General features: G+C 42.4%; 2 protein-coding genes across 2 annotated transcripts; both read right to left on the minus strand.

Moving 5' to 3' along the window:
* Positions 1 to 32834: 32834 nt before the first annotated feature.
* Positions 32835 to 96262, minus strand: LOC135506780 (uncharacterized). Its single transcript, XM_064926160.1, has 21 exons — positions 96219 to 96262; positions 87054 to 87120; positions 86930 to 86956; positions 86064 to 86234; positions 83658 to 83806; positions 83130 to 83225; positions 82938 to 83016; positions 82610 to 82773; positions 76515 to 76720; positions 64132 to 64213; positions 62808 to 62876; positions 61855 to 61974; positions 59094 to 59160; positions 58977 to 59003; positions 58622 to 58792; positions 56923 to 57071; positions 50577 to 50672; positions 50386 to 50464; positions 50059 to 50226; positions 49680 to 49699; positions 32835 to 33041 (listed from the first exon to the last, which is right to left on the minus strand). Exons 2-21 carry the CDS (start codon positions 87118 to 87120, stop codon positions 32835 to 32837), a joined length of 2214 nt encoding a protein of 737 aa, XP_064782232.1. The 5' UTR covers positions 96219 to 96262.
* A 37212-nt stretch (positions 96263 to 133474) lies between these two features.
* LOC135510991 (carbonic anhydrase 4-like) lies at positions 133475 to 138800 on the minus strand. Its single transcript, XM_064932398.1, has 9 exons — positions 138737 to 138800; positions 136877 to 136943; positions 136759 to 136785; positions 136421 to 136591; positions 136128 to 136276; positions 135448 to 135543; positions 135255 to 135333; positions 134926 to 135089; positions 133475 to 134122 (listed from the first exon to the last, which is right to left on the minus strand). The coding sequence occupies exons 2-9, from the start codon at positions 136941 to 136943 to the stop codon at positions 133931 to 133933; spliced, it is 945 nt and encodes a 314-aa protein (XP_064788470.1). The 5' UTR covers positions 138737 to 138800; the 3' UTR covers positions 133475 to 133930.
* Between the last annotated feature and the right edge of the window lie 5379 nt (positions 138801 to 144179).

Below are 144179 nucleotides of genomic sequence, written 5' to 3' on the forward strand. Positions count from 1 at the left end.
AAGAAATAGAATGCGAGAAAGAAAGAAAAATAGAGAGTAAGAAAGCGAGAGCGAGAGAAAGAGAGCGAAAGCACGCCTGTGAGAACAAGAGTGAAAGAGAGCAAGAGAGATCAGAGGACCGAGGTGTAGACTCACCACAAACATGTAGGCCAGGTGAGTTCAGTGTGTAGGAGAGACTGGAACTCTATAGTCTGTTCTAACAGTCAGTGTTTGATCAAAGAAAAACTGCATGTTGCCCACACACACACACACAGGCTTCTGTTCCAAGGCTGGTGGTTGCGCTCTGGCTGAGAGACACAGAGAGTATAGCCTCGGGGCTAGTCTATGTTAATGTGCCTCCAGGCTACATTAGCTAAGTCAGATGTAACATATTACATGTGCAGTACATCTCAACTGCAATGGAATTATCGCTGGCCGTCTTGCATCATATAACAGTCTTTGTAACTGTATCTCCCTGTCTGTTCTAATTCTGTCTGTCTGGGGATTCATATGGTGGCATAGACATTAGGACACTGTGTGCATAACTTCCCCTCTATCTTTCTTGTCCTTCCCTCTCTCTATTTTTGTTGGTGTTATCAAATGTTTATTTTATTTACATTGAAAAGGGGTACACAGAAAACAACTGAAAATGTGCACATGTGAACAAGCAGTATAACTCTTCCTGAAAAATGGAGGAAGAATAATGGTTTGAGACTGTTTTTAATGGTTCGGATTAGGCCTCTTAGTTACGGTGAAGGGAAATCTTAATGCTACAGAATACAATGACAGAATACAATGACATTCTAGACAATTCTGTGCTTCCAACTTTGTGGCAACAGTTTGTTACAGCATGACAATGCCCCCATGCACAAAGCGAGGTCCATACAGAAATGGTTTGTTGAGCTCAGTGTGGAAGAACTTGATTGGCCTGCACAGAGCCCTGACCTCAACTCCATCCAACACCTTTGGGATGAATTGGAATGCTGACTGCAAACCAGAACACATTGTAAATAAGAATTTGTTCTTAACTGGCTTGCCTAGTTAAATAAATAAAATACAAATAAATAAATAAAAATATATACTGCTTACACAGACACGTTATATTTACATGATTTAACTCATTCATTATTCATAATTAATTAATTAATGTTTGGTTAATGACTGACCAATACCTCACAAGGCTTCTTCTCGCCAAGCTGAGACCTTGAAACTAAGATATCCCTTTCCATTCTCCCCCAGAAATTCTGGGCGTACTGCCAAATTGCAGATACTTATAGTGAGGATTCCTCTCAGGCACGTTCAGTCAGTCACATGCATGAACACAGAAATTGGTTATTAGAAAAGCACAAATGATCATGTGTTTGCATGTGGCTTCTATGAAAAGGATCAGGATTGTGGTCACGCCCTGATCATAGAGAGCCCTCGGGGGTCCCGCTCCATGGCCAGAGCCTTCCTCAGCCCGGCTCCATGTCTGGATTCACAGTCTGAGCGGGTGCTACGTCCCGCACCCCAACACGTGGGGGAGGGGTATTGTCACGCCCTGATCATAGAGAGCCCTCGGGGTCCCGCTCCATGGCCAGAGCCTTCCTCAGCCCGGCTCCATGTCTGGATTCACAGTCTGAGCGGGTGCTACGTCCCGCACCCCAACACGTGGGGGAGGGGTATTGTCACGCCCTGATCATAGAGAGCCCTCGGGGTCCCGCTCCATGGCCAGAGCCTTCCTCAGCCCGGCTCCATGTCTGGATTCACAGTCTGAGCGGGTGCTACGTCCCGCACCCCAACACGTGGGGGAGGGGTATTGTCACGCCCTGATCATAGAGAGCCCTCGGGGTCCCGCTCCATGGCCAGAGCCTTCCTCAGCCCGGGTCCATGTCTGGATTCACAGTCTGAGCGGGTGCTACGTCCCGCACCCCAACACGTGGGGGAGGGGTATTGTCACGCCCTGATCATAGAGAGCCCTCGGGGTCCCGCTCCATGGCCAGAGCCTTCCTCAGCCCGGCTCCATGTCTGGATTCACAGTCTGAGCGGGTGCTACGTCCCCGCACCCCAACACGTGGGGGAGGGGTATTGTCACGCCCTGATCATAGAGAGCCCTCGGGGTCCCGCTCCATGGCCAGAGCCTTCCTCAGCCCGGCTCCATGTCTGGATTCACAGTCTGAGCGGGTGCTACATCCCGCACCCCAACACGTGGGGGAGGGGTATTGTCACGCCCTGATCATAGAGAGCCCTCGGGGTCCCGCTCCATGGCCAGAGCCTTCCTCAGCCCGGCTCCATGTCTGGATTCACAGTCTGAGCGGGTGCTACGTCCCGCACCCCAACACGTGGGGGAGGGGTATTGTCACGCCCTGATCATAGAGAGCCCTCGGGGTCCCGCTCCATGGCCAGAGCCTTCCTCAGCCCGGCTCCATGTCTGGATTCACAGTCTGAGCGGGTGCTACGTCCCGCACCCCAACACGTGGGGGAGGGGTATTGTCACGCCCTGATCATAGAGAGCCCTCGGGGGTCCCGCTCCATGGCCAGAGCCTTCCTCAGCCCGGCTCCATGTCTGGATTCACAGTCTGAGCGGGTGCTACGTCCCGCACCCCAACACGTGGGGGAGGGGTATTGTCACGCCCTGATCATAGAGAGCCCTCGGGGGTCCCGCTCCATGGCCAGAGCCTTCCTCAGCCCCGCTCCATGTCTGGATTCGCAGTCTGAGCGGGTGCTACGTCCCGCACCCCAACACTCCCCGCTTTGCGGTCGGAGTCTGCACCTTGGGTGGGGGAGGGGTATTGTCACGCCCTGACACAGGGGTTCTCTATGGTGTAATAGGTCAGGGCGTGACTAGGGGGGTTTCTAGGTATTATATTTCTATGTTGGTGTGTGTGTATGGTTCCCAATTGGAGGCAGCTGATAATCGTTGCCTCTAATTGGGGATCATACTTAGTGTGTCTTTTTCCCCAACTGCGATGTGGGATATTGTTTTGTTTTAGTGCCAATGTGCGCCACGTATTTCACAATTGTTATATCTTTGTTGTTTTGGAAGTTTCACTATCATTAAAATGTGGAACTCTATTCACGCTGCGCCTTGGTCCAATTATTCATACGACGGTTGTTACAAGTGTATTCATTTCCCCAATTTGGTTGAAAAACATTTCTTGAACGGAAGCAAATGGAACGAAACGGGATAAACATACCTACATTTGTCCAATAGAAACTCTACTTTGCAACTGTTGGACTAATGATTACACCCTAGATCAGCTAAATGCAGGCCAGAGTGTTTAAGGCGGTATTGAATATGTCACTGCGCTGTCTCTCTATGAGGTTAAATCATTGACATAATGATTTGAGCGTGTAGAAAAGATATATAGTTGTGAACACAATTTGCATGTGTGTAGCTGATGAGTTGTGAACATGAAATAATCTGTAGTTATAAACGTATTCTTAAATGTGTAACTGATGAGTTGTGAACATGAAAAAAATGGATGTGTAGCTAAATATTTGAAAGCGATAATTGCATCTGTTCATCTGAGCATGTCAATTTCGCATGCTCAAACTGTTGAGAGTGCTTTAGTGCCCTACCGTGACAAAAAGATTTGTAGATGTGCAAACAGCGATTTGCAAGCAAGGAGAGAGAGAAGGAGAGCAGGAGCTCTGGGATCTGGGACCTGTTTCTTCTAACCAATCAGATGAGGATTTCATAGACCAACAAACTCTGCACTTGTTGGTTGGTGACAGCTCACATTGGCTGTGTCGTCAGCCACAGCCACCTGTAAATAGTGAAGTGCATTACCAGGTTACTACTGACTGATTGTGCAATATCCACCAAAGAAGCCCAGCTGTTTGCAATCATGGTGGGTAAGTTTAAATGTCTAAAAATCAAATCAAACTTTATTTTTCACATGCGCCAAATACAAGTGTAAACCTTAATGAAATGCTAACTTACAAGTCCTTAACCAACAGTGCAGTTCAAGAAGAGTTTAGAAAATATTTACCAAATTTACTAAATGAATAATAAAAAGTAACCCAATAAAATAACAATGCTATATACAGGGGGTACCGGTACTGAGTCAGTGTGGAGGCTATATACAGGGGGTACCGGTACTGAGTCAATGTGGAGGCTATATACAGGGGGTACCGGTACTTAGTCAATGTGTGGGGGTACAGGTTAGAGGTAATTTATACATGTAGGTAGGGGTGAAGTGACTATGCAAAGATAATAAACAGTGAATAGCAGCAGAGTACAAAACAAATGGAGGGGGTGGTGTCAATGTAAATAATCCAGTGGCCATTTGTTTAATTGTTCAGCAGTCTTATGGCTTGGGGGTAGAAGCTGTTAAGGAGCCTTTTGGTCCTATACTTGGTTAACCGGTACCACTTGCAGAGAGAACAGTCTATGGCTTAGGTGACTGGAGTCTCTGACAATTTTTTGTGACTTTCCTCTGAAACCAGGTCAGGTCTTGGATGGCTGGAAGCTTGGGCCCAGTGATGTACTGGGCCTTACGCACTACCTTCTGTAGCGTCAGATGCCGAGCTGTTGCCATACCAGGCAGTGATGCAACCCGTCAGGATGCTCTTGATGGCGCAGCTGTAGAACTCTTGAGGATATCTCTGTATGTCTCCTGAAGGGGAAAAGGTGTTGTCATGCCCTCTTCACGACTGTCTTGGTGTGTTTGGACCATGATAGTTTGTTGGTGATGTGTTAAAACTACAGTCATATTTTATAGCTATGCAGGAATCCCTTGATGATTTAACAAACTTAATATGGCCAAAACTAAATAGATGTTGCTTTTAAACTCTTGTAGGAATGATTCAGATGAACGACATGTTCACTTATTAGATGGTTCTCTAATGGAACGTGTTCTCACATATAAATACTTAGGCATGTGTATTTATATGGATAATATGTTTAAAAAATATATAGTTGAGTTGGTTAAGATGCTAAGACTTTAAGTTGGCTTTTTCTATAGAAACAGATTGTGGCTTTCTCTAAGCAGTAGGAAGCAGGTTCAGTCAACCTTTTATCTGTTCCTTATAATGGTGATATTATTTATCAAAGTGCAGCTGCTCCTACTCAACACTTTGGATGCCATCAACCATAGAGCCCATCATTTTGTTAGAGTTGACAGTTTTGATCATCACTGCATTCTGCTGTTGAAGTATAGACACCCGAGTGACCTAACCCGTTCACAGGATTGGTTCCTAGGGTCTCCACCAAGCTAGGTACGTCTGCTTTTAATTTTAATGCACCATATTAAATGGGACTAAATTAACTTAATCTTGATGTTCTGGTGCCGCTCGGGCACTTTTAAGTATTGATTGGTAAATTATTTGTAATGTAACTGTTTTCTTGGTGATTTGTGAGGTCATTTATTTGTGCTTTATTTGTGCTTACCATGACCATGTTTCTGTATTTTAATATATATACAAAAGTATGTGGACACCCCTTCAAATTAGGGCTATTTCAGACACACCTGTTGCTGACAGGTGTATAAAATCGAGCACACAGCCGTGCAATCTCCGTGCAATCTCCATAGCAAACATTGGCAGTAGAATGACTTTCAACGTGACACTGTCATAAGATGCCACCTTTCCAACAGTCAGTTCGTAAAATTTCTGCCCTGCTAAAGTTGCCCCGGTCAAATGTTAAATGATTTTATTGCGAAGTGGAAACGTCTAAGAGCAACAATGGCTCAGCTGCAAAGTGGTAGGCCACACAAGCTCAGAGCATGGCATTGCTGAAGAGAGTACAAATCGTCTGTCCTCGGTTGCAACACTCACTACCGTAGTCTACCTAAATACATATTCTTCAGGTTCTCCACGGCTGAGGCAATCTGACTGTGTTGCAGGATGCAACCCAACAAATTTCACGGCCTTCAGGTTTTGAATGGTGTTGATGCTTTGCCTCCAGTCATTGCTGACTTCTGCCAGGGAGTTCTGGATGTTCTTCACATCCCCCAGGGCATTGTGGAGCTGATGGAGGCCTAATGGACCCCATCTAACTGGGATTGGATTGGTGCCTGGAGAGTGGAGACAGACAATTGTACATGGTTTAGATAGGGCTTTAAATTCATCCAAGGCCAGTGCAGATTCATAGAATACAGCCAATGTCAAAGCTAAACAAATGATTTTCTACCTTCAGTTGTGCTTCCACTAAAACTCCATAGCTAGCTATTCTGTATGGATCCATACAGAATATAGCTAGCTAGTTAGCTTAAAAATAGCTTGCAAAATAACTTGACTTAGCTAATCGACTTCGGTAGCTAGTATCTGACAACAGTGTTAGAGTTATAAACACTTAATAACAATGACTTGGACAATAGCTTCCAATAACACATTACAAAGAAGAAAAAAAAACGTTTGCTACCTAGCCATAAAATAAACACATTTAAACATACTAGCCATGACAGCTAACAGTTTGGGGTTTGGTGGACATTGCACATAACCCTAACCTTAACCCTCAGCGGTAACCTTGTAATGTACATTGTGATTGACCGGTGGTTGCGCCAGACAACAATGGACCATGTGAGCTGTCACCAACCAACCAGTGCAGAGTATGCTGGTGTACTGAAAGCCTCATCTGATTGGTTAGAAGAAATAGGTTGACCACCTTCCAGAGCTCCTGCTTTCTCTCTCGCTCTCTTTGCTTGCAAATCACTTTTCACATCTACAAATCTTTTTGTCATGGTAGGGTGTTAAAGTACAACCGAAGTCTTAGCACACGAAATTGACATGCGCAGGTGTACAGATGCAATTATTGCTTGGAAATGTTAAGTTAACCTCTTGAAACTCTAGGGGCGCAATTTCATTTTTGGATGAAAAACGTTCCCATTTTAAACAAGATATTTTGTCCCAAAAAGATGCTCGACTATGCATATAATTGATAGCTTTGGAAAGAAAACACTCTGAATTTTCTTAACAACACTGTCATCTCAGATTTTCAAAATATGCTTTTGAACCATAGAAATTGACTAATTTGTGTAAGAGTATGCAAAGCTAGCATAGCATTTTGAGTAGCATTTAGCACGCAACATTTTCACAAAAACCAGATAACCAAATAAATAAAATAATTTACCTTTGAAGAGCTTCTGATGTTTTCAATGAGGAGACTCTCAGTTACATACCAAATGCGCAGTTTTTCCTGAAAGCATCTGAAGCTCTTCAAAAGTAAATGATTTTATTTATTTGGTTATCTGGTTTTGTGAAAATGTTGCGTGCTAAATGCTACTCAAAATGTGTGTAGGAGAAATCGTTCCGTTTTCTACATTGCGTCTGGCTACCGAAACGAACCGAAAATTCAGTCACCTACAACGTAAAACTTTTTCCGGATTAACTACATAATATCGACCGAAACATGGCAAACGTTGTTTGGAATCAATCCTCAAGGTGTTTTTTCACATATCTCTTCATTGATATGCAGTTCGTGGAAGCTTGCTTTCCTCTCTGTATCCCATGGAAAAATACTGGCAGCTGTCTTTTGCGCACCAATTTCGGCGCAGGACACCGGGCGGACACCTGGTAAATGTGGTCTCTTATGGTCAATCTTCCAATGATCTGCCTACAAATACGTCACAATGCTGCAGACACCTTGGGGAAACGACAGAAAGGGCAGGCTCATTCCTCTCGCATTCACAGCCATATAAGGAGACAATGGAAAACAGAGCCTCAAAAATCCTGCTCATTTCCTGGATGCCGTCTCATCTTGGTTTTGCCTGAAGCTCACGTTCTAGGGCACGCACAGAAAATATCTTGGTAGTTCTGGACACGTCAGAGTGTTTTCTTTCGAAAGCTATCAATTATATGCATAGTCGAGCATCTTTTTGTGACAAAATATCTTGTTTAAAACGGGAACGTTTTTCATCCAAAAATGAAATAGCGCCCCCAGAGCATCAACAGGTTAATAGCTGTTTCACATTTGGGGCACTTTATGAAAAATCGAGAATGCACAAGTTTGAATTGAAGTAGTTTGATGGGCATTTTATGTAACTATTTTGTTGAATAGAAATGTACCATTTACAGTTTAACAATGCATAATTACAACATTAACTACTATGTAACAATTGTGTAATAATGCAACTTAATGCAACGCAAATTATAGTAAAGTGATTATTATTAACATTAGCAATGAAATAGTAACAATGCATGTTTGAGAGAGAAAGGGAGAGAGAGTTGATTTAACTGTTAAAAGGATCGGTGTCCTGCTAGCGGGACAACTTCCTGTGAAACTGGAGGGCACGCAATTCAAATAAATAATCGTAAATATTATGGATTTTAATGGATGCTAATCCTATTCTGTACCAGTGTCATAACTATTACATTTTCGAATTTTAGCTATCAAAGAAGAAAGAAGGATGTCAACCTGATCATCCACCGATCCATACAATGATACAATCTGATGCTGAAGAAAAAGAGGGAAAAATGGAGATGAAATCAGAGCACATGCAAAGGTCAAATAAATCCAAACGCAATATAAGTGAAAAATACAGGCCACAAAGGAAAAAGAAAATGTCTTCAGTGAGGAAAACACAGCTCATTGCATTTCTCAGTAGAATGAATATAGTCGCCTTCTCTCAGGGAAAAAAGAGACGGTCACGCAAAAGAATAAGGTTCAGAGGCGCATCACGAAATCTCTAAAAGAACTCCATGCAGAGTACAATTCAGAGGTGGATGGGACACTCAGACAACAGTTTAACTGGCTGTTGCAAGTTGAGCAGTGCCGAAATTATTGTTATTGCTGAAGGAATCACATGTAATCAATATTTGTGGGCCGTAGTGATCATTCAGGGTAACAAAATGTTGTTATACAGTATAAAACCAGTATTTTATACTAAAATACAATAACTTAGTTTTGTTGACTCAGAGAGACAAAAACAAAAATCAAAGGATGAAGTGAAAGATATTTTCATAGATTTTTGAATTTATTCCAGTGTAAGGCAGGAAGTGTTTGTAAAAAACTTCAACACATTTTGAGTTGTACCCATGACACATAAAATATGTGGTATTAAAAATAAAATAATGTTTTTTTATGGGTAGTAATATTTCTGCCAGTCTAAGCATGGATATATAACCTTATTATATATTGATTATTTTTAAAAGCACTTAGTGTTATACTTAATGCCATTTTACTAGGGTACATTCATATGAACCACAATAAAAATTAATTCTTTGCTTTATTCTTGAATATAACTAATACAAGGGCATTGGTGTAATGGTTTTCTGTAGGCGAAGGAGAGTCGGACCAAAATGCAGCGTGTAGATTGCAGCGTGTAGATTTGGCTGCCTGCGGCGGTTCTCAATCAGAGTCAGGTGATTCTTGTTGTCTCTGATGGGGAACCGTATTTAGGTAGTCTAGGTTTCACTGTGTATTTCGTGGGTGATTGTTCCTGTCTCTGTGTAGTTTCACCAGATAGGCTGTACTTAGGTTTCACGTTCCGTTTTGTTGTTTTGTATTTGTCTCAGTATTTTCATTTAATCGTCATTTGTTTCATTAAAAAACATGAGTAACCAACACGCTGCATTTCGGTCCGACTCTCTTTCGACAAACGAAGAATGCCGTTACAGAATCACCCACCACACACGGACCGAGCAGCGTGTTAACAGGCAGCGACAGCAGGAGCAGCGAAGGGAGGTCATTATGGACAGCAGAAGCATGGAGTATACAACGTGGGATGAAATAGACAGGTGGGCGGTCGACCCAGAGAGAGTGCCGGAGCCCGCCTGGGATTCGCTGGAGCAGTGTGAAGAGGGCTATATGAGAATGGAGTTGGAGAGACAATCACGACGGCGCAGAGGAAAGCCCGTGAGTCAGCCCCAAAAAATTATTGGGGGGGGGGGCTCAGAGGGAGAGTGGCTGAGTCAGGAGACAGACCTGAGCCAACTCTCCCTGTTTATCGTGATGAGCCAAGGAGGAGACCAGAACCGGTGTTGGAGGTGAGCAAAGCAGAGACTGTGAAGGAGTTAATGGGGAAATTGGAGGAGAGAGTAATGAGGGAGTTGCTAGTTTGGTGCTTTAGGTACAAAATTCGTCCGACGGAGCGTGTCGGGGATTTAATGGCACCTGGGTCAGCGCTCCATACTAGTCCTGAGGGGCGTGTTAGTCGGCTGGTGAAAAATGTGCCAGCCTCACGCACTAGGCCTCCTGTGTACCTACCTAGCCTTGCACGTCCTGTGCCAGTCCTGCTCTCAGGCTCTCCAGTACACCTTCACGGTCCAGTCCATCCTGTGCCACCTTCACACACCAGTCCTCCGGTGGAAGCTCCCCGCACCAGGCTTCCTGTGCGTGTCCTCGATCCAGTACCACCAGTTCCAGTACCACGCACCAGGCCTTCAGTGCTCCTCGCCTGTTCAGCGCAACCAGCGCTTTCTTCCTCTCCTGCGCTGTCGGAGTCTCCCGCCTATTCAGCGGTTTTATAGCCTTTCTCCTCTACAGCGCTGCTGGAGTCTCCTGTCTGTTCAGCGCTATCAGAGCCTTTCTCCTCTACAGCGCTGCTGGAGTCTCCTGTCTGTTCAGCGCTATCAGAGCCTTTCTCCTCTCCTGCGCTGCCGGAGCCTCCTGCCTGTTCTGAGCATCCTGAGCTGTCAGTCTGCATGAAGCAGCCAGAGATGCCAGTCTGCAAGGAGCTGCCAGTCTGCAAGGAGCTGCCAGTCTGCAAAGAGCTGTCAGCCTGCATGGAGCAGTCAGAGCTGTCAGCCTGCATGGAGCAGTCAGAGCTGTCAGTCTGCATGGAGCAGCCAGAGCTGCCAGTCTGCATGGAGCTGCCAGTCTGCATGGAGTTGCCAGTCTGCAAGGAGCTGCCAGTCTGCAAGGAGCTGCCAGTCTGCATGGAGTTGCCAGTCTGCATGGAGCTGCCAGTCTGCATGGAGCTGCCAGTCTGCATGGAGTTGCTAGTCTGCAAGGAGCTGCCAGTCTGCACGGAGCTGCAAGTCCGCAAGGAGCTGCCAGTCGGCAAGGAGCTGCCAAAGCTATTATTCTGCATGGAACAGTCAGAGCTGTCAGTCTGCAAGAAGCCGCCAGAGCTGTCAATCTGCATGGAGCAGCCAGAGCCGCCAGTCAGCATGGAGCAGCCAGAGCCGTCACTCAGCATGAAGCAGCCAGAGCCGTCAGTCTGCCAGGATCCGCCAGTCAGCCAGACTCTTCCAGATCTGCCAGTCAACCAGACTCTTCCAGATCTGCCAGTCAGCCAGACTCTTCCAGATCTGCCAGTCAACCAGACTCTTCCAGATCTGCCAGTCAACCAGACTCTTCCAGATCTGCCAGTCAACCAGACTCTTCCAGATCCGCCAGTCAACCAGACCCTTCCAGATCTGCCAGTCAACCAGACTCTTCCAGATCTGCTAGTCAGCCAGGATCCGCCAGTAAACCAGGATCTGCCAGATCTGCCAGTCAGCCAGGATCCGCCAGTCAGCCAGGATCCGCCAGTCAGCCAGGATCTGCCAGTCAGCCAGGATCCGCCAGTCGTCCAGGATCCGCCAGTCAGCCAGGATCTGCCAGATCTGCTAGTCAGCCAGGATCTGCCAGTCGGCCAGGATCCGCCAGTCGGCCAGGATCCGCCAGTCAGCCAGGATCCGCCAGTCAGCCAGGATCCGCCAGTCAGCCAGGATCTGCCGGATTCTACTGCCTGGCTGGGCTTCATCTCAGTACTGGGCTTTTTCTCAGTGCTGGGCTGCCTCTCAGTGCTGGGCTGCCTCTCAGTGCTGGGCTGCCTCTCAGTGCTGGGCTGCCTCTCAGTGCTGAGCTGCCCCTCAGTCCCGAGATGCCCCTCAGTCCCGAGCTGCCCCTCAGTCCCGAGCTGCCCCTCAGTCCCGAGCTGCCCCTCAGTCCCGAGCTGCCCCTCAGTCACGAGCTGCCTCAGTCCCGAGCTGCCCCTCAGTCACGAGCTGCTCCTCTGTTATGTAGGGTTCTGGGTGAGGACTATTCGGCCATGGTCGGCGGTTAGGGTGGATTATCCATGGACGCGAAGGGGAGGAACAATGACATTTATGAAGTGGGGTCCACGTCCGGAGCCGGAACCGCCACCATGGACAGACGCCCACCCTATGGTTTTGAGGTGCGTTCGGGGGTCCGCACCTTAGGGGGGGGGGGGGGTTCTGTCACGCCTTGGTCTTAGTATTTTGTGTTTTAGTTTATTAGTTAGTCAGACCAGGGTGTGACATGGGGTTATTATGTATTGTATTTTCGTATTGGGGTTTGTAGTGTTTGGGATTGTAGTTGATTAGGGGTGTGTGTGTGTTAAATAGGTTGGCTGCCTGAGGCGGTTCTCAATCAGAGTCAGGTGATTCTCGTTGTCGCTGATTGGGAACCGTATTTAGGTAGCCTGGTTTTCGCCTTGTATTTCGTGGGTGATTGTTCCTGTCTCTGTGTAGTGTGCACCAGTCAGGCTGTAATTGGTTTCACGTTCTGTTTGTTATTTTTGTATTTATTAGTTATTCATGTTAGTTCGTTCGTTTTGTCTTCACTAAATAAACATGAGTAACTTACACGCTGCATTTCGGTCCGACTCTCCTTCAACAAAAGAAGAACGCCGTTACATTCTCTAGTAATACCAATATTGAAGACACTTATCAAATTGATAACAGACTTTCAGCATGTTTATGGGGAAGGATATTCAACAAGCACTTCCATAAATGACTGATGATTGGCTGAGAATAATTGATGATAAGATTGTGGGAGATGTTTTGTTCGACTTCAGTGGGGCTTTTGAAATGATTGATCATAGTCTGCCGCTAGAAAAATGTATGTGTTATGACTTTATACCCCCTACTATATTGTGTGTCAATAGTTACCTGTCTAACAGAACACAGTGGGTGTTCTTTAATGGAAGCTGTCTAGGCCCCTTACTTATTTCAATCTTTACTAAGACATGCTTTGAGTAATGTCAGTGTGTCTATGTATACGGATGACTATACATGTCAGCTACCACAGTGAGTGAAATCACTGCAACACTTAACAAAGAGCTGCATTTAGTGTCAGAATGGCAATGAATAAGTTAGTCCTAAATATTTCAAAAACTAAAAGCATTGTGTTTGGGACAAATCATTCACTGAACCCTAAACCTTATTCTAATAAATAATGTGGAAATTGAGCAATTTCAGGTGAGTAAATTAGTGGAGTAATCCTCGATTGTGAACTGTCATGGTCAAAACATGTTGATACAACAGAAGCTAAGATGGGGAGAAGTCTGTCCACAATAAAGCACTGCACTGCCTTTTTAAGAACACTATCGACAAGTTAGGTCCTACAGGCCCTAGTTTTGTCGCACCTGGACTACTCTTCAGTCGTGTGAACAGGTGCCACAAAGAGGGACAGAAGGAAATTACAATTGGCCCAGAACAGGGCAACACGGCTGGGCCTTAAATGTACACAGAGAGCTAACATTAATAATATGCATGTAAATCTCGCATGGCTGTGGAGGAGAGAGATTGACTTCATTGCTATTTGTTTTTGCAAGAAGTGTTGACATCCTGAATGCACCAAGGTGTCTGTTTAAACTACTAGCATACAGCTCGTACACCCATGCATACCCCACAAGACATGCCACCAGAGGTCTCTTCACAATCCCCAAGTCAAGAACAAACTATGGGAGGCGCACAGTACTATGTAGAGCAAAGGCTAAATGGAACTCTATTCCACATCAGGTAACTGATGCAAGCAGTAGAATCAGATTAAAATACACCTTATGGAATAGCGAGGACTGTGAAGAGACAAACACACAGACACACATACACATGATAAGACATACCTACACACACTTACACATGGATTTTCTATTGTAGATATGTGGTAATAGAGTAGTGGCCTGAGGGAGTACACTTAGTGTGTTGTGAAATGTAATATTTTGTAATGTAATTTAATATTTTAATTTGTATATAACTGCCTTAAAGTTGCTGGACCCCAGGAAGAGTAGCTGCTGCATTGGCAGCGCATGGGGACCCTTAATAAATACAAAAAAGGCAAATCACCTGAATGGGATGGTATTCCTCCTGATTTTGGAATCAATTAGGTCCACTATTGCTCAAAATTACTAGCACAGCCATTCCCAAAAGGTTCATTTGGGGAGATGTGAATACAGAAAGAGTTACGGTTCTATATAAAACAAAAAGGTAAGGACTCCCACCTCAATCAGCCTGACTAACCGGTGTCTGTATGTATCCTCGCTACTTTTATAGCCTCTCTACTGTATATAGCCTGTCTTTTTACTGTTTTTTTTGTTCTTTACTTACCTATTGTTCACCTAATACCTTTTTTGCACTATTGGTTAGAGCCTGTAAGTAAGCATTTCACTGTAAGGTCTACAACTGTTGTATTTGGCACACTTTGATTTGATTTGACCCAGTGCCCTCACTATCGCCCCCTGGCGTTGATAAACAAAGATATTAAACTGTTTACAAAATGTTGCCATCCCGTCTCGAGACTTTCTTACCCTTTGGTCCACACGGACCAAAGCGGGTTTGCTAATAAAACTTTTATCATTGGATAACCTCCTTCGACTAGTAAATATCTGAAATGATTAATCAGAAACATTAGCTCCTTGGGCTGTTTTATCTCCTAATGCAGAAAGGTATTTTGATAGACTAAAATGGTCATAGCTCGGGTCTGTCTTAGAACATATGGGAATTGGTTTCAATTTCATTAATATTTATTAACATACTGTCACGCCTTGGTCTTAGTATTGTGTGTTTTAGTTTATTAGTTAGTCAGACCAGGGTGTGACATGGGGTTATTATGTATTGTATTTCCGTATTGGGGTTTGTAGTGTTTGGGTTGGTAGTTGATTAGGGGTGTGTGTGTGTGTTAATTAGGTTGGCTGCCTTAGGCGGTTCTCAATCGGAGTCAGGTGCTTCTCGTTGTCGCTGATTGGGAACCGTATTTAGGTAGCCTGATTTCGCTTTGCATTTCGTGGGTGATTGTCCCTGTCTCTGTGTAGGTTGCACCAGTCAGGCTGTATTAGGTTTCGTTCTGTTTGTTGTTTTTTTGTATTTATAGTTATTCCTGTATAGTTCGTTCGTTTTGTCTTCACATAATAAACATGAGTAACTTACACGCTGCATTTCGGTCCGACTCTCCTTCAACAACAAAAGAACGCCGTTACAGAATCACCCACCAAACACGGACCGAGCAGCGTGTCAACAGGCAGGTACAGCGCAAAGAGGAGCCGCGCAAAGAGGAGCCTCGTTTTAAGGATTTCTGGACATGGGAGGAAATCCTGGACGGAAGAGGACCCTGGGCTAAACCAGAAGAGTGTAGCCGCCCTAAAGCGCAGCAGGCGAAGAGTAAACAGGAGCAGCGTGTCTACAGGCAGGAGCAGCGCAAACAGGAGCTACACGAGAAACAACAGAAGCAGCTTCAGTGGGAGAGGCTACACCATTTGGAGAATTGGACATGGGAGGAGGAACTGGACGGAAAAGGACCCTGGGCTCAGCCTGGTGATTATCGCCTCCCCAAGGAGGAATTAGAAGCGGCTAAAGCGGAGAGGCGCAAATATGAGGAGGCAGCACGGCGATGTGGATGGAAGCCCGAAAAGCAGCCCCAAAATTTTTTTGGGGGGGGGCTATCAGGGGGAGTGGCTGAGTCAGGAGACAGACCTGAGTCAACTCTCCCTGTTTATTGTGAAGAGCCAAGGAGGAGGTCAGAACCAGTGTTGGAGGTGAGCGAAGCAGAGACTGTGAAGGAGTTAATGGGAAAATTGGAGGAGAGTTTAATGAGGGAGTTGCTAGTTTGGTGCTTTAGATATAATATTCGGCCGACGGAGCGTGTCGGGGATTTGATGGCACCTGGGTCAGCACTCCATACTAGTCCTGAGGTGCGTGTTAGTCGGCTGGTGGAAAGTGTGCCAGCCTCACGCACTAAGCCTCCTGAGTACCTGCCAAGCCTTGCACGTCCTGTGCCAGTCCTGCATTCAGGCTCTCCAGTACACCTTCACGGTCCAGTCCATCCTGTGCCACCTTCACACACCAGTCCTCCGGTAGTAGCTCCTCACACCAGGCTTCCTGTGCCTGTCCTTTATCTAGAACCACCTCCACACCCCAGCCCTCCAGTAGCAGCTCCCCGCACTAGGCTTCCTGTGCGTGTCCTCGGCCTAATACCACCAGTGCCAGCACCACGCATCAGGCCTACAGTGCGCCTCGCCTGTTCAGCGCAGCCAGCGCTTTCTCCCTCTCCTGCGCTGTCGGAGTCTCCTGTCTGTTCAGCGGTTCTAGAGCCTTCCTCCTCTACAGCGCTGCCGGAGCCTCCTGTTTGTATAGAGCAGCCTGAGCTGCCAGTCTACATTGAGCAGCCAGAGCTGTCAGTTTGCATAGAGCAGCCTGAGCTGTCAGTCTACCTTGAGCAGCCAGAGCTGTCAGTTTGCATAGATCAGCCTGAGCTGCTAGTCTGCATGGAGCAGCTAGTCTGCATGGAGCAGCCAGAGCTGTCAGTCTGCAAAGAGCTGCCAGTCTGCATGGAGTTGCCAGTCTGCATAGAGCTGCCAGTCTCCATGAAGCCGCCAGAGCTGTCAGTCAGTATGGAGCAGCCAGAGCCGCCAGTCAGCATGGAGCAGCCAGAGCCGTCAGTCAGCATGAAGCAGCCAGATCTTCCAGTCAGCCAGACTCTTCCAGATCTGCCAGTCGACCAGACTCTTCCAGATCTGCCAGTCAGCCAGACTCTTCCAGATCTGCCAGTCGACCAGACTCTTCCAGATCTGCCAGTCAGCCAGACTCTTCCAGATCTGCCAGTCGACCAGACTCTTCCAGATCTGCCAGTCAACCAGACTCTTCCAGATCTGCCAGTCAACCAGACTCTTCCAGATCTTCCAGTCAGCCAGACTCTTCCAGTCAGCCAGACTCTTCCAGTCAGCCAGACTCTTCCAGATCTGCCAGTCGACCAGACTCTTCCAGATCTGCCAGTCAGCCAGACTCTTCCAGATCTGCCAGTCAGCCAGAGTCTTCCAGTCAGCCAGACTCTTCCAGTCAGCCAGACTCTTCCAGATCTGCCAGTCGACCAGACTCTTCCAGATCTGCCAGTCAGCCAGACTCTTCCAGATCTGCCAGTCAGCCAGACTCTTCCAGATCTGCCAGTCAGCCAGACTCTTCCAGATCTGCCAGTCAACCAGACTCTTCCAGATCTGCCAGTCAACCAGAATCTTCCAGATCTGCCAGTCAGCCAGACTCTTCCAGATCTGCCAGTCAACCAGACTCTTCCAGATCTGCCAGTCAACCAGACCCTTCCAGATCCGCCAGTCAGCCAGGATCTGCCAGATCTGCCAGTTAGCCAGGATCCTCCAGTCAGCCAGGATCTGCCAGATCTGCCTGTCAGCCAGGATCCGTCAGTCAGCCAGGATCTGCGAGATCTGCTAGTCAGCCAGGATCCGCCAGTCGGTCAGGATCCGCCAGTCAGCCAGGATCCGCCAGTCAGCCTGGATCTGCCGGATTCTACTTCCTGGCTGGGCTTTTTCTCAGTACTGGGCTTTTTCTCAGTGCTGGGCTGCCTCTCAGTGCTGAGCTGCCCCTCTGTCCCGAGCTGCCCCTCTGTCCCGAGCTGTCCCTCAGTCCCGAGCTGTCCTTCAGTCCCGAGCTGTCCCTCAGTCCCGAGCTGTCCCTCAATCCCGAGCTGTCCCTCAGTCCCGAGCTGCCTCAGTCCCGAGCTGCCCCTCAGTCACGAGCTGCTCTTCTATTATGTAGGGTTCTGGGTGAGGACTATTCGGCTATGGTCGGCGGTTAGGGTGGATTATCCATGGACGCGAAGGGGAGGAACATTGACATTTATGAAGTGGGGTCCACGTCCGGAGCCGGAACCGCCACCATGGACAGACGCCCACCCGGACCCTCCCTATGGTTTTGAGGTGCGTTCGGGAGTCCGCACCTTAGGGGGGGGGGGTTCTGTCACGCCTTGGTCTTAGTATTGTGTGTTTTAGGTTATTAGTTAGTCAGACCAGGGTGTGACATGGGGTTATTATGTATTGTATTTCCGTATTGGGGTTTGTAGTGTTTGGGTTGGTAGTTGATTAGGGGTGTGTGTGTGTGTTAATTAGGTTGGCTGCCTTAGGCGGTTCTCAATCGGAGTCAGGTGCTTCTCGTTGTCGCTGATTGGGAACCGTATTTAGGTAGCCTGATTTCGCTTTGCATTTCGTGGGTGATTGTCCCTGTCTCTGTGTAGGTTGCACCAGTCAGGCTGTATTAGGTTTCGTTCTGTTTGTTGTTTTTTTGTATTTATAGTTATTCCTGTATAGTTCGTTCGTTTTGTCTTCACATAATAAACATGAGTAACTTACACGCTGCATTTCGGTCCGACTCTCCTTCAACAACAAAAGAACGCCGTTACACATACTATATGCCAATAGTCATACCCATAGTTATAACAAGCGATATCTGATCTGCTCCGTTCAGAATCACTAGAAGACAAAGCAGTGAAGACATCAAAACTATAACAAATGTGAGACTCTTCAAAGTAGCCACCCTTTGCCTTGATAACAGCTTTGCACACTCTTGGTATTCTCCAAATCAGCTTCATGAAGTTGTCACCTGGAATGAATTTCAATTGCCAGGTGTGTCTTGTTAAAAGTTAATTTGTGGAATTTCTTTCCTTCTTAATGCGTTTGGGCCATTCAGATTTGTTGTGACAAGGTAGGGGTGGTATACAGAAGACAGCCCTATTTGATAAAAGACAAAGTCCATATTATGGCAAGAACAGCTCAAATAAGCAATGAGAAATGACAGTCCATCATTACTTTAAAACATGAAGGTCAGTCAATCCGGGAAATGTCAAGAACTTTGAAAGTTTCTTCAAGTGCAGTCGCAAAAAACATCAAGTTCTATGATGAAACTGGCTCTCATGAGGACCGCCACAGGAAAGGAAGACCCAGAGTTACCTCTGCTGCAGAGGATAAATTCATTAGCGTTACCAGACTCAGGTTGCAGTCCATATAAATGCTTCACAGACACATCCCAACATCAACTGTTCAGAGGACACTGCGTGAATAAGCCTTCATGGTCAAATTGCTGCAGAGCAACCACTACTAGAGGACACCCATAATAAGAAGAGACTTGCTTGGCCAAGAAACACGAGCAATGGACATTAGACCAGTGCAAATCTGGATTTTTGAAAGAACCCATATTGAATCATGTACTAATCATGTACTAACCAAAACAGTGGGGGACTGTTTTGGTTAGTACATGATTCAATATGGGTTCTTTCATAGTTCTTTCATAGTTTTGATGTCTTCACTATTATACTTCAATGTAGAAAATAGTACAAATTAAGAAAAACCTTGGAATGAGTAGGTGTGTCCTAACTTTTGACAGTACTGTATATTTTCATATTTTTTACCTTCTTTGATTTCAGATCCACAGGGAAGGGGTGGTATGGGGAGGGTTTTCTGGGGGAATGGGATGGGCACCAGAATTAGGCTTCTTTACATTTAAGAATCTTACTTGATTTGCAACACATAATCCTTTTTTAGTTTATTTTCTTTTACATACTAAATATATTCTAAAACAATTATAAACTCTGTAATGTACTGTATTTATGTACTGTATTTATCTGCCTTTTTTTCTTTGTGAGTGGCAGCCCACAGGTAAATATTAAGTGATTATATAATTACAGTGCCTTGCGAAAGTATTCGGCCCCCTTGAACTTTGCGACCTTTTGCCACATTTCAGGCTTCAAACATAAAGATATAAAACTGTGTTTTTTTGTGAAGAATCAACAACAAGTGGGACACAATCATGAAGTGGAACGACATTTATTGGATATTTCAAACTTTTTTAACAAATCAAAAACTGAAAAATTGGGCGTGCAAAATTATTCAGTCCCCTAAAGTTAATACTTTGTAGCACCACCTTTTGCTGCGGTTACAGCTGTAAGTCGTTTGTAGTATGTCTCTATCAGTTTTGCACATCAAGAGACTGAATTCTTTTCCCATTCCTCCTTGCAAAACAGCTCGAGCTCAGTGAGGTTGGATGGAGAGCATTTGTGAACAGCAGTTTTCAGTTCTTTCCACAGATTCTCGATTGGATTCAGGTCTGGACTTTGACTTGGCCATTCTAACACCTGGATATGTTTATTTTTGAACCATTCCATTGTAGATTTTGCTTTATGTTTTGGATCATTGTCTTGTTGGAAGACAAATCTCCGTCCCAGTCTCAGGTCTTTTGCAGACTCCATCAGGTTTTCTTCCAGAATGGTCCTGTATTTGGCTCCATCCATCTTCCAATCAATTTTAACCATCTTCCCTGTCCCTGCTAAAGAAAAGCAGGCCCAAACCATGATGCTGCCACCACCATGTTTGACAGTGGGGATGGTGTGGTCAGGGTGATGAGCTGTGTTGTTTTTACGCCAAACATAACGTTTTGCATTGTTGCCAAAAAGTTCCATTTTGGTTTCATCTGACCAGAGCACCTTCTTCCACATGTTTGGTGTGTCTCCCAGGTGGCTTGTGGCAAACTTTAAACAACACTTTTTATGGATATCTTTAAGAAATGGCTTTCTTCTTGCCACTCTTCCATAACGGCCAGATTTGTGCAATATACGACTGATTGTTGTCCTATGGACAGAGTCTCCCACCTCAGCTGTAGATCTCTGCAGTTCATCCAGAGTGATCATGGGCCTCTTGGCTGCATCTCTGATCAGTCTTCTCCTTGTATGAGCTGAAAGTTTAGAGGGACGGCCAGGTCTTGGTAGATTTGCAGTGGTCTGATACTCCTTCCATTTCAATATTATCGCTTGCACAGTGCTCCTTGGGATGTTTAAAGCTTGGGAAACCTTTTTGTATCCAAATCCGGCTTTAAACTTCTTCACAACAGTATCTCGGACCTGCCTGGTGTGTTCCTTGTTCTTCATGATGCTCTCTGCGCTTTTAACGGACCTCTGAGACTATGACAGTGCAGGTGCATTTATACGGAGACATGATTACACACAGGTGGATTGTATTTATCATCATTAGTCAGTTAGGTCAATATTGGATCATTCAGAGATCCTCACTGAACTTCTGGAGAGAGTTTGCTGCACTGAAAGTAAAGGGGCTGAATAATTTTGCACGCCCAATTTTTCAGTTTTTGATTTGTTAAAAAAGTTTGAAATATCCAATAAATGTCATTCCAATTCATGATTGTGTCCCACTTGTTGTTGATTCTTCACAAAAAAATACAGTTTTATATCTTTATGTTTGAAGCCTGAAATGTGGCAAAAGGTCGCAAATTTCAAGGGGGCCGAATACTTTCGCAAGGCACTGGATCCCTCCGGAACTTTCGTTACGCACACCTGTCCCCTATTCCCACTGATTAGTAATTGTATAAGTGTTCCCTTTGTTGACCATGTTGCTGTCGATTATTGTTACTATGTCCGTTGGTGTGTGTGAGTGCCTGTGCTGTGTGTTTTGGCTTTCGTGCCATTGAGGATTTGCACAGATGATTACAGGTCCCGTCCCGTGTGTTAATCATCGTGCGCATGTGTTATTTTTTCGAGGTACTCTTCTCTTCTGTTTGGGCTTCAACCCTGTGTTTTTGTATAGTGTTTGTTTGGTCTTCTTCCAGTGCCTTTACATGGCACGCTGTAATTTGGGTACAATTTTTTTAACTATTACGCATTCCTGCATCTGTCTCCTGGATTATTCATACCGAAGTGACAGTATATTATACCTGTGACCCCCCACCTCCAATGAAAATAAAGGACAAAAAAGGTCACAAAAATAAAGGATGTTTGCGAAAAATACATTTGTACACTATTCTGTTTTATCAATGATATTCAAAATCAGCAGTGAAAATACTCGCAAGTTTAATTTGTTCCACCTGAGCGAGTCTGACAAGTCAGAGACCACTATATTGACACACCAAATGTGTTTGATGGATCCTTTTGATTTAGTTTGGAAAGTAATCAGATTACATTACTGCGTTTGGATAATCCAAACGTTACGGATTACAATTTTGGACAGGTATTGTAACTGTACGGGTGTCGGGTAACCTAGCGGTTAGAGCATTGGGCCAGTAAATTGAAAGTCACTGGATTGAATAACCGGGCCAACAAGGTGAAAAATCTGGCATCTGGCATAAAACAACACATTTCAAATCACCTATCTGGTGTATGTGACAATAAAACATATAAACATTTAGACAGTAACCTACCCAAGCCTGGCCTCCATTTCCTCAAGGGATATTGGTCTTTGATAACCGAGTTAATTGATTGTGTGTGTTCAAAATGCAGCCTTTTGATTCAAGACATGTCTGAATACAGTGAGGAATACCCAGACAGAGGGCCTGTCCCAAATAACACCCTATTCCCTATTTAGAGGACCACTTTTGACCAGGGCCTAATAGTGCTCTGGTAACAAGTAGTGCACTGTTGAACACTCATTTCCCAACCACATCATGAAAAGTTGTTCGCACCAGAAAAAGGCGTAATCAAATTGTTATTGTCTACGTCATCGTAGATATCATTGTAGGATTGATTACTTAGCGAGTCAGCGAGGCAATGTAAAATATCACAAAAAGAGCTTGATAGAATAAACCAGAATAATAATATCCCACTAGGCACACATTGGTTGAATCAACATTGTTTCCACGTAATTTAATTTAAATTAAGTTGAACCAACATGGAATAGGTGTTGAATTGACATCTGTGCCCAGTGGGATACTTGTTGAGCATAGCTATAGCCATCAATATTGTGTGTTTTCATGATCATCATTCACTCACTGATAAATTTATCAAAGTCCCAACATCAGTGTATATCTGTATCTGCTCCAGGGCTTTTTGCCTTCAATTGCAATTTAACTTTGAGCTCCCAATTAATTTGTCAGAATGTTAGATGGGCTGAAATTCGTGAATTCATTTAAAGGTGAATGATATTGAATGGTGTCGAAACCATTTAATTTAGCTCAACATCATTGTTCTTGCTGACTTTTCCTGTTATAAATGTTCGATAGAAAATGAGCTATAGTATAAAACATATACAATAATGTAACAGGGGATCCTGAGTGGCACAGTGGTCTAAGGCACTGCATCTCAGTGCTAGAGGTGTCACTACAAACCCTGGTTTGATCCCGGGCTGTATCACAACTGACTGTGATTGGGAGTCCCATAGGGCTGCGCACAATTGACCAGCATGGTCTGGGTTAGGGGAAGGTTTGGCCGGGGTAGGCCATCATTATTAAATAAGAATTTGTTCAACTGATTTGCCAAGTTAAATAAAGGTTAAATAAAAAAATAAAGAAACAGCAACATGAATTTACAGTGACTGTCTCCACTTGACAATAAACCATTTCTCTAGCTCTCCCTCATGTTTACTATTCCTGAAGATCTATGTGTCCATTTTTTTGTGCAGACAAACTCTCCATTGTGTTACACATATCAGTGTTGTACAATAGTTGTTGCCTGCAGCCTCCTCAAATGTCAAAGATAACAAAACTGCCCAGACAACAAGGACATTCACATTCTTAACATTGTTCTACAGTGCTGATCAAAGGAGGGTAGAATATCCGGCCTCCCTCGTTGCGTCTGAAAATGTTCTCAACAACTGCTAATTTTGTAACTAAGTTTTGCGATTAAAGAAATGCACTTGATAGTTCACCCAAATTATATACTGACGTTTTGTTCATTCATGTCCATTTTCATTCGATATATTTTCTAAACAGTTTAATTTCAAATGCCAAACCACATTTTCTCATGAATCAAGAATAAATAAAAAAAATTGCACAATGTGGAATGATTCTAATCCTAAAACAATATATTGTATTGCCAAGCACGAAGCCCAGCTCTGCTCTTTGAGGTGCAAGACTATTAATAAATGTTCTTAACATGTAATCCATTCTTATTAATTACATCAAAGGGATCAAGTCCATGAAAAACAAAATCCCTTTCCAAGCAAACAAAAACAACAAGGACAAATGAACCACCCACTATTGTCACTATAACAGCAGACAGGAATTTGTTTTCGTGGTTTGAAATTGAACACCTTTTCCTTCACAATATTTAGCTGGTTGTCATGGGAGCTTTTGTTGAGGCAGTGTTTCATGAACATTTAAAATCCCTTCTTTGAAAAGCTTATAGCAAGTATCTGGGTCATCCTGACCTGATGCTGATACTGGCTTGAATAGATTAAATAATGCATTCACATTAACAATACCATTCAGATGAACAATGCCAACCATTGAAGTTGGGGATCCAACCAGAAAGGACCAGAGGGTAATTTTTTCACCAGAATGGTATTTTATAATGAGCAGCCATGTTAGAAACCAGGGTTAAGAGCCACAGTCTTGGTATAAGTGTCATGGGATGTAGAAAGGCCAGAGAGAGGAACTCAGTTTAATGTCAAATGAGGACCCTCTTTGCAGGGCAGTGCTCCCTGTCAGATAACATTTAGATCAGAGGGATGAGTGCTCCCTACTAGCCACCCAACACTACTTTCAGAAGCATTTGGGTTGTATTCACTACTACTGTAGGCACCAAACGGAATACAAATTGAACGAAACAAGGAGGGTCAACCGTAAACTTGTCTAAAAGGACCACTTTCATTTAGTACCCGGGACAGATTACGCGAGACATGAATCAACAATCATTTACATAATTATTCAAAAATATTTAATAATTTTCACTTGTTTGTCCAGCATAGTAATTGTATACACAATAAAATACAATAAACAAGTAGTGCTGGTTTGGTAAGAAAGATAAAAACAATCAACATCAGCACCAACCTGTCTCTGGCAGGCTCACAGGCATTGCCACCTGGCCAGCCCACTGGGCACAAATGTCAATTCAATGTCTATTCCACATTGGTTCAACACAATTTCATTTTGTTTCAACTACTGTGTGCCCAGTGGGAGGTGACTCAAATGATCCCTCTGAACAACAGGGTTGATCAATGATTCACATAAAAGGGAGGAGAGTCTGAAGCAAAAGGATAATAGTACCTCTATGCTGCGTTCATAACCAAGGAGGAAGTGGGAATATCCAACATACGACTGGGAAAAATCAGTTGAACGGCCCTCCAACTGGTAATTACGAGCGGGAAAATCATCTATCATCCTCCAACTTCTCCCACGTGCTGACATCACCTAATATAAAATGTATACCATTTAGCAGACATTTTTTATCCAAAGCAACTTACAGTCATGTGTGCATACATTATACATATGGGTGGTCCCAGGAATTGAACCCACTATCCTACCATTATAAGCACCATGCTCTACCAACTGAGATACTGGAAGGAACTGACCTCAATAACATAATTTTCAGCAGTTAAATGTAACAAAACATTCTTTATAAAAAGCAATATATTAATGTTTTTTTACTATATCATTTCTTTACAAGCATGATAGATGTTCTTTTAGTTTATGGTTAACACAGCTTGTTGGCAATTAGCCAACCGGCTAAGGAGTTCAAAGCACGTGAATGCATCTAACTGGTATTTATTCATTCCCAGCTCCCACTTGGCTACCAACGCAGCATTACTAAATATACATTATTCATGGACGCAATTGTGCAAATGTGGCAAATTAATTTAGGCACATTGAGGGATAAAACTGAAGTCTACCACCACTGTAAGGCTTCTACACTGCTGTTGACATAAGATGACCGTTTATGACAACTGGCAAAACTACAATGACTAAAGGAATGGCTAAAACCGTTTTTGCCCATTCCACTTCACGAGAAAGGGTAGTTTTCAAAGATTCATCAATTGGCTTGTCATTCTATAGCTGACATCGTTTCAACATCCCTTTAATCCTCAAGCTACCGACGGGTCATTTTGACCCAAGAAGCGTATATATTTTTGATCATAGCCCAAAGGTGGTGTTTTAAATTCTTCAAATTTCTCATGACTTTATCAATCAACTTGTTCTTAACAAATCTATATAATTGTATAGTGTTTCTGTATCAATATGGACTTTTTTTAAATTAAAGTACTTTGGGGTCATTTTTACCCAAAACACACTAATTCAGCCGATGGCCATTTGATAAAAAGGAACTTCATTTGCATCAAGGTTTTTCTGGAGACAAACTTTAATTCCATGTTCTCCATTGCAGCAGAGGGTGAAGGGGGACGTATCAATAAGACTGCACAGATATACAGGGCATTCAGGATATATTCAGTCCCCTTGATTTTCTTCCACATTGTTACGTTACAGCCTTTTACAAAACATTATCAAATAAATTCCTCAAACTACACACAGTACCCCATAATGACAAAAACTGTTTTTATACATTTGTGCTAATAAAGAAAAATTGAAATACAGAAATACCTTATTTACATAAGTATTCAGACCCTTTGCTATGAGACTCGAAATTGAGCTCAGATAAATCCTGTTTCCATTGATCATCCTTGACATGTTTCTATAACTTGATTGGAGTCCACCTGTGGTAAATTAAATGAATTGGAAATTATTTGGAAAGGCACACACACCTGTCTATATAAGGTCCAACAGTTGACAGTGCATTTTTGAGCAAAAACCAAGCCACGAGGTCGAAGGAATTGTCCTTACAGCTCAAAGACAGAATTGTGTCAAGTTACGGATCTCGGGAAGGGTACCAAAAAATGTCTGCAGCATTGAAGGTTCCCAAGAACACAGTGGCCTCCATAATTATTAAATGGAAGGAGTATGGAACCATCAAGACTCTTCCAAGAGCTGGCCGCCCAGTCAAACTGAGCAATCGAGGGAGAAGGGTCTTGGTCAGGGAGGTGACCAAGAACCCAATGGTCATTCTGACAAAGCTCCAGAGTTCCTCTGTGGAGATGGGAGAACCTTCCAGAAGGACAACCAACTCTGCAGCACTCTATCAATCAAGCCTTTATGGTAGAGTGGACTGACAGATGCTACTCCTCAGTAAAAGGCAATTGAAAGCCCACTTGGAGTTTGGCAGAAGGCACCTACAGACTCTCAGACCATGATAAACAAGATTCTCGGGTCTGATGAAACCAAGATTGAACACTTTGGCCTGAATGTCAAGCGTCACATCTGGAGAAACCTGTACCATCCCTATGGTGAAGCATGATGGTGGCAGCATAATGCAATGGGGATTATTTTCAGCAGCAGGGACAGGGAGACTAGTCAGGATTTAGGGATAGATGAACGGAGAAAAGTATAGAGACATCATTGATGAAAACCAGCTCCATAGTGCTCAGGCCCTCAGACTGGGGCGAAGGGTAATCTTCCAACAGGACACAGACCAAAATCACACAGCCAATGCAGGAGTGGCTTTGGGACAAGTTTCTGAATGTCTTTGAGTGGCCCAGGCAGAGTCTGGACTTGAACCTGATCAAACATGTCTGGAAAGACCTGAAAATACACCACCGTTCAAAAGTTTGGGGTCACTGAGAAACGCTCTTGATTTTGAAAGAAAAGAAAAAAATTGTGCATTAAAATAACATAAAATTGATCAGAAATACAGTGTAGACATTGTTAATGTTGTAAATGGCTATTGTAGCTGGAAATAGCAGATTTCTTATGGAATATCTACACAGGCGTACAGAGGCCTATTATCAGCAACCATCACTCCTGTGTTCCAATGGCATTTTGTGTTAGCTAATCCAAGTTTATCATTTGAAAAAGCTAATTGATCATTGGGAAACCCTTTTTGCAATTATGTTAGCACAGCTGAAAACTATTGTTCTGAATGAAGAAGCAATAAAACTGGCCTTCTTTAGACTAATTGAGTGTCTGGAGCATCAGCATTTGTGGGTTATATTGCAGTGGCCAGAAAATGTCCAGAAACAAATAACTTTCTTCTGATATTCCTCAGTCTACACTTGATCTGAGAAATGAAAGCTATTCCATGCGAGAAACTGTCAAACTGAAGATCTGATACAGCGCTGTGTACTACTCTCTTCACAGAAAAGCGCAAACTGGCTCTAACCAGAATATAAAGAGGAGTGGGAGGCCCCAGTGCACAACTGAGCAAGAGGACAAGTACATTATTGTGTCTAGTTTGAGAAACAGATGCCTCATAAGTCCTCAACTGGCAGCATCATTAAATAGTACCCGCAACCACCAGTCTCAACGTCAACAATGAAATGGCGACTCTGGGATGTTGGCCTTCTAGGCAGAGTTGCAAAGAAAAAGCCATATCTCAGACTGGCCAATAAAAATAAAAGATTAAGATGGGAAAAATAACAGACCCTGGATAGAGGAACTCTGCCTAGAAGGCCAACATCCCAGTGTTACCTCTTCACTTACATTGGAGTCATCAAAACTTGTTTTTCAAACAATCCACAAATATCTTGTTAACAAACCATAGTTTTGGCAAGTCGGTTAGGACATCTACTTTGTGCATGACAAGTCATTTTTCCAACAATTGTTTACAAACAGATTATTTCACTGTATCACAAATCCAGTGGGTCAGAAGTTTACATACACTAAGTTGACTGTGCCTTTAAACAGCTTGGAAAATGGCTTTAGAAGCTTCTGATAGGCTAATTGACATCAGTTAATTGGAGGTGTACCTGTGGATGTATTTCAAGGCCTCCCTTCAAACTCAGTGCCTCTTTGCTTGACATCATGGGAAAATCAAATTAAATCAGCCAAGACCTCACAAAAAAAATTGAGACTTCCAAAGTCTGGTTCATCCTTGGGAGCAAAAAGCCAGACTTACAGTTTGCAACTGCAAATGCGGACAAAGATTGTACTTTTTGGAGAAATGTCCTCTGGTCTGATGAAACAAAAATATAACTGTTTGGCCATAATGACCATTGTTATGTTTGGAGGAAAAGGGGGAGGCTTGCAAGAACACCATCCCAACTGTGAAGCACGGGGGTGGCAGCATCATGTTGTGGGGCATCATGAGTGTCTCGACTTCCCCCAAAGTCGGCTCCTCTCCTTGTTCGGGCAGCATTCAGCGGTCGATGTCACCGGCTTTCTAGCCATAGCCGCTCCATTTTTCAGGTATCCATTTGGTTTGTCTTGTTCCCTGCACAGCTGGTTTTCATTCCCCAATCAATTCATATGAATGTATTCCTCTGTTCCCCATCATGTCTTTGTGTAGGATCGTTTGTGTTACGTGTATTTTGATACGCGCATTACTTTTTGGGTATGTTCCATGTTTTGTGCACATTTATTATTATGTATTTTGTGCTGTCATTTTGACCAGAATTAAAAAGTGCACCTGTTCACTACATTCTGCTCTCCTGCACCTGTCTTCGCCTCCAATACACACTCATAACAATGAGGTAGGAAACTTATGTGGATATATTGAAGCAACATCTCAAGACATCAGTAAGGAAGTTAAAGCTTGGTCGCAAATGGGTCTTCCAAATGGACAATGACCCCAAGCATACTTACTAAGTTGTGGCAAAATGGCTTAAGGACAACAAAGTTAAGGTATTGAAGTGGCCATCACAAAGCCCTGACCTCAGTCCTATGGAAAACTTGTGGGCAGAACTGAAAAAGCATGTGTGAGCAAGGAGGCCTACAAACCTGACTAAGTCACACCAGCTCTGACATGAGGAATGGGCCAAAATTCACCCAACGTATTGTGGGAAGCTTTAAAGGCAATGCTGCCAAATAGTAATTGAGTCTGTGTGAACTTCTGACCCACTGGGAATGTGATGAAATAAATAAAAGCTAAAATAAATCATTCTGTCTACCGTTATTCTGACCTTTCACATTCTTAAAATGAAGTGGTGATCCTAACTGACCTAAGATAGGAATTGTCAGGAAAAACTGAGTTTAAATGTATTTGGCTGCGGTGTATGTAAACCTCCGACTTCAACTGTAGATATTCCATTCAAAATCAGCCATTTCCAGCTACAATAATAATTTACAACTACAATAATCATTTACAACATTAACAATGTCTACACTGTATTTCTGATCAGTTTGATGTTTTTTTTAGAATAAGTGTTGTAACATAACAAAATGTGGATAAACCGAATGGGTCTGAATACTTTCTGAATGTACTGTAGCTCCCCATGTAATTACCTGAAATTGTACTTTTATATACCACGATTCGTAAGTACAAAACCAACATTCTCTTGTTTTGTATATACAGTGGGGAGAACACGTATTTGATACACTGACGATTTTGCAGGTTTTCCTACTTAAAAAGCATGTAGAGGTCTGTCATTTTTGTCATAGGTACACTTCAACTGTGAGAGATGGAATCTAAAACAAATATCCAGAAAATCACATTGTATGATTTTTAAGTAATTAATTTGCATTTGTTCTCCCCACTGTATAAAAATCTCCCAATAACGATTTGATAGAAACGCAATACAGAACTCAGATATACAGCTCTCTTTGTAGATTCAGAGCATTAGTGTGTATACTCCGAAAAGTAGCTATTCTAGGGGACATAGGTCTTTATTTGAATCCAAGTTTCTCTGGATACATAACATTAAGTTATACAGATCATCAGATGGAGGTGGAACTGTATCAGTGATTTTGACCAGATAAACAGATCAACTGCAGAGAAGGAGCACCTTATGTACTGACCTAAGGTTATAACTAGGTAAGACCGTGTACAAAATCAAAACGACCTTAGATATACAGTGGGGCAAAAAAGTATTTAGTCACCCACCAATTGTGCAAGTTCTCCCACTTAAAAAGATGAGAGAGGCCTGTGATTGTCATCATAGGTTACACTTCAACTATGACAGATAAAATTATTTTTTTTAAATCCATTATGGTGGAAAATAAGTATTTGGTCACCTACAAACAAGCAAAACTTCTGGCTCTCACAGACCTGTAACTTCTTCTATAAGAGGCTCCTCTGTCCTCCACTCGTTACCTGTATTAATGGCACCTGTTTGAAATTGTTATCAGTATAAAAGACACCTGTCCACAACCTCAAACATTCGCACTCCAAACTCCACTATGGCCAAGACCAAAGAGCTGTCAAAGGACACCAGAAACGAAATTGTAGACCTGCACCAGGCTGGGAAGACTGAATCTGCAATAGGTAAGCAGCTTGGTCTGAAGAAATCAACTGTGGGAGCAATTATTAGGAAATGAAAGACATACAAGACCCCTGATAATCTCCCTCGATCTGGGGCTCCACGCAAGATCTCACCCCGTGGGGTCAAACTGATCACAAGAATGGTGAGCAAAAATCCCAGAACCACTCGGGGGGACCAGTGAATGACCTGCAGAGAGCTAGGACCAAAGTAACAAAGCCTACCATCAGTAACACACTACACCGCCAGGGACTCAAATCCTGCAGTGCCAGACGTGTCCCCCTGCTTAAGCCAGTACATGTCCAGGCCCGTCTGAAGTTTGCTAGAGAGCATTTGGATGATCCAGAAGAAGATTGGGAGAATGTCATATGGTCAGATGAAAACAAAATAGAACTTTTTGGTAAAAACTCAGCATTCTTTGTCCTCCAAACACGACGAGTTAAGTTGCATCCAAAGAACACCATACCTACTGTGAAGCAAGGGGGTGGAAACATCATGCTTTGGGGCTGTTTTTCTGCAAAGGGACCAGGACAATCCGTGCAAAGGATAGAATGAATGGGGCCATGTATCATGAGATTTTGAGTGAAAACCTCCTTCCATCAGCAAGAGCATTGAAGATGAAACGTGGCTGGGTCTTTCAGCATGACAATGATTCCAAACACAACGCACGGGCAACCATGGAGTGGCTTCATAAGACGCATTTCAATGTCCTGGAGTGGCCTAGCCAGTCTCCAGATCTCAACCCCTTAGAAAATCTTTGGAGGGAGTTGAAAGTCCGTGTTGCCCAGCATCAGCCCCAAAACATCACTGCTCTAGAGTAGATCTGCATGGAGGAATGGGCCAAAATACCAGCAACAGTGTGTGAGAACCTTGTGAAGACTTACAGAAAACGTTTGACCTCTGTCATTTCCAACAAAGGCTATATAACAAAGTATTGAGATAAACTTTTGTTATTGACCAAATACTTATTTTCCACCATAATTTGCAAATAAATTAATTTAAAAAATCATACAATGTGATTTTCTGGGTTATTTTTTTCATTTTGTCTGTCATAGTTGAAGTGTACCTATGATGAAAATTACAGGCCTCTCATCTTTAAGTGGGAAACTTGCACAATTGGTGGCTGACTAAATACTTTTTTTGCCCCACTGTATGCTTAGTTGCAGTCAAACCAGCTCATAAATGTCTGTCAATGTTATGAATACTTAGAACTGTAATACACAAACCAGCTACCCTCTGAATGGATGCAAAGTTTGCATTGGTGTAGATTCTCAGAAAAAGTAAGTTTCTACTGAAAAGGTTATATAAATACCAGAATTCTTATAATATCCTACAATATTGTATATGAGTAACATATTTTGGCATTGTGGATGCTATGCTATTTGGTTTGAACTGACTGAGAGGATTCGAGGGTGCTTTCTGAAAAATGCTGCCATAGCACCCACCACACCCATTGTTTCACCAACAGTGATGCTGGTGCTGGCTGTGGAGGAAGTAAATAAAGAAAACTAAGCAATCTCTTGAGTCAATGTCTCTCAGGATCACTTTTTGAAGTGAATTTAATGACTTTGTGTCAATAAAATTAAGTATATATAGGAATTTGTGTACTACCCTTTTAAATGGCAGTTGTTTTTACCAGATAAATATGAAAACATTCATACTTACTTACATTCTGAAAAGTAAATTATACTTTTATCAAATTATGTTAATTTAGCCTTGTACTTCCATGGAAATAATATGGATTGTACTTTGGAAAAAAACTGCACTTTATATAAAAGGAACATTTTATATTTTCTTTTAGGAAATCTAGCTAAAATAAGTACTATTTATTTCAGACAACATTAATTACATGTCTAAATAATGATGTTTTAATAAGATTGTATTTTTCTATGATTGTTGCTTTTTCCAATAGTTTCTCCTTTGGGTAAATTTGACCCAAGTGGGTAATTGGCGCATGTAAAATACGTTGGAAGCTTGAGGGTTAAGGGAGACATGGCAATGCACTTCAGGTAAGGCGTTACTCAGACACTAAACCATCAGCAGCATCCAGGCCAGGGCCATGAGGCCCAGAGAGGAGTTCGTTGTAGAGGCTCCCGACGGTGGCAGGGCTGTGGATGAGCTGCCCTGGGTTGTCACCACCCGGCCGTTGACAGGCTTTTTGTTTCTGAAGACGTTGGTCATCAAGTCAGAGGTGGAGTTGTGGTCAATGTGCAATGTTGTGCTGAATAGATCAATCTGAGTGGAAAAGGTTAATTAATTACTGGATCATAGACGTAAGTATGACATCAGGGTGGCCCAATGGTTTACCCACTGTCAGTTCAACATCTAGTTTCATTTGATCTGCAAAGTAATGTGAAATCAACTAAACTTTGAGGCAAATTGCTCTCCAAATAAATAAATAGATCACAAAAACAACTTTAATGCATATCATTGCATTGGATCAAATCAAGACACATTTCTGAAATGTGTGTACAGAGGCCATATCTTAATTTGATCATCCTGTTGTTGCAGGATCCTTCCTGCAGAGTAAAACATGCAAACTTGTACAGTCTTCAATATTTTAAAAGGCTTATAAAGTTTAATTTCCACTTAAACATTTCAGAGTTGATTTTCCTTAAAGAAAATGTACCAACCCCTATACAAAATGTATAATTTGTGTAACAATTAATACTTCCAGTTGATGCAGGACTATTTTCCTGCTGTGCGAAACTTGCTCAAAACAGGATACAGGATCTGTATGTTCATGACTTCTTGCAGAGCCAATTAATAAAGTAAATCACATAGACCAGGTGTCCATCCAACCTAAAGTACACGTCACATATATTGATTCACGGCAGAAAAATTGGTGAGCAAACTTTCCAAATATCAACAAAACATAATATGTTTGCCTCTTAAGGATCTTCCATTTTTTTTTCAATTTTCACCTAAAATGAATCTAACTGCCTGTAGCTCAGGACCTGAAGCAAGGATATACATATTCTTGATACCATTTCAAAAGGAAACACTTTGAAGTTTGTGGAAATGTAAAAATTACTGTAGGAGAATATAACACATTTTATCTGGTAAAAGATAATAGAAAGAAAAAAATTTTTTTTGTGTAAATGTTTTTGTACCATCTTCGAAATGCAAGAGAAAGGCCATAATGTATTATTCCACCCCAGCGCAATTCTGATTTTTGACACTAGACGGCAGCAGTGTATGTGCAAAGTTTTTGACGGATCCAAAGAACCATTGCATGTATGTTCTTTTATTTTAAATCAAGACTGCCCAAATGTACCATTCAACAGTTTGGGGTCATTTTGAAATGTCCTTGTTTCCCATGAAAACATACATGAAATGAGTTGCAAAATGAATAGGAAATATAGTGAAGATATTGACAAGGTTGTAAATAATGATTTAAAATTGAAAAAAATGTTGTGTCCTCCAAACCTTGCTTTTGTAAAATAATCCTCCATTTGCAACAATTACAGCCAAGTATATCTTTGACATTCCAGTTGTCAATTTGTTGAGGTAATCTAAAGAGATTTCACCCGATGCTTCCTGAAGCACCTCCCACAAGTTGGATTGGCTTCCTGGGCACTTCTTAAGTACCATAGGGTGAAGCTGCTCCCACAACAGCTCAATACAGTTGAGATCCTGTGACTGTGCTGGCTACACCATTATAAACAGAATACCAGCTGACTGCTTCTTCCCTAAAAATGTATTGCATAGTTTGGAGCTGTGGTTTGGTTCATTGTCTTGTTGTATGAGGAAATTAGCTCCATTTAAGCACCGTCCATAGAGTATGGCATAGCGTTGCAAAATGGAGTGATAGCCTTCCTTCTTCAAGATCCATTTTACCCTGTACAATTCTCCAATTTTACCACCACCAAACCACCCCCAGACCATCACATTGCCTTCACCATGCTTGGCAGATAGCGTCAAGCACTCCTCCAGTATATTTTCACTTTTTCTGTGTCTCCCAAATGTTCTTCGTGATCCGAACACCTCAAACTTTGTCTGTCCATGACACTTTTTTTCCAATCTTCCTCTGTCCAGTGTCTGTGTTCTTTTGCCCATCTTAATCTTTTATTGGCCAGTCTGAGATATGTATTTTTCTTTGCAACTCTGCCTAGAAGGCCAGCATCACAGAGTCGCCTCTTCGCTGTTTACGTTGAGACCGGTGTTTTCAGGTACTATTTAAAATGAAGCTGCGGACTTGTGAGTCATCTGTTTCTCAAACAAGACACTCTAATCTACTTGTCCTCTTGCTCAGTTGTGCACTGGGGCCTCCCACTCCTCTTTCTATTCTGGTTAGAGCCCGTTTGCGCTGTTCTGTGAATGGAGTAGTACACAGCGTTGTACGAGATCTTCAGTTTCTTGGCAATATCTCACATGGAATGGCCTTAATTTCTTAGACAATAATAGATTGATGAGTTTCAGAAGAACGTTCTTAGTTTCTGGCCAATTTGAGCCTGTAATCAAGCCCACAAATGCTGATGCTCCAGATTCTCCAGTAGTCTAAAGAAGGACAGTTTTATTGCTTCTTCAATCAGACAAACAGTTTTCAGCTGTGCTAACATAATTGAAAAATGGTTTTCTAATGATCAATTAGGCTTTTCAAATGATAAACTTGGATGAGCTAACACAACGTTCCATTGGATGACAGGAGTGAAGGTTGCTGATAATGGGCCTCTGTACTCCTATGTGGATATTCCATTCAAAATCAGCCATTTGCAGCTACAATAGTCATTTACAACATTAACAATGTCTACACTCTATTTCTGATCAATTTGATGTTATTTTAATGGACAAAAATGTTAGATTTTCTTTCAAAAACATGGACATTTCTCAGTGACCACAAACTTTTGAAAGGTAGTGTAATTAATATATCTATCTATCTATCTATATATATATATATAGTTATAAAATAAGTACATGGGCTCCAACATACTCATATATATATATGTATTACACACACAGTGAGGGGAAAAAATTATTTGATCCCCTGCTGATTTTGTACGTTTGCCCACTGACAAAGAAATTATCAGTCTATGATTTTAATGTTCGGTTTATTTGAACAGTGAGAGACAGAATAACAACAACAAAATCTAGAAAAACGCATGTCAAAAATGTTATAAATTGATTTGCATATTAATGAGGGAAATAAGTATTTGACCCCCTCTCATTCAGAAATATTTCTGGCTCCCAGGTGTCTTTTATACAGGTAACGAGCTGAGATTAGGAGCACACTCTTAAAGGGAGTGCTCCTAATCTCAGTTTGTTACCTGTATAAAAGACACCTGCCCACAGAAGCAATCAATCAGATTTCAAACTCTCCACCATGGCCAAGACCAAAGAGCTCCCCAAGGATGTCAGGGACAAGATTGTAGACCTACACAAGGCTGGAATGGGCTACAAGACCATTGCCAAGCAGCTTGGTGAGAAGGTGACAACAGTTGGTGCAATTATTCGCAAATGGAAGAAACACAAGAACTGTCGATCTCCCTCGGCCTGGGGCTCCATGCAAGATCTCACCTTGTGGAGTTGCAATGATCATGAGAATGGTGAGGAATCAGTCCAGAACTACACGGGAGGATCTTTTCAATGATCTTAAGTCAGCTGGGACCGTAGTCATCAAGAAACAATTGGTAACACACTACACCGTGAAGGACTGAAATCCTGCAGCACCTGCAAGGTCCCCCTGCTCAAGAAAGCACATATACATGCCCGTCTGAAATTGGCCAATGAACAGAGGACAACTGGGTGAAAGTGTTGTGGTCAGATGAGACCAAAATGGAGCTCTTTGGCATCAACTCAACTCACCATGTTTGGGGGAGGAGTAATGCTGCCTATGAACCCAAGAACACCATCCCCACAGTCAGGCATGGAGGTGGAAACATTGTGCTTTGGGGGTCTTTTTCTGCTAAGGGGACAGGACAATTTCACCGCATCAAAGGGACGATGGACGGGGCCCATGTGCTGTCAAATCTTGGGTGAGAACCTCCTTCCCTCAGCCAGGGCATTGAAAATGGGCCGTGGATGGGTATTCCAGCATGACAATGACCCCAAACACACGGCCAAGGCAACAAAGGAGTGGCTCAAGAAGAAGCACAATAATGTCCTGGAGTGGCCTAGCCAGTCTCCAGACCTTAATCCCAAAGAAAATCTGTGGAGGGAGCTGAAGGTTCGAGTTGCCAAACATCAGCCTCGAAACCTTAATGACTTGGAGAAGATCTGCAAAGAGGAGTGGGACAAAATCCCTCCTGAGATGTGTGCCAACCTGGTGGCCATCTACAAGAAACGTCTGACCTCTGCGATTGGCAAAAAGGGTTCCAATTCGTCCCAAAGGAGTTTAATGGGGTTGAGGTCAGGGCTCTGTGCAGGCCAGTCAAGTTCTTCCAAACCGATCTTGGAAAACCATCCCTGTATGGACCTCACTTTGTGCATGGGGACATTGACATGAAAGGGCCTTCACTACATAAGGGACGCAAATGACATTTGCTGTATGATTGATGAGGATCTCCATATTGCAAATGTACGGTCCCTTACTAGACGTCCGCGTTTAAAATTCGCCGTGCCCCAGGGTCAAGTTTTCCGGAAGTCGTCAAATCAAGTCTCTTGGACATTTGGTTTCCATTTTATACATTTTTCAAAATGGGTCATTTTTCCTCTGTCCCAGTATATTCCACCAGATGGTGAATGACTTCTTATTGCAAATGTACAAAACATCACCAATCATGACCATCGAAGACGATGGCCAAAAGACTTCGAAGACAAACTTGGTGAGCATAGGTTTGGCCTAATGAGCTATTTTCCAAGAGACATTACATTTTGAGTTAAGGCTATTTTTCTGGGATTAACCTCTTTGAACTCTAGGGGCAGTATTTCATTTTTGGATAAAAAAACGTTCCCGTTTTAAACAAGATATTTTGTCAGGAAAAGATGATCGACTATGCATATAATTGACACCTTTGTAAAGAAAACACTCTGACGTTTCCAAAACTGCAAAGATATTGTCTGTGAGTGCCACAGAACTGATGCTACAGGCGAAACCAAGATGAAACTTCAAACAGGAATTTAGAAAAAAATTTGAAGCGCTGTTTTCCAATGTCTCCTTATATGGCTGTGAATGCGCCAGGAATGAGCCCACAATTCTGCTGTTTCCCCAAGGTGTCTGCAGCATTGTGACGTATTTGTAGGCATATCATTGGAAGATTGACCATAAGAGACTACATTTACCAGGTGTCCGCCCGGTGTCCTGCGTCGAAATTGGTGCGTAAACCTCAGCTGCAAGTATTTTTCCATGTAATTCAGAGAAGAAAGCAGACTTCAACGAACAATATATCAATGAAGAGATATGTGAAAAACACCTTGAGGATTGATTCAAAACAACGTTTGCCATGTTTCAGTCGATATTATAGAGTTAATTTGGAAAAAAGTTTGGCGTTTTGGTGACTGAATTTCCAGGGTTTTTTGGTAACCAAAAGTGATGTACAAAACGGAGCGATTTCTCCTACACAAAGAATCTTTCAGGAAAAACTGAACATTTGCTATCTAACTGAGAGTCTCCTCATTGAAAACATCTGAAGTTCTTCAAAGGTAAATTATTTTATTTGAATGCTTTTCTTGTTTTTGTGAAAATGTTGCTGGCTGAATTCTAGGCTTATAGCTATGCTAGCTATCAATACTCTTACACAAAAGCTTGTTTAGCTATGGTTGAAAAGCATATTTTGAAAATCTGAGATGACAGTGTTGTTAACAAAAGTCTAAGCTTGAGAGCAAATATATTTATTTCATTTCATTTGCGATGCTAATAAGCTTGAGGCTATAAATAGGATCCCGGATCCGGGATTGCTCGTCGCATGAAGTTAAAGGTCAAAAACGAAAATAGACAGCTATTTTGACTGCTTCACATCAAAGTACATGAACCTACAATTGGTGATGGTCAAAGTAATGTGTTTAACCAAAAAAGTTACAGATCCAGTAGCTGTGTGTTCAGACAAAATCGTTAAGGTGGGTTTCGGAGCTCTACGAGCTTTCTGTGATTTTCTGAAATCACACACACTCATTCAACCCTCAGTCAGTCAGTTCTTAAAATAAAGACTTAAAATTCAAAATTCTGGAAGAGCCTACCCCAAGGAGGATGTGTCCACTTTCAGCTTCCTGTGTCAACCGGAAGTGCCTTAAATTGGGGTAATATGGGCTGTTTCGAAGGGTTAACAAGGTCAGATCTTTCCTAAACTTGTGATTAGGAAACCTTCATAAACTGTAAATCAGTCATTTCTCCAAACAGATGTCCAAGAAAAAACACACACACACACACACACACAGCAAGGATGGAGTGACACAGTGTGGGGCTTACAGACACACAGAGCCTGCAATGGTTACCTTTGTTCGAACAATCAAAGCACCGTCAGACCTAGAGCTATAAAACTTTAGAAACCTGTTCTAGAGCTCAAGTCGATAGTACACGGTGAATTATGTGGCTCTAGAAGGTTAGCAGACGGAGAAACAGCCTCGTACATTTGCAATATCTTCAATTCATTTTTTCAATAGTGAAAATAACAACATTTAGAAAAGTCCCAGAGTCGCAAGACTAGGTGCATCGAAACCGCCTCGGCCCATAGAGATGGACCCTAACGTTTCTGTCCGATAGCTCATTCAAGGCCCTCGTAGCAAAGCCCGGAAAAAGTGAATTTTCAGCACCAATTAAAGTGTCTGCTCAGGCGCCGAATGACCTATCGAGCCGAAACTCGGGATTCGGGGTCGCCACAGCTACGCCTACACATAATATCAGAACTGGATTCGCAGCTAAAACGTAACTATGTGTGTTATGTTTTATTATGGTTTACACAGAAGGCAGGCACTGTGATTTTTGGGCTTGCCCTGAAATATGTGATAGTTGGCTTCTAACCAGGTTGGACAAAGTGGGTTTGGTGTTAGTTTGGTGTCAGAATGATATCTTATTGACTGATGGACGCTGACTTGCTGGCTGACTTTTGTACATTTGCAATAAGTTTAAACAGTGACAAAACATCACCACATGATGAAATCAACACAACGAGAAATTGAGAGGAACCACTATCACTGCCCGGTCATCCCGAGGTAATCGGGCCAGTCAATTTTGCATTTCTGAGCATGTCAAATTCGTGATGGTCATGCCCATTGAAACATATTGCAAATGAAACAGTTTTGAATGCCTTTAGGAGGGTGCAAGGGGTCCACAACTGGGTAGGAAGCACCCCCTACCTGTGCCCATCCAATTGGGGGTGCCCCTGGTCATTTTGGATGTTTGTTTTTTAATCGTTAAAAAAATACCCACTTCTCCCTCATCATAGATGACAAATAGACCTTCTAGGTTGATTCATGCATGACAAATAGACCTTCTAGGTTGATTCATGGCTTAACATTACCTTACCCAAACTGTTGGAAGCACTGCCACAGAGTTGGAAGCACAGAATTGTCTAGAATGTCATTGTAATATACAGTGCCTTGCGAAAGTATTCGGCCCCTTTGAACTTTGCGACCTTTTGCCACATTTCAGGCTTCAAACATAAAGATATAAAACTGTATTTTTTTGTGAAGAATCAACAACAAGTGCGACACAATCATGAAGTGGAACGACATTTATTGGATATTTAAAACTTTTTTAACAAATCAAAAACTGAAAAATTGGGCGTGCAAAATAATTCAGGCCCTTTACTTTCAGTGCAGCAATCTCTCTCCAGAAGTTCAGTGAGGATTTCTGAATGATCCAATGTTGACCTAAATGACTAATGATGATAAATACAATCCACCTGTGTGTAATCAAGTCTACGTATAAATGCACCTGCACTGTGATAGTCTCAGAGGTCCGTTAAAAGCGCAGAGAGCATCATGAAGAACAAGGAACACAGCAGGCAGGTCCGAGATACTGTTGTGAAGAAGTTTAAAGCCGGATTTGGATAAAAAAAAGATTTCCCAAGCTTTAAACATCCCAAGGAGCACTGTGCAAGCGATAATATTGAAATGGAAGGAGTATCAGACCACTGCAAATCTACCAAGACCTGGCCGTCCCTCTAAACTTTCAGCTCATACAAGGAGAAGACTGATCAGAGATGCAGCCAAGTGTCACGCCTTGGTCTTAGTATTTTGTGTTTTCGTTAATTAGTTGGTCAGGCCAGGGTGTGACATGGGTTTATGTTGTTGTATTTCGTAGTGGGGTTTTTTAGTTATTGGGATTGCGGCTGAGTAGGGGTGTTGCATAGGTTTGGCTGCCTGAGGCAGTTCTCAATCAGAGTCAGGTGATTCTCGTTGTCTCTGATTGGGAACCGTATTTAGGTAGCCTGGGTTTCACTTTGTATTTCGTGGGTGATTGTTCCTGTCTCTGTGTAGTGTTCACCAGATAGGCTGTAATAGGTTTCACGTTCCGTTTGTTGATTTTTGTATTTATCAGTTATTTCATGTACCGCGATTCATTTGTTTCATTAAATAACATGAGTAACCAACACGCTGCATTTCGGTCCGACTCTCATTCAACAAACGAAGAACGCCGTTACAGAATCACCCACCACACACGGACCGAGCAGCGTGTTAACAGGCAGGAGCCACAGGAGAGGCAACAGAAGCAGCTTCAGTGGGAGAGGCTACACCACTTGGAGAATTGGACATGGGAGGAAGAACTGGACGGAAAAGGACCCTGGGCTCAGCCTGGTGAATATCGCCGCCCCAAGGAGGAACTAGAGGCGGCTAAAGCGGAGAGGCGCTGGTATGAGGAGGCAGCACAGCGACGTGGATGGAAGCCCGGGAATCAGCCCCAAAAAATTCTTGGGGGGGGGGGGCTTTCAGGGAGTATGGCTACGCCAGGTAGGAGACCTGCGCAAACTCCCTGTGCTTACCGGGGGGCTAGAGAGACCGGGCAGGCACCGTGTTATGCAGTGGTGCGCACGGTGTCCCCAGTGCGGGTGCATAGCCCGGTGCGGGATATTTCAGCTCCGCGTATCGGCCGGGCTAGATTGAGCGTCGAGCCAAATGCCATGAAGCCGGCTCTACGCATCTGGTCCCCAGTGCGTCTTCTTGGGCCGGCTTACATGGCACCAGCCTTGCGCTCGTTGTCTCCGGTTCGCCTACATAGCCCAGTGTGGGCTATTCCACCTCGCCGCACTGGCAGGGCGACCGAGAGTATTCAACCGGGTAAGGTTGGGCAGGCTCGGTGCTCAAGAGCTCCAGTGTGCCTGCACGGTCCGGTCTATCCAGTACCACCTCCACACCCCAGCCCTCCGGTAGCAGCTCCCCGCACCAGGCTTCCTGTGCGTGTCTTCGGCCCAATACCACCAGTGCCAGCACCACGCATCATGCCTACAGTGCACCTCGCCTCTCCTGCGCTGTCGGAGCCTTTCTCCTCTCCTGCGCTGCCGGAGCCTCACGCATGTTCAGCGCTATCAGAGCCTTTCTCCTCTCCAGCGCTGCCGGAGCCTCCTGCCTGTTCGGAGCAGCCTGAGCTGCCAGTCTGCATGGAGCAGCTAGAGCTGCTAGTCTGCATGGAGCAGCTAGAGCTGCCAGTCTGCATGGAGCTGCCAGTCTGCAAGGAGCTGCCAGTCTGCAAGGAGCTGCCAAAGCTGTTAGTCTGCATGGAACAGTCAGAGCTGTCAGTCTGCAAGAAGCCGCCAGAGCTGTCAATCTGCATGGAGCAGCCAGAGCCGCCAGTCAGCATGGAGAAGCCAGAGCCGTCTCAGCATGAAGCAGCCAGAGCCGTCAGTCTGCCTCTTCCAGATCCGCCAGTCAGCCAGACTCTTCCAGATCCGCCAGTCAGCCAGACTCTTCCAGATCCGCCAGTCAGCCAGACTCTTCCAGATCCGCCAGTCAGCCAGACTCTTCCAGATCCGCCAGTCAGCCAGACTCTTCCAGATCCGCCAGTCAGCCAGACTCTTCCAGATCCGCCAGTCAGCCAGACTCTTCCAGATCCGCCAGTCAGCCAGACTCTTCCAGACCTGCCAGTCAGCCAGACTCTTCCAGATCTGCCAGTCAGCCAGACTCTTCCAGATCTGCCAGTCAGCCAGGATCTGCCGTTCAACTGCCTGGCTGGGCTCCATCTCAGTACTGGGCTTTTTCTCAGTACTGGGCTTCCTCTCAGTGCTGGGCTTTCTCTCAGTACTGGGCTTCCCCTCAGTCCCGAGCTGCCCCTCAGTCCCAAGCTGCCCCTCAGTCCCAAGCTGCCCCTCAGTCCCGAGCTGCCCCTCGGTCCGGAGGTGCTCCTCGGTCCCGAGCTGCTCCTCAGTCCCGAGCTGCTCCTCAGTCCCGAGCTGCCCCTCAGTCCCGAGCTTCCCCTCAGTCCCGAGCTGCCTCAGTCCCGAGCTGCCCCTCAGTCACGAGCTGCTCCTCAGTTCAGTGGGGTTCTGGGTGAGGACTATTAGGCCATGGTCGGCGGCGAGTGTGGATCATCCCAGGACGCGAAGGGGAGGAACTATGACATTTATGGAGTGGGGTCCACGTCCCGAGCCGGAACCGCCACCATGGACAGACGCCCACCCGGACCCTCCCTATGGTTTTGAGGTGCGTCCGGGAGTCCGCACCTTAGGGGGGGTTCTGTCACGCCTTGGTCTTAGTATTTTGTGTTTTCGTTAATTAGTTGGTCAGGCCAGGGTGTGACATGGGTTTATGTTGTTGTATTTCATAGTGGGGTTTTTTAGTTATTGGGATTGCGGCTGAGTAGGGGTGTTGCATAGGTTTGGCTGCCTGAGGCGGTTCTCAATCAGAGTCAGGTGATTCTCGTTGTCTCTGATTGGGAACCGTATTTAGGTAACCTGGGTTTCACTTTGTATTTCGTGGGTGATTGTTCCTGTCTCTGCGTAGTGTTCACCAGATAGGCTGTAATAGGTTTCACGTTCCGTTTGTTGTTTTTTGTATTTATCAGTTATTTCATGTACCGCGATTCATTTGTTTCATTAAATAACATGAGTAACCAACACGCTGCATTTTCGTCCGACTCTCATTCAACAAACGAAGAACGCCGTTACACCAAGAGGCCCATGATCACTCTGGATGAACTGCAGAAATTTACAGCTGAGGCGGGAGACTCTGTCCATAGGACAACAATCAGTTGTATATTGCCCAAATCTGGCCTTTATGGAAGAGTGGCAAGAAGGAAGCCATTTCTTAAAGATATCCATAAAAAGTGTTGTTTAAAGTTTGCCACAAGCCACCTGGGAGACACACCAAACATGTGGAAGAAGGTGCTCTGGTCAGATGAAACCAAAATTGAACCATTTGGCAACAATGCAAAACGTTATGTTTGGCGTAAAAGCAACACAGCTCATCACCCTGAACACACCATCTTCACTGTCAAACATGGTGGTGGCAGCATCATGGTTTGGGCCTGCTTTTCTTCAGCAGGGACAGGGAAGATGGTTAAAATTGATGGGAAGATGGATGGAGCCAAATACAGGACCATTCTGGAAGAAAACCTGATGGAGACTGGGACGGAGATTTGTCTTCCAACAAGACAATGATCCAAAACATAAAGCAAAATCTACAATGGAATGGTACAAAAATAAACATATCCAGGTGTTAGAATGGCCAAGTCAAAGTCCAGACCTGAATCCAATCGAGAATCTGTGGAAAGAACTGAAAACTGCTGTTCACAAATGCTCTCCATCCAACCTCACTGAGCTTGAGCTGTTTTGCAAGGAGGAATGGGAAAAAATGTCAGTCTCTCGATGTGCAAAACTGATAGAGACATACCCCAAGCGACTTACAGCTGTAATCGCAGCAAAAGGTGGTGCTACAAAGTATTAACTTAAGGGGGCTGAATAATTTTGCATACCCAATTTTTCAGTTTTTGATTTGTTAAAAAGTTTGAAATATCCAATAAATGTCGTTCCACTTCATGATTATGTCCCACTTGTTGTTGATTCTTCACAAAAAAAATACAGTTTTATATCTTTATGTTTGAAGCCTGAAATGTGGCAAAAGGTCGCAAATTTCAAGGGGGCCGAATACTTTCGCAAGGCACTGTACTGTATAATAATATATGCCATTGAGCAGATGCTTTTATCCAAAGTAACTTACAGTGGCTTGCGAAAGTATTCACCCCTCTTGGCATTTTTCCTATTTTGTTGTATCATTTGATTTACACAAAATGCCTACCACTTTGAAGATGCAAAATATATTTTATTGTGAAACAAACAAGAAATAAGACCAATTTTTTTTCACTTGAGTATGCATAACTACTCACCCCCCAAAGTCAATACTTTGCAGAGCCACCTTTTGCAGCAAATACAGCTGCAATACAGCTGCAAGTCTCTTGGGGTATGTCTCTATAAGCTTGGCACATCTAGCCACTGGGATTTTTGCCCATTCTTCAAGGCAAAAGTGCTCCAGATCCGTCTAGTTGGATGTGTTCCGCAGGTGTACAGCAATCTTTAAGTCATACCACAGATTCTCATTTGGATTTAGGTCTGGGATTTGACTAGGCCCTAACAAGACATTTAAATGTTTCCCCTTAAACAACTCGAGTGTTGCTTTAGCAGTATGCTTAGGGTCATTGTTCTGCTGGAAGGTGAACCTCCATTCCAGTCTAAAATTTCTGGAAGACTGAAACAGGTTTCCCTCAAGAATTTCCCTGTATTTAGCGCCATCCATCATTCCTTCAATTCTGACCAGTTTCCCGGATCCTGCCGATGATTAACATCCCCACAGCATGATTCTGCCGCCACCATGCTTCACTGTGGGGATGTGTTCTCGGGGTGATGAGGTGTTGGGTTTGCGTCAGAAATAATGTTTTCCTTGACTGCCAAAAAGCTAAATTTTAGTCTCATCTGACGGGAGTACCTTCTTCCATATGTTTGGGGAGTCTCCCACATGCTTTTGGTGAACACCAAACGTGTTTGCTTATTTTTTTCTTGAAGCAATGGCTTTTTTTCTGGCCACTCTTCTGTAAAGCCCATCTCTGTGGAGTGTACAGCTTAAAGTGGTCCTATGGACAGATACTCCAATCTCCGCTATGGAGCTTTGCAGCTCCTTCAGGGTTATCGTTGGTCTCTTTGTTGCCTCTCTGATTAATAATGCCCTCCTTGCCTGGTCCGGGAGTTTTGGTGGGTGGCCCTCTCTTGGCAGGTTTGCTGTGATGCTATATTCTTTTAAAAAATGGAATAATGGATTTAATGGTGCTCTGTGGAATGTTCAAAGTTTCAGATATTTTTTTAAAGCCCAACCATGATCTGTACTTCTCCTGTGGTGGTTCATTTCTTTACTATCAAATGAGGAGAGAAACTTATCACACAAGCCAGAGTTACACTTAAACTAAATCTTTAATAGTGAGAGCTTTGCAATAGCAATGTCTTGTCAACAAAACACTGTCTCTTTGATGATTCGTTGAGAGAAGTGAGACAAAAGTACAAAGGTCTTTCATAGCCAAGATCCACCCCCTAGTCAACATAACAAACCACAGATGTATTGAACAGGTCACAAGGTAAGACGTTTTAAATGAGAAAGGAGTATCCCGTAGCCAGATAGCATTCGCTATAAATTATCATTCAGTTTGGCCCCTAAGACAAGGTTCCAAACTCGTTCCTGGTCCTTCTTTGCACAAAAACACCAACTCATCCAATGGCATAAATCAATTGTCAACTCCAGATACTCCCATCTCAAGTAAAACTACTTCTTGACCCCACTCCTGGACGAGCTCACTGAGGGTAGTGAGCCTCTAGGTCATACACTATCCCAGGATAAATGCAACATCAGAGATAACATAAAATGGTTCCAGACACTTCCACACACATCCTCAATGCCAAAGGAGGGAGTGACTGGCGCACAGACATTGTGGAGACAAGTAATTGGTTCCCCATTAATCACGCCATCCCCTCACATGGTTTACAAATAGGTAGACACATTCACATATGGAGACAATGTTCCCTCCTGTCCTCTTCCCTTTCTGATATTCAGCATAGCACCAGGGACATGTGAAAGATAAGTCTGACCTCTCCCCTCTCTGGGCCCCAGGTGACTGAGCCCCAGCTGGGGAAGACATGCAACTGCCAACACGAGAGTCCGAAGGGATACATTCTAATAACAAGTATATTACATAAGCATATTATGCAGATAAGACATCTTAATTTTCTGTTACACAACTAATTCTGATTCTGCCGCCACACTCCACAACTTTGTCCCTGACCTTTTTGGAGAGTTCCATGGTCTTCATAGTGCAGCTTGCTTGGTGGTGCCCATTGCTTGGTTGTGTTGCAGTCTCTGGAGCCTTTCAGAACAGGTGTATTTAAACTGAGATCATGTGACAGATCATGTGACACACAGGTGGACTTTCTTTAACTAATTATGTGATTTCTGAAGGTAATTAGTTGCACCAGATCTTATTTAGGGGATTTTTAGTAAAGGGGCTGAATACATATGCACGCACCACTTTTCTGTAAAAAAAATACAATTTAAATAGGTAATTTTTTTCATTTCACTTCACCAATTTGGACTATTTTGTGCATTTCCATTACATGAAATCCAAATAAAAATCCATTTAAATTACAGGCTGTAATGGAAGAAAATAGGAAAACCGCCAAGGGGGTGAACACTTTTGCAAGGCACTGTACATTCATGAAAGCATACATTTTACATATGAGTGGTCAAGGGACATGAACCCACTACCCTAATATTACAAGAACCATGTTCTACCAACTGATTTACGGTACAAAGGACCAGTAGCGTTAAAACTTCCCTTCGCTGGAACTAAGGGGCCGAACCCTTACCATAAAAAACAGCCCCAGACCACAATATCCTTCCTGTTTGGCTCTGTCAGGGGGTATCATCGGATGAGGCCACATTGTCTCCTGACCCCTCCTGTCTCAGCCTCCAGTATTTATGCTGCCGTAGTTTGTGTCGGGGCCTAGGGTCAGTTTGTTATATCTGGAGTACTTCTCCTGTCCTATCCGGTGTCCCGTGTGAATTTAAGTATGCTCTCTCTAATTCTCTCTTTTTTTTCTCTCTCTCGGAGGACCTGAGCCCTCGGACCATGCCTCAGGACTACCTGGCATGATGACTCCTTGCTGTCCCCAGTCCACCTGGCCGTGCTGCTGCTCCAGTTTCAACTGTTCTGCCTGTGATTATTATTATTTGACCATGCTTGTCATTTATGAACATTTGAACATATTGGCCATGTTCTGTTATAACCTCCACCCGGCACAGCCAGAAGAGGACTGGCCACCCCACATAGCTTGGTTCCTCTCTAGGTTTCTTCCTAGGTTTTGGCCTTTCTAGGGAGTTTTTCCTAGCCACCTTGCTTCTACACCTGCATTGCTTGCTGTTTGAGGTTTTAGGCTGGGTTTCTGTACAGCACTTTGAGATATCAGCTGATGTACGAAGGGCTATATAAATAAATTTTATTTGATTTTGATTTGATATTCCTCCATCACCAAACTTTACATTTAGTTCAATGCATTGGGGAAAGTAGCGTTTTCCTGGCATCGCCAAACCTAGATTAGTCTATCGGAATGACAGATGGTGAACCATTATTCATGACTCTGGAGAACACTTTTACGCTGCTCAAGAGTCCAATGGCGGAAAGCTTTACACCACTACAGCCGACGCTTGGCATTGCGCATGGTGATCTTAGGTTTGTGTGTGGCTGCTCGAATGGAAACCCATTTTATGAAGCTCCAGATGAAATGTTATTGTGCTGACGTTGCTTTCAGAGACAGTTTGAAACTCGGTGGTGAGTGTTACAACCAGATGATTTTTACGTGCTACTCGCTGCAGCACTCGGCAGTCCTGTTCTGTGACCTTGGGTGCCTGAGCCATTGTTGTATCCTAGACATTTCCACTTCACAATAATTGCACTCACAGTTGACCGGGCATCTCTAGCAGGGCAGAAAATTGACGAACTGACTTGTTGGAAAGGTGGCATCCTATGACGGTGCCACTTTAAAAGTCACTGAGCTCTTCAGTAAGGCCCTTCTACTGCCAATGTTTGTTTTTGGGGATTGCATGGCTGTGTGCACAATTTTGTACACCTGTCAGCAACGGGTGTGGCTGAAGTAGCCGAAGGGGTGTCCACATACTTTTTTATGTATAGTGTCTATATGCAGTATATGTATACACAGTTCCTTCAGAAAGTATTCAGACCCCTTGACTTTTTCCACATTTTGTTACCTTACAGCCTTAAAAACATAATCCTCGAGATGTTCCTACAACTTGATTGGAGTGATTTGGAAAGGCACACACCGGTCTATATTAGGTCCCAGAGTTGACAATGCATGTCAGAGCAAAACCAAGCCATGAGGTCGAAGGAATTGTCTGTAGAGCTCTGGCATAGGATTGTGTCGAGGCACAGATCTGGGGCAGGGTACCAAAACATTTCTGCAATATTGACGGTCCCCAAGAACACAGAACCTTCAAGAAGGATAACCATCACTGCAGCACTCCACCAATCAGGCCTTTATGGTAGAGTGGTCAGATCGAAGCCAATCCCCAGTAAAAGGCACATGACAGCCTGCTTGGAGTTTGCCACAAGGCACCTAAAGAATTTGGCCTGAATGCCAAGTGTCACGTCCGGAGGAAACCTGGCACCACCCCTAAGGTGAAGCATGGTGGTGGCAGCATCATGGTGTGTGGATGTTTTTCAGCAGCAGGGACTGATATATAGTCAGGATTGAGACAAAGATGAACGAAGCAATGTACAGAGAGATTCTTGATGATAACCTGCTCCATAGCGCTCAGGATCACAGAATGGGGTGAAGGTTCACCTTCCAACAGGACAACAACCCTAAGCACACAGCCAAGACAATGCAGGAAAGACTTTGGGACATGTCTCTGAATGTCCTTGAGTGGCCCAGCCAGAGCCCGGACTCGAACCCGATCGAACATCTCTGGAGAGACCTGAAAATAGCTGTGCAGCAACGATCCCCATCCGACCTGAAAGAGCTTGAGAGGATCTGCAGAGAAGAATGGGAGAAACTCCCCAAATACAGGTGTGACGAGCTTGTAGCATCATGCCTAAGAAGACTCGATGCTGTAATCACTGCCAATGGTGCTTTAACAAGGTACTGAGTAAATGTGATATTTCCGTTTTTTTAATTATTTAAAAAAATAGATTTTTGTATTGTGTAGTTTGATGAGAGGAAAAAACAATTTCAAAATGTAAGCCTGTAACTTAACAAAATGTGGAAAAAGTCAAGGGGTCTGAATACTTTCCAAAGGCACCATATATATATATATATACATATATGTATTTTTTTAACAATTCTAGGATGTATAAATGTTATTCAGTTTATTGTGAAATTGTTGCACAAACTCACCAAGTCCTGGCTGACTTTGATAGGGTCCTTGAACACGGTCCAAACCACAGCCTCATTGCAATTTGGAGTGGTCAGGGAGCCAAGGTAACGGTAGTATTTGGTACGGTCCACCCCTTCCAGGAGCTCATCCAATGAAATAGCATGAGTAATGTTTACAATATCATCTTGAGGAAGAGAGAAAGAAAAAACGTATATAAAATCATATGCTACAGAAATTGAACAAGAAAATTACTCATTTTGAATTCAAAGAGACAAACAAATCCCTCTTCCAAACATTAGTTTGAGGAAGTAGTCAGAACCAGTCAAATCTCCTCTCATCTCACCTTTTAGTGTGATGTTGGCCAAGTAGGATGTCAGAGTATTCCAGGCTGCTGGTGAACCAGTCACATTGCCTGGTACGGGCTGTTGCAAAAACATTACTTTAATAACAAAAAACCGCAATAAAACATTTAAATGCCCAATCTACTGTGGAAAAATGGATGCCATTTCTAGGAAGGTTAAAGCATCCTCTCACCTCTATGAAGAAGCCAAGAGCAGCAAGTCCTGTGCTGTCTGCAACGGCCGTGGTCGTGTTACCGTTGTGCGAAGACTTTGCATTTACTATGTGCAACTGAAAGGTGAAGCATAACAGTTGATCTAAAAAGTTATCTGAATCCATTGGAAAATTCACTGTAATGATACATTTAAAAAGGTAGACTACAATCTGCCATATTTACAGCTTTTCAAAGGTCATTTAAATTAATGACATAGATATGCCCCCTGATTCTTGAGTAATAGAACTTATAAATGCCTCATAAGTTCAGGTCAACTGTCAGACTATTGCACTATCTATGAAAATCTGAGAGTGGTTACATTTACCCATTAGTCAGTTTTCTAGTAAACCAGACTGTACTAAGCCTAAACAAATAACTTGACATTGATCCATGGCAGTATGGTATATGCAAATCAGTGGAGGCTCCTCAGAGATGGAAGGGGAAGACCATCTTCCTCAGTGAATTTCATGAAAGTAAAAAGAGTGAAAGATTTTAATAACCTCTTACATCTATGGGGGCGCTATTTCATTTTTGGATGAAAAACGTTCCCGTTTTAAACAAGATATTTTGTCACAAAAAGATGCTCGACTATGCATATAATTGCTACCGTTCGAAAGAAAACACTCTGACGTGTCCAGAAATACAAAGATCTTCTCTGTGCGTGCCCTATAACGTGAGCTTCAGGCAAAACCAAGATGAGATGGCATCCAGGAAATGACAAGGATTTTTGAGGCTCTGTTTTCCATGATCTCCTTATATGGCTGTGAACGCGAGAGGAGTGAGTCAACCCTTTCTGTCGTTTCCCCAAGGTGTCTGCAGCATTGTGACGTATTTGTAGGCAGATCATTGGAAGATTGACCATAAGAGACCACATTTACCACGTGTCCGCCCGGTGTCCTGCGCCGAAATTGGTCACCTGCCAGTATTTTTCCATACGATACAGAGAGTAAAGCAAGCTTCCACGAACTGCATGTCAATGAAGAGATATGTGAAAAAACACCTTGAGGACTGATTCCAAACAACGTTTGCCATGTTTCGGTCGATATTATGTAGTTAATCCGGAAAAAGTTTGACGTTATAGGTGACTGCATTTTCGGTTCGTTTCGGTAGCCAGACGCAATGTAGAAAACGGAACGATTTCTCCTACACACAGACGCTTTCAGGAAACACTGCGCATTTGGTATGTGACTGAGAGTCTCCTCATTGAAAACATCAGAAGCTCTTCAAAGGTAAATGATTTTAATTATTTGGTTATCTGGTTTTTGTGAAAATGTTGCGTGCTACATGCTACACAAAATGCTATGCTAGCTTTGCATACTCTTACACAAATTAGTCAATTTCTATGGTTCAAAAGCATATTTTGAAAATCTGAGATGACAGTGTTGTTAAGAAAAGGCTAAGCTTGAGAGCAAACGCATTATTTTAATTTTATTTGCGATTTTCAGAAATCGTTAACGTTGCGTTATGCTAATGAGCCTGAGGCTTTAGTCACGATCCCGGATCCGGGATGGGGAGTTTCAAGAAGTTAAAAGTTATCCTTTTTAGATAAAACTATACTCAATATAGTATATGCACATCACCAAATAATTGATTAAAACACACAGTTTTTCAATGCATGTCTACATTAGGCTCAACAGCATTCTTTATGGTAGTTCCATGGTGTAGCCAAAGGACAGCTAGTTTTCCTCCTCCTCCGGTTCTCACCTCCTTCTATAGACATACACAGTAATTATGACAACTCCTGGAATGTCCTCCAACCTATCAGAGCTCTTGCTCTGACATGTTGTCCACCCAATAAATGGATCAGAGAATTAATCTCATACTGAAAGCTTACGCTACATCAAGCTAACGCTGCAGTGCATAACATGTGGGGAGTAGTTTACTCAAAGAGAGAGAAAGACAATAGTTTAACAGCTTTGAAAAAATAAATTTCTTCAAAAATGAAGGAGAAGAAAGAGAGAGCGAGCAAGCTAGCTATTTAAAAAAAAAAATCACATTCACTTTCACTTACTTAGCTAGCAAATGCAGCTAGCTCGTTAAATCTACTCAAACAGAGAGGGATGTAATGTTAGCTAGCTGGCTATGGAACTCTTCCAAGTCAAGGTAAGCTTTTGGTTTTATTAATTTATTGTAACTGCTGAACTGCTTTCTGACTGTACACTGTACTGCATGATTGCAGCAGGTTTACTAATGCTTTAGTTCTAGTAGCTATGCTGACTGACATTACACTAGACTTCCGGCGCCGACAGAGATGGCCGCCTCGCTTCGCGTTCCTAGGAAACTATGCAGTTTTTTTTTTTTACGTGTTATTTCTTACATTAGTACCCCAGGTCATCTTAGGTTTCATTACATACAGTCGAGAAGAACTACTGAATATAAGATCAGCGTCAACTCACCATCAGTACAACCAAGAATATGTTTTTCGCGACGTGGATCCTGTGTTCTGCCTTACAAACAGGACAACGGAATGGATCGCATGCAGCGACCCAAAAAAACGACTCAGAAAAAGAGGGAAACGAGGCGGTCTTCTGGTCAGACTCCAGAGACGGGCACACCGTGCACCACTCCCTAGCATTCTTCTTGCCAATGTCCAGTCTCTTGACAACAAGGTTGATGAAATCCGAGCAAGGGTAGCATTCCAGAGGGACATCAGAGACTGTAACGTTCTGTGCTTCACGGAAACATGGCTCACTGGAGAGACGCTATCCGAAGCAGTGCAGCCAACGGGTAACTTTGCAAACTGGAAACCATTTATCCGGAGGCTGCATTCATTGTAGCTGGGGATTTTAACAAGGCTAATCTGAAAACAAGACTCCCTAAATTTTATCAGCATATCGATTGCGCAACCAGGGGTGGAAAAACCTTGGATCACTGTTACTCTAACTTCCGTGACGCATATAAGGCCCTGCCCCGCCCCCCTTTCGGAAAAGCTGACCACGACTCCATTTTGCTGATCCCTGCCTACAGACAGAAACTGAAACAAGAAGCTCCCATGCTGAGGTCTGTCCAACGCTGGTCCGACCAAGCTGACTCCACACTCCAAGACTGCTTCCATCACGTGGACTGGGACATGTTTCGTATTGCGTCAGATAACAACATTGACGAATACGCTGATTCGGTGTGCGAGTTCATTAGAACGTGCGTTGACGATGTCGTTCCCATAGCAACGATTAAAACATTCCCTAACCAGAAACCGTGGATTGATGGCAGCATTCGCGTGAAACTGAAAGCGCGAACCACTGCTTTTAATCAGGGCAAGGTGTCTGGTAACATGACCGAATACAAACAGTGCAGCTATTCCCTCCGCAAGGCTATCAAACAAGCTAAGCGTCAGTACAGAGACAAAGTAGAATCTCAATTCAACGGCTCAGACAAGAGAGGCATGTGGCAGGGTCTACAGTCAATCACGGACTACAGGAAGAAATCCAGCCCAGTCATGGACCAGGATGTCTTGCTCCCTGGCAGACTAAATAACTTTTTTGCCCGCTTTGAGGACAATACAGTGCCACTGACACGGCATGCAACGGAAACATGCGGTCTCTCCTTCACTGCAGCCGAGGTGAGTAAAACATTTAAACGTGTTAACCCTCGCAAGGCTGCAGGCCCAGACGGCATCCCCAGCCGCGCCCTCAGAGCATGCACAGACCAGCTGGCTGGTGTGTTTACGGACATATTCAATCAATCCCTATACCAGTCTGCTGTTCCCACATGCTTCAAGAGGGCCACCATTGTTCCTGTTCCCAAGAAAGCTAAGGTAACTGAGCTAAACGACTACCGCCCCGTAGCACTCACTTCCGTCATCATGAAGTGCTTTGAGAGACTGGTCAAGGACCATATCACCTCCACCCTACCTGACACCCTAGACCCACTCCAATTTGCTTACCGCCCAAATAGGTCCACAGATGATGCAATCTCAAGCACACTGCACACTGCCCTAACCCATCTGGACAAGAGGAATACCTATGTGAGAATGCTGTTCATCGACTACAGCTCGGCATTCAACACCATAGTACCCTCCAAGCTCGTCATCAATCTCGAGACCCTGGGTCCAGGTGGTGAGGGTAGGTAACAACATCTCCTCCCCGCTGATCCTCAACACTGTGGCCCCACAAGGGTGCATTCTGAACCCTCTCCTGTGCTCCCTGTTCACCTATGCCTGCGTGGCCACGCACTCCTCCAACTCAATCATCAAGTTTGCGGATGACACAACAGTGGTAGGCTTGATTACCAACAACGACGAGACGGCCTACAGGGAGGAGGTGAGGGCCCTCGGAGTGTGGTGTCAGGAAAATAACCTCACACTCAACGTCAACAAAACTAAGGAGATGATTGTGGACTTCAGGAAACAGCAGAGGGAACACCCCCCTATCCACATCAATGGAACAGTAGTGGAGAGGGTAGCAAGTTTTAAGTTCCTCGGCATAAACATCACAAACAAACTGAATTGGTCCACTCACACAGACAGCATTGTGAAGAAGGCGCAGCAACGCCTCTTCAACCTCAGGAGGCTGAAGAAATTCGGCTTGTCACCAAAAGCACTCACAAACTTCTACAGATGCACAATCGAGAGCATCCTGGCGGGCTGTATCACCGCCTGGTACGGCAACTGCTCCGCCCACAACCGTAAGGCTCTCCAGAGGGTAGTGAGGTCTGCACAACGCATCACCGGGGGCAAACTACCTGCCCTCCAGGACACCTACACCACCCGATGTTACAGGAAGGCCATAAAGATCATCAAGGACATCACCCACCCGAGCCACTGCCTGTTCACCCCGCTATCATCCAGAAGGCGAGGTCAGTACAGGTGCATCAAAGCTGGGACCGAGAGACTGAAAAACAGCTTCTATCTCAAGGCCATCAGACTGTTAAACAGCAACCACTAACATTGAGTGGCTGCTGCCAACACACTGACACTGACTCAACTCCAGCCACTTTAATAAAGGGAATTGATGGGAAATGATGTAAATATATCACTAGCCACTTTAAACAATGCTACCTTATATAATGTTACTTACCCTACATTACTCATCTCATATGCATACGTATATACTGTACTCTATATCATCGACTGCATCCTTATGTAATACATGTATCACTAGCCACTTTAACTATGCCACTTTGTTTACATACTCATCTCATATGTATATACTGTACTCGATACCATCTACTGTATCTTGCCTTTGCTGCTCTGTACCATCACTCATTCATATATCCTTATGTACATATTCTTTATCCCATTACACTGTGTATAAGACAGTAGTTTAGGAATTGTTAGTTAGATTACTTGTTGGTTATTACTGCATTGTCGGAACTAGAAGCACAAGCATTTCGCTACACTCGCATTAACATCTGCTAACCATGTGTATGTGACAAATAAAATTTGATTTGATTTGATTTGATTAGCTAATATGGTGACAACGATGTAGGCTGTGTGTAGTGGTTTAGCGGTTATGATATGAAGGTTTTTCTTGGAAAGTTTTTTCGCCTGGTTACAGACAGCTGATGTGTTGTCCACTGAAGTCCACAAGAGAATAGAAAAGGTGAGTGGAGGAGAGCACTTAGATGTGCGAAGGAATTATACAACTAGCAAAAGAGTCATACTGTTTATGTGGCTGCTTCGAAAGTGAACTGTGTTTATGTGTGATCAGGGGTGTATTTATACTGCCGATTCTGTTGAAAAAAATGCTTCTTAAACAGAATGAAACAGGGCTAAAAAATACCTGAACTTGTCCAATAGAAACTCTCGTTTGCAACTTTTGGACTAAGGATTACACCCTAGATCAGCTATATGCAGGCAAGAGTGTGCAAGGCTGTATTGAATGTGTCACATCTCAACATTTTCTCTCAACCTGTGCACCTACTGTACGTTGTAAACACTTTATTCATAGGCTAGATTGTAGCAACCTCATGATGTGTATAGGGAACAATTGAGTATCATGTAGTAGCCTAAACCTATTGTGTTACATTGAGCTGGGTGAATGTAATATAAATGACAGTCATCCAATATGCTATAATAGAAATAAGGCCATGCACATAATTTTTTTTAATCGTCCTCCCTCATCTTAAATGGCACCATCAGTATGAGAAGTGTCACCCCATGTGACATGGGCTACATTCAGATTCTCTACCCCTCTCCATAACTGTACTCATACACTTTCATGAATTTAAAAGGAATGGACTAGAGTTTGTAAAATAGTGGAAACTCCCTCCAGCCATGCCTGCATCAATCCATGAAAGAGTGTGTGTGGGGGGGGTGAATGAGGGGACACTTCTGGAGAAAGGTAGAGAATCAGAACGCAGCAATGTCGTGTTGAACCTTCCAAATACCTCCATGGGGTAGCGGGTTCCATCCACTGTGTGCTCCGACCCGGGGACTGAGGTACCATTCCCCCAGTGGAGGTGAAAGTGCAGGCTGTCATAGGCCTCAGACAGGGCCCCGCCTGCAATCCGGACTCCACTCGTCAGCTTGACTTTGACTGAAAGAAAGAAAACACCAACAAAACGAGAGGAATTAGTTCAATTTCGAACAAATTCCAAGTTTGGTAGGTACAGTGCATTTGGAAAGTATTCAGATCCCTTGACTTTTTCCACATTTTGTTAGTTACAGCCTTATACTAAAAGATAATACATTTTTAAAAAGTCCTCATCAACCTACACACACTACCCATAATGACAAAGTGAAAACCGCTTTTTTAAATTTTGCAAATGTATCATTTTTTAAAAACTGAAATACCCTATTTACATATGTATTGCATGTTGACAGTGCACAGTTGACAAACCAAGCCATGAGGTCGAAGGAAATTGTCATAGAGCTCCGGGACAGGATCAGGCACAGATCTGAGGAAGGGTACCAAAAAATGTCTATAGCAGTGAAGGCCCCGAAGAACACTGTGGCCTCCATCGTTCTTAAAAGGAAGACGTTTGGAACCACCAAGATTCTTCCTAGAGCTGGGTGCCCAGCCAAACTGGGCAATCAGGGGAAAAGGGCCTAGGTCAGGGAGGTGAGCAAGAATCCGATGGTCACTCTGACAGAGCTCCATAGTTATTTTGTGGAAATGGGAGAACCTTCAAGAAGGACAACCATCTCTGATGCACTCCACCAATCAGGCCTTTATGTTGGAGTGGCCAAATGGAAGCCACTCCTCAGTAAAAGGCACATGGCAGCCCAAAAGGCACCTAAAGACTGTCAGACAATGAGAAATATGATTCTCTGGACTAAAGAAACCAAGATTGAACTCTTTGTCCTGAATGCCAAGCGTCACAACTGGAGGAAATCTGACACCATTCCTATGGTGAAGCATGGTGGTGGCCGCATCATGTTTTGGGATGTGGTAGGGACTGGGAGAATAGTCAGGATTGTGGGAAAGATTAATGGAGCAAAGTACAGAGAGATCCTTGATGAAAACCTGTGAGAGTTATCAGGATCTTAGACTGGGGGCTATGGTTCACCTTCCAACAGAACAACGACCCTAAGCACACAGTCAAGACAAGGCAGGAGTAGACAAGTCTCTGAATGTCCTTGAGTGGCACAGCCAGAGCCTAGACTTGACCCGATCTAACATCTCTGGAAATACCTGAAAATAGCTGTGCAGTGAAGCACCCCCATCCAACCTGACAGAGCTTGAGAGTAACTGCAGAGAAGAATGGGAGGAACTCCACAAATACAGGTGTGCCAAACTTGTAGCGTCATACCCAAGAAGACTCGAGGCTGTAATCGCTGCCAAAGGTGCGTCAAGAAAGTACTGAGTAAATGGTCTGAATACTTATGTAAATGTGATATTTCCGTATTGTTTTTTTAATACATTTGCAAAAATGTCTGTTTATTATGGGATGTTGTGTAGATTGATAAGAGTAAAAAACTATTTAATCAATTTTAGAATAAGGCTGTAATGTAAGAAATTTAGAAAAAGTCAAGGGGTCTGAATATTTTCCCGAATGCACTATTTGTACCAAACCAGGAATTTTCCTCAAGTGGGGACTTTCAGTCTATGGATTGAGAGGCAAGGCATCCATCCATTCTCCTCACCAGTTTTGCCAGTGTTCTTGATCTTGTTCATTGTATAATTGTCTCCGTATTTGGTGAAGGTGAAGGCAGTCAGGGTTTCATCGCCCACTGCCGATGCAGAGACGATGTTGATGGGAGACTGTCGCGATCCATTGCAATGTTCTGTGGCAATGGTGGACCAAGTGGTGTCACCTTAACATATAATCAATCATACCATGGTGTCAATGTATCGTATGTTTATAAGGGTCACATTATATGCTAACACATTAATTCTATAGTCTGTTATCCACCACCATCACAATAATTTCAAAGCAAATGCTTAATGTACAATTTGTGAATAAAAACACTGTAACCAGTGGGTAAAACAAATACTTACCACAGCTAGGATCATGGTAACACCACGCTGATAAAAGGGAAAAAGTTATGCAAAGTGTCACAAAACTAATAGTAGAAGACAGTCACAGGGCAACAAAAAAATATAATAATCACTTACAGCCGCCTGCAGCACTGATTGCAGTGAGGACAAATAGAGCTGCATTGATAACCACAAGTCGATTCATCTGAAAGCAAGGAAAAGGCAATTATAAATGAAGCCGGACATCCATTTTACTTTTATTTCAATGTCCACAGACGTACAGTTTTGATCCAGTATGGACCAGCCTTGATTTCAATGTCCACAGACATACAGTTTTGATCCAGTATGGACCAGCCTTGATTTCAATGTCCACAGACATACAGTTTTGATCCAGTATGGACCAGCCTTGATTTCAATGTCCACAGACATACAGTTTTGATCCAGTATGGACCAGCCTTGATTTCAATGTCCACAGACATACAGTTTTGATCCAGTATGGACCAGCCTTGATTTCAATGTCCACAGACATACAGTTTTGATCCAGTATGGACCAGCCTTGATTTCAATGTCCACAGACATACAGTTTTGATCCAGTATGGACCAGCCTTGATTTCAATGTCCACAGACATACAGTTTTGATCCAGTATGGACCAGCCTTGATTTCAATGTCCACAGACATACAGTTTTGATCCAGTATGGACCAGCCTTGATTTCAATGTCCACAGACATACAGTTTTGATCCAGTATGGACCAGCCTTGATTTCAATGTCCACAGACATACAGTTTTGATCCAGTATGGACCAGCCTTGATTTCAATGTCCACAGACATACAGTTTTGATCCAGTATGGACCAGCCTTGATTTCAATGTCCACAGACATACAGTTTTGATCCAGTATGGACCAGCCTTGATTTCAATGTCCACAGACATACAGTTTTGATCCAGTATGGACCAGCCTTGATTTCAATGTCCACAGACATACAGTTTTGATCCAGTATGGACCAGCCTTGATTTCAATGTCCACAATATCCAAAACGTCCAAAAACATAGACTGCCTGTGATTGGTTCAGATTTGGTCCCGTCCGGATCAGCCTTGATTTGACGCAAACATAGAAGTCTATGTTTGTGGACGTTGCGGACATTATGGATGCTAAATCAAGGCCATCTGTGGATGTTGAAATCAAGTCCAGGGTGGACTGACCCAATTTCAACCACCTTTTAACATCCTTGGCAAGTTTGGACTCTACTCAACTATGCTCTACTGTACTGCCATGTACTGTGCTAACACTTTAAACACAGACATTTATGATTGGTTCAGATTTGGTCAACCAAATTTGGTCTTGGTCGGGGGTGTACTTTGTAAGTGTTTATCTTACATTTACATTTTGGGCATTTAGCAGACTCTCTTAACGAGAGCGACTTAGTGCATTCAACGGTAATGCTTCATTTAAGAGGTCCTTATTACAGTGCAATTACCCATTTAAATCATACTGTTCAGGAAGGAGACGCGTTCTGTCTCCTAGAGATGAACGTACTTTGGTGCGAAAAGAGCAAATCAATCGCAGAACAACATGAAGATCCTGGAGGAAACAAGTACAACACTATCTTTTTACCTTTATTTATCTAGGTAATTCAGTTAAGAACAAATTCTTATTTTCAATGACGGCCTAGGAACAGTGGGTTAACTGCCTGTTCAGGGGCAGAACGACAGATTTGTACCTTGTCAGCTCGGGGGTTTGAACTTGCAACCTTTTGGTTACTGGCCCAACTCGTATCCTGCGTTGGCAAATTGCGCTGTGAAGACACTGATGCAACCACCTACCTCTGTGAGAGTGGATTCTCAGCCCTCACTAGCATGAAAACTAAATAAAGGCACAGACTGTGTGTGGGAAATGATTCAAGCCTGAGACTCTCTCCAATACAACCCAACATTGCGGAGTTATTTACATCCATTCAAGCACTGTCACGCCCTGGTCGGAATATTTTGTGTTTTTCTGCATTTATTTGGTCAGGCCAGGGTGTGACATAGGGTTTTGTGGTGTGTTTTGTCTTGGGGGTGTCTAGCATAGTCTATGGCTGCCTGAGGCGGTTCTCAATCAGAGGCAGGTGATTATCGTTGTCTCTGATTGGGAACCATATTTAGGCAGCCATATTCTTTGAGTAATTCGTGGGTGATTGTTCCTGTCTCTGTGTTTGTTGTCACCAGATAGGCTGTATAGGTTTTCACGTTCCGTTTGTTGTTTTTGTATTATTCGTTTTTCATCTTCATTAAACATGTATCAAGATGTACCACGCTGCATTTTGGTCCGCTCCTCCTTCACCAGACGAAAGCCGTTACAGAATCACCCACCACAACAGGACCAAGCGGCGTGGTGACTGGCAGCGGCAGCAGGAGCAGCGAAAGGAGGAATGGACATGGGAAGATGTTTTGGATGGCAAGGGATGTTACACTTGGGAGGAGATACTGGCTGGAAGAGATCGCCTCCCATGGGAACAGGTGGAGGCACTTAGGAGAGCAGAGGCAGCCGGAGAGAGGAGCCAACGATACGAGGGAACACAGTTGGCAAGGAAGCCCGAGAGTCAGCACCAAAGATTCCTTGTGGGGGCTCACAGGGAGTATGGCTACGCCAGGTAGGAGACCTGCGCAAACTTCCTGTGCTTACCGGGGGGCTAAAGAGACCGGGCAGGCACCGTGTTATGCTGTGGAGCGCACGGTGTCTCCAGTGCGGGTGCATAGCCCGGTGCGGTACTTACCAGTTCCTCGTATTGGCCGGGCTAGAGTGGGCATCAAGCCAGGTAAGGTTGGGCAGGCTCGGTGCTCAAGAGCTCCAGTGTGCCTGGCTTCCTGTGCGTGTCCTCGGCCCAGTACCACTAGTGCCAGCACCACGCATCAGGCCTACAGTGCGCCTCGCCTCTCCAGCGCTGCCGGAGCCTTCCTCCTCTACAGCGCTGCTAGAGTCTACCGCCTGTTCAGCGCTGCCAGAGCCTTCCGCATCTACAGCGCTGCCGGAGTCTCCTGCCTGTTTAGCGCAGCCAGAGCTGCCAGCCTGTTTAGCGCAGCCAGAGCTGCCAGCCTGCATGGAGCAGCCAGAGCTGCCAGCCTGCATGGAGCAGCCAGAGCTGCCAGCTTGCATGGAGCAGCCAGAGCTGCCAGCCTGCATGGAGCAGCCAGAGCTGCCAGCCTGCATGGAGCAGCCAGAGCTGTCAGTCTTCATGGAACAGCCAGAGCTGCCAGTCTGCATGGAGCAGCCAGAGCTGCCAGTCTGCAAGGAGCTGCCAGTCTGCAAGGAGCTGCCAGTCTGCAAGGAGCTGCCAGTCTGCAAGGAGCCGCCAGAGCTGCCAGTCTGCAAGAAGCCGCCAGACCTGTCAGTCTACATGGAGCAGCCAGAGCCGCCAGTCAGCATGGAGCAGCCAGAGCCGCCAGTCAGCATGGAGCAGCCAGAGCCGCCAGTCAGCATGGAGCAGCCAGATCCGCCAGTCAGCCAGACTCTTCCAGATCCGCCAGTAAGCCAGGATCTTCCAGATCCGCCAGTCAGACAGGATCTTCTAGATCCGCCAGTCAGCCAGGATCTTCCAGATCCGCCAGTCAGCCAGGATCTTCCAGATCCGCCAGTCAGCCAGACTCTTCCAGATCCGCCAGTCAGCCAGACTCTTCCAGATCCGCCAGTCAGCCAGACTCTTCCAGATCCGCCAGTCAGCCAGACTCTTCCAGATCCGCCAGTCAGCCAGGATCTGCCAGAACCGCCAGCCAGGATCTGCCAGAACCGCCAGCCAGCCAGGATCTGCCAGAACCACCAGCCAGCCAGGATCTGCCAGAACCGCCAGCCAGCCAGGATCTGCCGGATCCAACTACCTGCCTGAGCTTCCTCTCAGTGCTGAGCTTCTTCTCAGTGCTGGGCTTCCTCTCAGTGCTGGGCATCCTCTCCAGAAGATCATATAAAGATTAATTAGTGTTCTATATAACATAACCCAATATAATAGCATAGTAGCATAGTATAACGTTACTGTTACATCAAAAACACCACATTAGTAATTTCTTATGAGATTTTATGAGGGTTAGCTGTGTCGTCCCCGCAAAAAAATATTATGTGGCCAAAACTCAACAGCACACGTCACTAGACCGATTTAGCTTGGATTGAAACAGAATACAGGAAGGCTATAGTTTGTTAGCACCATCTGCTCTAATTTATCATCACAAAAAAGTAATTGAAGGCCCCCTGTTACTTAAACACACATGAAGTAATGCTAATGACACATAACATTAACAACTATTGTAATGCGTTTTTGAAATTTTACCATTGACCAGTGAAACAGTCCTCTTTTCAACCTTCTCATGTTTAAGACTAATACAACATGTAAAAACACCACTGGAGATACAACTCACCACTATAACTGGGCCTTTGTTGCCTCCTTGTTGTGCAGTCTGAATCTTCTCTGCTTTCAGTCTGTCTGTTTGTCTGTCCTTCTCCTTGCTCTTCTCTGTTGTCACTGTCTGGCTTTGCTTTTTCTTGTGCTCGTCTGTCTGTCTGTCTGTCTGTCTGTCTGTCTGTCTGTCTGTCACTCCTAAGTTTTGCTGTTACATAATATAGCCAACATATTGGTAGGGAAATGAATTTCAGTAAAGTGACAGATAAAACATTTTGAATAAGAATGACCACTCCACCACTTCTACCCTGTCTGTCAGCTCTGAACACATTATAACCCGCAATATTGATATGATTCCAGAATGTCCCCTGAGATCCAAGTTTCAGTCAATAGAAGAATGTGCGGTTTTGTCTGCATAGCCCAGATCTTGATGTATTTCACTTTAGCAAGTAAGCCCCTAATGTTCAGATGTATCAACCCAAGTTCTTTACGAAGTTACATGTTGTCTCCAACTCAAATGACAACACCCCTGTCAGTATAGACAACAGTACGACGATAACACTTAGAAAGGATGGGAGGTATTACCTGAGAGGGGCTTGGTCTGTATCTGAGTCAATATCTTAATGTGGCATTGAAATGTGAAGAGAGGGTCCATGATCATTTGATTTATGCATTATGACATTTTATTGATTGTTTGTTCTCGGATTTTCATTCCAGCACATGCTGAATAAATTTACTCACCAAGGGTGAGGCTAAGGAATAGCCAACTCTCAGTGTCCTTGCTTCTGCCAAAACATCTGACCGTGGTTCACCTGTTCACCAATTTTCTCCTCCTGGCCTACCCAGTCACCCACGTGCCCACACTCATTTTCAAATAGGATTCTGTAACTGTTACTGAGAATGTGGTCGTAGTTAAATGGTTGTGTTATAGGAGAAATCATAAATATTTCACAAAGGTCTACTGCAATCTTGTTTGGAATTCCATTCTGCAATATTATTTTAATTGGAAATAAAACTTTTGAGTTTTTTAAGGTGAAAGTAGCTGTAACGGTTTTCTTCACGTGAAAGAGAGTCAGACCAAAATGCGGCGTGGCTATTGCGATCCATGTTTAATGAAAACAAAGTAAACACGAATCAAATACAAAAACAATAAACGTAACACGAAAACCGAAACAGCCTAATACTGGTGCTAAGTAACAAAGACAGAACAAGAACATAAGGACAATCACCCACAAACCCAACACCAAACAGGCTACCTAAATATAGTTCCCAATCAGAGACAATGACTAACACCTGCCTCTGATTGAGAACCATATCAGGCCAAACACAGAAACAGACAAACTAGACACACAACATAGAATGCCCACTCAGATCACACCCTGACCAAACAAAACATACAAAGCAAACTATGGTCAGGGTGTGACAGTAGCGAAAGGAAATGCATTTAAGGCTAAAAATAGTCCATAGAAACAATTAATCCCCCCCAAAATAAGTATTTTTAACATCAGGAAAAGTATTTTAAATGTCCAAAAACAATGTTTTTTCAACATTCGGAATAGACGTCTTTTAAAATTTAATTCAGAACTGAACATGTACGTGATTTTATGTCTAGAAAATAGATATTTTCAACATAATTGTGCTCCCTGGGAGATGATGAAAATGCAAAGCAACATAATTGTCTATGTAGGCAAAAATAATTCCAGACTCCATAATTTATCAAGGGTATGTACGACTATAGCTACAACAAGCTACAACAAGGGGTGGGAAATGCCCAGTGGTGGAAAAAGTACCTAATTATCATACTTGAGTTAAAGATACTTTAATAGAAAATGACTCAAGTAAACGTGAGTCACCCAGTAAAGTACTACTTGAGTAAAAGTCTAAAAGTATTTGGTTTCAAATATACTTAAGTATCAAAAGTAAATGTAATTTCTAAAATATACTTAAGTATCAAAAGCAAACCAGATTGCGCAATTTCATTTTTAATTGACAGCTCAGACATCATTTACAAATAAAGCATGTGTTTAGTGAGTCCGCCAGATCAGAGGCAGTAGGGATGATCAGAGATGTTCTCTTGATAAGTGTGTGAATTAGACCATTTTCCTGCCCTGCTAAGCAGCTAAGTAACGAGTAATTTCGTATTCATTCCTTTACAGTTGTGTGTGTATAAGGTAGTTGTTGTGTAATTGTTAAGTTATATTACTTGTTAGATATTACTGCATGGTCAGAACTAGAAGCACAAGCATTTCGCTACGCTTGCATTAACACCTGCTAACCATGTGTATGTGACAAATACATTTGATTTGATTTAATTTTGGGTGTCAGGGAAAATGTATGGAGTTAAAAGTACATAATTTTCTTTGGGAATATAGTGAAATAAAAGTAAAATTTGTCAATAATATAAATAGGAAAGTACAGATACCCCCCAAAAAAGACTTATGTAGTACTTTAAAGTATTTTTACATAAATACTTTACACCACTGGAAATGCCATTCCTAATGTGACCATAAAGCAATGAATGAAGGTGTGAAAAGGGTATGCTAACCCTTATTCGTTACTCCAATTCCATTGCATTACATTGAGCCATTGGATGTCCCCTTTAGCCTTGTAAGAAACAAGCTTTGATACTCAGACTCTGCCCAAAAGCTGTCTAAATGTGAATACGTCTCCCACACTATACAGTATTGAAAACCTTTGGAACTTAACTTTCATATAAACGAGAAATAATTGTCCTAATACGAAAGATACACTTACTATATACAGTTTAGGAAAGTTGCAACCCGCTGTATTCTCAAGAACACCGCCTCCAATTGAAACTTTACTTCATCCGCTGCAATGTCTGCTGCAAAAGTTCTCCAATGGAGCATAACTGGATGGGAAGCTTTGTACCTCGGCTGTGGGGAGTGATTGTCTTTCTCCTGCGGGTGCAACCAGGATGCAACTTTGCTAAACTGCATACAGTAAGTGTATCTCGTTTCACAACGTTAAAATAGAGCATTCGGATTGCAGTTTACATGTAGCCAGCTTTCCTCCATACCATCAGCTGAGAACCCAAGACCAGGACCGGATGTAAGCCCCCTTGGGTTCTCTAGAGCAGAGCTTCCCCTGGGTGCACGTTTTGTTTTTTGTCCTAGCACTATATCGTGCGCCCAGGGGTGGCCCCAGGACCAAGTTTGGGAAACCCTGCTGCAGAGCTAAGGTAGACTAATTCCTTAGACTCGAGACCCCAACCTCACACTCTCTGCAATGCATGCCTTGGTAAAATACTAGGCAGCATGAAAACAAACAAATTAATCAAGCCACTGCTTTCCCATCACGTGATTTGGCATAAATGCAGTGAAACAGATCTACCATATTAGCCCAGCCTGGTTAATGAGATGTGCGCCACTTCAAACATGTCATATCTTAAAAGCAGGGCATATTGTGCCATAAATGTCTGTTTGCGTCAATGCCAGAATCATCTTACCTTGAAGTTGCACCTGTCTTCACTTCTCCGTCCTGTATGCTCAGCCTCTGATGCTCTCACTCTATTTATTTAGTTGCACACCTCAACCAGGTAAGCTTAACACGCCTCCTTTATCCTCCCGGATGGAGGGTTTCAAGTTGTAGGTTCAAAGTTGTGTAGTACTGTAACAAGAACGCCCATTTGACAAGACAGAAATTTATGTGACTTTTGCCAGGAAAGTGTTTCAGTTCCTATGGCAATAACAGTATTTCAAGACTAAATGGGACCTTAAGAAAAGTGAAACAGTGCAGCTTTAGCCAACTCCAAAATCTTGACTTCAGAGTGGTCCTCATAGTGACCCAGTCAACCTAAATAGAGTGACATGATTTGACAGTAGGCTATTTGGGCTGAAGTTCATAACAGTATTTTAAACAATACAACTGCTCCAGACAAAATACATCCATAATGGCACTTTATTTCCAACCTGACTTAGAGACAAACTAAATAGATGAATATAGATTAGGGGAATATCCTCACATCTTTGACTCCCTATTGGATAAAAGCATGTTTGCTCTCTACACAAGAACAAGTGTTGTTAATTCTTCTTTCACATTCTATGGTAAACGATGACCACAGTCTGTGTCTTGCCCGCACTGTTGCAGGCAATCAATAGAAATCATGCAAATTCGATTTTCTTTCCTTCCCAGCTAACACATTTCATTGCTTGGAAGTTGTGCGCTCGTGTGTTTTTGGATTCACATTGGTTGTGGGAATGAAGTTAGTAAAACTGGGAAGTTTTTTATAAACGTTCTGAGAAAAAAAGTGAATATTTCACCTGTTCTGGGAACATTTATTTTTAGGTTGCAGGGAGAACATTATATTCTGGTTCTTTCAAAGTTTTCCTGGGAGGTTTAATGTTTCACACTGGAAATAGAAATTATAGGTTATTTTGAGGTTTTTGAATAACTTCCTTAAAACCTTCACTGAATGTTTCAATATGACTTAATAACACTGTTAGCTTATTTTGGATGACACTTTCTTGAACTCCAAGCATAGATAGGACACATGGAATGAATTTCCTTGGCATTACTCATGCAAACACATGTCTGTTTTATTGTGACATGGCATCTGTGATGGCTTCTGTATAATCTTCTGTTCTCTATCCATGAAAATTAGTCAGGATGGAGCTATTATGTTTTTCTACTCATACAAAGCTGCTCATTTTAGTACTTAAGTAAAAATACTTGAATACACTACTTAAGTCGTTTTTTGGGGTATCTGTACTTTACTATTTATATTTTTGACAACTTTTACTTTTACTTCACTACATTCCTAAAGAAAAGTATGTACTTTTTACTCCATACATTTACCCTGACACCCAAAAGTACTAGTTACATTTTGAATGCTTAGCAGGATAGGAAAATGGTCAAATTCACACACTTATCAAGAGAACATCCCTGGTCATCCCTTCTGCCTCTGATCTTGCAGACTCTCTAAGCACATGCTTCATTTGTAAATGATGTCTGAGTATTGGAGCGTGCCCCTGGCTATCCGTAAATTTAAAAAACAAGAAAAAAGGTGCTGTCTGGTTTGCTTAATATAAGGAATTAGAAAATATTTATACTTTTACTTTTGATATTAAACTATATTTAAAACCAAATACTTTTTACTGGGTGACTTTCACTTTTACTTGAGTCATTTTCTATTAAGGTACCTTTACTTTTACTCAAGTACGACAATTGGGTACTTTTCCCAGCAATGATTATGATTAGGTGTGGCCAATTAGGAGGCGCGGTGAATACAACTGAACAAACAAAAGAATTTAGAGCAGGGGCATCAAACACATTCCATGGAGGGCCTTAATGTGTTACACCCTGATCTGTTTCACCTGTCATTGTGCTATTCTCCACTCCCCTCCAGGTGTCACCCATCTTCCCCATTATCCTCAATTTATTTATAGCTGTGTTCTCTGTTTGTCTGTTGCCAGTTTGTCTTGTCAAGCTTATCAGTGTGGTTTTCCATGCTCCTGTTTGCCTAGTCTCTGTTTTCTAGCCCTCCTGGTTCTGATCTGTTCTGCCTGCCCTGACACTGAGCCCGCCTGCCTGACATTTCAGAATGCCCTGACATTGAGCCTGCCTGCCCCCTTGTACCTTTCAGACTCTGATCTGGTTAATGACCTGCCACCTGTCATCGACCTGCCTATTACCACCCCCTTGTATTTTAATAAATATCAGAGACTCAAACCAACTGCCTCCTGTGTCTGCATCTGGGACTTGCCCTGTGTCGTTATATAATGCCTACTGGTTTTTGTTTTTTCCTTTCAATTAAGCCCTAGACAACCAGGTGAGGGGAGTTCCTTACTAATGAGTGACTTTAAAACTAGTTAGGGATAGGCGGGACGCAAATGTCTCAACTGGCCAATTGCCAGGGAAAATGCAGAGCGCCAGATTCAAATAAAATACTATAAAATTCCAACTTTCATTAAATCACACATGTAAGATACTCAATTAAAGCAACACTCGTTGTGAATCCAGCCAACATGTCAGATTTTAAAAATGCTTTTCAGCGAAAGCATAAGAAGCTATTATCTGATAGCCTGCACCATCTGCACCAGCAGTAAACAAAGGAGCTAGCATATTTCAACCCTGCAGGCGCTACACAAAACGCTGAAATAAAATAAAACATGCATTACCTTTGACCAGCTTCTTTTGTTGGCACTCCAATATGTCCCATAAACATCACAATTGGTTCTTTTGTTCGATTAATTCTGTCGATATACAGTGTATCCAAAATGTCCATTTATAAAGCGCGTTTGATCCAGAAAAAAAACAGCTTACAAAAAACGCAACGTCACTACAAAATATTTCAAAAGTTGCCTATAAACTTTACCAAGATATTTCTAACTACTTTTGTAATACAACTTTAGGCATTTTTAAACGTTAAATATCGATCAAATTGTAGACGGGGCAATCTGTGTTCGATACAGGAATGAAAACAAACCAGTGCCACTTTTCACGTCTTGTGCAACTCACAAAAGTGTACCCAGTTCCTAGTTGGCCTACTTCTTCATTGCACAAAGGAATAACCTCAACCAAATTCCAAAGACTGGTGACATCCAGTGGAAGCGGGAGGAACTGAAAACAGGTTCTTAAGAAATATCTCTTAGTAATGACATGTCAGGGAACAGAGAGAGGCAAAAAAAATCTGAACAGTTAGTCCTCGGGGTTTTGCCTTCTGCATAAGTTCTGTTATACTTACATACATGATTCAAACAGTTTTAGAAACTTCAGGGGGTTTTCTATCCAAATCTATGAATAATATGCATATCTTATATTCTTGGCATGAGTAGCAGAAAGTTGAAATTGGGCACACTATTTATCCAAAAGTGAAAATTCTGCCCCTAGCCCCAAGTTGTTTTAACGTTCTCTGAACTGAATGACAAACCAGTTGGAGAACATTCCTAGAAAATTACAACAATTGAAACAAATGTAACTGTTTCAACTTCTGGGAAACCTTCTGTTAAAGTAATGAAACACCACGAAAAAAATTTCCAAACCCAAGCAACCCAAGCAACTATTCTGCACTGTTCCCAGAATGTCCTGGGAAGGTTCTATGCTAAATAAGCTGTAAGAAACATGGTTCTCAGAACATTAGGTGCTAGCTGGGTTGTCTCTCCACCTTTTCCATTACAACCTACACCACTCACTGATATAAACTGTGGGGAGAATTGAAATAACATATTGAAATAGAAACAAGGAAACTCAGGCGAACACCATTATATGCCAAGTGAATCAATCATCCAACAGGTTTAAAAAAAATGGTTCTCGGCTAAAATTTGTAGATCCTAATGAAGATGCATGTCAATGGTGGGGACCCAGATGTCATAAGCAATGTGTCACATTTGTTGTCGGAAGGAGACCAAGGCACAGCGTGAGTAGAGTTCCACATAATTTTAATAAATCAAACCTCACTGAACAAACCAACAAAACACTATACAAAATCATGCTGACAGGCAACTACACATAGTCAAGATCCCACAACACAAATGAGGAAAATGGCTACCAAAATATGATCCCCAATCAGAGACAACGATAAACAGCTGTCTCTGATTGGGAACCATATCAGGCCAACATAGACATACAAAAACCCTAGACATACAAAAACTAGAGTACCCATCCTAGTCACACCCTGACCTAACCAAAATATATAGAAAAACAGAGATATCTAAGGTCAGGGCATGACACCATGGCAAAATGTGTAGAATTGCAGGAAATTAACTTTAACGGTTGACTTTTAGGGACAAAAAACAGTCCAACTTCTCCTCTTTCTCAATTTTCACACAGAAATGGTGTGTGCCTTTGGTGGTTTATCGATGTGTCATACTAGTCATGCGCGCCACGATCGACGTAGATAGTTCATTAGCTAAGCTAGCCACTTGTAGCTAGACAGTTACTCCTCCAGAATGTGTTGACAACGTCATTTCACAGGATTTGTTTTTGTACGGAAGCTGTAGAGATTGGTAAGAAATGGCACTTATGAAGCCCAAAATCATATCTTATATATATATATATATATATACATTTTATACAGTTTAAAGCTGTGATTTTTGCGTTTTTGCCTAATGTCGACATTTAAACTTACCTTCCAGTGTTTCCAGATTACTATTAAATAGGACCAACAATTAATAACAATATGAATAGGTTTCTTTCGAAAAAAGCTAATTAAGTATGTTAAAAAAAACTGCTTTTTTATCCCAGTCATTAAAAAATTGTATGCGGGAGTACCCCAACAACAGAATGGTGTGGGTGTATACCGGTCATTACATTTTTGTATGCGGGAGTACCCCAACAACAGAATGGTGTGGGTGTATACCGGTCATTACATTTTTGTATGCCCAACAACAGAATGGTGTGGGTGTATACCGGTCATTACATTTTTGTATGCGGGAGTACCCCAACAACAGAATGGTGTGGGTGTATACCCATTACATTTTTGTATGCGGGAGTACCCCAACAACAGAATGGTGTGGGTGTATACCTGTCATTACATTTTTGTATGCGGGAGTACCCCAACAACAGAATGGTGTGGGTGTATACCGGTCATTACATTTTTGTATGCGGGAGTACCCCAACAACAGAATGGTGTGGGTGTATACCGGTCATTACATTTTTGTATGCGGGAGTACCCCAACAACAGAATGGTGTGGGTGTATACCGGTCATTACATTTTTTTATGCGGGAGTACCCCAACAACAGAATGGTGTGGGTGTATACCAGTCATTACATTTTTGTATTCGGGAGTACCCCAACAACAGAATGGTGTGGGTGTATACCGGTCATTACATTTTTGTATGCGGGAGTACCCCAACAACAGAATGGTGTGGGTGTATACCGGTCATTACATTTTTGTATTCGGGAGTACCCCAACAACAGAATGGTGTGGGTGTATACCGGTCATTACATTTTTGTATGCGGGAGTACCCCAACAACAGAATGGTGTGGGTGTATACCGGTTCATTACATTTTTGTATGCGGGAGTACCCCAACAACAGAATGGTTTGGGTGTATACCGGTCATTACATTTTTGTATGCGGGAGTACCCCAACAACAGAATGGTGTGGGTGTATACCGTCATTACATTTTTGTATGCGGGAGTACCCCAACAACAGAATGGTGTGGGTGTATACCGGTCATTACATTTTTGTATGCGGAGTACCCCAACAACAGAATGGTGTGGGTGTATACCGGTCATTACATTTTTGTATGCGGGAGTACCCCAACAACAGAATGGTGTGGGTGTATACCGGTCATTACATTTTTGTATGCGGGAGTACCCCAACAACAGAATGGTGTGGGTGTATACCGGTCATTACATTTTTGTATGCGGGAGTACCCCAACAACAGAATGGTGTGGGTGTATACCGGTCATTACATTTTTGTATTCAGACCCCAACAACAGAATGGTGTGGGTGTATACCGGTCATTACATTTTTGTATGCGGGAGTACCCCAACAACAGAATGGTGTGGGTGTATACCGGTCATTACATTTTTGTATTCGGGAGTACCCCAACAACAGAATGGTGTGGGTGTATACCGGTCATTACATTTTTGTATGCGGGAGTACCCCAACAACAGAATGATGTGGGTGTATACCGTCATTACATTTTGTATTCGGTACCCCAACAACAGAATGGTGTGGGTGTATACCGGTCATTACATCTTTGTATGCGGGAGTACCCCAACAACAGAATGGTGTGGGTGTATACCGTCATTACATTTTTGTATGCGGGAGTACCCCAACAACAGAATGGTGTGGGTGTATACCGGTCATTACATTTTTGTATGCGGGAGTACCCCAACAACAGAATGGTGTGGGTGTATACCGGTCATTACATTTTTGTATGCGGGAGTACCCCAACAACAGAATGGTGTGGGTGTATACCGGTCATTACATTTTTGTATGCGGGAGTACCCCAACAACAGAATGGTGTGGGTGTATACCGGTCATTACATTTTTGTATGCGGGAGTACCCCAACAACAGAATGGTGTGGGTGTATACCGGTCATTACATTTTTGTATGCGGGAGTACCCCAACAACAGAGTGGTGTGGGTGTATACCGGTCATTACATTTTTGTATGCGGGAGTACCCCAACAACAGAATGGTGTGGGTGTATACCGGTCACTAAAACATTTATGCGGTAGACTTCAGTTTCGCCAACTCATCCTCATCAGGAGGATGATATCATCCTCAATGAGGAACTAGCAAGCACTTTTGTTTCAAGTTTAAGATGCGGTTTTTAAGTGTTTTTTCTCTCCAATATTTGCTTTGGTCACAAATTCAAGTATAGCATGAGTCAACAATATTATTTGGGAATTAATTAACAGAATATGAACTTTAAAAGTGAGATTTTCACTGGACAGTTACTTTGAAACTGCAACATTTTCTCTCAGCCTCATGGAAAATGTGTAGAGTAATAGGAAATGTGCTTTAATACCACAGAACCTTCTCTCATCCTCATCACAACATGTAAAGAGTAGCATGAGATGAGCTCTAAAACAGCAATTTTTTACTTGCAGAATTGCAGGAAATTTGCTTTAAAACTGCTAAAATTCTTCTCAGATTCATGATAAAAAGTTTAGAATAGCATTATAAAAACTGCAGTTACTTTAAAACTGCAACATTTTCTCTTTGCCCCACGGCGAAATGTAATAGAATTGCAGGAAATGCGTTATAAAATGGAAAAAACTAATCTGAGGATGACTCCCTGGAATAACCATCTACTCTTCCTCCACCCCAATATCTACACCACAATTCCACATTTGGTACATCTTCCTCCTGCAGACCAAGTCCCTCTAGTTATCAGGACTGGAAATATAAATCCAATGGATGATGATAATGATTATTATTATACCATACAAAATGATTACATAATCCACCATAGGATCATTTATTTCAGCTAAAGTATACAGATTGCAGTCTAAAAAATAAATAATAATTTGAAAATAAATCTGGGGATGACAAAGGACAATCAAAACAAGAATTAGATTTGATTTTCAAAATTCCATGTATTGGCTGTTTTAGTTTTAGAAAGCAATATTTTTTCTTGGCTTATTGTATTGGAGGTGATTGGATCATTTAAACAACAACACAAATACATGATGCTACAAATACATTTCATACATTTCCAATGTTCATAACCCCTCCATCGTTCAATAGCCTACATGCACACACACATCCACTATTTGTTTGCTGTTGTGTTTGTGCTGTTGCCAGTGTCTTCTGTCTGTGTTGGCCGTTTTGCCTTAAAATGTTTTTTTTTCTTCTTTTTTTCTTCCAGCTCCCTGTCCCCAGAGGAGGCCTTTTGTCTCTTACCAGGCTGCCATTGCAAATAAGACTTTATTCTTAATTGACTTGCCTGGCCAAATAAAGGTTAAATAAATAATAAAACCTCCAAATGCAGTTATCTTGCTCTCTCTGTGTTCACCCATCCATTTCTTCCCCTCACTTTCTTTAAAATCATCATAGAGGTACATTGTTTGTTCAAATAGTTTTCACACTATGTTAAACAAATGCTCAAACTCATTGTTATACTCACTACATATAGTGATTGTCTTTCTTTGAATTAAGAAGTAATTGTTTGGAGAAAGTCAGTTGCTCTACTAGCAGTTACAGTAATTAAATTGTCAGTCTATTGACTGCTATTAGCCTTTCACATTATCTTGCCTACCAATACTGCTCTGAGCTGGCTCAGCTATTTCACATTCACATTGTCCTTTCCAGCATGGTTCCAGCATACATAACCAGACTAGTGCAAAACAGCTTGGTTCAGCTCCGCACAGCATGGTTCAGTAGTGAGAAAATGTACAAATGTGACGTCGCACGCGAACGGGGCGGAAGGCTGACGTTACAACTTCACAGGAGAGGCATTTGAAACATTAAATATATATATTTTAATCAAAATGCATCTTTTTTTGGTAGAAATGCCTTCTTGAACATGTGAACTTTCACTGTGGAAAGAATTCATCATCTGGTTGATGCGTAGTGGGAAGGATATGATGAAAGTGTGTCAGTCTGCCATGAAAGTGTGTCAGTCTGCCATGATGAATCATAATCAATAGATATGCAGGTCAGACTCTACAGTTAAATAGTTTGCTAGCTGTTGTGTATAGTAACTGAAGACTTTACTCAGTAACAAAAGGTCCAGGCAGAGAGGTAAGTTTTATCATTCTCCCAGCCTGCATTGCTTCACCTCTTTATCTTTACAAGTAATTCATCTTGACCTTTCTAACAGTGACACCTTGTGGTGAACATATTAAGTGTAAACAACATCTCCCCTTACCCTAAAACAAAGCACATTTCTGAAATGTGTGTACAATGCGCCGTATCTTTTGATCATCCTGTTGTTGCAGGAATTGTTTGAAAGTATTTCTAAATGTTGTCATTTCCCTTCTTGTGTAATCCCTTACAAAGCTCATGTTGGGTACTATATTTCTGAATCATTGCTTTAAAAATGTTTCAAAAGCAGAATGGAGCATTAAAATATGTTTGGATATACAGTACCAGTCAAAAGTTTGGACACACCGACTAATTGAAGGGTTTTTCTTTATATTTACTATTTTCTACATTGTAGAATAATAGTGAGACATCAAAACTATGAAATAAAGAGAAGAATTGAAGCAACTCCCCAAATACAGTATGCCAAGCTTGTAGTGTCATACCCAAGAAGACTCTGAATTCTGTTACCGCTGCCAGGTGATTCAACAAAGTACAGAGTAAAGGGTCTGAATACTTATGTAAATGTGATATTTCCATTTTTAATTTGTAATATATTATCAAACATTTCTAAAAAACTATTTTTGCTATGTTATTATGGGGTATGATGTGTAGATTGATGAGGGGAAAAAACAATGTAATCAATTTTAGAATAAGGCTGTAATGTAACAAAATGAGGAACAAGTCAAGGATTTCTGAACACTTTCCGAAGGCACTGTATATTAGTTTGTTAGTGTCTGCAAATTGACTGTACTTCTGTTTTGGTATTTACATTTATTTGTTTAGATAATATTAATTACGTGTCTAAATAATGATGTTTTGATACGAAATAAGTTAATTTTTTATCTATTGTTTTTTCCAATAGTTTCTCCATGGGGTCAAAATGACCCATGTGGTAATCAATGTACAGTATTTAGCTTTAGGGTTAATGGAGACATGGAAGTGCGCTTCAGGTGAGGCATTACCTGCCGACACTAAACCCTCAGCAGCATCCAGGCCAGGGCCATAAGGCCCAGAGAGGAGCACTTTGTGGAGGCTCCTGACACTGGCGGGGCTGTGGTTGGGCTGCTCTGGGTCGTCACCATCCTGCCGTTGACAGGCTGGATGTTCCTGAAGACGTTGGTCATCAAGGCAGAGGTGGAGTTGTGGTCCATGTGCACTGTTGTACTGAAGAGATCAATCTGAGGGGAGAAGCTTAATTAATTGCAGATTTGATCATAGACATAAGTGTGACATCAGGCTGGCCCAATGGCTTTACCCACTGGGCACTGTAACGGTTTACGTGAAGGAGAGTCAGACCAAAATGTAGCGTGGCTATTTAGATTCATGTTTAATAAAAACAACTAAACACTACAAATCAAGAACCAAAAACCGAAACAGCCTATACTGGTGCAAAGTAACACATAGACAGAAACAAGGACAATCACCCACGACACACTCAAAGAATATGGCTGCCTAAATAAGGTTCCCAATCAGAGACAACGATAAACACCTGCCTCTGATTGAGAACCACTTCAGAAAGCCATAGACTAAGCGAGAAAACCCCACTAAGCTACAATCCCAATTCCTGTGAAAAACCCCAAGTCAAAACACACCACATACCAAAACCCATGTCACACCCTGGCCTGACCAAATAAATAAAGAAAACACAAAATACTAAGACCAGGGTGTGACAGGCACAGACGTCAGTTCAACATCTAATTTTATTTGAGATGCCAAGTAACGTAAGTGCTCTCCAAGTAAATAAATAAATAATCACCAAAAAACTTTGAGGCATGTAATTGCATTTTGATTAAAAGTTAGATTAAAACCAGACAAATTCCTGAAATGTGTGTACAGTTGAAGTCGGAAGTTTACATACACTTAGGTTGGAGTCATTAAAACTTGTTTTTCAACCACTCCACACATTTCTTCTAGCGGGACAACTTCTGTTGAAACTGGATGGCGTGCAATTCAAATAAATAATCATAAATATTATGGGTATTGAACATTTATGTACATATGTGTCTTATATCGGCTGAAAAATGTCATTCTTGTTAATCTAACTGCACTGTCCTATTACAGTGAAAAAACATGCCATGCGATTGTTTGAGGATTGAGCCCCACTTCAAAATATTTTTCCAACGGCACAGGTTTCAGAAAGTCACAAATAACGATTAAATATTCACAGACGGCATCCCCAGCCGCGCCCTCAGAGCATGCGCAGACCAGCTGGCTGGTGTGTTTACGGACATATTCAATCAATCCCTATACCAGTCTGTTGTTCCCACATGCTTCAAGAGGGCCACCATTGTTCCCGTTCCCAAGAAAGCTAAGGTAACTGAGCTAAACGACTACCGCCCGTAGCACTCACTTCCGTCATCATGAAGTGCTTTGAGAGACTAGTCAAGGACCATATCACCTCCACCCTACCTGACACCCTAGACCCACTCCAATTTGCTTACCACCCAAATAGGTCCACAGACAACGCAATCTCAACCACACTGCACACTGCCCTAACCCATCTGGACAAGATGAATACCTATGTGAGAATGCTGTTCATCGACTACAGCTCGGCATTTAACACCATAGTACCCTCCAAGCTCGTCATCAAGCTCGAGACCCTGGGTCTCGACCCCGCCCTGTGCAACTGGGTACTGGACTTCCTGACGGGCCGCCCCCCAGGTGGTGAGGGTAGGCAACAACATCTCCACCCCGCTGATCCTCAACACTGGGGCCTCACAAGGGTGCGTTCTGAGCCCTCTCCTGTACTCCCTGTTCACCCACGACTGCGCGGCAACGCACGCCTCCAACTCAATCATCAAGTTTGCAGACGACACAACAGTGGTAGGCTTGATTACCAACAACGACGAGACGGCCTACAGGGAGGAGTTGAGGGCCCTCGGAGTGTGGTGTCAGGACAATAACCTCACACTCAACGTCAACAAAACTAAAGAGATGATTGTGGACTTCAGGAAACAGCAGAGGGAACACCCCACCATTCCACATCGATGGAACAGTAGTGGAGAGGGTAGTAAGTTTTAAGTTCCTCGGCATACACATCACAGACAAACTGAATTGGTCCACTCACACAGACAGCATCGTGAAGAAGGCGCAGCAGCGCCTCTTCAACCTCAGGAGGCTGAAGAAATTCGGCTTGTCACCAAAAACACTCACAAACTTCTACAGATGCACAATCGAGAGCATCCTGGCGGGCTGTATCACCGCCTGGTACGGCAACTGCTCCGCCCACAACCGTAAGGCTCTCCAGAGGGTAGTGAGGTCTGCACAACGTATCACCGGGGGCAAACTACCTGCCCTCCAGGACACCTACACCCCCGATGTTACAGGAAGGCCATAAAGATCATCAAGGACAACACCCACCCGAGCCACTGCCTGTTCACCCCGCTATCATCCAGAAGGCGAGGTCAGTACAGGTGAATCAAAGCTGGGACCGAGAGACTGAAAAACAGCTTCTATCTCAAGGCCATCAGACTGTTAAACAGCAACCACTAACATTGAGTGGCTGCTGCCAACACACTGACTCAACTCCAGCCACATCAATAATGGGAATTGATGGGAAAGGATGTAAAATATATCACTAGCCACTTTAAACAATGCTACCTAATATAATGTTTACATACCCTACATTATTCATCTCATATGTATACGTATATACTGTACTCTATCATCTACTGCATCCTTATGTAATACATGTATCACTAGCCACTTTAACTATGCCACTTTGTTTACATACTCATCTCATATGTATATACTGTACTCGATACCATCTACTCTATCTTGCCTATGCTGCTCTGCACCATCACTCATATCTTTATGTACATATTCTTTATCCCCTTACACTGTGTATAAGATATTAGTTTTGGAATTGTTAGTTAGATTACTTGTTGGTTATTACTGCATTGTCGGAACTGGAAGCACAAGCATTTCGCTACACTCACATTAACATCTGCTAACCATGTGTATGTGACAAATAAAATTTGATTTGATTTGATTTGATTGATTTACTTTTCGAAAATCTTCCTCTAATTTGTCATCCAAAGGGTCCCAGTTATAACATGTAGTGTTTATTTTTTAGATATAATCCTTCTTTATATCCTAAAAAGTATTTTTAGTTGTCGACATCGATTTGAGTAATCCACAAATCAACCCCACAAATCTACCCCTAAACTTTGTTTCAACAATTCAAAATATGTTTCTATTTACTCCTTAGATACCCTAAAATGTAATCAATCTATATTATTTCTTACAGAAAGAAGAATGTTCAATAGGAAACCGATTTTAGCAGATGCGTCCTGTCTTCATTCTCTTGCCTTTCTAAGAGGATGGTTTTTCTTTGGATTGTCTCCTACCATATCTACTATGTTATATTCTCTTACATTATTATAACATTTCCACAACCTTCAAAGGGTTTTCTTTCCAATTATATGCATATCCTGGCTTCAGGGCCTGAGCTAAATGCAGTTTACTTGGGCACATCATGCAGACAGGAAGAGGAGTTTTAACAGGAAGAGAAGTTTTAACAAATTGTAGTTTTGGCAAGACGGTTAGGACATCTACTTTGTTCATGACATATTTTTCCAAAAATTGTTTACAGAGAGATTATTTCACTTATAATTCACTGTATCACAATTCCGGTTGGTCAGAAATTTACATACACTAAGTTGACTGTGCCTTTAAACAGCTTGGAAAATTCCTGAAAATTATGTCATGTATTTAGAAGCTTCTGATAGGCTAATTGACATCATTTGAGTCAATTGGAGGTGTAGCTGTGGATGTATTTCAAGGCCTACCTTCAAACAAAATGCCTATTTGCTTGACATCATGGGAATATCCCACATCATGGGAAAATCAAAATAATTTATAAACTCCTGAAGGTACCACGTTCATCTGTACAAACAATAGTATGCAAGTATAAACACCATGGGACCACGCAGCTGTCAAACCACTCAGAAAGGAGACGCGTTCTGTCTCCTAGAGATGAATGTACTTTGGTGCAAAACGTGCAAACCAATCGAGGAACAACAGCAAAGGACCTTGTGAAGATGCTGGAAGAAACCGGTACAAAAGTATCGATATAATGGCTTAAGGACACCAACTTTAAGGTATTGGAGTGGCCATCACAAAGCCCTGACCTCAATCCTACAGAACATTTGTGGGCAGAACTGAAAAAGCATGTGCGAGCAAGGAGGACTACATACAGGACTACTTTCGACTTAAACTGTATGTTCATGAGTTTTTGCAGAGCCAGTTAGTACATCACATATGAATTATCTTTTGTTGTACTACCCCAGTGGATATTGCATCTTCTCCCTTACTGTGTAATCCGTTACAACCCAGCTAGGGCATAACGTTCTGATAACCATATGTTTCTTAGATCTTGGCAAGTGTCACGACTTCTACCGAAGTCGTTGCCTCTCCTTGTTTGGGCGGTGCTCGGTGTTCGACGTCACCGGCCTTTTAGCCATCATTGATCCATTTTTTATTTTCCATTGCTTTGTCTTGTCTTCCCACACACCTGTTTTCATTCCCATTCAATACCTGTTGTGTATTTAACCCTCTGTTTCCCCTCATGTCTTTGACAGAGATTGTTTTATGTCAAGTGTTGTTTTATGTTTTATAGGTGCGCGACGGGTCCTCGTACCCATGTTCGTTTGTGTATGTACATATTTAGTGTTTGGAGCATGTTAAGTGGACTTATATTAAAAGACTCCATTTACACTCCGTTTGACTCTCCTGCGCCTGACTTCCCTGCCACCTATACACACGACTCTGACAGCAAGTGTGGTTGTCCTATGATTATTTTACATACAAACTTCCCACAACTTTCTGGGAATAGTGCATTTGGAACATTCTCAGCACATTTAAGGAACCTTAATTTTCTTGGTATTTCATTACTTTAACAATGTTTGTTAAAAGTTCAAACATAGTTACATGTCATTTAAATTTTGGTCATGTTCTAGGAACGTTCTCCAACTGGTTTGACATTAGGAATGTTCTCAAAACATTCAGAGAATGTTAAGGCACAAAATATATTTTTTCAAAGATGTCTAGAAATGCAGACGTGTGCTCTTGTAAGAAGCAATCACTCCCCCATTGCTGACTACAAACTATCTATAAATGGGCTAATAACTCACTAACAAAGGATATTAACAAATGTGCACAGGTTGCTACATGTTGCTCTCACTTTGATCTCAAAACAAGAACATCGACTCACAACCGCTCATGCTGTAAAAACAGTCCCGTTCAAAGTAAATGGCGCAGATCCATATATGGCATTGGTCCATTTTCATGTTACCTACTGCAGCTCTGATTGGTTATGGCGCACCAGACTGCACCTAGAGTATGGGCCTGAGTCATGCCTGTCAATGCAATAGAATTCTACTCCGATGCCTTCTTCCTACAACAAAATCTTTTGCATAGTTTATTTTCCATACTAAGTCTTGCATAGTTCGTTATGTTTCGGTATGTTGCATTGAAAGCGGCTAATATTGCGTTGATTCTATCACAATTCCCACAGTAAAGGGAAACGTTGATAGTGTTAACTAAAGGGAAAACACTAGAAAGTGAACTTCACTCAAATCTCGTGCTTCTCTGCACATGCTGATATTTCTTCTGGGCAGCAGTCCCCGAGGGAACCTTGTGGTCGAGACACATCATTAAAAGAAACCTCTTATGTTCCTTGGACAGAGCACCTATGCATCACACCCAAAAGTGAGAAAATCACTGTTCAACTGTGCAAATATTGAACATGAGGTTATATGATAACACATAAGGGTTGGTTAATTTTATAAGCATTTTCTAAGTGCATTTATTCATGGTTAATAACTGGATGTAAATACTGGCTCAATATTTTGCAAACACTGACCAGTTATTGAACTATTTTGACCAATTCGATATAACTTTTTATTGATTTATAATGCATTTACAAATTATTCAACAATTGTTAATAACATAATTATAACCCCTTTATAAACTCTTTAAAAATGGAACCTTATTTAAAAGTGTTGCCGATATGGGATTACAGTCCATGGTGTTGAGTTTATGGTATAATTGTTGTACAAACTCACCAAGTCCTGGCTGACTTTGATAGGGTCCTTGAACACGGTCCAAACCACAGCCTCGTTGCAATTTGGAGTGGTCAGGGATCCAAGGTAACGGTAGTATTTGGTACGGTCCACCCCTTCCAGGAGCTCATCCAATGAAATAGCATGAGTAATGTTTACAATATCATCTTGAGGAAGAGAGAAAGAAAAAACATATAAAATCATATGCTACAGAAATTGAACAATAAAATCACTCATTTTGAATTCAAAGAAAAACAAATCCCTCTTCCAAACTTTATTTTGAGGAAGTAGTTCTTGATCAAATCAGAACCAGTTAAATCTCTCCTCTCACCTTTTAGTGTGATGTTGGCCAAGTATGATGTCAGAGTATTCCAGGCTGCTGGTGAACCAGTTGCATTACCCGGCATGGCCTGTTTGAAAAACAAAGACTTTAGTCATAAAAAACAGCAATAAAACATTAAAATGCCTAATCTACTGTGGAAAAATGGATGCCATTTCGAAGAAAGTTAAAGCATCCTCTCACCTCTATGAAGAAACCAAGAGCAGCGAGTCCCGTGCTGTCTGCAACGGCCGCAGTCGTGTTACTGTCGTGCGAAGACTTGGCATTTACTATGTGCAACTGAAAGGTGAAGCATAACAGTTGATCTAAAAAGTTATCTGAATCCATTGGGAAATTCAAACGTTGGAATAATACATTTAAAAAGGTAGACTACAATCGGCCATATATACAGCTCTTCAAAGGTCACTAAGACCTTGATATTGACCCATTGCAGTGTGGTACATTTGCATCAGTATAAAAATTCACCACATGTAACATGGGCTACATTCAGAATCTATACTTTTTGCCCGAAGTACACTCATACATTTCTCCTCATGAATTTAAAAGGACCACAGGAAGAGTAGCTGCTGCTTCAGCAAAAGCTAATGGTGATTCAAATAAACAAACAAATGTAATGGACTAGTGTTTGGAATATGGTGGAAACTCCCTCCAGCCATGCATGCTCCAATCCATGAAGCGTGGTGGGGTGGGTTGCGTTGAACCTTCCCATACCTCCATGGGGTAGCGTGTTCCATCCACTGTGTGCTCCGACCCAGGTACTGAGGTACCATTCCCCCAGTGGAGGTGAAACTGCAGGCTGTCATAGGCCTCAGACAGGGCCCCACCTGTAACCTGGACACCCCTCGTGAGCGTCACTTTGACTGAAAGAAAGAGAGGAGGAACAATAGGAGAGGAATTGGTTACATTTCGAACATTAAGGTTCCTGGTTTGGTACATACAGTACAAGTCAAAAGTTTGAACACACTTACTCATTCCAGTTATTTTATTTTCTACATTGTTGGATAATAGTAAAGACATGAAAACTATGAAATAACACAATCATGTAGTAATCAAAAAAGGGATAAACAAATCAAAATATATTTCATATTTGAGATTCTTCAAAGTAGCCACCCTTTGCCTTGATGACAGCTTTGCCCACTCTTGGCCTTCTTTCAACCTGCTTCATTAGGTTGTCACCTGGAATGTATTTCAATGAACAGGTGTGCCTTCTTAAAAGTTAATTTGTGGACTTTATTTCCTTCTTAATGCATTTGAGCCAATCGGTTGGGTTGTGACAGGGTAGAGGTGCAATACAAAAGATATAAGTCCATATTGTGGCAAGAACAGCTCAAATAAGCAAAGAGAAATGTCAGTAAATCATTACTTTAAGACATGAAGGTCAGTCAACACGGAAAATTTCAAGAATTTTGAAGTTTTCTTCAAGTGCAGTTGCAAAAACCATCAAGCTCTATTATGAAACTCGCTCTCATGAGGACCGCCACAGGAAAGGTAGACCCAGAGTTACCTCTGCTGCAGAGAATAAATTCATTAGAGTTATCAGACTCAGATTGCAGTCCAAATAAATGCTTCACAGAGTTTAAGTAACAGACACATCTCAACATTTATTGTTCAGAGGAGACTACTTGAATAAGGCCTTTATGGTCGAATTGCTGCAAAGATACCACTACTAAAGGACAACAATAATAAGAAGAGACTTGCTTGGGCCAAGAACAATTGACTGGTGGAAATCTGTCCTTTGGTCTGATGAGTCCAAATTTGAGATGTTTGGTTCCAACCTCTGTGTCTTTGTGAGACGCAGAGTAGGTGAACAGATGGTCTCTTCATGTGTTGTTCCCACCATGAAGCATGGAGGAGGAGGTGTTATGGTGTGGGGGTGCTTTGCTGTCTGTGATTTAAGGCACACTTAACCAGCACGGCTACCACAGCATTCTGCAGCAATATGCCATCCCATTTTGTTTGCGCTTAGTGGGACTATCATTTGTTTTTCAACAGGACAATGACCCAAAACACACCTCCAGGCTGTGTAAGGGCTATTTGTCCAAGAAGTAGAGTGATGGAGTGCTGCATCAGATGACCTGGCCTTCACAATGACCCAACCTCAACCCAATTGAGATGGTTTGGGATGAATTGGACTGCAGAGTGAAGGAAAGCAGCCAACAAGTGATCAGCATATGTGGGAACTCCTTCAAGACTGCTGGAAAAGCATTCCAGGTGACTACTTCATGAAGCTGGTTGAGATAATGCCAAGAGTGTGCACAGCTGTCATCAAGTCAAAGAGTGGCTTCTGTAAAGAATCTTAAACATAAATTCTATTTTTCTTTGATTATCACTTTTTTGGTTAGAACATGATTCCATATGTTTTATTTCATAGTTATGATGTCAACAATTATTCTACAATATAGAAAATAGTAAAAATAAAGAAAAACCCTTGAATGAGTAGGTGTGTCCAAACTTTTGACTGGTACTGTACATTATCCTCAAGTGGGACAGTGTATGGATTGCAGTGGTGTAAAGTACTTAAATAAAAAATACTTTTAGGTACTGCTTTAGTAGTTTTTTGGGGTCTGTTTTTTGGGTCTGTAAAGTCTGTATTTAACTTAACCTTTTATATATTTTTTTAATTTTACTCCACTACATTCCTAATGAAAATAATGTACTTTTACTCCTTTTACTCCTTACATTTTCCCTGACACCCAAAAGTACTCGTTACATTTTGTATACTTAGCAGGACAGGAAAATTGGCTAATTCATGCACTTATCAAGAGAACATCCCTGGTCATCCCTGCCTCTGATCTGGCAGACTCACTAAACACAAATGTTTCATTTATGAATTTTGTCTGAGTGTTGAACAGTTCCCCTGGCAATCCGTAAATTAAAAAAATAATAATAATTGAATTGTCTGGTGTTCTTAATATAAGACATTTTAAATTATTTATACTTTAAAACTAAATACTTGTAGACTTTACTTTACTAAAGTAGTATTTTACTGAGTAACTTTCACTTTTACTTGTGTCATTTTCTTTTAAGGTATCTTTACTTTTACTCAACTATGAAAATTGGGTACTTTTTCCACCACTGGTGGATTGAGAAGGCAAGGCATCCATCCATTCTCCTCACCAGTTTCGCCAGTGTTCTTGATATTCTTCATTGTAGAGTTGTCTCCGTATTTGGTGAACTTGAATTCAGCCAGGTTTGCGTCGCCCACTGCTGATGCGGAGATGATGTTGATGGGAGACTGACGGGATCCGTTGCAATGTTCACTGGCAATGGTGGGCCAAGTAGTGTCATCTTAACATGGAATCAATCATACAATGGTTTCAATGTACCATTGTTTTATAAGTTTCATATAATATGCTAATACATACATTCTATAGTCTCTTATCCACTGCCATTACAATCACTTCAAGCAAATACTTCATGTACAATTTGTGAATAAAAATTACACTGAGTATACAAAACATTAACACCTGCTTTTTCCATGACAAAGACTGACCAGGTGAATCCAGGTGAAAGCTTATTTATAGCACTTGTTAAAAATCGCTTCAATTAGTGTAGATGGGGGGGAAGAGACAAGTTAAAGAAGGAAGATACAGGTTAAAGAAGGTTTATTATGACTTGTGACAATTGAGATTGTGTCATTCAGCGGGTGAATCGGCAAGGCAAAAGATTGAAGTGCCTTCAAACAGGGTATGGTAGTACGTGACAGGAGCACCGGCTTGTGTCAAGAACTGCAAAGCTGATTTGTTTTTCATGCTCAACAGTTTTCCATGTGTATCAAGAATGTTCCACCACCCAAAGGACATCCAGCCAACTTGACACAACTGAGTCAACATGGGCCAGCATTCCTGTGGAATGCTTTCGACACCTTGTAGAGTCCATGCCCCGATGAATTGAGGCTGTCCAACTCAATATTAAGAAGGTGTTCCTAATGTTTGGTATACTCAGTGTACACTGTAACCATGGGGTTAAAAATCAATACTTACTACAACTAGGATCATGGTAACACCACACTGTTGAAATTGAAAAGGGGAAAAGTTATGCGAAGAGCCACAAAATGTAAAGCAGAAGACAGTCACAGGCCAACAAAATAATAAAACAATCGCTTACAAACTTCTGCAGCACTGTATCCAGTGGGGACAAGGATAGTCGCAATGATAACCACAAGTCGATTCATCTGAAAGCGAGATGAAGGCAATTATGAATGGAGAGCCACTGAGCAGTGACTGACGCTGGACGTCCATGGACGTTATAAAGTTGTTGAAATTTGGTCAGTCCGCCCTGGCTTTGACTTCAACGTCACAACGTCCACAAAGATAGATGTTTATGATTGGTTCAGATCTGTGCCGGTCCGAACTGGCCTTGATTTGACCTAAAAGTAGACGTCTACATTTCACATGTTCGGAATCTACTGTACTCCACTATACTTTACTATGCTCTACTGTACTGTGCTGTACTATGCTTTCTAAACTTGTGAAACATGGACGTCTATGATTGGTCCAGATTTGGTCCAGACTGACCAAATTTGGTCTTGTTTAGTAGTGAAGCTCATTAGTATAATACCCAGTGTGCTTTGCAAGTGTTCATTTTTACATTTACATCTTGGTAATTTAGCAGACACGTTATCCAGAGTGACTTACAGTCATTGCATTCAAGTAAGGTAGATAAACAACATTTTAACGGCTTGCTGTGAGCCTGAACCTCTCACCTTGAACTCAAAAGGGCATTGGATAACATGAATAAAGGCAAATCACCTGGTTGGGATGGTATTCCTCCTGAGGTCTATTTAAAATTTTGGAACCAATTAGGTCCACTGTTAGTTGAAATTATTAACATAGCCGTTCACAAAGGTTAATTTGAAATGGATGTAAATACAGCACTAATTTTGCTTTCATAAAAAAAGGTAAGGAGGCCAACAAGTGCTCTCACTATCGCCCTTTAACTTTGATAGACACAGATATTAAACTATTTTCTCAAATCGTCCCGTCTCAAAACCCAAATTGGTACATCCGAACCAAAGCGGGTTTGTAAAAACCGATTATCCCGATAACCTCTGTTGTCTATTACATATCTAACATGCTTCATCAGAAACCAAAGCTCTCTCTCTCAACGCAGAAAAAGCTTTTGATGAATTAGAATGGTCACATCTTTGGTCAGTTTTGGAACATACAGTATGGGACTTGGCTCCAATTTCATTGATATGATTACAATACTGTATGCCAATCCCTCAGCCGTAGTAATAACAGGCAATACCTGCTCTGTTCTGTTCCAAATAACTAGAAGTAGCAGGAAAGGTCATCCCATCTCACCACTGTTTTTTTATTGTCTATGGAACCGCTGGCCTAGGCAAATTTGAAAATCGAAAGAAATTACACTAATATCTCTCAATTCTGCAGATCTCATTATACAGCGATGATATCTTACTTTATCTAGACAATATATCTCAATCCCACCCAAACGCTGTTTCAAATTCAGTTCCATCTCAAGTCATAAAATAAATCCAACCAAATCTGCCCTACTGCCTCTTAAGACCCAGATTGAGGACTAAAGTTCTACTTTAAATAGTTGGGAATAGATATATTTCCTTCCTTGGATACAATCATTGCTAGAAACTTTTACAATTCTCTCCATGGGACGGTTGAGCTAACATGAGCTAACGTGATTAGCATGAGGTTGTAAGAAACATCTGATATGGGCAGAAAGTTTAAATTATTGTTAATCTAACTACACTGTCCAATTGACAGTATATATTACAGTGAAAGAATATCATGCTATTGTTTGAGGAGAGTTATGAACTTAAAAATGTATTAAATAACGAATTAGGCACATTTGGGCAGAAATACAATGGTTCATTGGATCAGTCTAAAACTTTGCACATACACTACTGCCATATAGTGGCCAAAATCTAAATGGTGCCTAAACTGGAATAATACATTGTGGCCTTTCTCTTGCATTTCAAAGAGGATATAAAGAATTCCCTTTGTATTATACCAGATCTTTTACCAGATCTAATGTGTTGTATTTTCCTACATTTGTTTCAATTTTGCATAAAGTTCAAAGTGTTTCCTTTAAAACGGTACCAAGAATATGCATATCCTTGCTTCAGGTCCTGAGCTACAGGCAGATAAATTTGGGTATGTCATTTTAGGTGAATATTGAAACAAAGGGTCCGATCCTTAAAGAGGATTTTAATCTAACTGCACTGTCCAATTTACAGTAGCTATTACAGTGAAAATATAGCATGCTATTTTTTTCAGGAGAGTGCACAACAACAAAAAACATTTATCACGGCAACTGGTTTGATACATTCACCTCTGAAAGTAAATCATGTACTTACATTCAGTAATTTTCCTCTGATTTGTCATCCTGAGGGTCCCAGAGATAAATTGTAGCATAGTTTTGTTAGATAAAATAAATGTTTATATTCAAATGTAGGAACTTGGTTCTAGAACCCCTGCTGCCAGCATCCCGGAATCGCCTCTTCACTGTTGACGTTGAGACTGGTGTTTTGGAGGTTACTATTTAATGAAGCTGCCAGTTGAGGACTTGTGAGGCGTCTGTTTCTCAAACTAGACTCATACCTGTCCTCTTGTGTCATGTCTTGTTATGTCTGTTCCTGTCCTTTCTCTTCATTCTCTCTCTCTGCTGGTCTTTTTAGGTTACCTTCTCTGTCTCTCATTCCTCAGCTGTTCTACATCTGCCCTAACTAGCTCTTTCACTCTTCCCCACCTGTTCTCTCTTCCCCCTCCGATTAGGTCTCTATTTCTCTCTCTGTTCCTGCTACTTTCAGTGTCTGATTCTTGTTTGTGTTTTTTGATGCCAGAAGCAAGCTGTCGTCTCGTTTGCTTCCACCTTGTCCTGTCCTGTCGGAGTCTGCCTGGCAGGAGCATCCTGCACTATACTAACGTTCTTTTGTTCCGCTGACAACGTTGGAAGAGGATTTATGCCATTCCTGTATTTTCATTAAAGAACTCTGTTTTCTGTTAAAACCGCTTTTGGGTCTTCACTCAAGCTCATAACAGAAGAATCAGACCAAGAATGGACCCAGCGGCTCCGGACCCTTTTCACTCCGCCGTCGAGATCCAGGGAGCGATGCTAGGCAGACACGAGGAGGAATTGTCTGCTGCTCAACATGCGGTTGAGACCCTGGCCGTCCAAGTCTCCGACCTCACAAGACGGGTTCACCAACTCCACCTCGATCCACCGCCCACTTCCAGGGTTTCCGAGTCTCCGGAGCCCAGGATCAACAACCCGCCGTGTTACTCTGGGGAGCCCACTGAGTGCCGCTCATTCCTCACTCAGTGTGATGTGGTGTTCTCTCTCCAGCCCAACACTTACTATAGGAGCGCAGCCCGCATCGCCTACGTCATTTCTCTCCTTACCGGACGGGCGCGTGAGTGGGGCACGGCAGTCTGGGAGCGGGGCTGAGTGTATTAACCAGTATCAGGACTTTAAGGAGGAGATGATACGGGTTTTTGACCGTTCTGTTTTGGCGAGGAGGCTTCCAGGGCCCTGTCTTCCCTATGTCAGGGGAATAGATCCATAACGGATTATTCTATTGAGTTTCGCACTCTCGCTGCCTCTAGTGACTGGAACGAGCCGGCTTTGCTCGCTCGTTTTCTGGAGGGTCTCCACGTCGAGGTTAAGGATGAGATCCTTTTCCCGGGAGGTTCCTTCCAGTCTGGACTCCTTAATAGCTCTCGCTATTCGCATAGAGCGACGGTTTGATCTTCGTCGCCGAGCTCGTGGAAAGGAGCTCACGTTCTCCGTTGCTCCCCTCTCCACATCACTGCCACCTGCCGCATCACTGCCACCCTCCTCCGCCGGCTCGGATGCTGAGCCTATGCAGCTGGGGGGTATTCGCATCTCGGCCAAGGAGAGGGAACGGAGAATCACCAATCGCCTCTGTCTCTACTGCGGCTCCGCTGGTCATTTTGTCACCTCATGTCCAGTAAAAGCCAGAGCTCATCAGTAAGAGGAGGGCTACTGGTGAGCGCAACTACTCAGGCCTCTCCTTCTGGATCACGCACTACCTTTCCGGTCCATCTCCGCTGGCCCGGTTCATCTGCTTCCTGCAGTGCCTTGATAGACTCTGGGGCGGAGGGCTGTTTTATGGACGAGACCTGGGCTCGGGAACATGACATTCCTCTCAGACAGTTAGGGAGCCCAGGGCCTTGTTCGCTTTAGATGGTAGTTCTCTCCCCAAGATTCAGCGTGAGACGCTGCCTTTAACCCTCACTGTCTCTGGTAATCATAGCGAAACCATTTCTTTTTTAATTTTTCGTTCACCTTTTACACCTGTTGTTTTGGGTCATCCCTGGCTAGTGCGCCATAACCCTTCTATTAATTGGTCTAGTAATACTATCCTATCCTGGAATGTTTCTTGTCATGTAACCTGTTTAATGTCTGCTATCCCTCCTGTTTCCTCTGTCTCTTCTTCACAGGAGGAGCCTGGCGATTTGACAGGGGTGCCGGAGGAGTATCACGATCTGCGCACGGTGTTCAGTCGTTCCAAGGCCACTTCTCCCCTCCACACCGGTCGTATGACTGTAGTATTGATCTCCTTCCGGGAACTACTCCCCCGGGGTAGATTATACTCTCTGTCGGCTCCCGAACGTAAGGCTCTCGAGGATTATTTGTCGGTTTCGCTCGACGCGGTACCATAGTCTCCTCCTCCTCCCCGCCGGAGCGGGTTTTTTTTTGTTCAGAAGAAGGACGGGTCCCTGCGCCCATGCGTGGATTATCGAGGGCTGAATGACATAACAGTTAAGAATCGTTATCCGCTTCCTCTTATGTCTTCAGCCTTCGAGATCCTGCAGGGAGCCAGGTTTTTCACCAAATTGGACCTTCGTAACGCCTACCATCTCGTGCGCATCAGGGAGGGGGACGAGTGGAAGACGGCGTTTAACACTCTGTTAGGGCACTTTGAATACCGGGTTCTTCCTTTCTGCCTCGTTAACGCTCCAGCTGTCTTTCAGGCACTAGTTAACGACGTCCTGAGAGACATGCTGAACATTTTTGTTTTCGTTTACATGGACGATATCCTGATTTTTTCACCGTCTCTCTCGATTCATGTTCAGCACGTGCGATAAAGCGCCTTTTGGAGAACTGTCTTTATGTGAAGGCTGAGAAGTGCACTTTTCATGCCGCCTCTGTCCCTTTTCTCGGTTCCGTTATTTCCGCTGAGGGCATTAAGATGGATCCCGCTAAGGTCCAGGCTGTCATTGATTGGCCCGTTCCTAAGTCACGCGTCGAGCTGCAGCGCTTTCTGGGCTTCGCTTTTCTACCGTCGTTTCATCCGTAATTTCGGTCAGGTGGCAGCTCCTCTCACAGCCCTTACTTCTGTTAAGACGTGCTTTAAGTGGTCCGTTTCCGCCCAGGGAGCTTTTGATCTTCTTAAGAATCGTTTTACATCCGCACCTATTCTTGTTACACCTGACATCTCTAGACAGTTTGTTGTTGAGGTTGACGCGTCAGAGGTGGGCGTGGGAGCCATTCTTTCTCAGCGCTCTCTCTCTGACGACAAGGTCCATCCTTGCGCTTTTTCTCTCATCGCTTATCGCCGTCAGAACGTAACTATGATGTTGGTAATCGCAAACTGCTCGCCATCCGCTTAGCCCTAGGCGAATGGCGACAGTGGTTGGAGGGGGCGACCGTTCCTTTTGTCGTTTGGACTGACCATAGGAACCTTGAGTACATCCGTTCAGCCAAACGACTTAATGCGCGTCAGGCTCGTTGGGCTCTGTTTTTCGCTCGTTTCGAGTTTGTTATTTCTTATCGTCCGGGCTCAAAAAACACCAAACCTGATGCTTTATCTCGTCTCTTCAGTTCTTCTGAGGTCTCCACCGACCCCGATGGGATTCTCCCTGAGGGGCGTGTTGTCGGGTTGACTGTCTGGGGAATTGAGAGGCAGGTAAAGCAAGCACTCGCTCACACTCCGTCGCCGCGAGCTTGTCCTAGGAACCTTCTGTTCGTTCCCGTTCCTACTCGTCCGGCCGTTCTTCAGTGGGCCCACTCTGCCAAGTTAGCCGGCCACCCCGGCGTTCGGGTACGCTCGCTTCCATTCGCCAGCGTTTCTGGTGGCCCACTCGGGAACGTGACGCGTCGATTTGTCGCCGCTTGTTCGGTCTGCGCGCAGACTAAATCTGGGAACTCTCCTCCTGCCGGCCGTCTCAGACCGCTTCCCATTCCCTCTCGACCGTGGTCTCACATCGCTTTAGATTTTATCACCGGACTGCCTTCATCAGCGGGGAAGACAGTTATTCTTACGGTTGTCGATAGATTCTCTAAGGCGGCTCATTTCATTCCTCTCGATAAGCTCCCTTCTGCTAAGGAGACGGCTCAGATCATTATCGAGAATGTTTTCCGAATTCATGGCCTTCCGTCTGACGTCGTTTCCGACAGAGGTCCGCAGTTCACGTCTCAATTTTGGAGGGAGTTTTGCCGTTTGATTGGGGCTTCCGTCAGTCTCTCGTCCGGCTTTCATCCCCAGTCTAACGGTCAAGCCGAACGGGCCAATCAGACTGTTGGTCGCATTTTACGCAGTCTTTCTTTTCGTAACCCTGCGTCTTGGTCAGAACAGCTCCCCTGGGCAGAGTACGCCCACAACTCGCTTCCCTCGTCTGCTACCGGTCTATCCCCTTTTCAGTGTAGCCTCGGGTACCAGCCTCCGCTGTTCTCATCTCAGCTCGCCGAGTCCTGCGTCCCCTCCGCTCAGGCTTTTGTCCAGCGTTGCGAGCGCACCTGGAAGGGGGTCAGGTCGGCACTTTGCCGTAATAGGGCGCAGACTGTGAGGGCCGCTAATAAGCGTAGGACCAAGAGTCCTAGATATTGTTGCGGTCAGAGAGTATGGCTCTCCACTCAGAACCTTCCCCTTAAGACAGCTTCTCGCAAGTTGGCCCCGCGGTTCATTGGTCCGTTCCGTATTTCCCAGGTCATTAATCCTGTCGCAGTGCGACTTCTTCTCCCGCTATCTTCGTCGCGTTCACCCGGTCTTCCATGTCTCCTGTGTTAAGCCCGTTCTTCGCGCCCCCGCTCGTGCCGCCCCCCCCCATCCTTGTCGAGGCGCACCCATCTACAGGGTTCGTAAGATTTTGGACATGCGCCCTCGGGGCCGTGGTCATCAGTACCTAGTGGATTGGGAGGGGTACGGTCCTGAGGAGAGGAGTTGGGTTCCCTCTCGGGACGTGCTGGACCGTTCGCTGATCGATGATTTCCTCCGTTGCCGCCAGGTTTCCTCCTCGAGTGCGCCAGGAGGCGCTCGGTGAGTGGGGGGGGGTACTGTCATGTCTTGTTATGTCTGTTCCTGTCCTTTCTCTTCATTCTCTCTCTCTGCTGGTCTTTTTAGGTTACCTTCTCTGTCTCTCATTCCTCAGCTGTTCTACATCTGCCCTAACTAGCTCTTTCACTCTTCCCCACCTGTTCTCTCTTCCCCCTCTGATTAGGTCTCTATTTCTCTCTCTGTTCCTGCTACTTTCAGTGTCTGATTCTTGTTTGTGTTTTTTGATGCCAGAAGCAAGCTGTCGTCTCGTTTGCTTCCACCTTGTCCTGTCCTGTCGGAGTCTGCCTGGCAGGAGCATCCTGCACTATACTAACGTTCTTTTTGTTCCGCTGACAACGTTGGAAGAGGATTTATGCCATTCCTGTATTTTCATTAAAGAACTCTGTTTTCTGTTAAAACCGCTTTTGGGTCTTCACTCAAGCTCATAACATCTTGCTCAGTTGTGCACCGGGGCCTCCCACCACTCTTTCTATTCTGGTTAGATCCAATTTGCACTGTTCCGTGAAGGGAGTAGTACACAGCATTGAATGAGATCTTCAGTTTCTTGGCAATTTCTCGGAACAAGATTAGACTGACGAGTTTCAGAAGAAAGATCTTTGTTTCTGGCCATTTTGTAATTGAACCCACAAATGCTGACGCTCTAGATACTCAACTAGTGTAATGGAGGACAGTTTTATTGCTTCTATAATCAGAACAACATTTTTCAGATGTGCTATCGTAATTGCGAAAGGCCTTATAAAAATGATCAACTTGGATTAGCTAACACAACGTACCTTGGAACACAGGAGTGATGGTTGCTGATAATGAGCCTCTGTACGTTTGTGTAGATATTCCATACACAAATCAGCCATTTCCAGGTACAATAGTGATTTACAACAATAATAATGTCTACACTGTATTTCTGATCAATTTGATGTTATTTTAAAAACGGACAAAAAAGTGTTTTTCTTCAAAAACAAGGACATTTCTAAGTGACCCCAAGTTTTTGAACGGTAGTAAGTTTTCAGTATATACCGAACAAAAATATAAATGAAACATTCAAAGTGGAATTTACAAACTTTAGAAGCATTTTTAAACCTCAAATACACTACAAAGGTTTCAATCTACAGCAACAGGGTGATCAAATTTAGATCTCGTCCGTAAAATCACATCATGGCCCCATTTCCATCATAGCCACCTAATCATCCCCCTCATTCCATATTGGCAAATAACACTCCTCACCTCTCCACCTGATAGCTGATGTGTGGTGCGCGTTCTGGCACAGATGGTTGCCATGCATCACCCAAGTGGGTGCTACACATTTATGGGGTGAGTTTGCCCCCCATTACAGCACTTTGAACAGCTGGAAAGGCGCTATATAAATACAATCAATTAAAATTATTTAGTTATTATAGCAAGTTAAGCATATTATAGTAGGTATAACTCAGTAGAGCCTGTGTTGCAAAGGCCAAAATGTGGTTCTGGCCCTTTAAGAGCTGCTAATGCTCCTATGACTTAATGGGCATGTACTGTACCTCCGCCCAGGCATTGCTGACGCATGCCAGCTCTTACAACGCCTTGATAGGTATTTTATGTATCAGCTATCCACATCGATGACATAGTCAATGTGATACCCAATCATTGGTTGATGCATGCCACGTCTTAGCAGGGGAACATGGCCACAATGTTTGTCGGGAAAGGCTGGCATTAAAACTCCACCTTCACCTGTTGTTGGATATCTTCCAGCTTCTAGTGCAAAACTCAATTAATCGTTTTAGTTTCCTTCGTGTGTCCCAGCAGCAAACGTGAGTAAATAGACATGTTTTTTTGGGGACTTTTTCCCCTGATTTCCCTGTTTTCCCTGGCTCTAAATGGCATAAATGCATTAAAACAGATGTTACTTCTTAGCCCAGCCTAGTCAATGAGGTGTGTGCCACTTCAAACATGTCATATCTTAAAAGCAGGGTATAATGTGCCATAAATGTCTGTTTGCATGAATGCCAGACTCCTCTTACCTTGAAGCTGCACCTGTCTTTACCTCTCCGTCCTGTGCACTCAGCCTCCCATCCTCCCTCATTTTATTCAGTCGTATACCTCAACTAGAAACGATAAACACGCCTCCTTTTTTCCAATAGGCTTGGGGGGTTAAGTTGTGTAATACTGTAAAAAGAACACCCATTTGAAAAGCAGAAAGTTAGGTGAGGTTTGCCAGGAAAGATATGCAATACAAGCGGCATTGACAGTAATGAAAGACCAACTTGGACCTTAAGAAAAATTTGATGAAAATCAAAATATTGACTTCAGAGTAGTCCTCATTTATTTTTATTTTTTACGAGGCAAGTCAGTTCAGAAAAAAATTCTTATTTACAGTGACGGCCTAGGAACAGCAGGTTAACTGCCTTGTTCAGGGGCAGAACTACAGCTTTTTCCTTGTCAGCTCGGTGATTCAGTCTAGCAACCTTTCGTTTACTAGTCCAACGCTCCAACCACTAGGCTACCTGCCGCCCCTCATAGTGACACAACCAGTCAACCTAGATAAAGTGACATGATTTAACAGTAGGCTATTTGGAATACAGTTCATCATAGTGTTTTAAACAGTACAATTGCTCCAGACAAAATACATCCAAAATGGCACTTTATTTGAAACCTGACTGAATAGATGAAAATATAGATTGGGGGAATCTGGATAAAAGCATGTTCTTTCTTCAGAAGAAAAACTGTCCAGCTTCAAAAGAAGCTTTCTTTCACTAGAACTCAAACCCTGGTTACGTCTCTGACTGTAGAAAATGTTATGCTGAAGTACTGAAATTCCCACAGAAGAACAATGTTTCTTAACGTTCTCAGAACTATTTTAGGACATTCCCAATGTCGAACCAGTTGCAGAACATTCCTAGAACACTACCAAAATTGAAATAAAATATAAATGTGAACTTTTATGAATCCTTCTGTTAAAGTAATGAAATACCAAAAAAAATATATATATTTTGCGCTGAGAATGTTCCAAAGCCAAGCATCTATCCTGCACCGTTCCAAGATATTTGTTGGAAGGTTGTACTCAAAATAACTACAGGACAACCACGCTCTCACCAAGCTCTGATAAATATATGGTTCTCAGAATGTTACGCGCTAGCTGGGTAGTCTCTCCACCTTTCCCATTGAAGTACAACCTGCACAACTCACTGATATGAACTGTGGGGAGAATTGAAAGAACATGTTGAGATAGAAACAAGGAAACCCAGGTGGACACCATTATATGCCAAGTGAATCAATCATCCCTGAGGTTTCCATGAGAAAAATATATCGGCTGAGATTTGTAGATCTTATTGAAGATGCATGTCGATGCATACTGGTAATTCATCATATTATTTAAGATCCATTGTAATAATTTGAGTCGTCGTCAGGGCAGAGAGTCAACCCCTCCAGTACAGTGTGTTAGAAACAAAACAAAGTGTATTGTTATGTCGCCTCCTGTACTCCCTGCATACCTACTAAAGTGTGGCCTCACAGTTCCAACTCCGTCATCAAGTTCACTGACGACACAACAGTAGTGCGACTGATTACCAACAACGAGCTCGACGGCCTGCACGGAGGAGGTAGGCACTCTCACGGCATTGTGCCAGGTACAGTAAACAACCTCTCCTTCAACGCCAGCAAAACATAGAAGCTGATTGTGCACTTCAAGAGGAACCAGGCTAGGCACACCACCATCCTCATCAACGGGGTCAGTGTGAAGATGGTTAAAAACATCAAGTTCCTTGGCGTACACATCTCTGAAGAGCTAAAATGGTCAAAACACACGAACACCTTGGCGAAGAAGGTTTGACAGCGACTCTTCAACCTCAGGATGCTGAATAAATTTGCATAACCATTAATCCCCCCAAACTCAATACTTTGTAGAACCACCTTTTGCAGTAATTACAGCTGCACGTCTCTTGGCGTATGTCTCTATAAGCTTGGCACATCTAGCCACTGGGAGTTTTGCCCATTCTTCATGGCAAAACTGCTCCAGCTCCCTCAAGTTTGATGGGTTCCACTGGTGTACAGCAATCTTTAAGTCACACCACAGATTCTCAATTGGTTTGAGATCTGGGCTTTGACTTGGCCATTCCAAGACATTTAAATGTCTCCCCTTAAACCACTCGAGTGTTGCTTTAGCAGTATGCTTAGGGTCATTGTCCTGCTGGAAGGTGAACCTCCGTCCCAGTCTCAAATCTCTGGAAGACTGAAACAGGTTTCCCTCAAGAATGTCCTTGTATTTAGCGCCATCCATCATTCCTTCAATTCTGACCAGTTTCCCTGCCGATGAAAAACATCCCCACATCATGATGCTGCCACCACCATGCTTCACTGTGGGATTGGTGTTCTCAGGGTGATGAGAGGTGTTGGGTTTGCGCCAGACATAGCATTTTCCTTGATGGCCAAAATGCTCAGATTTAGTCTCATCTGACTAAACTCTGACTACTCAGAGTACATTTTTTCATATATTTGGGGAGCCTCCCACATGACTTTTGGCAAACAACAAATGGGTTTCCTTATATTTTTTCTTTAAGCATTGGCTTTTTATCTGGCCATACTTCCATAAAGTCCAGCTCTATGGAGTGTACAGCTTAAAGTGCTACTATGGACAGATAATTAAATCTCCGATGTGGAGCTTTGCAGCTCCTTCAGGGTTATCTTTGGTTTTTGGTCTTTGTTGCCTCTGATTAATGCCTTCATTGCCTGGTCCTTGAGGTTTGTTGTGGTGCCATATTCTTTCCATTTTTTTAAATAATGGATTTAATGGTGCTCCGTGGGATGTTCAAAGTTTCTTGGTGCCCCTTGCTTAGTAGACTCTGGGGCCGTTCAGAACAGGTGTATGTATACTGAGATCATGTAACAGATCATGTGACATTTAGATTGCACACAGATGACTTTATTTAACTAATTATGTCACTTCTGAAGGTAATTGGTTCCACAAAATCTTATTTAGGGGCTTCATAGCAAAGGGGTGGATACATATTCACCCACCACTTTTACATAAAAAAATAAATAATTGAAACAAGTAATTTTTTCATTTCCCTTCACCAATTTGGATTATTTTGTGTATTGCAATTACATGAAATGAAAAATGCCAAGGGGGTGAATACTTTTGCAAGGCACTGTAACTCTGACACCTATGTTGCACCAGATTGTTGTAGGAAGGCCAAGAAGATCATCAGGGACCCCCTTCCTACACCCCCCTCCTACAGGACAATAGGTAAGCAGCTTGGTGAAAAGGCACCCTCGGTCTAGGGCTCCATGCAAGATCTCACCTCGTGGGGCATCAATGATCATGAGGAAGGTGAGGGATCAGCCTAGAACTACACGGCAGGACCTGGTCAATGACCTGAAGTCTCATCAGACCACAGTCTCAAAGAAAACCATTAGTAACACACTACGCAGTCATGGATTAAAATCCTGCAGCGCACGCAAGGTCCCCTGCTCAAGCCAGCGCATGTCCAGGCCCGTCTGAAGTTTGACCGTCTGGATGATCCAGAGGAGGAATGGGAGAAGGTCATGTGGTCTGATGAGACAACAATAGAGGTTTTTGGTCTAAACTCCACTTTAGAGTTTGTGTTTGGAGGAAGAAGAAGGATGAGTACAACCCCAAGAACACCATCCCAACCGTGAAGCATAGAGGTGGAAACATCATTCTTTGGGGATGCTTTTCTGCAAAGGGGACAGGACGACTGCACCGTATTGAGGGGAGGATGGATTGGGCCATGTATCCTGAGATCTTGGCCAACAACCTCCTTCCCTCAGTAAAAGCATTGAAGATTGGTCATGGCTGGGTTTTCCAGCATGACAACGACCCAAATACTTGTTCTCCCCACTGTATGTAAACTTCCGACTTCAACTTTAAATAGCCTTTCCAGACTCTGAAGTCAGGAGGATTTCAAGTTAGATGTCAGTCAGACTACCCGTGTCATGCTCTACTTCTCAAATGTGACTCAACACAATGTGACAGATCGAGATCAAGATTTAGATAAGGGTTTGTGGAGCAGGAAGGCGGTAACGATGCATTTTTTAAACTTATGACAACCAGCATTTGTCAACACATATCCTCTTTGATGTTAGATTGTCAGTCTCTAAAGTGAAAATACATTCCATGTCAATTATTATTACGTTTATCTGCTTTCTCGGAGACTGTGGGTGTGTTTCATGTGATAAGTATCAAATCAAATCAAATGTATTTATATAGCCCTTCATACATCAGCTGATATCTCAAAGTGCTGTACAGAAACCCAGCCTAAAACCCAAACAGCAAGCAATGCAGGTGTAGAAGCACAGTGTCTAGGAAAAACTCTCTAGAAAGGCCAAAACCTAGGAAGAAACCTAGAGAGGAACCAGGCTATGTGGGGTGGCCAGTCCTCTTCTGGCTGTGCCGGGTGGAGATTATAACAGAACATGTCCAAGATGTTCAAATGTTCATAAATGACCCGCATGGTCAAATAATAATAATCACAGGCAGAACAGTTGAAACTGGAGCAGCAGCACGGCCAGGTGGACTGGGGACAGCAAGGAGTCATCATGCCCGGTAGTCCTGAGGCATGGTCCTAGGGCTCAGGTCCTCCGCGAGAGAGAAAGAAAGAGAGAAAGAGAGAATTAGAGAGAGCATACTTAAATTCACACAGGACACCAGATAGGACAGGAGAAGTACTCCAGATATAACAAACTGACCCTAGGTCCCGACACATAAACTACTGCAGCATAAATACTGGAGGCTGAGACAGGAGGGGTCAGGAGACACTGTGGCCCCATCCGATGACACCCCCGGACAGAGCCAAACAGGAAGGATATAACCCCACCCACTTTGCCAAAGCACAACCCCCACACCACTAAAGGGATATCTTCAACCACCAACTTCCATCCTGAGACAAGGCCGAGTATAGCCCACAAAGATCTCCGCCAAGGCACAACCCAAGGGGAGGCACCAACCCAAACATCATTTCACTTACATCACTGCCAAGAAATCTGAACACAAGCTGCAGTAGCATCAATGCAAGGCTGTGCAGTCAAACTGTACTGTACAGTATGTTACACTTGTTCCCAGTCTGTAAACTGCTTTGTATGAATGACAAGTGCTTCAGATTGAGAGCTCAAATAAGTCTGTTGTTCTTTGTTCAAATGAGTGTGAAAATTTGGTACAGCTTCCTCCTGAGAGCAGACAAAGTCCCTCTAGTTACACCAAATCACTCCAATTACTCTCATGTCCATGAATCATGTGGAATTCTTTATCAATTTACCCTTATTGGAGAATTTAGAGCAGGCTCAACCCTTCAGGTCCTTGCTACAGCTAGGTTTCTGATTTTTACCAGGTTACCATCAAAGGATGAATGAATTGCCTCAGAACTCTGAGATCTGTGGTGCCACATTTGCCTGGGGGTGGTTCAAGTTGTGGGTTCAAAGTTGAGTGTTACTGTAAAAACAACACCCAACTGAAACCCATTTGCCGCCCAATTGCTGTTGACCTGAATGTGCCCAGGACCAGTGGATCCAAAAATAGCCCCATGAAATCAAAGACCCACCACCAAATTTAAAAGTAGCTGATTAAGTCACTACAAATCAACATTTTGCAATGGCCATCTCAGACTCCAGACATGAACCCCATTGAAAACCTGTGGTTTGAATTGAATAGGGCAGTCCATAAACGCAGAGAAATTATATCAAAGATCTAAAACGATTCTGTATGGAGGAATGGTCTAAGCCCAGTTCAACATCTAGTTTTCATTCACATTTGGCTGATTTTTCAACTAACATTAATTTAACGTGAAATAAACAAAATGTCAACATGTAATTGAATTTAAGTTAAAATAAATGTAATGAAAAAAATACTAAATTCCCTTGTTGATTACTTTTTGCAAATCCAATCAGTTTTCATATTGATTCAATGTCATCACATTAACTTATTTCAGGTAAGGAATCAACATTTTTCTGGTAAGTGACACACTGTTTGCAGTCTGGCCTTTGGAAATTATTCTGGGCGTGACAAAGAACAATTAAATAGAACAATTCGATTTGATTGTCAAACTTCTTGGGACGTCCCACTTCTGACATAATCTCAATGAAATTGAAATATAAAAGTCTAAGGTAACGGTAAGGTTAGGTAAGGGTTCATGTTGGGGTTGGGTTTAGGCTAGGGGTTAAATAAGATTAGGGTTAAGGTTTATGGTGGGGACATCCCAAGCAACCTTTTTTTTTAATTTGTGATCACCAGCTAGCCTTTAAAATGAAAAGAGGTAAAGAAGGTTAATGAAAAGACAGAAAAATATTAACATTGTGATGAATCTTGCTCTGGAGACAGAATCTACCGATTTACGCTAGTTGGTCCAGCTGCAAAGTCAAAATTGGCTATATTGTAAAGATGTATGTAAACAAAAATGAGCTTTTGGGACTTAATTTAACGTTAGGGTTAGGTATTAGCAGTGTGGTTAAAGTTGGGGTTAAGGTTAGGATTGGGTTAGATTTTTTGACTTTGTGGCTTGGTCAGCTAGTGACCACTAGCTACCTCCAGAACAAGACTCATGACGATAAACGCTAACCTGTGAACGAGAGAATGATGAATTTTTTTCACTTCACCAATTTGGACTTTTTTGTGTATTGCCATTACATGAAATCCAAATAAAAGCCATTTAAATTACAGGTTGCAACAAAATAGGAAAAATGCCAAGGGGGTGAATACTTTTGCAAGGCACTGTAGCTCTGACACCTGTGTCGCACCAGGTTGTTGCAGGAAGGCCAAGAAGATCCTCAGGGACCCCCTTCCTACACCCCCCTCCCCTCTACTGATCTTTCTATGGACCCCCGCCCCCCTCTCTCTGTCATCAGACATTTACCCTTCACCAAACGGTCATTTATCATTGCTACAGTTGTTAATATGTATATATTATTTACATTTTTGTTATTATTTTTATTCACATTGTCCTGCAATGTTGGAGTTCTGAGATTAAGAATTTCACTGTACACTGTAGTTACATCTGCAACCCTGTACATGTGACTATTAAACTTTATAATCTCTAAGCAATGCAGATGCATCAGTCACCCACTTTCCAAATTCCCCGATTTAAAGGACATTTTGGCTCCCTTGTTAGTCATTATTTTCAGACTACTAACAAGGTGTCAGTGACTAATTTGCTGTAACTAAAATTTACTACAATATTTAATCATTGGTTTAAAAATATTGCGTTTAATAACAAAGATGACTGTAAAATAAACCAGAGAACGATGTCACCGTACTTGAGAGGTATGATTGATAAATTCAATGTAGTTGTGTTATTCTGTTGGCTATAGTGACTTTTCATGTGCCCGTGTTGTAGCCTGGCTGACTCGGTACACAATGAGGGAGAGCTGTGACACACTGGTCTGGGAAAGAGTCCCTTGTCAGTGCAGTATTGGTTCTCTCAAATGTAAAAACATTTTCCTGGGGTATTGAGACCTCTCGTTTGGATTTGAAAATCCAACAGTTGTATTGGAAGGGGGTGCCTGCCACCCCAGTTTACATACACTTAAGTTGGTATCATTAAAACTCGCTTTTCAACCACTGCACAAATTTCTTGTTAACAAACTATAGTTTTTGCAAGTCGGTTAGGACATCTACTTTGGGCATGACTCAAGTAAATTTTCCAACAATTGTTTACAGACAGATTATTTCACTTATAATTCACTGTATCGCAATTCCAGTGGATCAGAAGTTTACATACACTAAGATGACTGTGCCTTTAAACAGCTTGGAAAAATCTAGAAGATGATGTCATGGCTCTCGAAGCTTCTGATAGGCTAATTGACATCATTTGAGCCAATTGGAGGTGTATCTGTGGATGTATTTCAAGGTCTACCTTCTAACGCAGTGCCCTCTTTGCTTGACATCATGGGAAAATCAAAAGAAATAAGCAAAAAAAAAATTGTAGACCTCCACAAGTCTGGTTCATCCTTGGGAGCAATTTCCAAACGGCTGAATTTACCACATTCATCTGTACAAACAATATTATGCAAGTACAAACACCATGGGACCACGCAGCCGTCACACCGCTCAGGAAGGAGATGCGTTCTGTCTCCTAGAGATGAACGTACTTTGGTGTAAAAAGTGCAAATCAATTCCAGAACAACAGCAAAGGACCTTGTGAAGATGCTGGAGGAAACAGGTACAAAATTATCTATATCCACAGTAAAACGAGTTCTATATGGACATAACCTGAAAGGCCACTCAGTAAGGAAGAAGCCACTGCTCCATAACCGCCATAAAAAAAGGCAGACTACGGTTTGCAACTGCACATGGGGACAAAGCTTGTACTTTTTGGAGAAATGTCCTCTGGTCTGATGAAACAAAAATAGAACTGTTTGGCCATAATGACCATCGTTATGCTCGGAGGAAAAATGGGGAGGCCTGCAAACCGAAGAACACCATTCCATCCGTGAAGCTCGGGGGTAGCAGCATCATGTTGTGGGGGTGCTTTGCTGCAGGAGGGACTGGCGCACATCACAAAATAGATGGCATCATGAGGACGGAAAATTATGTGGATATATTGAAGCAACATCTCAAGCCATCAGTCATGAATTTAAAGCTTGGTCACAAATGGGTCTTCCAAATGGACAATGACACCAAGCATACTTCCAAAGTTGTGGCAAAATGGCTTAAGGACAACAAAGTCAAGGTATTGGAGTGGTAATCACAAAGCCCTGACCTCAATCCTATAGAGAATTTGTGGGCAGAACTGAAAAAGTGTTTGCGAGCAAGGATCCTACAAACCTGACTCAGTTACACCAGCTCTGTCAGGAGGAATGGGCCAAAATTCACCCAACTTATTGTGGAAGGCTAGCCGAAACATTTGACCCAAGTTAAACTATTTAAAGGCAATGCTACCAAATACTAATTGAGTGTATGTAAACTTTTGACCCACTGGGAATGTGATGAAAGAAATAAAAAAAAGCTGAAATAAATCATTCTCTCTACTATTACTCTGACATTTCACATTCTTAAAATAAAGTGGTGATCCTGACTGACCTAAGACAAATACTTGTTCTCCCCACTGTGTGTAAACTTCCGACTTCAACTGTAAATAGCCTTTCCAGACTCTGAAGTCAGGAGGATTTCAAGTTAGATGTCAGTCAGACTACCCGTGTCATGCTCTACTTCTCGAATGTGACGTGACAGATCGAGATGAAGATTAGGATTTAGATAAGGGTTTGTGGGGTAGAAAGGCGGTAACGTTGCATTTTTTACTTATGACACCCGGCATTTGTCAACACCTGTCCTCTTTGATGTTAGATTGTCAGTCTCTAAAGTGAAAATACATTCCATGTCAATTATTATCAAGTTTATCTGCTTTCTAGGAGACTGTGGGTGTGTTTCATATGATAAGTACAAGCGTCATTTTACTTACAGCACTGCCAAGAAATCTGAACACAAACTGCACTAATTCACAGTCTAAACTGTTTTGTGTGAATGACAAGTGCTTCAGATTGAAAGCTCAAATAAGTCTAAAATAAATTTTACTCCACATCTAAATCACTATGTTGTTCTTTGTTCTAATGAGTGTGAAAATGTGCTACAGCTTCCTCCTGACAGCAGACAAAGTCCATCTAGTTACACCAAATCACTCCAATTACTCTCATGTCCATGAATCATGTGGAAGTCTTTATCAATTTACCCTCATTGGAGCATTTAGAGCAGGCTCAACCCTTCAGGTCCTTGCTACAGCTAGGCTTCTGAGTTTTACCTGGTTACCTGGTTACCATCAAAGAATAAATTAATTGCCCCAGAACTCTGAGATCTGTGGTGCCACATTTGCCTGGGGGTGGATCAAGTTGTGGGTTCAAAGTTGTGTGTTACTGTAAAAACAACACCCAACTGAAACCCCATTTCCCGCCCAATTGCTGTTGACCTGAATGTGCCCAGGACCAGTGGATCCAAAAATATCCCCATGAAATCAAAGATCCGCCGCCAAATTTAAAAGTAGCTGATTAAGTCACTACAAATCAACATTTTGCAATGGCCATCTCAGACTCCAGACATGAACCACATTGAAAACCTGTGGTTTGAATTGAATAGGGCAGTCCATAAACGCAGAGAAATTATATCAAAGATCTAAAAAGATTCTGTATGGAGGAATGGTCTAAGCCCACTGGGTGCAGACATCAGTTCAACGTCTAGTTTTCATTCACATTTGGCTGATTTGTCAACTATGTGAATTTAACGTGAAATAAACAAAATGTCAACATGTAATTGAATTTAGGTTAAAAAAATGTAATGGAAAATAAGACTAAATTCCCTTGTTGATTACTTTTTGCAAATCCAATCAGTTTTCATGTTGATTCAATGTCATCACATTAACTTATTTCAGGTAAGGAATCATCACATTAACATATTTCTGGTAAGGTACACACCGATTGCAGTCTGGCCTTTGGAAATTTATCTGGGCGTGACAAAGAACAATTAAATAGAACAATTAGATTTGATTTTCAAACTTCTTGGGACACCTCTGACGTCATCTCAATGAAATTGAAATATAAAAGATTACAGTAAGGGTAAGGTTAGCTAAGGGTTCATGTTGGGGTTGGGTTTAGGCTAGGGGTTAATTAAGATTAGGGTTAAGGTTTATGGTGTGCACATCCCAAGGAAACTTTTTTTATTTTGTGATCACCAGCTAGCCTTTAAAATGAAAAGAGGTAAAGAAGGTTAATGAAAAGACAGAAAAAGACGCAGGTCAATGTTAATTGTGATGAATCTTGCTCTGGAGGCAGAACTTAGTGATTTACTCTAGTTGGTCAAAATTGGCTATGTTGTAAAGATGCATGTAAACAAAAATGAGATTTGGGGACTTAATTTAACATTAGGATTAGGTATTAGCAGTGTGGTTAAAGTTGGGGTTAAGGTTAGGATTGGATTCGATTTTTTTTACTTTGTGGCTTGATAATTTCAACTAAGCTAACATGTGGAATTGTTGTGAGATGGTCATACCATAGATCAATTAACTATTTGATTTGGAATTTTTATCAAATAATTGTTCCACTACAGCCCACCGAAAGTTTTTGAATAACACTTTCATAAAATGGCAAAAAAGACAGTCAAAAAATTATGGTTTTGAAGTGTCTCTCCTATATCTAGGAGATATAAGAAAATATTGTTTTATTTTTTGACACATATACAAACCCTTCTTTTGTCGACACAAAACTACATCCGTACCTCCAATAATTTTTATGGGTTATAGTGTGGTCATATTAGTTTGTAGCCCAAACGGTGCATTGAGATGCGGTGGATTGAGATGCGGCCCATGCTGTGGGTTGAGATGCGGCCCATGCTGTGGGTTGAGATGTGGCCCATGCAGTGGGTTGAGATGTGGCCCATGCTGTGGGTTGAGATGTGGCTCATGCTGTGGGTGCATCAATAGTCGTGTTGAGCGATTGGTGTTTTTTGAGGTCAGTTCGGTTTCAGGTTCACTTAAAAAAAAATATCACGGTTTCCGATTTCGGTTTCGATATTTGCTTCTTTTTTTTTACAATAATTGCACCATGCGTTGGTAGTGACTTCCCATTACTGCTTCACATTTCACATTACTTTGATAACATATTTGTTTTATTTGATTACTTATTTAATTCCAAGTCATCATCTCTATAAAGTTACTTCCTATACTGTCTGCCAAAATCAGTATTTTAGTATTTCTTTAAAGTAAATAAGGTATAAGGAACTTCGTCATAATGAGGAGGCGAAGGCGCAGCGTGATATGAATACATTATTTTTTTATTTAAGCGAAGAACACTAAACAAACTAACAAAATAACAACACAACCGTGGCGGTATTACACAAGTGCTGACATGCAACTACACATAGACAATAACCCACAAAACCAAAATGGAAAATGACAACCTAAATAGGATCCCCAATCAGAGATAACGATAAACAGCTGTCTCTGATTGGGAACACAATAGACCTACAAATATACCTAGACAATCCCAAAACCCCATAGAAGTACAAAAACCCTAGACAAGGCAAAAGCACATACCACCCTCGTCACACCCTGACCTAACCAAAATAATAAAGAAAACAAAGCAAACTAAGGTCAGGGCGTGACAGTATACTTTTATGACTGCTGAATACCAACTATCAGTAATTTATAATAGATCATGTATTTTCAGGTAGAGATACCTCGCGAAGCAACTACTTTCTATCTCTGTCATTGCTAGCTCTCTTCTCCGTTTCTGTCTGCTCCAAACAGACTAGACAAATCAGCAGGTGCACAATTGATTATGGTCATTGTAAAATGTTTAAATAAAATGTTTTCTGAGCTAAACTATTTAGAATATTGTCCTGTTGGAAACTACAACCCCCTAATATATCACACAGTTCAGGCTTGATCGGATTTATCTCTACAGAAACTGTGTATCGAAGTCACTGAAAAAAAGGAACAAAATGGAATTTTAAAAAATTGAACAAAATGAGTTCTTTAAAAACAGAAAAAGACCAGGTACATCGCTCAGCACTAGTCAATAGAATGTTAAGCACATTACATTTGAAGTTATGCAGAACTGAAGACATAAGGTAAACTGCGGTTAGTTGTGTAAGATAGCACCACCCTGGTGTGTTTTTCAGAGTACCTGACGCACACATACGGAACAGCCCACAGGGCACAAACTGATTTAATCAATGTTTGTTTCAACCTAATTTGTCAACATATTGTGATGTGGAATCTACGTACAAAAAAAAACATTTGATTGAAAAAAAGCTATCAACTGTTGTTTTGATGGTGAAATTTCAACCACAGGATCATGTCATCATCAGTTTCGTAAACAACTGGTGAAGACTAACACTGAAATACTAACTTGCGGGTTCAATTCTGATTAAAAAGGTAATATTTTTTCATCTTGATTTGTGTTTGGTTGTCAAATTATTACTAGTGTTATTTTTTTGTGTGCCCAGCTCACCAGGCCCCTTGCAGTGGTATAAAGTACTTCAGTAAAAAAATAGTTCAGGGAACAACTGAATGCATTCAACTGAAATGTGTCTTAGGCATTTAACCCAACCCCTCTGAATCAGAGAGGTGCGGGGGAAGCCATAATCCACATCCATGTCTTCGGCGCCCAGGAACAGTGGGTAACTATCTCGCTCAGGGGCAATGTAAATTACTACTTAAGTAGTTTATTGGGGTATCTGTACTTTACTATTTATATTTTTGACAACTTTTACTTCACTACATTCGTAAAGAAAATGATGTACTTTTTACTCCATACATTTTCCCTGACATCCAAACGGACTTGTTACATTTTGAATGCTTAGCAGGACAGAAAAATTGTGGGGAAACACTACTTGCTAGATTGTAAAATAGCCTATGGCTTTAGTCAAAGTTATGTAACATTCAACCTCAAAATGAGTAACACCTCAATGGCCACATTAAGGTTACTGTAACTATAACTTTTTTGTTATATAATCATATAATAAAGATAGCATGCATAGATCATTGCAGGTCTGTGGACATTTTCACAATTGCTGTAATGATCTGCACAGAAACTCAAATGACGTTGATCACTTGTACCATGCACTTTTAAACATAATCTCAACTGCAATCCAAATAATTTGGTTCTCCTATTAGATGAAGCACAATCTGTTGTATAAATAAACCAAATATCTGACATTGAATTCATGTGACATTTTTTTTAATGGTTGAAAGTGCAGTGATAGGCATTTGGGGGACAAATAAACCAAAAATCAGACATGTTTCCATTGGAATTGAGTTGTGTTTTTAGATAGTTGAAAGCATAGTGATAGACATTGGACATTCAACTAACTTTTGGCTGTCTTTGAGTAGGTGAATATGCCCAGTGGGAGAACACAGGTGTCCATGAACAGACACCTGTGCGAGCAATGAATCTCTATTGCGCGTGTGTTCCACTGAAGAGTATGCAGGTGGAGTACAGTACGCAAGTCAGACTCGTGACCACAAAGACAGATGACTCGCAGCAGATCAAGGACCAGATAACAAACTAATATCAGTGATTGGTATGTAGATAAAGGCAGGAGATAGATTGGTCATAGTTTACTTATGTTGAAAAACAAGGTGTAGCTCAAATTACAGTTTGAGTTAACGCCACACCTGAAAATTAGCCAATATGTGATTGGTTATAGTATCCTAGTTATTTGACGCTAGTTCCTAAAGATGTGTTCTTTATGTGGCTGAAATGTCTTCTGGAATATGTGAACTTTACGGTATCTTAATTACAAACTCGTATGTGATCTGTAAATGTGAATAAAAATGTAAAATGTTGAGCATAGTTTAGGCAATGAGAAAGCACTGAGCTATATTTGGAGAAAGACAGGTTTCTTCCAAGCTAGTAATGATTGGCTGAGCTTATGGAGAGGCTGTACATGCCAAGAGATGAGTTCTGATTGGTCTGTCATGTCACAGGCTTCTGTCTAACAGAATGCGGCTTCCAGGTCAGTCAGGTTTGTAAGTCACAAAATATTAATTAAAAAAACTAAATAAATAACACAATTACTGAGCAACAGTGTAGGCAAAAAAAAGGGAAATTATATTATTTTATACTAATACATTTGCTCAGAGATAAAGATTTTATTTAACAAGTAATACTTTTTTCTCAGAAAGCGTCAATTATTGGCACAGTGTTTTCAATACCTCACCTTGCGAGGTAGGTTGCACAGAAGCCGAAATAACAAAGAAGAGGTACTCACAGACCAACGGATATTGGAACAATAACCGACAAGACAATGGTGAGCAAAGGGCACATATATACAATTACTAATCAGGGGAATTGGAATCAGGTGTGCATAATGAGACAGTTCAGTGACGCCTAGAGGCCGGTGACGTAGACCTCCAGAACTGAATGAGCAGCAGTACCGGGGGATTCAGTGACACCGTCAAAGGATTTGCGGACAGAAGCTAGTGTCAGGCGTGTGCGTACTTGTGCTGAAGTCAGGTGCAGGAGAGCAGAGAATTGTGTACAGGCGCACACTTTATTTCGGCAGGAGAGATATACAGACAGATGCAATTGCGTCCAAAACCTCCAGCCAACAATGCAAAGTGTATAATGCGCAAAACAGTCACAACACATCAAATGTATACAAAACAGGCTTCGTGAAATAACATGGGAAAAATGCACACAAGCCTAGTGCGTTCAAAAACACTTAACACACAAACAATCTTCCACAAAGACGTGAGGGGGAACAGAGGAATAAATACATGTAGTGTAAATGGGGAATGAAAACCAGCTGTGCAAGGAACAAGACAAAACAAATGGATACATGAAAAATGGAGCAGCGATGACTAGAAAGCCGGTGAAGTCAATTTGCCGAACGCCTCCGGAAAAAGGAGAGGAGCCGACTTCGGCGGAAGTCTCGACAGCAAGAAGCAACCTAATTTCATATGCATTGAGCATGGGAGATGCACTATACGTATTCAATATTACTGTTATTTTTATAAAGACAGAAAAATAAAATATAATAAAAAAATAGACATGTAAAAGTTTGATCACAAAGGAATATTAGTGGGAATATAGCCATATTATAAACAAGAGAAAGGAGAAGGGAATATATTTGAAAAGCCTAAAATTGAAAAGTACTTTGAGATGAAGCTGCCCCAGTGTGTGGATTTTCTTCGTATCTATTTGTCTAATTCTTTAGATTTGATGGGAGAAAGAAAACAAATAGGTGACCAGAAAATATATACATATAGGAGAAAATCAGCCTGAATCAGGACACTAGAACTTGTTTAATGAAATATTCCTAATTCATACGCACTGTGCATCTCAAATGGTTCCTTAGAGATTGCAACCCCTCAGACCTTTTTGCGGGGACAATGTTCATTCCACCTGGACCTATTGACCCAGCTGTGGATACATACTACAGTCTGTGTAAATACCTATCCAAGCTAGAGGCCTATATCCCCTGTCAGGAATAACTTTACCTGCTCTGAGAAACAAGGCCTTAATTCTCCAGAATGCCACCTCTATAGTCATCCGGACAAGAGAGGTGCTGTTATTGTACAAGACTTCACAGTCTATCAGACTGAAGTACTCAGGCAACTAAATTATCAGTTGTTCTGTAAGCGACTCCATACAAACCCCACAAAACAGCATTAGCCTGTAATCTAACAGACTATTGGTGCTTAAAAACAGCTCCATGTTGGTAACCTGCAGTCCCTAAAATACAGTTGAATTATCTAAATGCCCAAAGGGACAGGACAGATCTTTGCGATATCAGACCATGTTTGGCACAAGGAATGAAGATCTTTGCTTGGCTTCAATTGCCCTGATTGATAAATATACCCCTATGTGTTGTGACAGTTTTGTTTACCAAATACCCCACAATTAGATATTAGCTAAACTTCTCAGTGGAATGGCCTCAGGGAAACGAGTGGCAGCACACATAATGATCAAGAGACACTGATTACTACTCTTTGCTTTGGGCAAAGGACCAACACAGTCCACCAGAACCCTGCTGAAAGGTTCATCAGATGCAGATATAGGCTGCAAATGTGGAACCAGCACAACTTGGTTTGGTGTACCCGTCCACTGACAAACTCCATAGGACTTACAGTAAGCCACAACATCCTGTTTCAGACCAGGCCAGAAGAAGGACTAGAGTTCCACATAATACAAAGGAACATCATCTCCACACCTTGTACTAATACACTGTAACCAGTTGCTGAAGTGTCATACAAAGGCAAAACACACTCCAAAATGAAGGATTGGGCCGCCCCAGTGTCTCGCAGTATCTTCACCGGCTTAAAAGCGTCGCCACTCTGCAGAGACACGAACCCATCTGAAACAAAGGGTTCATACGCACCTGATACCCCAGTCCAAAACCAAAGACTTAGTGGGCTAGAGTAATCCCACACTAAGAATCTGCTTTTTTGTGCTCTAATTTTTATGTTTCAACTTAGGAAACTGAGACAATGTGTCTTTCACAGAAGTAATCACAAACTGGCGGATAAAAAAGTGATATATATCTATGGGCGCTGTAGAAAAGGACTGAAACCTTGTAGCGGTATGGGACTTCTCTGGATTGCTGTTTGTGTAAAGATAACTACTGGATATCTTTATTTGTGAAGGTAGTTTTATCTGTCAACAAACTCATTTGCAAGAACTGCAGCTTTCTCAGGAGTGAGATCCTTGTGCCCATAAATGTATGTTGAAACCCTTTCATGAAATCAATTCTTGAACTGCTCGAGAAGTATGAGTGTCTTTAAATCCTCAAGGTCCTTGACCTCTTGAGAACCACTGACAAAAATACATGCTTGTTCCCTTGCAAACCCAACATGGCTTTGTTATCGTCTTTCGTAATTCATGGAACTGTCGTCTGTATGCTTCTGGGACTAACACATACACCCGAAGGATAGCAGCTTTAACAGTGTTGTCACGCCCTAACCTTAGTTATCTTTGTTTTCTTTATTATTTTGGTTAGGTCAGGGTGTGACAAGGGTGGTATGTGTGTTTTGGTCTAGGTGGTATGTGGTGGTATGTGTGTTTTCGTAGTCTAGGTGTTTATATGTCTATGGTTGCCTGGATTGGTTCTCAATCAGAGGCAGCTGTTTATAGCTGTCTCTGATTGGGAACCATATTTAGGTAGCCATATTCCTTGGTTTATCTGTGGGTTATTGTCTATGTATATTTGCCTGTGTCAGCACTAGTGTTTATAGCGTCACGTTCATTTTATTGTTGTGTTCTTTTAAGTCTTCTTTGTTTAATAAAGAGGAATGCATTCTCATCACGCTGCGCCTTGTTCTCCTCGTTACAACGAACGTGACAAGTGTCATAATTTGAGCTCTGGTCAAGAGCTTTTCTCACAAGAACACTTGGGAGGAGCAGTGACCAAATCTCTCACGGCCATTTTAAGGATGTGGCAATCCGCTCAAACAAAGTAAAATATACAACCACCTCTTTTTCGTTGAAAGGCGGCACAAGCCGGCTGTTCAGACCAAAACTCAGTTGAGGGTGAAGGATGTCCTGACTGGATACGTCATGCTTCCAATTCTCTCTTAAATCGAATGGCTCATGTTCCTGATCTTGTTTGTCTGCACGCTCATCTCATCTTTCCCTGTGCTGTAACTCAAGTGTGTTGTGCCAATCGCTCCTCACATTCTCTAGCCTTCTGCAAAAGCTTTAATTTATGTTGTTCCAACTATGACTTTTAGTTCTAACTCCCTCAGTTTCACGTCTATGGGACTTACCACACTACCCGTAGAAGCTTTCATCAGCCACTCTGTCCGAGAGGAATGTCTCCTCCACCAAAACAGTACCGATCAACTTAGCCATAAGTGAAGAGTGGAGAGTAAAGTGAAGAGCAACACTTACAGTATGCAGTTCTACTACATTATATAAAATCTAAAAAAAATCCACATTAGAAAGGATTACCTATATATACACTGACCAGCTCATGATATAGACAGATGCGTGCTACATGGCAGACTAATCCAAACTCATCTCTCGGCATGTCCAGCCCACTCATTATCTCAGTCAATTATGGCTAGCGGGAAGGCTGTCTTTTTCTGTGGGGGTAGAGAAAAGGGTCGAGAATCGGAATGGGGGAATGTTGTGTTGGACCTCCCATAACTCCGTCGGGAGCTTCATGAAATGGGTTTGCAGATCAGCATGCATTAGTGCCAAGCGTCGGCTGGAATATTGTCAAGCTCGCCACTATTGGACTCTGCAACAGTGGAAACGCATTCTCTTGAGTGATGAATCATGTTTCACCATTGTGTGATATTTTATCAATTATAGGCAGGTGGCTAAAGTTAGCCAGGTTAGGGGTTACGATTAGGGTTAGGGGAAGGGTTAGCTAACATGCTAAGTATTAGCAAAGTAGCTAAAAAGTAATAAGTAAATGATAAGTTGCTAAAATCTTAAAGTTGTCCATGATGAGATTTGAACTCACAGCCTTTGGGTTGCTTGACATCCGCATTATCCATCCGCCCCGACCACCCAGCCAATGTTCGTTTTTACCTTATGTAACCATCTGTCTAAAGTAAACATACCAAATGTGACATACTAAATGTGGTGTTTCTGATTCACATACAGAATAATAGGAAATGCTCTGAGACCAGCCTGACTGAATAGATCAATATAGATTGGGGGAATCTCTTCACAAACCTTGAAACCTTTTTGGATAAAATAATGTTTGTTCTCTTCAGAAAAAAACTGCCCAGCTTCAAAAGAAGCATTCCTTCCTACTTTCAAGCCTTCCGGACCTCGCTAAAACTCACCCTGGTTACTTCCATTACTTTAGGAAAGTACTGAAATTCCCACAGAAGAACATTGGTTCTTCGCGTTCTCTGAGCAATTTATATCATCTCCAATGTCAAACCAATTGCAGAACATTTCAAAATTTGAAATTAAATGTTTAGAACTTTTAGGAAACCTTCTGTTTAAAGTAATGAAATACCAATAAAAAAATGTAGAATGTTCCAAAGCCAAACCTCTATCCTGCACCATTCCCAGAAAGTTGGGGGAAGGTTGTATCCAAAAATCACCATAGGACAACCAGGCTCTCACCAAGCTCTGATAAATATTTGGTTCTCAGAAGTTCATGTCCTAGCTGGCTTGTCTCCACCTTTTCCATTGAAGTACAACCTACTCAACTCACTGATATGAACTGTGGGGAGAATTGAAAGAACATATTGAAATAGAAACAAGGAAACCCAGGCAGACACCATTATATGCCAAGTGAATCAATCATCCCTGAGATTTTTATGAGAAAAATGGTTCTCGGCTGAGATTTGTAGATCGTATTGAAGATGCATGTCACTACGTACTGGCAAGTCATCGTATTATTTATGATCCATTGCAATAATCTGAGTCATTGTCAGGGCAGATAGTGATAAACCCTCAGTACAGTGTCTCAGACTTCATTAAAAACCAGAGCATACTGTTAAGCCCAGGGCACAAGGCAGATGCATCAGACACCACTTTCCATATTCCGTAACTTGAATGACATTTTGGTTGCGTTGTTAGTCATTATTTTCAGAATACTAACAAGGTGTCTGTAACTAAAACGTACTACAGTGTTTAATCCTTGGTTGGAAAATATAGCCCCAGGTTACGGAGTTTGCTACCAATGATGACAGTAAACTAATCCAGGACATGACGTCAATAAAAAATGTCAATGTACTTGAGAGGTATGATTGATACGTTCATTGTAGCGTGGTCAATACATTGGCCTTAGTGACTGCTCATGTTCCTGTGTTGTAGCTTGGCTGACAAAACTCACATAGTACACAGCAAGGGAGAGCTGGGCTGTTCCGCACACATGCGGAACAGCCCAGTGGGCACAAACTGATTGAATCAACATCATTTTTCAATGTTTTGTGAGGTGGAAACTACTAATTGTATTTGAAAAAATAACAATGTAAACTGATGTTATGAGGGTGAAATTTCAACCACAGGACCATTTCATCAACAAATCAAATTGTATTTGTCACATGCTTCGTAGACAACCGGTGTAGACTAACAGCGCTAACTGACGGGTCATTTTCCAATGGAGAAAAAAATAACAATAGTGTGACAAGGAATAAATACACTGTGAATATCGAATAATGATAAAAACATCTCTATATACAGGGAGTACCAGTACTGAGTCGATGTGCAGAGTTATTGTGGTTATTGAGGTAGCTGTATACTGTACATATAGTAGGGGAAAAGTTTCTAGACAACAGGATAGATAAGACGGTATCAGCAGTGTGTGTGTGTGTGTGTGTGCGTGTGTGTGCGTGTGTGTGTGTGTGTGTGTGTGTGTGTGTGTGTGTGTGTGTGTGTGTGTGTGTGTGTGTGTGTGTGTGTGTGTGTGTGTGTGAGTGTGTGGCATCAGAATGCATGCATGTGCTTGCAATGTGTGTGTGGGCATATCTAGTGTGTGTATGTGTACAGTGTGTTCGGAAAATATTCAGACCCCTTGACATTTTACACATTTTGTTACGTTACAGCCTTATTCTAAAATGTATTAAATAGTTTTCCACCCTTATCAATCTACACACAACACCCCATAATGACAAAGCAAAAAATATATATTTTCATTTTTGCAAATGTATAATAAATGTACAACTGAAATATCACATTTACATAAGTGTAAAGCCTTGAGTCTTCTTGGGTATGTCATTACAAGCTTGGCACACCTGTATTTGGGGAGTTTCTCCCATTCTTCTCTGTAGATCCTCTCAAGCTCTCAGGTTGGAAGGGGAGCATTGCTTCACAGCTATTTTCAGGTCTCTCCAGAGATGTTAGATTGGGTTTGAGTCCTGACTGGGCCACTCAAGGACATTCAGAGACATGTCCTGAAGCCACTCTTGTGTTGTCTTGGCTGTGTGCTTAGGGTTGTTGTCCTGTTAGAAGGTGAACCTTCACCCCAGTCTGAGGTCCTGAGCGCTCTGGAGCAGGTTTTCATCAAGGATCGCTCTGTATTTTGCTCCGTTCTTCTTTCCTTCAGTCCTGACTAGTCTCCCTGCATATCAAAAACATTCTCAGAGCGTGATGCTGCCACCACCATGCTTCACCGTAGCAATGGTGCTACTGTAGGTTTCCTCCATAGGTGATGCTTGGCATTCAGGCCAAATAGTTCAATCTTGGTTTCATCAAACCAGAGAATATTGTTTCTCAATGTCTGAGAGTCTTTAGATACCTTTTGGCAAACTCCAAGTGCGATGTCATGTGCCTTTTACTGAGGAGTGGCTTCCGTCTGGCCACTCGCAGAGATGGTTGTCCTTCTGGAAGGTTCTCCCATCTCCACAGAGGAACTTTGGAGCTCTCTGTGTCTATCGGGTTCTTCGTCACATCCCTGACCAAGGACCTTCTACCCCTATTGCTCAGTTTGGCCGGGCGGCCAACTCTAGGAAGAGTCAAGGTGTTTCAACACTTCTTTAATTTAAGAGGCCACTGTGGTCTTGGGGACCTTCAATGCTGCAGACATTATTTGGTACCCTTCCCCAGATCTGTGCCTCGACACAATCCTGAAACAGGATGCACCTGAACTCAATTTCGACTCTCATACCAAAGGGTCTGAATGCTTAAGTAAATGTGGTATTTCCGTTTTTTGTTTTTTATAAATTTGCAAACATTTCTAAATGAAACTGTTTTTACTTTCATTTTGGGGTATTGTGTGTAGATTGATGAGTTTAAAAAAATGTATTTAAATCCATTTCAGAATAAGGCTCTAACATAGCAAAATGTGGAAAAAGTCAAGGGGTCTGAATATTTTCAGAATGCACTGTATGTTGGGGTGTCAGTGTAATGATGTGTGAGTGTGTGGTTAGAGTCCAGTGTGTGAGCGCATAGAGTCAGTGTCAATGGAGGTAGTCTGGGTAGCCATTTGATTAGCTGTTTAGCAGTCTTGTTTAGCATTATTACTGCTTGGTGGCAGGAGCTGTTCAGGGTCCTGTTAGTTCCAGACTTAATGCACTGGTACTGGTTGCCTTGTGGTAGCAAAGAGAACAGTCTGTGGCTTGGGTGGCTTCTTTGAAAAAATGTTGGGACTTCCTCTAAACGCCTGATGTAGTGATTATGGATGGCAGGGAGCTCGGCCCCAGTGAAGTACGGGGGCAGAACTAATTGTCACCAAATTTCAACAAAGACAAAGCTTGTATAAGATATGCTGAATTCAATTTTCAAAGTTATATCCTCTATTAGAAAACAACAATAGGCCGGGCAGCACTTCCTACTGGAGAATTGATCTATCTACAGCTAACCTTTGGTCTCTCATCCAAGGTTTTAACTTGTTATGGCTGCAATCCCGATATCGGGATAAGTGTCATCAACAACCGCTGAGTAGCATAGCGCTACATTCAATAAATATTACTTCAAATATTTATATTTATGAAATCACAAGTGCAATATAGGAAAACACAGCTTAGCCTTTTGTTAATCCACCTGTCGTGTCAGATTTTGAAATTATGCTATCGGCGAAAGCAATCCAAGCGTTTGTGTAAGTTTATCGATCGCACTACAAAACATTAAGTACACTTAGCATCAGGAAGCTTGATCACGAAAATCAGAAAAGCAATCAAAATAATCGTTTACCTTTGATGATCTTCGGATGTTTTCACTCACAAGACTCCCAGTTACACAACAAATGTTCAGTTTGTTCCATAAAGATGATTTATATATCCAAAATACCTCTGTTTGTTTGTCGCGTTATGTTTAGAAATCCACAGGAAAGAGCGGTCACGACAACGGAGATGAAAATTCCAAATAATTTCCATCATGTCCACAGAAACATGTCAAACGTTTTTTATAATCAATCCTCAGGTTGTTTTAAAAATATATAATTGATAATATATCAACTGCAAATGTCTTTCACAGTAGGAGGGAAAAACAATAGCTGTCCAAATTCTGTTGAATTTGACCACTTGACGCGATGTTATCATTCTGGCTCATTTTTCAAAATAAAAGCCTGAAACTATGTCTGAAGACTGTTGACACGTTGAGGAAGCGATAGGAAAAGGAATCTGGTTCATATCCCTTTAAATCCAGCAAAGGGAGGCTATGGAACATGGAGCTTTCAAAATGGAAGCCACTTCCTGTTTTGTTTTTCCTCTGGGTTTCGCCTGCAATATCAGTTCTGTTATACTCACCGATAATATTTTGACAGTTTTGGAAACTTTAGAGTGTTTTCTATCCAATACTAACACCCCTGGTGAGGGTGTTGACCTGAATGCAGTTTGGCGTCGTAACTGACTTCAGTGGGCAAATGCTCATCTTCGATGGCCACTGGCACGATGGAGAAGTGTGCCCTTCACGGATCACAGATGAGCTTCCAAGAGATGGTTTCTGACTGTTTGTGCATAAATTATTCGGTTATGCAAACCCACAGTTTCATTAGCTGTCTGGGTGGCTGGTCTCAGACAATCCCGCTGGTGAAGAAGCAGGACGTGGAGGTCCTGGGCTGCGTTTTTGAAGCTGGATGTAGGTACTGCCAAATTCTCTAAAACAACGTTAGGGGTCGGCTTATGGTAGAGAAATTAACTTTCAATTCTCTGGGAGCAGCTCAGGTGGACATTCCTGCAGTCAGCATGCCTATTGCAAGCTCCCTCAAAACTTGAGACATCCGTGGCATTGTGTTGTGTGTGACAAAACTGCACATTTTAGAGTGGCCATTTATTGTCCCCATCACGAGTAATATGCCAAACCTGTTAGGTGGATGGATTATCTTGGAAAGGAGAAATTTTCACTAACAAGTGATGTTAACAAATTTGTACACAATGTTTGAGAGATGAGCTTTTTATGCGTATGGAAATATTTTTGAGATCTTTTATTTCAGCTTGTGATACATTGGACCATCAATTTAAATGTTGTGATCATATTTCTGTTCAGTTAAGGCTATCTTACAAACTAATGTAATGTTCAACATTAAAATGAGGAACACATCCATGGAAACATTTTGAAGTTACTGTAACTACAACTTTCTTGTTCTATCATACAATAAGTTCACGTTCAAGATAGAATGTATAGGTCATTGCTGGTGTGTGGAGATTTTCACAGTTACTGTAATTCAACTGACTTTCGGCAGTTGAATTACAGCAATTGTGGGTGAATGTAGATTGAAATGCCATTGATCATTGTCTCAACAAATTATTACCCAATTATCCACATCAGTGTATGCTTCTCAGAGGAGCAAGGGGGGAGTACCATTGTCAGTGAAATACAGAAAAATTAAAAAGTGAATCATTAAAATAGTTAACCTTTTTAGATAAAACTGTACTTATTATATTCATGTCACCAAATAATTGATTAAAACACACTGTTTTGCAATGTTCTACAGTAGCCACAACAGAACTCTGTAGGGTAGCACAATGGTGTAGCCGGAGGACAGCTAGTTTCAGTCCTCCTCTGAGTACATTGACTTCAATACAAAAACGAGGAGACTCACTTTTTTCTCTCCTTCCTTAGACTTACATAGTAATTATGACAACTTCCGGAGGATGTCCATCAACATATCAGCGCTCTTGCAGCATGAATTGACATGTTGTCCACCCGATCAAAGGATCAGAGAATGAATCTAGGACTGAAAGCATAATTTGTTGAGTAGTTGACTCAAAGAGAAAGCCAATAGTTGAACAGTTTAACAATTTAATTTCTTCCAAAATGAAGGAGAAGCAAGAGACAGCGAGAGAGAGTGTCATGTCTTGTTATGTCTGTTCCTGTCCTTTCTCTTCATTCTCTCTCTCTGCTGGTCTTTTTAGGTTACCTTCTCTGTCTCTCATTCCTCAGCTGTTCTACATCTGCCCTAACTAGCTCTTTCACTCTTCCCCACCTGTTCTCTCTTCCCCCTCTGATTAGGTCTCTATTTCTCTCTCTGTTCCTGCTACTTTCAGTGTCTGATTCTTGTTTGTGTTTTTTGATGCCAGAAGCAAGCTGTCGTCTCGTTTGCTTCCACCTTGTCCTGTCCTGTCGGAGTCTGCCTGGCAGGAGCATCCTGCACTATACTAACGTTCTTTTGTTCCGCTGACAACGTTGGAAAAGGATTATGCCATTCCTGTATTTTCATTAAAGAACTCTGTTTTCTGTTAAAACCGCTTTTGGGTCTTCACTCAAGTTCATAACAGAAGAATCAGACCCAGAATGGACCCAGCGGCTCCGGACCCTTTTCACTCCGCCGTCGAGATCCAGGGAGCGATGCTAGGCAGACACGAGGAGGAATTGTCTGCTGCTCAACATGCCGTTGAGACCCTGGCCGTCCAAGTCTCCGACCTCACAAGACGGGTTCACCAACTCCACCTCGATCCACCGCCCACTTCCAGGGTTTCCGAGTCGCCGGAGCCCAGGATCAACAACCCGCCGTGTTACTCTGGGGAGCCCACTGAGTGCCGCTCATTCCTCACTCAGTGTGATGTGGTGTTCTCTCTCCAGCCCAACACTTACTCCAGGAGCGCAGCCCGCATTGCCTACGTCATTTCTCTCCTTACCGGACGGGCGCGTGAGTGGGGCACGGCAGTCTGGGAGGCGAGGGCTGAGTGTATTAACCAGTATCAGGACTTTAAGGAGGAGATGATACGGGTTTTTGACCGTTCTGTTTTTGGCGAGGAGGCTTCCAGGGCCCTGTCTTCCCTATGTCAGGGGAATAGATCCATAACGGATTATTCTATTGAGTTTCGCACTCTCGCTGCCTCTAGTGACTGGAACGAGCCGGCTTTGCTCGCTCGTTTTCTGGAGGGTCTCCACGTCGAGGTTAAGGATGAGATCCTCTCCCGGGAGGTTCCTTCCAGTCTGGACTCCTTAATAGCTCTCGCTATTCGCATAGAGCGACGGTTTGATCTTCGTCGCCGAGCTCGTGGAAAGGAGCTCACGTTCTCCGTTGCTCCCCTCTCCACATCACTGCCACCTGCCGCATCACTGCCACCCTCCTCCGCCGGCTCGGATGCTGAGCCTATGCAGCTGGGGGGTATTCGCATCTCGGCCAAGGAGAGGGAACGGAGAATCACCAATCGCCTCTGTCTCTACTGCGGCTCCGCTGGTCATTTTGTCACCTCATGTCCAGTAAAAGCCAGAGCTCATCAGTTAGAGGAGGGCTACTGGTGAGCGCAACTACTCAGGCCTCTCCTTCTGGATCACGCACTACCTTTCCGGTCCATCTCCGCTGGCCCGGTTCATCTGCTTCCTGCAGTGCCTTGATAGACTCTGGGGCGGAGGGCTGTTTTATGGACGAGACCTGGGCTCGGGAACATGACATTCCTCTCAGACAGTTAGGGGAGCCCAGGGCCTTGTTCGCTTTAGATGGTAGTTCTCTCCCCAAGATTCAGCGTGAGACGCTGCCTTTAACCCTCACTGTCTCTGGTAATCATAGCGAAACCATTTCTTTTTTAATTTTTCGTTCACCTTTTACACCTGTTGTTTTGGGTCATCCCTGGCTAGTGCGCCATAACCCTTCTATTAATTGGTCTAGTAATACTATCCTATCCTGGAATGTTTCTTGTCATGTAACCTGTTTAATGTCTGCTATCCCTCCTGTTTCCTCTGTCTCTTCTTCACAGGAGGAGCCTGGCGATTTGACAGGGGTGCCGGAGGAGTATCACGATCTGCGCACGGTGTTCAGTCGTTCCAAGGCCACTTCTCTCCCTCCACACCGGTCGTATGACTGTAGTATTGATCTCCTTCCGGGAACTACTCCCCCCCGGGGTAGATTATACTCTCTGTCGGCTCCCGAACGTAAGGCTCTCGAGGATTATTTGTCGGTTTCGCTCGACGCCGGTACCATAGTCTCCTCCTCCTCCCCCGCTGGAGCGGGGTTTTTTTTTGTTCAGAAGAAGGACGGGTCCCTGCGCCCATGCGTGGATTATCGAGGGCTGAATGACATAACTGTTAAGAATCGTTATCCGCTTCCTCTTATGTCTTCAGCCTTCGAGATCCTGCAGGGAGCCAGGTTTTTCACCAAATTGGACCTTCGTAACGCCTACCATCTCGTGCGCATCAGGGAGGGGGACGAGTGGAAGACGGCGTTTAACACTCCGTTAGGGCACTTTGAATACCGGGTTCTTCCTTTCGGCCTCGTTAACGCTCCAGCTGTCTTTCAGGCACTAGTTAACGACGTCCTGAGAGACATGCTGAACATTTTTGTTTTCGTTTACATGGACGATATCCTGATTTTTTCACCGTCTCTCTCGATTCATGTTCAGCACGTGCGACGCGTCCTCCAGCGCCTTTTGGAGAACTGTCTTTATGTGAAGGCTGAGAAGTGCACTTTTCATGCCGCCTCTGTCCCTTTTCTCGGTTCCGTTATTTCCGCTGAGGGCATTAAGATGGATCCCGCTAAGGTCCAGGCTGTCATTGATTGGCCCGTTCCTAAGTCACGCGTCGAGCTGCAGCGCTTTCTGGGCTTCGCTAATTTCTACCGTCGTTTCATCCGTAATTTCGGTCAGGTGGCAGCTCCTCTCACAGCCCTTACTTCTGTTAAGACGTGCTTTAAGTGGTCCGTTTCCGCCCAGGGAGCTTTTGATCTTCTTAAGAATCGTTTTACATCCGCACCTATTCTTGTTACACCTGACATCTCTAGACAGTTTGTTGTTGAGGTTGACGCGTCAGAGGTGGGCGTGGGAGCCATTCTTTCTCAGCGCTCTCTCTCTGACGGCAAGGTCCATCCTTGCGCGTTTTTCTCTCATCGCTTATCGCCGTCAGAACGTAACTATGATGTTGGTAATCGCGAACTGCTCGCCATCCGCTTAGCCCTAGGCGAATGGCGACAGTGGTTGGAGGGGGCGACCGTTCCTTTTGTCGTTTGGACTGACCATAGGAACCTTGAGTACATCCGTTCAGCCAAACGACTTAATGCGCGTCAGGCTCGTTGGGCTCTGTTTTTCGCTCGTTTCGAGTTTGTTATTTCTTATCGTCCGGGATCAAAAAACACCAAACCTGATGCTTTATCTCGTCTCTTCAGTTCTTCTGAGGTCTCCACCGACCCCGATGGGATTCTCCCTGAGGGGCGTGTTGTCGGGTTGACTGTCTGGGGAATTGAGAGGCAGGTAAAGCAAGCACTCGCTCACACTCCGTCGCCGCGAGCTTGTCCTAGGAACCTTCTGTTCGTTCCCGTTCCTACTCGTCCGGCCGTTCTTCAGTGGGCCCACTCTGCCAAGTTAGCCGGCCACCCCGGCGTTCGGGGTACGCTCGCTTCCATTCGCCAGCGTTTCTGGTGGCCCACTCGGGAACGTGACGCGCGTCGATTTGTCGCCGCTTGTTCGGTCTGCGCGCAGACTAAATCTGGGAACTCTCCTCCTGCCGGCCGTCTCAGACCGCTTCCCATTCCCTCTCGACCGTGGTCTCACATCGCTTTAGATTTTATCACCGGACTGCCTTCATCAGCGGGGAAGACAGTTATTCTTACGGTTGTCGATAGATTCTCTAAGGCGGCTCATTTCATTCCTCTCGATAAGCTCCCTTCTGCTAAGGAGACGGCTCAGATCATTATCGAGAATGTTTTCCGAATTCATGGCCTTCCGTCTGACGTCGTTTCCGACAGAGGTCCGCAGTTCACGTCTCAATTTTGGAGGGAGTTTTGCCGTTTGATTGGGGCTTCCATCAGTCTCTCGTCCGGCTTTCATCCCCAGTCTAACGGTCAAGCCGAACGGGCCAATCAGACTGTTGGTCGCATTTTACGCAGTCTTTCTTTTCGTAACCCTGCGTCTTGGTCTGAACAGCTCCCCTGGGCAGAGTACGCCCACAACTCGCTTCCCTCGTCTGCTACCGGTCTATCCCCTTTTCAGTGTAGCCTCGGGTACCAGCCTCCGCTGTTCTCATCTCAGCTCGCCGAGTCCTGCGTCCCCTCCGCTCAGGCTTTTGTCCAGCGTTGCGAGCGCACCTGGAAGGGGGTCAGGTCGGCACTTTGCCGTAATAGGGCGCAGACTGTGAGGGCCGCTAATAAGCGTAGGACCAAGAGTCCTAGATATTGTTGCGGTCAGAGAGTATGGCTCTCCACTCAGAACCTTCCCCTTAAGACAGCTTCTCGCAAGTTGGCCCCGCGGTTCATTGGTCCGTTCCGTATTTCCCAGGTCATTAATCCTGTCGCAGTGCGACTTCTTCTCCCGCGCTATCTTCGTCGCGTTCACCCGGTCTTCCATGTCTCCTGTGTTAAGCCCGTTCTTCGCGCCCCCGCTCGTCCCTCCCCCCATCCTTGTCGAGGGCGCACCCATCTACAGGGTTCGTAAGATTTTGGACATGCGCCCTCGGGGCCGTGGTCATCAGTACCTAGTTGATTGGGAGGGGTACGGTCCTGAGGAGAGGAGTTGGGTTCCCTCTCGGGACGTGCTGGACCGTTCGCTGATCGATGATTTCCTCCGTTGCCGCCAGGTTTCCTCCTCGAGTGCGCCAGGAGGCGCTCGGTGAGTGGGGGGGGGTACTGTCATGTCTTGTTATGTCTGTTCCTGTCCTTTCTTCATTCTCTCTCTCTGCTGGTCTTTTTAGGTTACCTTCTCTGTCTCTCATTCCTCAGCTGTTCTACATCTGCCCTAACTAGCTCTTTCACTCTTCCCCACCTGTTCTCTCTTCCCCTCTGATTAGGTCTCTATTTCTCTCTCTGTTCCTGCTACTTTCAGTGTCTGATTCTTGTTTGTGTTTTTTGATGCCAGAAGCAAGCTGTCGTCTCGTTTGCTTCCACCTTGTCCTGTCCTGTCGGAGTCTGCCTGGCAGGAGCATCCTGCACTATACTAACGTTCTTTTTGTTCCGCTGACAACGTTGGAAAAGGATTTATGCCATTCCTGTATTTTCATTAAAGAACTCTGTTTTCTGTTAAAACCGCTTTTGGGTCTTCACTCAAGTTCATAACAGAGAGAGCTATATATTTTTGAATTGTATTTTGTTAGTTAGCTAGAAGTTGCAGCTAGCTAGTTTAGCCTACTCAAACACCCGGTTAAAAAATAGTGATGCTATGTTAGCTAGTTGGCTATGGCTATCCAACGCTGGAACTCTTCCAAGTCAAAGTAAGCTTTTGGTTTTATCAATTTGGGGAGCCGCCAGTGTAACTGCTAAACTGCTTGATGTACACTGTACTGCATGATTGTAGCGGTTTCCTAACAAGGTAGTTCTAGTAACTATGTTGACTATGATGTTGATATGGTTAAAACAATGTTGGCTATGTGTTGCGGTTAGCGGTTATGGTCTGAATGTTTGGCTTGGAAAGTATTTTTTTTTTCGCATGGCCACAAACAGCTGATGTGTGTGCATTGAAGTCTACAAGAAAAGGGAAAAGGTGGGAGGAGTGCATAGATGCAAGAAGGAATTATATACTGAATAAAAATATGAACTCAACATGTAAAGTGTTTGTCCCATTGTTCATGAGCTGAAATAAAAGATCCCAGAAATGTTCTTTCAAAAATCTGTTTACATCCCTGTTAGTGAGCATTTCTCCTTTGCCAAGATAATCCATCAACCTGACAGGTGTGGTATTTCAAGAAGCTGATTAAACAGCCTGATCATTAGACACCTTGTGCTGGGAACAATAAAAGGCCACTCTAAAAGGTGCAGTTTTGTCACACAACGACATGCCACAAATTCCTCAAGTATTGATGGAGTTTGCAATTGGCATGCAGGAATGTCCACCAAAGCTATTGCCAGAGAATGTAATGTTCATTTCGCTAACATAAATGTCCTCCAACGTTGTATCAGAGAATTTGGCTGTACGTCCAACCGGCCTCAACACCGTTAATTACAGACATAAATTCTGATTGGCTGGGCCTGGCTCCCTAATGGATGGGCCTGTGCTCTCCTAGGCCCATCCGTGGCTTTGTACCTATTCATCATGTGAAATCCATAGATTTGGGCCTAATGCATTTATTTGTATGAACTGTAGCACAGTAAAATCGTTGCCATTTTTGCATGTTTCATTGATATTCTTGTTCAGTGTATATACAACGAGCAAAGTGATCATGCGGTTTATATGTGGCTGCTAATTCTGTGTTTCTGTGTAATCAAGGGTGTAATTCATTCACCGTATCTGTTGAAAAACCTTTCTTAATCTGAAGCAAATGGACCTAAACGGGGATATACATACCTGAACCTATCGATGTTACATTGAGCTGGGTGAATGGATAACTGTAATTTATATTCCAATCTGCTGTAACAGAACTAAGGCCATGCACATGAAAACATTGTTGTACTCCCTCATCTTAAATGGCACCGACCGCCACTGTGTGCCCAGTGAGAGAACACGTGCACAGACACCTGTGCTAGCCAATAATCTCTGTTGTGCGCGTGTTCCACTGAAAAGTATGCTGGTGGAGTACAGTACACATGAGGGAGACTCGTGACCACAAAGACAGATGACGCTCAGGAGATCAAGGACCAGATAAAATACTAATGTCATTGATTGGCATGTAAAGGCAGGAGATAGATGGGTCACCTCAGATGAATACTCATAGCTTACTTGTGTTGAAAAGCAAGGTGTACACTTCACTGTGATTTTGAACACAGATCTTTGATTGAAAATTCATTTTAATTTTAATGCAGCACCTGAAAATTAGCCAATTTGTGATTGGTTACAGGATTCTGGGCATTTGGCCCTCGTTCCAAAAGATTACATTTTTTGGGGCTGAAATTTATTCTTGATATTATTTTTTATTTGCCTTAATTAGAAACTCATATGTGATCTGTAAATATGAATAAAAATGTGAAATAGTTTAGCCAAGGCACTGAGCTACCGTATATAGGAAGAAATATGGGATCCTTCCAGGCTAGCCATGATTGGCTGAGCTTATGGAGGGGTTGGATATGTCGAAAGATGAGTCCTGATTGGTCTGCCATGTCACAGGTTGTAACAGATTGCGGCACCCTGGTCAGTCAGGTCTGAAACTGTCACTCTTGATAATGTTGAAGAAAAAGACTGTATAAAATAAATAACACAATTACTGAACTATAGTGTATGCAAAAAGAAAGGGAAATCATATAATTTTATACTAATACAATTGCTCAGAGATAAGGATTTTAACAATAAATACTTTTTCTCAGAAAGATAGGGGTAAATTATTGGCACCAGTGTTTTCAATACCTCACCTTGCGAGGATAATAATGTCACTGAGCCTTTTTCTAAATTGTTTCATGAGATTGGAGAACACATTGGGATCTTAGACCATTCCTCCGTACAGAATCTTTCAAGATCCTTGATATCCTTCGTCTGTGCTTATGGACTGACCCCTACAATTCAAACCACATGTTTGAAAGGGGTTCAAGTCCAGAGATTGAGATGGCCACATTTACCAACTCCAGGCGTTTACATTTGTTGGATGACATGAACAAACAATTAAGTCTTTCAAATGACTTATTATCTCGTTTGAAAGACTTAGTATCTAATTTGAACACCTTAGTATCTTGTTTGAATGACTTACTACATATTTCGAAAGAGATATTTTTGTGTCTCGTTTGAACGACTGAACTGTTCTTTTGTAGAACGAGGCATCATTTGTTATGCAGCTTGACAGACCGTTTAATAGTTGCTGCAGCCATTCATTCACTGATTCCATCCATTGATATGATTATTATTTGACACTTCCTTTAAAGCCTAAAACAGGGCTGCTTTTGAATGCAGAGCATGTAAGTGGTTGAGTTTGGAGAGGAGAAAAAAATGTGGTTGGCCTTCTCTCCCACTGCAATTTTGCTCTGGTACTGCTCAGCCACAAGCTCTGGACATGCTCTGCCTAGCGTGTTTTGCTTCCTTTATCACTAGTGTTTTAATTAGGTCTATTCAGTTGTAATGATTTAGCCTACCCCACCTACAATAGCCTATCTCTAGTTTATATTCTACTATATAACATTAGGATATATAGTTTCCATTTTGTAGGACTTCAAATGTATTAACGGATGTTTTAGTTAGCCATTACATAGGCTGTCAAATGTATTAACGGATGTTTTAGTTAGCCATTACATAGGCTGTCAAATGTATTAACGGGTGTTTTAGTTAGCCATTACATCAGCTGTCAAATGTATTAACGGATGTTTTAGTTAGCCATTACATAGGCTGTCAAATGTATTAACGGGTGTTTTAGTTAGCCATTACATAGGCTGTCAAATGTATTAACGGATGTTTTAGTTAGCCATTACATAGGCTGTCAAATGTATTAACGGATGTTTTAGTTAGCCATTACATAGGCTGTCAAATGTATTAACGGGTGTTTTAGTTAGCCATTACATAGGCTGTCAAATGTATTAACGGATGTTTTAGTTAGCCATTACATAGGCTGTCAAATGTATTAACGGATGTTTTAGTTAGCCATTACATAGGCTGTCAAATGTATTTTTTATTTTTTTTTGGAATAGAAACACCTTAATATGAATCAATTTAATTAAGCTAAAAACATCTGAAAAAAATCATAAATAATGAAGGCCAGTATCTGCTTCTTTCCATAAATAAAATGTAATCAATAATCTCAAACTGCAAACAATTTGCGCACAGAAGCAAGAAACAACAATGTGTATTGAGCATGGGAAATGTGCTCTACATATTCCATTTTTGTATTATATGTATTATTATAATAAAGACAGAAATATACATGTAAAACCTTAATTACATAAAGGAGTATTATTGGTAATATAGCCATATTATAAACAAGAGAAAGGAGAAGGGAATATATTTGAAAAGCCTAATATTGAAAAGTACATTGAGATGAAGCTGCCCCCATGTGTGGATGCTATTTCTCCAAAAATATGACATTTCTTAAAGTCTATTTTGCTAATTCTTTAGATTTGATGGGAGAAAGAAAACAAGAAGGCGGCCAGTATGGGGCAATAAACTTGAGTAAACTATTTACTGAAAATGTTTACAAACTAATACAGCAGGTAGCCTAGTGGTTAGAGTGTTGGGCCAGTAACCAGCAGGTAGCCTAGTGGTTAGAGGGTTGGGCCAGTAACCAGCAGGTAGCCTAGTGGTTAGAGGGTTGGGCCAGTAACCAGCAGGTAGCCTAATGGTTAGAGTGTTGGGCCAGTACCAGCAGGTAGCCTAGTGGTTAGAAAGTTGGGCCAGTAACCAGCAGGTAGCCTAGTGGTTAGAGGGTTGGGCCAGTAACCAGCAGGTAGCCTAGTGGTTAGAGCATTGGGCCAGTAACCAGCAGGTAGCCTAGTGGTTAGAGCGTTGGGCCAGTAACCAGCAGGTAGCCTAGTGGTTAGAGCGTTGGGCCAGTAACCAGCAGGTAGCCTAGTGGTTAGAGGGTTGGGCCAGTAACCAGCAGGTAGCCTAGTGGTTAGAGTGTTGGGCCGGTAACCAGCAGGTAGCCTAGTGGTTAGAGTGTTGGGCCAGTAACCAGCAGGTAGCCTAGTGGTTAGAGCGTTGGGCCAGTAACCAGCAGGTAGCCTAGTGGTTAGAGTGTTGGGCCAGTAACCAGCAGGTAGCCTAGTGGTTAGAGCGTTCGGCCAGTAACCAGCAGGTAGCGTAGTGGTTAGAGTGTTGGGCCAGTAACCAGCAGGTAGCCTAGTGGTTAGAGCATTGGGCCAGTAAGCAGCAGGTAGCGTAGTGGTTAGAGCATTGGGCCAGTAACCAGCAGATACCCTAGTGGTTAGAGTGTTGGGCCAGTAACCAGCAGGTATCCTAGTGGTTAGAGCATTGGGCCAGTAACTGAAAGGTTGCTAGATCAAATCCCCGAGCTGATGAGGTAAAAAAACTGTTGTTCTGCCCCTGAACAAGGCAGTTAACCCATTGTCCCTAGGCTGTCATTGTAAATCAGAATGTGTTCTTAACTGACTATCAGCGGCCCATCCAACATGGCTGAAAGCTATGGCCGTTGATACTGGCATTACCTAGAATGCGGAGGGTTTGCTAAACACCCACATCGCGATCAGCTGATGGTTGATCAAGTGTTCATTGCCTTTAATGGAAATATCTGTGAGAGAACTTATTTCAGACACTTATTTGCAGGCTTATTCTGGTATCTATGGGGTCTATTTGTCAAGTCTATTCTACTCTCATGTCATACCGGATATACCTTTACATCTAAGATTTAGCTCAGGTAGACTATATGTATGTTTTAAATGATCATGTCACTCTCACTGTGGATGCTGTGCACGCTGCAGATGCTGCTGCTGAGCGGTATCAGTAGGACTGTTTAGGTGGTTACCTAGCTAACGTTTAGTTGCGGTTTTGGGGGATTTGTTTGGATAGTGTATTTACTGCCTGCTCTTCTCTCTGCACAATGTCTTCTGTTATATAACCATTAATGCCTTTTCTATTACAATTTCAGTCAGGAAAATTCAGCCTTTTCTTATCATGTTCCAATAGCAGTAAGGCAGTTCATATTGGGCATCAGGACCCTTCACTGTGTAACATTATGCTTTTCCAGAGGCGATACTTATGATGGCTTTTATGGGTTCTTCAGTCTGAAATACACTAAATGTTCCTTCCCTTTAGTCTTGCATGATGTTATGTTTCCATAATGGAAACTCACATTTTAGCCATATTCTCATACACCCGTAGATGAATTAATTAGCATGGAACATCAGCTGTCATCACCATAACTAACACGGCTTTGTCCTCTCTTTCATGTTGTGCTGCTTGGATGCTGAGCGGCACATGGCGAATCTCTGTTCAACATTGATGCTGGTAACCAATGACTAGATACTGGAACTAATTACAGCTCTGGTTCCTTCGACAGCATTGCGGGCTAGCACTGAGCTATGGGCTGCCCAATTCGACATCGGCGCTGCTACTGCTTCTCATGGGCCAATGATCCTCTGCTGCTACAACATTACATATGATTGATTCTGAGATAGTGGAACCTACATGAGTTCCTGCAGTATTGCTGTATGATCATGATTGCGTCAGCCAAGTGGTCCAGTAGCTATGTTGCATAGGTAGAATATCCTGATATGTCAATATGACAGCTCTTCTTGCCTCAGTGAAGTCATTCGGCGGTGCATCTTAATGCAGGCGGTTGGCTAGGTTCATGGCGAGCGGATTCACACTATGTACAGTTGCCTAATTATTTAGAATATTTCTGATGTACTAAGATGACAGCTCATCTTCCCTCATCTAGGGTACCCGGCCATGTGTATCTTGCCCAGGTCGCAGTTGTAAATGAGAACTTGTTCTCAACTAGCCTACCTGGTTCAATAAAGGTGAAATAAAATAAAAAATAAAAAATATGAGAAATGGACATACTGCTGCATTAGCTCATGCTAGTTAGCTTCCACACAGAGGCCTAGTAGATGGTCATGTATTGATAGAATGACCTTCGGTGGTCTATTGAGAGCTCTATATGGCAATGAGTTTACCTGCCAGTACCATGCCTCATTTATTTTGCTATGAAGACGTCAGGTGTGGTCAATAGCCTACATGTTGCCGTCTTTACTGGCTACTTGATATAAAGAACGTTGCATACAGCTGCAGGTGGTTGGCTGGAATATACTGCTTAACGCCCTAGAGTCGATTTCCGCAGACCCTTAGAAATGTAATTAGCATAATAATAAAAAATCCCCATCAAAATCAATACTACCTTGGATGTGTGCTTAGTTGCAATCAAAGCAAGTCATTAAAGTCTGTCGGTGGTCTGAGTACTTGGAGGAACTGTAATACAGAAACCAGCTATACTCGGAATGTACACAGTTTCAATTGGTGTGTATTCTCAGAGATGTTTTTATTCTACTGAAAATGTTAAATGAACACCTGAATTCCTTTCTTCCTCAGTATTATATATGTGCAACTTATAACATTGCAGGTGCTATCCCGTTTTGATCGGAAGTGACTTAAAGGATTGTGGCAGGTATTTTGAAGCATATTGCCATAGCCCCTACCACTCCCATTGTTTCACCAGCAGCGATGCTCATGTGGAGTTAGGAAAAAAACAACACTAAGTCATATTTTGTGTCAATGTCTCTTTTAAATGTGAATTGAACAACCTTTTTAAATGGCAGTCATTTTTACAATATTCATAGGACAACATTAATATTTACTGCAAAATTCTGAAAACTAAATGATACTTTAATCAAATGACGATAAATATGATGTTTGTACTAAGGTTGATTGTACTCAAGCTGCACATTATATACAGGAAAAACATTGTTTTCTTTTTGGAAAAGAACAACAGTTTGTTTAGGTTATTTTATATCAGATAACATTCATTACATTTGTAAATAATTATGTTTTGAAAATAAATAAGTTTAACACATTTTGCTATGATTGTTGCTTATTCCAATAGTTTCTCCTTGGGGTCAAGATGACCCTTGTTGGTAATCAATATAAGGAAAATATGTTGGTAGATTGAGGGTTCTTGGAGATATGGCAATGCACTTCAGGTAAGAAGTATTTAACCGTCACTAAACCCTCAGCAGCATCCAGGCCAGGGCCATGAGGCCCAGAGAGGAGCACATTGTGGAGGCTCCCGAAGCTGCGCGGCCCTGGGTCGTCACCACCCAGTCATTGAACGGCTGGATGCTCCTGAAGACGTTGGTCATCAAGGCAGAGGTGGAGTTGTGGTCAATGTGCAATGTTGTACTGAAGAGATCAATCTGAGGGGAAAAGGTTCATTTATTTCAGATAGGATCATAGACATAAGTGTGACATCAAGCTGGCCCAATGGCTTTACCCACTGGGCACAAACGTCAGCTCAACATCTAGTTTTAGTTTAGCTGCCAAGTAACGTGAAATCAACTAAACTTTGAGGCAATTGCTCTCCAAGTAAATACATAAATAGATCACAAAAACAAAAACTTTAAGGCATGTCATTGCATTTTGGTTAAAAATGTGATTAAAATAAGAAATGTATTAAATTTGTGTACATATGCCGTACATCCTGTTGCATGAAATTTCCTGCACAGCATGAAATGATAACTTTTAGAGTATCACAGTTTTTTTTAAAGCTTCTAAAGATTTTAATCGCCACATTAATTGTAATCGCCACATTAAATGTTCCTTCTTAATTTGCCCTAACAAAAAATGTAGCAACCCCTATAAAAAAGTCCTTTAATTATAATCCACATAACAATACACATTTCGTTTTGCTGCAGGTCTATTTCCTGCTGTTTGAAACTGGCTCAAATTATTAAGATATGGGATCTTTATGTTCATGACTTCTTGAAGAGACAATTAATACGTCACAATCTCTTTTGTTGGACCACCCCAGATGAAAGATCATGTTTGGTAATATTTTTGAATCATTATTTTTATAATGTTTCATAAGCCGAATAAATATAGGTGGATCCTGCACTTAAAGATAATTGAATACAGTCCATGTTTCTTGTCGGAGCTATGTTTATTGTCTGGTAAGTAGAAATTGTGTTCATTCTCTGGGGAAATTGTTGTACAAACTCACCAAGTCCTGGCTGACTTTGATAGGGTCCTTGAACACGGTCCAAACCACAGCCTCATTGCAATTTGGAGTGGTCAGGGAGCCAAGGTAACGGTAGTATTTGGTACGGTCCACCCCTTCCAGGAGCTCATCCAATGAAATAGCATGAGTAATGTTTACAATATCATCTTGAGGAAGAGAGAAAGAAAAAACATATAAAATCATATGCTACTGAAATTGAACAAGAAAATTACTCATTTTGAATACAAAGAAAAAACAAATCCCTCTTCCAAACTTTATTTTGAGGAAGTAGTTCTTGATCAAATCATAACCAGTCAAATCTCTCCTCTCACCTTTTAGTGTGATGTTGGCCAAGTAGGATGTCAAAGTATTCCAGGCTGCTGGTGAACCAGTTGCATTACCCGGCATGGCCTGTTTGAAAAACAAAGACTTTAGTCATAAAAAACAGCAATAAAACATTTGAAATGCCCAATCTACTGTGGAAAAATGGATGCCATTTCTAGGAAGGTTAAAGCATCCTCTCACCTCTATGAAGAAGCCAAGAGCAGCGAGTCCTGTGCTGTCTGCAACGGCCGTGGTCGTGTTACCGTTGTGCGAAGACTTGGCATTGACTATGTGCAACTGAAAGGTGAAGCATAACAGTTGATCTAAAAAGATATCTGAATCCATTGGAAAATTCAAACACTGTAATGATACATTTAAAAAGGTAGACTACAATCTGCCATATTTACAGCTTTTCAAAGGTCATTTAAATTAATGACATATATATGCCCCCTGATTCTTGAGGAATAGAACTTATAAATGCCTCATGAGCTCAGTACAACAGTCGGATTATTACACCATTTATGAATATGAAAAAGGTTACATCTCCGCATATGTCAGCTTTCTAGTAAACAAAGTGGCAGGGATGCAGTTTGGCTGGAGGGGAATAATTCAGACTGGACTAAGGCTAATGAAGACCTTGACTTTGATCCATTGCAGTGTGGTATATGTGCAACAGTATGAGAAGTGTCACCCAATGATAAATAGGCTACATTCAGAATCTTAAACCTTCTCCCAAAGTGTACTAATACACTTCCACACATTAATTTAATAGGAATGGATTAGTGCTTGGAATATGGTGGAAACGTGAAGGGGGGGGGGGGCACTAATGGAGAAAGGTTAAGAAAAAGAATGCAGTAATGTTGTGTTGAACCTTCCCATACCTCCATGGGGTAGCGGGTTCCATCCACTGTGTGCTCTGACCCAGGTACTGAGGTACCATTCCCCCAGTGGAGGTGAAACTGCAGGCTGTCATAGGCCTCAGACAGGGCCCCACCTGTAACCTGAACGCCACTTGTCAGTTCCACTTTGACTGAAAGAAATAGAGGAGGAACAATAGGAGAGGAATTGGTTACATTTTGCACATAAGTGTTCCTGGTTTGGTTCATACATTATCCTCAAGTGGGACTTTGTGTGCATGGATTGAGAAAGCAAGGCATCCATCCATTCTCCTCACCAGTTTTGCCAGTGTTCTTGATATTCTTCATTGTATAATTGTCTCCGTATTTGGTGAAGGTGAAGGCAGTCAGGGTTTCATCGCCCACTGCTGATGCAGAGACGATGTTGATGGGAGACTGACGGGATCCATTGCAATGTTCACTGGCAATGGTGGACCAGGTGGTGTCATCTTAACATGGAATCAATCATACAATGGTTTCAATGTACCATCGTTTTATAAGGGTCATATAATATGCTAATAAATCAATTATATAGTCTATTATCCACTGCCATCACAATCACTTCAATTTGTGAGTAGAAATTACACTGTAATCAGTGGGTAAAATCAATACTTACCACAACTAGGATCATGGTAACACCACACTGTTACAATTGAAGAAGGGAAAAAGTTATGCAGAGTAACAACATTGATAGAAGAGTCACAGTCCAACAAAATAATAGAATAATCACTTACAACCGCCTGCAGCACCGTATGTAGTGGGGACAAAGAGTGTCGCAACGATAACCACAAGTCGATTCATCTGAAAGCGAGGTAAAGGCAATTATGAATAGAGAGCCCACTAAGCACCGACCGACGTCGGAAGAGCCATGGATGTTGAAATGTGGTTGAAATTTTGTCAGTCCGCCCTGGTCTTAATTCTCTTCATCCACAACGTCCACAAACATAGACGTCTGTGATTGGTTCCGATTTGGTCGAATCCGTACTGGCCTTGATTTGACCCAAATATAGGCATTGATATTTCACAAGTTTGGACACTACTGTCATCTACTATGCTCTACTGTACTGTGCTATCCAAACTTGTGAAACATGAACATCTATGATTGGTTCAGATTTGGTCCAGACCGACCAAATTTGGTCTTGTTTGGCGGCGGAGGTCATTAGTATAATACCCAGTGTGCTTTGAACATGTTAATTGTTATATATTGGTCATTTAGAAGACCCTTATCCAACGTGACTTACAGTTGGTGCAATCAACTAAGGGAGATAAACAACCACATACAATATCACAGTCCTAGTGAGTAGGGGTGTTAACCCCGGTGTCCTGGCTGCAGATCTTAATTTGACCCAGATAGGATTTGTACATACCAAATAAACACATCATATGTTATAGCAATCTGTCAGTCGATGACAGTCTTTGACATGGCATGCAGTCATTGGTTAATGAATGCAACATCTAAGCAGGGGAACGCGACCAAAATGTCTTTTGGGAAAGGCTGGCATTAAAACTCCTCCTTTATCTGTTGTTGGACATCTGTCAGGTTCTCCAGCAACACTGAATCCTTTTTGTTTACTTTGTGTGCATCCAAGAAGGAAACATGAGTAAATAGACATGTATTTTGTTTGACTGTTTTCACTGATGCGGGTGATTGTTTTGAGTTGCCCCACGATTGTTTGTAAATGTATATACGGCTCCCGGAGCACATTTTCCTTTGTTATGTTGGCGGGTAAAGTATCGAGCTGATTATTCCGTTTCCTATCTCTTTTGTTTTTGAGTTACTTCTGTTTATTAGAAATAATTATTTCTGGTCTGAGTTATGACATGAGTTAGAATAAATGATGTCATGTTGAAACTACCTTGATGAATTCTGATTGTTTGCCATTATTGAATAGCGACTATCTTTATGATTTGATTTATGCATTATGGCATTTTATTTATTATTGTTTGTTCTCAGATTTTCATTCCAGCACACTCTGAATCAATTAAAAGTCAACAACAGTGAGACTAACCAACTCTGTGTCTTTCCTTCTGCCAAACCTTCTTAGTTTTGTTCACCTGCTCACCAATTTCTTCTCCTGGCCGAACCAGTCCCCCTGGACTAACCAGTCACCCGAGTGCCAACACTCATTTTTAAAAACGTTTCTGTAACTTTTATTCCACACTGAAATCCTATATTATTTGGAAATGTTACTTTTGAACATTCACATAATGCTTTCTTTGTTGTTTGTGTATATATAAATGATTATGTATGGCTGAAATTTGGCCATAGAAACAATTTCCAAAACAATATGTATTTTCAACGTCACGAAAAGTATTTTAAACGTCCATAAACAATGTATTTTCAATACCCCAACCTCACACTCTTTGCAATTCATCCCTTGGTAAATTACTAGGAAGCATGAAAACAAAAAAAATGAATAGTCACTGACTTCCCATCACATGATTTGGCATAAATTCAGTGAAACAGCTGTAACTTCTTAGCCCAGCCTAGTCAATGAGATGTGTGCCACTTCAAACATATCATATCTTAAAAGCAGGGCATATTATTCCATAAATGTATATGTATGTTAGCATCAATGCCAGAATCATCTTACCTTAAAGCCACACCTGTCTTCACCTCTCAGTCCTGTGCGCTCAGCCTCCCATCCTTCCTCTTTATATTCAGTGGCACACCTCAACTAGAAATAATAAACACACCTCCTTTTTAACTCAGCCGGTGGGTTTCTAGTTGTGTGTTCAAAATTGTGTAATACTGTAAAAACAACGCCCATTTGGAAAGCAGAAGGTCAGGTGAGCTTTGCCAGGAAAATGCATTCAGTACCTGTGGCAATGACAATAATGAAAGATTCACTTTGACCTTAAGAAAAATGAAACAGTCAGCTTTAGCAAACTCCAAAATCTTGGCTTCAGACTAGTCCTCATAGCAGCACAATCAGTCAACCTAAATCAAGTGACATGATTCAACAGTAGGCTATTTGGTCTACAGTTCATCATAGTATTTTAAACAATACAACAGCTCCAGACAAAATGGCACTTTATTTGCAACCTGACATAGAAACAAACTGCATCGATGAACAAATAGATTGGGGGAATCTCTTCACACTCCTTGACTCCCTTTTGAATAGAAGGATGTTTGCTCTTCTCAGAAGAAAAATTGTTTTACTCCAAAAAAAGTATTACTCCTTCCTCCTTTCCAGCCTTCCTGACCTTACTAAAATTCAAACCCTGTTTATGTGTTAAATGCTCTACAACATAGCTTTCTTAGTGTCCAACAAGCTTTCTCTACCCTTAACCTTGTTCTGAACTCCAAAACAGGGTCATGTGGTTTGGTAAGAAGAATGCCCATCTTCCCATAGGTGTAATTACTACATCTGAGGGTTAAGAGCTTGAGATAGTCACCTCATACATGTACTTGGTAGTATGGCTAGACGGTACACTGTCCTTCTCTCAGCACATGTCAAAGTTGCAGGCTAAAGTTACATCTAGACTTGGTTTCTTCTATAGTAATCGTTCCTCTTTCATCCCAGCTGCCAAACTAACCCTGATTCAGATGACCATCCTACTGTCATGACGTTGCCCTCTTTGGGTACAGCGAGCACTCTGCTCCTACAACCAGACTGCTGTGGTCAGGGAGAGGTCGTAAATTCCTGAGGAGAGGATCTCCTCATGGCCACACAGTATAACGACAGAGTGAATTTTCATGGAGAACAAAGGAATTTCTTCTAACTCACAGAACTTGAGGTCCGAACAACATTAATGTTCCCGGGGAAGGTATAAAAGATTGGTGAAGAATCCAGCCACGAACTGGTCCGTTTGGTACATTTTGGTGGGGCTCATGGGAGACGGTGCGGCCACATTACCATAAAGCTGTTTATATAATAGCCTCAGATATGGGGTTTACATCTAATTGTTGTATAAGATGAATGAGTGAGGATGATACTGTTGGTAAAATTGTGTAATGTGATTTTGGACTGTTTAATGAAACCCTTTTGAGTTTAACTAAATCAGAGGACCGCCCATGAGCCCAGTTAGGTCGGACATCCTGGGACAGGCCCTTTTCTGCAATTCCGAATAAAACCCCAATTTTGAGAAATTCTCAGTATACCATGTTTCTCTCAATTACGGGAGGACAAAGATTGCAGACCATTGCAGAATCTTTTAACCATACCACGTGGTTAAACTCTTAGACTATTGATACCGACAGCATAAAAACAAGTCTTTGATATTAATTACTAGTCTGCAGCTAGGAATTCAGTATCATTGAACGCTAAGAACGACAACCGCCGAAACATCTATAACAAATGAATGAATGTCACTCTGAACAATCCACTCTGTCATGACGTTGGCCTGGGGGGGAGGTTTATGACAGCCATAAATACCTTTTTCCCCCTTTTTCCTCTCTCTACCCTACTGATGTTACATTTGCAAAACCCTTGGTTAGAGATTCTGGGAACATCAGAAGGTGGGGGGAAATGAACTATATTCTGGTAATCCGACCAACTGAACATATATGGTGGTCCTTAATGAATATGATCTCAGTTCGGTTGTCATCTGAGACATTCTCATCAATGATAAGATGACATAAACCCTACAGTGGAAAGTCTACACATCAGAGTTATCGGATTCACGTGAAATTGTTGTTCAATTTAAATGTTTGAATATGAAATTATTCGTGATTGGATGAAATGTGATTTTAGCTTCTAAAATGTGAGATTTGGGTTTTCATAAGATAGGGCTCTGCTCAATCAGTGGCCCGCCCCTGTGAAGGGACATTGGCTATAAAACTTTTCAAACACGCTCTCCTCTCCCTTCCTATATAAGCCCTTGATGACAATGTAACCTCCTGTTCTAAGGATGTAGGACGATGGTTCGATGTCAGAATGGTTCAGATAATAACTACAGAATGAAGCCAACATCAGCGTGAGATTTGGTTGTGATTGGTATAAACTTTGAACTCTTATTCACGACAGAAGTGATACCTCCTAGCCTTTGAGTTAGCAACAGCAGCTGCAAATGCAGGTTAGGAAGGAACAGAGTATCCCGTCTACCACACAACGACGTTACTACAATGTATCCAATTGACCACCAGAGACATTCTTCAAAGGACTCGGTTGGGCAACACGGCCTTCCATCTACCAACAACCTACCAAAGCGCATCTCAGAGTAAATATTTATTGCATTTTCCTTTTCCAAATGGGCGGTAATTTAGAATAAGATACTGATGCATAAGATACTCTATTTACGATAGCACAGCTTCAGTCTTTGTTCCTCATTCTTTCCGCTCCTTCACTCAAACCCAGCCCCTTTTCTTTTGTCTAACAAGCTGTCATATCTGTTCCGCCTGCTAGGGATGTTTTCCTTTATAATGTAATTTTTAATCAAGTTATGATTTAATTATGTGTATGTGTAATTCTGTGTGATTAATTAGGTATTTAGTAAATAAATGATTAACCTTTTGTGACTAGGGGGCAGTATTTTCATTTTTGGAAAAATAACGTTCCCGTAGTAAATGGGATATTTTGTCAGGACAAGATGCTAGAATATGCATATAATTGTGAGCTTAGGATAGAAAACACTCTAAAGTTTCCAAAACTGTAAAAATATTGTCTGTGAGTATAACAGAACTGATATTGCAGGCGAAAGCCTGAGAAAAATCCAATGTGTAAGTGACTCATCTTTTGAAAGCTCGTTCCAATGCATCCCTATTGAGCAGTGAATGGGCTATCAACCAGATTACTTTTTCTCCGTATTCCCCAAGGTGTCTACAGCATTGTGACTTAGTTTTACGCATTTATGTTGAAGAATACCCGTAAGCGGCTGCATTGCGCAAGTGGTCACCTGATGGCTCTCAGAGTGATTCTCATATAAAATACAGAGGTAGCCATTATTCCAAATGGTCCTACTGAAAAACGAATTGTCACGGTGATATATTATCGAAGAGATATTTGAAAAACACCTTGAGGATTGAATATAAACAGCGTTTGCCATGTTTCTGTCGATATTATGGAGCAAATTTGGAATATTTTTCGCCGTTTTCGTGACTGCAATTTCCAGGTGATTTCTCAGCCAAATGTGAAGAACAAACGGAGCTATTTCGCCTAAAAACAATATTTTTGGAAAAAGGGAACATTGGCTATCTAATTGGGAGTCTCGTGAGTGAAAACATCCAAAGCTCATCAAAGGTAAACAATTTCATTTGATTGCTTTTCTGCTATGCTAGGCTATCGATAAACTTACACAAATGCTTGTCTAGCTTTAGCTGTAAAGCATATTTTGAAAATCTAAGATGACAGGGTGATTATCAAAAGGCTAAGCTGTGTCTCAATATATTTCACTTGTGATTTCCATGAATAGGAATATTTTCTAGGAATATTTATGTCCGTTGCGTTATGCTAATTAGTGTCAGTCGATGATTACACTCCCGGGCCCGGGATGGGGAGTCACTTAAACCCAATTTTGTATTGCTGATTCAAATTGTTAGCCAGGGTTCGTGCAGATAACCAAGAATTTACAACTTTCAGATGAGACTGAATTAAGATGACAATTAATACTGACTGCTATTGAGGTAAAATATTACGAGGTCTTTAAGAGTTTATTCGGAAGATAACAGCTCTATAAATATTATTTTGTAGTGCCCGACTCTCTAGTTAATTACATTTACATGATTAGCTCAATCAGGTAATATTAATTACGGAGAAATTATTTTATAGAATAGCATGTCATATCACTTAATCCGGCATAGCCAAAGACACGACAACTCCAACCACGACAGTGAGAGAGAGGACAAAAACTCTCCAACAGAAACCAACTTTTCAACAAAGATCAAGAGGAGGCAGGGTAGCCTAGTGGTTAGAGCATTGGACTAGTAACTGAAAGGTTGCAAGTTCAAACCCCGAGCTGACAAGGTACAACTCTGTTGTTCTAACCCACAGAATAAGAATTTGTTCTTAAATGACTTGCCAAGTAAAAAAAAAGATGACACACTGAGCTTAAATATATATATTGTTTGCAATTGTTCCCGAATGAGTGAGCGTTCATGTGTAAAGGATTAGCATCTCAATTGTTATAATTATTACCTCTGTAGTGACTTCTTTGTCGACCCCCACTTCCCTTTTGTCTAACAAGCCTCCATGTCGGTTTAGCCCACTAGGGCACATACTAAAATTTCTTAACCATATTTACTTTGTTTGTTTTGTTTATGTATTTCTGTGAATTACTTAGTTAGTAATAAATAAATGATTTAAGACCATTTATGTATGGATGACTCATAGTGATGACTTGGTTCGTGCAGATAACCAACAATTTACAACATTTGGAATGAGACTAACGTGAGGTAAATTAAATCTTTCATTGATCAGAAGACTATTGATCAAATATGAAAATATCTGAAAGGTTATTTTAGGAAATGATAACTTTGTAATCTGAATATTTTCCTTGGTGCCCCGACTTCCTAGTTAATTACAGTTACATGATTAATCAGTTTGATCGCGTAATACTAATTACAGAGAATCTTTGATAAAAACTAAAAGGCTTCATTTAATGATAGTAAAGTCACGACACTACCCATGCAAGATTACAGAGACATACTTTATCGATCGGCAGGTAAGGGTGCTCTCGAGCGGCTAGATGTTCTTTACCATTTGGCCATCAGATTTGCCACCAATGCTCCTTAAATGACACATCACTGCACTCTCTTCTCTTCTGTAAACTGGTCATCTCTGTATACCTGTCGCAAGACTCATTGGTTGATGCTTATTTTTAAAACCCTCTTAGGCCTCACTCCCCTCTATCTGAGATATCTACTGCAGCCCTCATCCTCCACATACAACACCCGTTCTGCCCGTCACATTCTGTTAAAGGTCACCAAAGCACACACATCCCTGGGACGCTCCTCTTTTCAGTTTCCTGCAGCTAGTGACTTTAACGAGCTGCAAAAAACACTCAAACTGGACAGTTTTATTTCAATCTCTTCACTTAAAGACTCAATCATGGACACTTACTGACAGTTGTAGCTGCTTTGTGTGATGTATTGTCGCC

This window comes from Oncorhynchus masou, chromosome 3 (assembly GCF_036934945.1).
Source record: "Oncorhynchus masou masou isolate Uvic2021 chromosome 3, UVic_Omas_1.1, whole genome shotgun sequence".
Taxonomy (NCBI): Eukaryota; Metazoa; Chordata; class Actinopteri; order Salmoniformes; family Salmonidae; genus Oncorhynchus; species Oncorhynchus masou.

Bases quoted from the DNA above. Each gene is read 5' to 3' on its own strand.
- LOC135506780 (XM_064926160.1), bottom strand. From the start codon at position 87,120: ATGAATCGACTTGTGGTTATCATTGCGACTATCCTTGTCCCCACTGGA. The intron at 83,226-83,657 runs GTATGGGAAGGT...TTCACCTTTCAG, and splicing joins GAACACGCTACCCCATGGAG to TTGCACATAGTAAATGCCAA. The intron at 83,017-83,129 runs GTGAGAGGATGC...TTTTTCAAACAG, and splicing joins CTCTTGGTTTCTTCATAGAG to GCCATGCCGGGTAATGCAAC.
- LOC135510991 (XM_064932398.1), bottom strand. From the start codon at position 136,943: ATGAATCGACTTGTGGTTATCGTTGCGACACTCTTTGTCCCCACTACA. The intron at 136,786-136,876 runs GTAAGTGATTAT...CAATTGTAACAG, and splicing joins ATACGGTGCTGCAGGCGGTT to TGTGGTGTTACCATGATCCT. The intron at 136,592-136,758 runs GTAAGTATTGAT...TTCCATGTTAAG, and splicing joins TTACCATGATCCTAGTTGTG to ATGACACCACCTGGTCCACC.